The sequence below is a fragment of the Dryobates pubescens genome, chromosome 3 (genome assembly GCF_014839835.1).
Source record: "Dryobates pubescens isolate bDryPub1 chromosome 3, bDryPub1.pri, whole genome shotgun sequence".
NCBI lineage: Eukaryota > Metazoa > Chordata > Aves > Piciformes > Picidae > Dryobates > Dryobates pubescens.
The window spans coordinates 3,311,968-3,453,510 of NC_071614.1; the positions used below are offsets into that span (position 1 = coordinate 3,311,968).

Sequence of the window (141,543 nt, forward strand, 5' to 3'; positions counted from 1 at the left end):
AGTCTCAAGAGGTATTTGGAGTAATCAGACAGGGAGGAAATTTTGTAAAGTGTTTGCAACTTTTCCTCAGTGTAGTTTGTTTTTCACAATCAGAATAAACAGACTCAGGAGACTTGTGACCACACAAATGTGGAGTCTTTTACTGTTGTGTGCTCCTGAAAGTTCTCCTGTTGGTTAGAAACACACTGTCCTGGCTTGAGTGTTCTGGAAGAGCTCATGGTCAAGTCTCAAACAAACTCAGCTATTGCCCCGAGCCTGGGCAGCTAGAATAGAGTAAAAGAAGTCCTAGACCAGTGAGCTGGCAGGGTCTGTCAGGAGATCTTTAGTCTGATGTAATCCTGGTTGAACCTGAAGGCTCAGAGCAGTGAGAGACAAAGCAATGGGCAGGGACTCAATGCAATTAAATGTTCATCTACCACACATGGAAAACAAGGTTTGGGACAGCAAGCAAGCAGCTTTCAGCTTTGAAATAATTTGTGGCTCCCTAGTGTGATGCTCAGTGCTATTAGGGAATCCCTGCTCTCTACTGATCCCCTGCTTTAGCACTGTGGCTCTAGATTTGATCATTCGTTTTCTCCAGCAGAGAGAGGATAGCTTATTATCAGAGATCATTTTGTAGTTTGTCTGAAGGACTGCCAGCTCCAAGAACAGTCACATCGAGATCCAAATTTCAGTCCTGGCAGGCAGGAACAGAGTTCTCTAAAATCACTGTGCATAAAATCCACAAACCTGTGCCTAACTTTGAGGAGGGACTGATAAGAAGTGCTGACCTGGGGAGAAAGTTCTGCCAAGAACTGATCTTCATCAGCTCCTTGGGGAACAGCATGTCCTCTTCCTCTTCCAGCAGTCCTTGCTGCACATGTGCAGCTGCCAGACCAAGAGGGACTGCCAGATGGAGACAGGTGGTCTCCTCTAGGAGTCCCCAAAAGCTACAGAATGTCAGGGGTGGAAGGGACCTCAAGGATCATCTGAGTTCCAAACCCCCTGCCATGGGCAGGGACCCTCACACTACAGCAGGTTGCTCAGAGCCACATCCAGCCTGGCCTTCAAAACCTCCAGGGATGAGGCTTCCACCACCTCCTTGGGCAACCTCTGCCAGTGTCTCACCACCCTCATGGGGAAGAGCTTCTTCCTGACATCCAAAGCAGAAGCAGAAAATGAATGCATGCCACATTTTTTTTAACTTTATTTTTTAATAATAACTCTGTTCAGTCTGCTTTTAGGTGTTTCTTTCCCTTTAGAAAAGAAATGTATGTAGCAAAATGATTGCATAGCCTGCCAAAAATGTTGGTATATCTACTGGTATATTGTGTGCAGTAAACTCAGGGACCTGCTGTATTTGTCCAGATTTCTCCCTTTCTCTTTTATGGTTAAGCTTTGTCTTAGAATGAGGTCAAGAGAGAGAGAAAAAAAAAATCATTAATATCTGTCAACTTCCTTTATAACCTTAAGGAAAAAATCTTTGTATGATATCACACAGACAGATTTTCAATTTCCTTGTGTAATAAACAGATGCTTTAGGATTTGGATGTAATTTAAAGGTTTAAAATATCACATTGAGATTGATGAATAAATCAGTTGTGAAGACAAAAACATTGATGCCTGTTGAAAATACCTCTCCAGACAGGCAGGAAATGAAATTAGTTCCCAGCAAAGTGTGGAGATGAGGATCACTGTTCAGCGCTGCTGCAGGCTTTTTAGGACTTGCTACAGTGGCACAACGAAACTGCTAGGGCTACAGAAATCTAATTAAAGAGCAAATGTCCCTCCTGACATCGAATTAATCTTTATCAAGTTCCCTATTTTTATTTCAATCTGGAACAAGAAAATGAAATTTAAAATTCCAGGCAGGTTGCAAAACAGTTGGTGATTTTTCTCTTGAGCATTACGATGCAAAAACATTCAGCATTGTTTAATTAGACCTCGGAGCACTCATTTTTCGGAGCGCTTTTTATTTCATCATTGTTTGTTAAGGGCTCGCATAAATAATACACAAATATTTGCTGCCAGCCTCCTTCCACTGCCCAGCTCTGTGTTTCCAGAGGTTTTGCTGCTGCTGAAAAAGCTGAGTTATTGTTTACATCTGAAACATCACCGCCAGCCCTTCATGTTGAATGTAGGTTTCCAAATGCGGCCTTAGCAAGCGCGCTCAGGAAAGCGGAGGGAGGTGAGGGTGAACACGAGAGGCACCAGCAGGACAAGAGCCAGAGTACAATGCACCAAGGAGGAGATGTGAAGAAGCAAATGGCATGTTGCATTTGAAGGAAGCTCTGCTGATGGAGGGGGCCATGCAAAACCTCTCTTGATTAATGGTAGCATGGCTGGCTTCTTAAACCTGCAGAGAAAAACAGCTCTCCACAACATCCCTGTCCTGAGGAAGTCTCTGTGTAAAGAAAGTGATCATAAGGCCCTGGAATTTAAAACTAAGAGTGCTGAGCTCTTAATTCTACCTATTCTGTAGGTGGAGTTTGGCCTGTAGGAGTGGGTTTGCAAACTAATCATCTTGGTTCAAGTTCAGTTTCTGACTGAGCAGCTACACAGCCAGTTAATTTGGGAGGGAATTACACACCCTTGCCCCGGCAGGAGTTTGCTCTGGGTTTTACAGCAGCCATCGATTGCTTTCCTACAGCATTCCCATACTTTTCCCCAATGTAGTTCCAGCTTTACAGGAACATATTGTGCATGTGCGCAGGGGGAACCAGGTACACTGGCCCTGACATTTCAATTGTTCTCCTGGTTTTGAAACACAACATTTGAAACATCCTCTTATCTCAAAAGAGCTAACAATTATTGTGACTTTTCAGCCCGCAGATATTTCAGGGAGCAGGTTAGATGGCTTCTTTGTATCTTCCACTTTTTTTTTCCTTCCCCCTCGTCTCCTTGGTTTCAAAAAGCAAGTTATTCTGTGCTACTTTCACTACATTAGTTAAAAAGCTTTGGTTGAATTTCTGTTTAGTTGAGAGAAAAGTACAAATAAAAGAAGCAGCAGATGGTCCCTTTGTGACTGAATGAAGAAAAAGGGGTTTGAGAACAATATGTGAATAGGTGTAGTCTAGTAAAACAGTCAGCCACCTGCTGCCTGCATCCTTCAAAAAGATTCTGTTGCATATTCTGGGAATTAACAACTTGTGTGTGTCCTTCTATTTAACCTAAATGGAAGCCCAAAGGAGCAAACAGACCTTTTTGCCCCAGTGCTGATTGAGTTGTTCTCTTGGTTTTGAATTGTTTCTTCTCTGTCCCTTCCAGTTCCATCCTGTGACTGTGTAACAGCCAGTGAGGATTTGGCACTGTTTCATTTCTCAGAGCAAAGAAAGGCTTTCAAACTTAGAAAGCACTGAAGTAGTTTTTCATATTGCAAGTTTGATAACCCAACATACACCTGGGGGTTAAAAAGAGAGAGAAGTGTTCCACCATTTCCCAGCACACCATTTGTTTGATTTCAATGCACCCAACCTGTTGCTTGCTTTCCATACATTGTAATGCATTTGCTGTCTCCTCTAGGGATTTACTCTTCAGCCTGATTATCAGAATATCATCAATCCAACATCAACAGCTGCACAAGTTGTTACCCAAGCAATGGAGTATGTTCGTTCAGGGTGCAGAAATCCTCCAGCACAGACTGTGGACTGGAATAATGATTACTGCAGTAATGGGTAAGCAGCCAGTGAATGCCACCTTGTGTTGAGCAACATTCATGACACAAGTGTCTGATGGAGAATTTGGGAGCAGTTTGGTTGCCAGTCTCCCTGCAGTATTTCAGAAGTGCATCTGTGGTGGCCCTGTATTTATTCAGCAGAGCAAGTTCTCAATACATGCACTTGCTAGACATTCTTCACCAGGACACAAGGTCTATCATTTAAAACTCAAAAGATTCGTCCTGTTCAGAGCCTTAAATGTTTCCTGTCAGCTCCTGATACAGGAACCTGGCTCCAAAAAAACATGCTGCAGAGGAGTTGAGGGTTTGAAGGGGCTACTAAGCTTGTGGTAGGGGCCTGGTGCTCCCCCAGGTATGGTGTTTTGTTTGTGGTTACAGCTATGTAATATTTGTGCCATTCCCTTCCACATATCTTGTAGCCCATGCCCCACCCCTGCATCTCACTAATGGGAGCTTTTAAGACTCAAAGTAGCTGTTTGCCCTGGCAGCAAACTCTCCTCAGCAACAGAGCATTTGGAGGAAATAGGTCATGCCATTTGCCTCTCGAGTAGGAGCTAGCAGTCTTGAACTTAGTTTCCTACACCTTGTCCCTATGATTTGACTTGTGATTTCCCAAGGAATGGAAGCTCTCTAAGACAAAGTGTATGCGCTGCAGCTTGCTGCACACCACTATGGTCCTGGGAATGTTCTTGTTATTACCATGGTGATGTGGTACCTCCGTGGTAAACTTGGAATTAATCATAGAATCAATAAGGTTGGAAAAGACCTCAGAGATCATCAAGTCCAACCTGTCACCCAACACCTCACGACTACTAAACCATGGCTTCACGTGCCACATCCAATCCCTATTTGAATACCTCCAGGGATGGTGACTCCACCACCTCCCTGGGCAGCACATTGACATGCAGTTGGCTCGTGAGGATTTTGGGGGGGAAGAACAGCACCAAAAAATTAGAGATAACTGTAAAGAAACCTCAACATTTGTTCTTTTTTTTCTTCTTCCTCTTTGAACAGGGGCATGCAGAGGGACAAAGCACTCTACCTTACCTGAAAATCTGAAACACCTCTCCTTTCCACCGAGGAATGCAGGGAAGTCTTTTCATCATGGATTGCTTTATGCAGTCGAGGCAGTTCTGCATTTTACTAGGAAAATACGAGTTGCTAAGCACTTAGGACTATTTGAGCTTGTGGGTCACCCACTCTGGAAAAACAACAAAACAACAACAAAATAGTCTTGCTTCTTTTCTTTCCCTTTCCTCCACCCCAACCCCCATTTTGATTTTTATTATTATTATTATTATTATTATTGGGTTTTATTCTCTTTCTTTCTCCTTCCACCCCCCCTACCCCCTGAGATCCCGTAACGGACATTACTTTTCTTCTGCCCTGAAGGAAACTTGGACCATTCAGATTCTCTCTCTCTCTTTTTTTTTTTATGTTGGGTTCTTATTTTGCTGTGAAGTGCTGCGCTAGTAACTGCCTTAGCAACTGTAGATGTCTCGGAGAAAAAAAGTCCTGGATTTTTTTCCATTGGTTTTTTCATAATGGGTGTTTATATGAAACTACTAAAGACTTTTTAAATGGCTTGATGTAGCAGTCATAGCAAGTTTGTAAATAGCATCTATGTTACACTCTCCTAGAGTATAAAATGTGAATGTTTTTTGGGGTTTGTTTGGTTTTTTTTTTTTCCCCCCTTGGTTGTTTTTTGTTTTGTTTTGGGGTTGGTTGGTCGGTTGGGGTTTTTTTTGTAGCTACTTGTAATTGAAACTGGCTCGTTCCGGTTGATTGATTTCACAGGAAGGGTTAAATTGGCAAACATTCATATTTTTACTTCATTTTTAAGCAACTGACTAATAGTTCTATATTTTCAAAGGTGGGGGGGGAGGGGGAGAGGGAGGGGAAGTGTTGGGAGAAATAAAAAGTCAAGGATTCCCAGATGATATTAATTAAAACTATTTGGCTTCGTCTCCTGAAATGAACACAGAAAAGTAAGGGGAGGGGTGGGAAGGGGGCAATAAATAACCCCAAATGTTGATAAAGAGCAAACACATTAATTTTGTACTGCCTAAAAAAAAAAAAGAAAGAAAAGAAAAAGCTTTGTTTTTTTAAAGAGAAATCACTTTATGTGTACTGGCTAGTAAATTGTCCTTTCAGTCTCTTTATGTACAAAACTGCCAAATGCTTACCTGATATTTTACTAGATGCAGAAACAGATTGGAGACAGCTAAATTATAACCTGGACATACGGCTATGTATTATTGTTTCTTCATACTGTGTCTGTATTTAATCTTCTTAATTTTTTTTTTTGGGGGGGGGGGGAGGAGGGGGTCCTGGTTTTTGGTTTGGTTTGGTTTTCTTTCTCTTGTTTTCTTTCTTTTGATTTTTTTTTTTTTAATGGAACCTGTTGCGCCTATTTATGAAATAATAAATATAGGTGTTTGTAAGTACAATTTGTTAGCATTTTAAAGAGGTTTCTTTTGATGCTTTAACTTTTTGCTGGCACAAATTGTTCACAACTTGATGTGAATACTTTATTTAGTTTTTACAGTGACTTATGTAACACCAAACCTGCTTGACTGGCAGAAAATGAAGGTAACCAATACTTATTTCTGTATTATTATTATTATTTTTTGGTGTGGTTAAATGAGAGGGGAGGGGGGGGAAAGGTATTTTAAGTAATTCCCTTTTTAGAGCATTGTAGCAGGAAGTTGCCTGAAAACTAAGACTTGAACCAGCAAGACCAGCTGGATAAAAGTGCAGAGTGCTGTTTCTTGAAGCTTCAAGGGTTTGGGTTAATTAGGCAAGTGGAATTAAAAGTTTTGCCAGTGGGATCAAAACTATACCAGTGGAATGAAAATTTTTACTAGTGGAATTCACAATTTTACCAGTGGAATTAAAATATTACCAACAGAATTCAAAATTTTACTAGTGGAATTCCAAATTTTACCAGAGGAATTAAAATTTTACCAAGGGAATTAAATGTTTTGCCAGTGGAATTCCAAATTTTGCTAGTGGAATTAAAACTTTATCAACAGAATTCAAAATTTTACTAGTGGAGTTCAAAATTTTTACCAGAGGAATTTAAATTTCACCAAGGGACATAAAAACTTTATCAGTAGAATTACAAATTTTACCAGTAGAATCAAAACTTTACCAGAGGAATTAAAATTTTACCAGTGGAATTACAAATTTTGCTACTGGAAGTAAAACTTTACCAACAGAATTCAAAATATTACCAGTGGAATTAAAGTATTACCAACAGGATTCAAAATTTTACCAGTGGAACTAAAAATTTTACCAGAGGAATTTAAATTTTGCCAGTGAAATAAAACATTTTACCAGAGGAATTAAAATTTTACCTGGGAAATTAAAAGTTTTACCACTGGAATTACAAATTTTACCAGTGGAATTAAAAATTTTACCAGAGGAATTAAAATATAATCAACAGAATTCAACATTTTACCTGTGGAGTTCAATATTTTACCAAAGGAATTTACATTTTGCCAGTGAAATAAAAAGTTTTACCAGAGGAATTAAAATTTGACCAGGGGAGTTAAAAGTTTTACCACTGGAATTGCAAATTTTGACAGTGGAACTAAAAATTTTACCAGAGAAATTTAAATATAATCAACAGAATTCAAAATTTTACCTGTGAAATTCAATCTTTTACCAGAGGAATTTAAATTTTGCCAGTGAAATAAAATGTTTTACCAGAGGAATTAAAATTTTTGCCAGGGGAATTAAAAGTTTCACCACTGGAATTACAAATTTTACCAGTGGAATTAAAAATGTTTCCAGTGGAATTAAAATACAGTCAACAGAGTTCAAAATTTCACCTGTGGAATTCAATATTTTACCAGTGGTGTTTAAATGTTGCCAGTGAAATAAAAGGGTTTACCAGAGGAATTGAAATGTTACCAGGAGAATTAAAAGTTTTATCCATGGAACTAAAATTTTTACCAGAGAAATTCAAATATAATCAACAGAATTCAAAAGTTTATCTGTGGAATTCAATATTTTACCAGAGGAATTTACCTTTTGCCAGTGAAATAAAAAGTTTTACCTACCAGAGGAATTAAAGTTTTACCAAGGGAATTAAAAGTTTTACCACTGGAATTACAAATTTTGCCAGTGGAATTAAAAACTTTTCCAGTGGAATTAAAATAAAACCAGCAGAGATCAAAATTTTGAGTGTGGAATGAAATATTTTACCAGAGGAATTTAAATTTTGCCAGTGAAATAAAAAGGTTTTACCAGAGGAATTAAAATGTTACCAGGGGAATTAAAAGTTTTACCACTGGAGTTACAAATTTTGCTAGTGGCATTAAAAACTTTTCCAGTGGAATTAAAATATAACCAACAGAGTTCAAAATTTTAAGTGTGGAATGAAATATTTTACCAGAGGAATTTACATTTTGCCAGTGAAATAAAAAGGTTTTACCAGAGGAATTAAAATTTGACCAGGGGAATTAAAAGTTTTACCGCTGGAATTACAAATTTTGCCAGTGGAATTAAAGTTTTACCAACAGAACTCAAAATATTATCAGTGGCATTAAAAATTTTACCAGTGGAGTTAAGATCTTATCAGGGGAATTGAAATATTGTCAGTGGAATTGAAATATTACCCACAGACTTTATCACCAAATGTGCTTCAGCCCTTTTATTGCATGTGCACAAGGTCCTAGGATTTCAGGGAGTGTATTCTGAACACACATCCTAAATTGAAAGGTAAGTTCAAGAGCCACAGGGAAAGGGATTAAAAGAGAAAAGAAAAAATCCTCTAAAAAAAACAAAAAGGGCATTTTGTCAATAGCTTGGAACAGGGACAGGGACAGCTCTGAGAAATCTATTTCTGGAGGATTTCACCCCAGCTGCCTGCCCAGTTAATAGAGAGCTGCCACTGATTTGTGTTTTCTGTGTGAAACAAAGCAAGCAACCCAGATAAAAACGCACATTATGCAATGCCATTGATTTTTATTTTATAAACCAGAAGAGAAACAAAGGCATGCTTGCTCTGGAAGGGTTTCAGGCAGTGTACAAGCAGAATCACTTGGCATGTAATAACTAATAAATAATGCAGATCAGATGTGATTACTCAAATGACTGTAGCTGAGAGCTCTAATTTTCCTGTCTTGAAACTGGATGAGAACTCGTGATTAAATTCACAGTTTATTGTTTGTTTAGTACTTTAGAAATGTACCAGCACTACTAATTACCCAATGTCTTCTATTTATTATATTATAGTAAACTACATTTTCCACTCATATTAATTCTAAAGTGAGAAGATAATTACTGGGGATGAGAGAAATCAGCTTTGGTTTTGACAGGCAGTTTTCCTTTCACAGAAAAAGAGCTGTGTTATCTTCATTTCGGTTTTGGGGCAGGTGTGCAGTCACATAAAGTTGTTAATTTCAGTATCCAAGCAGAGTTCAAAATACAAGAAAACTTTAATGTAAATAATAATAATAATAAAAAAAAATACATCATGAATAAAATACTTATTCTGTATGAACCTCTGGTGTCTCTATCAGTCTTTAAGAAGAGGAAACCTGTGGTGTGTTTATCAGGCAGCATCATAAAATCATAGAATCATAGAATTGTCAGGGTTGGAAGGGACCTCAAGGATCCTCCAGTTCCATCTCCCCTGCCCTGGGCAGGGACACCTCACACTAGAGCAGGTTGCTCAGAGCCACATCCAGTGCTTTGAGTGTGGTTCTGTGCCTGGGCTCCATTTGGATGGGACAGCCCTGCTGGAAGAGCAGCAGCCTTAGCCAGGGTTTTGCTGAAGCCACTCCGTTCCAAAGGAAAGATCCAATTTCAGTGCACAAAGGTCAGCTCTTCTTATCTGGCTTTGGGTAAAAGCGATGGTTGCCCTCCAAGGACGATGTGCTATTTGTTTCCATTTATTGACAGGTACAAATTGTCAATAGATGGAGCCTAGAAGGTTTGGAGCCTTTTCTAAGCAGATGAAACTGCACCTGAGTTCATGAAGATGTGCCCCATCCTTAGGAGACTTAGGCACCACAGTACCACATATTGATCTTAGAAAGACGTTCTTCAGAGAAAGAGAGATTGCCCACTGGAATGGGCTGCCCAGGTAGGTGGTGGGGTCAACATCCCTGGAGGAGTTTAAGGCTGGATGAGGCACTTAGTGCCATGGTCTAGTTGATTAGTTAGGGTTGGGTGATCGGTTGGACTTGATGGTCTTGGAGGATTCTGTGATATACCCAAGTCACTGGTGGTAATTCACCATCTGTCATAACGATGCTAATGAGGAAGCACACAGGGACAAAGCAAACCACACGCTGAAGCAGCACAGCAACAGCGAGTGCGAGTGATAAAGACATCTGTCAAAGTGAGAGAAAGCAAAGGAAATGATCTCTTCCATTGATTGAAATTAATAGTTTTTCATTATTATTTTTTTAAGTGGTAGGCAAGATGCAAGAGTAGAAACATCTGTGCCCTGCAAGGTGTAAATCCCTTTTGCTTCCACCACGGTAAGCAGAGGTTTTGAGAGGAAAGGCTCTCCAAATTTCCTGCTGCTCTCAGGGTGCCCTGTTCTGGTGACACAAGTCCCAGTCTCTCCATCACCAAACTCCCAGAAGTTGGAGCAGAAATCCCATCCAGCTGCTGCCTCTGACTCAAGGAAGCTCTTCACAGGGACCTGCAGTAAGACTTCCACTCCCACATTAAGTAATGCATTCCTGCAGGGCCCCAGCCATGAAGGGGCTTTACCTTTACCAAGAAAGGTAAAGTGTTCCTGCCCACTTCTCCCTCTCGCTAAACACCAGTTCCTGATTCCAGTGGTGTCTCTGCCAAATATTCCCTGCGAGGCTCCTCTGGAAATAGGAAACCCAACAATGAAAAGCTCATTACTGGAAGGTGAAACATGTTCTTACCACCTTGCTCAACCCCCTGAGACTTCATCTCAATCTGGAACACTCCCTCCAAGACTCTCTCTGCCTATTTCTTGTGCTTTAAGCATGGCAGATCCACGGAGATCTCCTGCTGTGCTCTGGGGAAATGGAGTAGGTAAAAAATCCTTATTTTACACTCACTGTGAGAAGCAGACAAAGAGCTGTATGTAACCAACAAAGGAGTTACTCCCTAGAACTCACATTGATAGGTAGATAGAAAAATAAGTATAGATGGTATAGAGAGAGATGATAAGAGATTATAGATAAGATATAGGCTCTAGATATAGGTAAAGCTACAGATGAATAGATATAGGATACAGATGCTGCAGGTATAGGATGTCAGGTAGTGATAGGACTGGGGGGAATGCAGCAAAAATATAAATGGGTAGATTCAGACAGGATGTTAGGAACAAATTCTTCCCCACGAGGGTGGTGAGACACTGGAACAGTTTGCTCAGGGAGGTGGTAGAAGCCTCATCACTGGAGGTTTTGAAGGCCAGGCTGGATGTGGCTCTGAGCATCCGGCTCTAGTGTGAGGTGTCCCTGCCCATGGCAACGGGGTTGGAACTGGCTGATCCTTGAGGTCCCTTCCAACCCTGACAGTTCTGTGATTATAGATAGAGATATACAGGTATAGATATAGAAACATGGATAGCGCTAGAGATGAAAGAGACATAGAGATGCAGATCTATGTATAGATACAGAGATAGATCCAAAGATAGATGATCTAAAGATAGGTAGATATACAGCCATTGCCCTGTTAATTATTTATCTGGTGTCTTCAAGCCCATTTGCATTTAAATAAAATATTATTTAGTGGGTAGAGTGCTGCAGGAGGTGCTGAGCACCTCAGAGAACACAAAGTGCTGCGTGTCAGGTCTCAGAGGCAGCGTTTGCTCTCCTTTGCAGAGTCATGTATTTTATTATTACCCAGCAGCACATTAAATCACCACTCAAATGTAGTTCTTATTCCAGCGACAAGAGGACAAGTGAGAACAATGACTTGTAACATTTCAGAGTCTGTCACAGTTACTGCCTAATTAGAGGAACCCACTAGCAAATGTGCATCTGCATGGATCCTGCCACTGTCATCATTTCACATTCTATTAAGGGCTTGCTGCGATAGACACTTTATAAAGAAATTTTGTTCAGGCTAATACCAAGCTGGCACACATCTAATTGGCCAGCAAACAAAACAGAAGAGGGAAAAGGTGGGGAGGGAGGGGGAGAGAATTTTAAAAAAGAAAGGGAAAAAAAGAAAAGAAAACCTTCCTATTTGGCAAACAAGCTGTGTGCAGAACTCCACAGTACGCTGCGGAGAAGCTCCTTACCCGCTGACAATTGTGTGTTTACAACGAGTCGGAGCATAATTGCTCTGATGGGCTGTCAAGGAAAAGATTAATTTGGCAAAGATTAGTATTGACTTGCTGTTTATTAAGGCTTTTAAACAGCTGTATCTGGCAACATTCCTGTAAGTGCCTGTCATGTCTGAAAATCAGGCTCACACCCGGGTGCTTGCCAGCTGTTGCTAAACAATCTTACCACTCTGAGTATCTTTCTCCAGGCCAAACAGCAAGAGCAAAGTGTTGCCAAATGAGTCTCTCTCGTCCTGTCACTTTTCAGGGGATCTGAGAGCTCAAATGTCAGTTGATGGCTCGATGGCTGAGCTGATAACAGCTGGGTGGGTAGAGAGGTGCTACACCAACCTGTCCCCCGTGCCATGCCGAGGGGAGGGTGCTGCTGTGAGTCACCTCCACACAGAAAACCACAGCCTGCGACTGCCCTGATGCGAAGGGGTGTAAACCCTTTAGCTCTTGCCATCAAAGGTTGGCAGGAGGCAGAACTCCAGAGCGAGTGGTTCGTGCCCCCAGGCTCTGATGGATAAAACCAGCAAGCAAGGAGGGGGTGTGAAAGTCCAGCAGACACCATTAATCTCTGTAAAATGAGCCAACAGTTCCCTCTGTGTTTTCACTTTTTTTTTTTCCCCCTGGACCTCTAATAAACAAAAATCATAAAAGCCAGGCAGACAAAATACCTGGGGTCAGGGGAAACCTGCAAAAGGAAAGATGTCAGCTGTTATTTTTGTTACTTTACTTCAACCATTTCAGCTTGAATTGCAGGCTTTAGCAGCGAGCTCAGAAACAAATAATACCACTGGAAAGAAGGATAAACGGCTGCAGCTGAACGCCAATCCAAATAGCTATGTGTTACAATTAAAGTTGATTTGGCCTTTCCAATAGAAGTCTGATTTTCTGGGATTAATCTCGACCTTTTCAAGTTGCATCAGGCTGAAATAAGTTGTCAGAACAGATGTGAATTTTGTTTGCAGAGGACAATTGTAATCCAGCAGCCCTTAGACCGGCAGCCAGCTGAGCAGCCAGGATGCGGGCGGTGGGGACCCACCGCACACTGCAGGCAGGACCAGAGGACCCACAGCCGTGCCCAGAGGCTGGAAGTTTAGGTCAGAAAATTTCAAAATTGGGAAAAAAGGGCTTCTCCTTTTAACTCTGAATTTACCAAGCAATGTGGTGGATGCACAGCCACTTGGGGGGCAAAAAAACCCCAAAAACAAAAACAAGAAGAAAAAGAAAAGATGTGAGATCAAGGATGGATGCAGCATGGATGCCTTTGTGAAACCAAGGTAAGAACATCTGAGAAGGTTATTTCCATGCACCACTGCTTCACAGAAGGTTGGGCACACATTGGGTAATACAGAAGTCTCTGAGGGCTCAAAGAATCACACACTTTCAGATGCTGCTCTAAACTAGCTTTATAAGAAGGTTTGCCTTACAATCTGCATGGCTCCAGTATAGGGGAAGGGAAGTGAAGGGAAGGGAAAGAATGGAAAAAAAAAAAAAAGGGAGGGGGAAAGGAGAGAGAAAAACCTCTAGAGAATATTGAGGCTTCTCATACATAGAGCTAAACACTTCCCAGCTCTATGCACAGCATATCTGCTGTTCTTTGTGAACCCAAAGAGCTAAGTCTCACTGGAAGCAAAACAGTCCAAAGTCTTTCCAGTATGAGCTGGGGCTGGGAGGCTAGGGCAGCATCCGTGACAATCTTCTCAATGCTGATCAATATCTAAAGGATGGGAGTCAAGAGGATAGGGACAGACCCTTTTCAGTGGTGCTCAGTGATAGGATGAAGAACAGTGAGCACAACCTGGAACACAGGAGGTTCCATCTGAACATGAGCAAAAACTTCTTTGAAGGTGCTGGAGCCTGGGAGCAGGCTGCCCAGGGAGGTTCTCTGGAGAGATTCCAAACCCAGCTGAACATTGTGATCCTGGGCAAGCTGCTGTGGGTGCCCTGCCTTATCTGGGGTGTTGGACTGGATGATCTCCAGAGGTGCCTTCCAATCCCCATCACCCTGTGATTCTGTGATGTAAGACTCCTGCAGACACAAAGCCTACAGGTCCCTTTTATAATCCTGGCTTTCTTCACAATGAAACACCTGGATCCGTGTTTATGCTCTCAGCACAGCTGGATTGCTAAACACAGAAGATGCAAGAGGGTTGTTTCCTGCTGTCTGTGTGGCACAGCTTCTATAGCAACATGAAGTTCCAAAGTTCATTCAAAAACATCTCATCAGCTGAATAAAAAAGGCTGTCTGATGCCCTAATTAGTAGAGTAAGCCTTCATGTTTTGATAGCTACTTCTGCTCAGAGTTTGGAAATAATGAGCTGAGCCCCTCCACTCCTCTGGCACAGAAGCAGGTGCTACAGGGTTTTGTTAAGGAGATGAATATGAAAGAGGGTAAGGGATGTGCCCAGAGACACAGAGTAATTTAGAGGAGGAGTAGCTGAGATCTGAGAGTTTTTAACCCCAGTCTCTGCTTTAGTCATAACTGAAGTCCCACAACTGCAAGGCAGAGCTCAGATCCCCGAGGACAGCTTTAACTCAGGTGAGGTTGTACAAACTGTGGATAGCAGGAGGTCTTCAGGTTTTATTTGTCTTTAGGATTGTCTTTTAAGTCATATAGCTGAGTGCTGTTTTCAAACTTAACTGTGAGCTAATGTCACAAAGATAAAAGTAATGAGAGATGCCTGAGTCTCACATTGCTGGCATTTTGGATTAAAATTTCAAAGCTTTTATGAGACTGGAATCTTGACTCTGCTGTTCATACCCCTCAAACATCTTTATTTCTCTTCTCCCTGGAACCCAGCAAAACTCTCTTTACCTATTGGACTTTATCAGCTTTACCCACAGCACCATACACATACATCTCTCTGCGTGGAGGGGAGGCTTGTAGGACCTACGAGGAGAGAATCCTGACAGCTGAATGGGATTGTCCTGCATCTGAGGCCCCAGCAGAAGCTGCCCTCTGCAAAGTGGTTGGAAGCAGTCACACAAGGAGGTCTTGCTTCTGCAGTACATGGGTGGTGGAAGCTGAACCCAGAGGTAGGAGCCTTTGCAAAGGTGCAAAGAAAACACTGATGGACTGGAATGGATCCAGGGGATTCATAAACCCAAACCCACTGATTGCCAAAGTAGGCTCCCAGGAGACCTCAGAGCAGCCTTCTAGTACCTGAAGGGGGCTACATAAAAGTGGTGGAGGGACTTTTTACAAGGGCTTGTATTGATAGGATGAGAGGGAATGGATTGAAACTTGAGGAGGGCAGATTGAGACTGGAGATTAGGAAGATATTCTTTCCAGTGAGGGTGGGGAGACACTGGAGGTTGCCCTAGGAGGTCACGGATGTCCCCTTCTTGGAGGTATACAAGGCCAAGTGGGATGAGGCTTTGAGCAAGCTAGTCTAATGGGAGGTGTCCCTGCCCATGGCAGGGGGTTGGAACTGGATGACCTTTAAGGTCCATTCCAATCTAAAGCATTCTATGAAATGAGTTGAGTTTGCATCATTGGGAGCACAATTTCCATGCAGTGACAAGCAGGAGTGCGTTGGTTACCGAAGTGAAGCCTGCTGGTTCAAGCTTGGACCCTGAGGAGCAAGACCTCAGGTAAATGAAGGAAAAGATAGCGTTTCCCACATTATTCTTTATTATTATTATTATTTTTCAACATATAGCTCTCAAAGGAATTCCCTGGGGGGCTTCAGTACATGACTTTATATTTTAATGCTTTTCCTCCACCAGATGGTTTAGATAAGAACCTAGCAGTTGCATTCATGCAAATGGTTTCATACCAGAAAAGCAACAACAACAACAAGAAGAAACAAAAAAGTCTATTTTTAACATTTTTGCCTCAAGGCTTGGATTTAACAATAATTTTTGCAGAAGTGGAGAAGTTTTCACTCGTGTCTAATACTTTAATCATCATCACTCTTGCTGTCAAATAAGATTCCTACCAGGATGTGGTTGATGACTCCTCTAAAAGGATTTATGTCCCCAAAAAGTGCATTACATTTACTTCATAAATCTGATTTATGCATTCTTTCCATACAGTCTTGATGTGTTTGCACTTTTCCATGATTGTTTCAATCCCTGCATATGTTTGTTCTGCCAACACAATGATGCAGATCCTTGATCTTCCTCTTTCTTTTCTTTTTATTGGTCTTGATGTCATTCCTTTGGAGAATACATTCAGAGTGTGAAAACTGGAGAGGCTTCACTACTGGAAGCCCTAATTGTTAGTACAGGCAAATCCACTCCCATTCTTGGAGGTAGGGAATTCCCCCTAGCAGTGAAATTAAAGTGGCTCTGCTATGCACATGCTGAGGGGATGGAAGGAGGGCATACATGAGTAATTCTAATCCTGTGTGGTCTTTCTTTATCATTCAAAGAGCTTGTTTGTAACCAAGTGGAGCAGGACATGGGAAATGCCAGCATCTCTTCATTAACGTGCTCATCACAGCTGATCCAGAACAGGCATCACCTGCCATTTTCTCTCATTTCAGCAGAGCTCTCCAAGTGCTCAGGAGTGTCCAGCACCCAGACCATTGGTTGTACAGAGATGTAGCTCCTAACTTTGGCACTCAATGGAAGAACATTGTTAGTAACTCCGTTCTCTGTGCAGTCGGAGAAGGATCAGCGCCTCCAAAATCCACATTACATAGGAAAATACTCTCCTCTCCTTTGCCTGCTTCTCCATAGCACTTGAAGAGCCTAAAAACCTGTCTGCAGCACACCAGAGTAATTCTGCCTATCAGGAGTTGATCAGCTGGTTGAAGGAGTGCAGGGAGTTTCACTTAAGACTACATTTACTGTCTCCTCCTGTACTGCACCTCATCACCATTAACTCAGCAATTCACACACAAGAAGTTTGTTGGTTGAACTGACATTTAGACCCTGGCAGGTATTTAGCAAGCTAAATGTATTACCTGTTAGAAGAGAGATTCAAGATAAATAAATCTTACATGTTTTGGGCACTTCAGTTGCTTTGCCAGAAGAAAAGTAATATATATTGGCAAGCATCTCTGGGAAGAAAGAAGGTAAGGGTGTCAAAAGCAAGGAAAGAAAGGGGGAGAGAAAGGAAAATAACATCCCCAAGTGTCTTCAAGATGCAGTTTGTGCAGTATTTCATTCTGCTGGACATTCAGCATATGGAAATAGAAACCACTCCAAAGAACAAAACTCTCCATGCAAGAAGCAGGTTTCCAGTCATGGGTATATTGCTTGCAGGGTCTACACCACAGGGGCAATACATTGACAGACTGTGACTTCATCTATACATCACTGTGTTATTATAGCTGTTAGGATGTTCAGGAGGTTGTAATTAGTGAGCATCAGGGTGTGCAAGCCCCCTGCATGGGGCTGCCAAGGCTAATCCATGTCAGTGTCTGCAGGCAATGGTGGAAAACAGAACATTTCAACAAACAGCACTGGGAAAACCTAAGCCAGGCCAAGGCAGCCACAAGTCCCCCATGCTATGAAACAAAAGCAACCTAATCCATGGGTCACAAGCTGCTGATCCAAGGCTTACTTTTTGTGCTGCACCTCCTGCATCAGGAGAAACAAAATGGGAAAGAAAATGGCAAATGGGAGTGTTGTCATGTTGGGGTTTTTTTGCCTCCCAAAATAATTCAAACAGACATCAGCACATCATTTTACACCTAAAGGTTACAGCCAGGGGCAGAGGGGTTTGCATCTGTGGCCACTGAGGGCTGGATCTCCAATATGAAGTGGGTAACTGTCCTGTTGGATGCTCCTTGCTGGACTGTAAGAAGTAGATCCCTGTGCCCAGGTAAGAAGTTAGTGAACTGTTTTTGGAACTGGTGACACCTTCAGCTTTCTATCTGACAGCAGCTAAAAGTTGCACTTTATTTCCTTTTAGGTCAAGGCTTGTCCCTTCCTCAGTGCATCTGCTCCAGCAAAACACCTTGGAGTTGCTCCCTGCCCTCCTGGAGACCAGCCTCAGGAACACAGGAAGCATCTGTTCTATGGGAGGTACCTCTGGCAGGGTGGTAAGGAACCTAATAATTGCCTTTTGGGGGCATTTCCACACCCAGCAATGCTGCATCCATGTGCCAACACAGCAGCAGGTGGGCAGGCTAAGGTACCAACCTACCTCTTCAGTTATCCATCTCCTCCAGGATTTTTCTGCTCTTATCTCCACTCCCCTCTCTGAAGTTGACTGAAGCTGGGCCGTCACCCATTGCCAACTATTTAAATCACACCTGAAAAGCTGGCCATTTTATGACATGTCTGAGATGGAGTAAGAACCATCTCCACAGCTGGCATTGTATGGAATTGTACTCCAACCACATGGAATTTTTTCAGCACATTGCTTGGGGGGGGGGAGGGGAGGGAGGGAAGCATAACTTCCCCCCAGGCTCTAAGAAAAGGACCTCTCATCACAGCAGCAGATAATCCTGACTGTGAGTTTTGTTGTAATGAATATTTGTTCCAGATTCTAAAAGAATAATGTGCATCCAGACAGGGAAAATGGACCCAAAGCATGACCTGCATGCCCTCAAAAGAGCTATGACTTGAATGACAATGAACCATTCATGAACAAGCTGCATATCAAGAAACAGCCTAATTCATCTCTCTAAACATCAGGCTTGTGGTGCATATTTGCAAACAGGAGGGGAAAAAAATGAATTCATCATATGAATAATTTGTTGTAATTGATTTGCCTGCATTGGTGACTTTCCAAATGGTTCATTAGATCTCATGTGGGAGGAGAAATTTGTCTCAAGATTTTCATGCCTTTCCCAAAATGAATCAGAAGATTTGTTCTGCAGAGACCCAAACAAGTCAAAAAGCCTAAGGAGGTGTTCCTCCAGAAAGACCTGGTTGGGACTGAAAGGACTTTTGACACTGTTTTGAGTACAACTGAAATAAAAAGCAGAAAACCAGTTTTGACTGTAGAAACATCTGAGTGAAGCCAAGCAGAGAATGGTGCTGCAGGAATGCCTTCATTCCATCCTGTGGGCTTTTTATAGAGAAAATAGATCAAATAGGTAGCAGCACAGAAGCAAACACTTTAAATGAACGAAGCTATGTTTCAAGAGAGGGTTGAAATTCCCCTTTGTCCTCAAAACAGGCTCTCCTTCCTTGTCCTCAGACAAGCCAGAGATTGAATTTGCCTCACACAAAGGAAGTGCTCCCCAAAGGCATCAAGCATCCAGTTTGCAATATGGCACGTGGATGCCCCACCTGCTTTGGGCCACGCAGGGAAGCCACCTTTATCCTGAGGATGCTCCTGCAGTAAGGTCTCCTTGAGGATTAAAAAGATTATAGCCTGGGAAGACTTCTGGATATAAGCAAATTTGGCCTGAGCAGTGGCAAAAGCTCCACGGGTAAATAAACTGTGTTCCCCTTCAGCACATCTTTGGGATCTAAAGGCTGTGTCAGCAGTGCCAAATAACTTAGCTCACCAGGTCTCCCCCTGGGCCCTGTGGCTTAAGTGGTAGCTCACTCCTGGGCTCTCTCGTGAAGTTCCTCTTCAGCCCATTTCCTGACAGAAACCCCTTAGCTCTGTCCTTGAGGATGGGCAAGATGGCACCAAGCCTACAGCACCATCCCCACATGACCTTCACCCCTCAGCAGCCTGCTTCCATGCCCACAGCCAGCCTGCTTTTCCTGCCATCAAATCCCAAACCCACACTTCATCTTGGAATATGAAAAAGGGGCCACGTTTGAAACCTCTGACCAACATAAATGATGCAGCTGATGAATCATTTCTAACCTATGCTTCTGGTTCATTTTGTGAGTCACAGCCCCAGTGGCACCTCGATCCCAGAGCTCTGGAGAGCCTGCTGCATGCCAACCAGGAACTCAGCCTCTCTGCAGCCAGCAAACGGAGTGAGGAGGGCAAGATGGACACTCCAGCACCCTGCTGTGCCGGCCCACCTCGCAGGAGCAGGAGCTGAGAAGTTATGTTCACAAGTCATAATCCTGTCATTACCCACAGATGTTTGAATAAAAGCAGGTGAGTTCATGCTTTTGGGGGATGGAGCATCCTATCTGGACAGGCATGGATGGAGGGATCTTGAGATGATTGCCTGGGAGCAGAGATAGTTGCTCACTTTTGGGGCAAAAACAGTGGCTTACTTGTTTTTCACAGCTGAGCATCACAGCACACAACTCTGAGGGATGTTCTCCTGATGCAGGGTTTCTTTTCAAGCCTCAGTACCTAGAGCAGGTGGCACTGCCACAGACCTTTTCTATCTGCCTTCAAGCCACAGAGACTGAAGTAGCCCAAAGCTGAAGAGTAGTCTTTCCAACAGAGAATGAGGCAGAGAAGCAGCTGCACAGAGTGACCTCCTGTCACAGAGCAAGCCATTACCATAATGGCAGCCAGATGGTCAGGCTTTGCCTTTATTATTGGACTTATTATTCATATCACAGGAGTGCTGAGATTCCCCAGCCAAGATTGGCACTCACCAGACACTAAAATGCATCCCTCACCTGGAGAGGTTCCTGCCCAGAACATCAGGACAGGTAACAAGGCAGGAGGAGACAGGTACACAGAGAAGTTAGTGTTTGGCTGATGGCTCTAAAGGAGAGCAATGGCAGAGCTGGAGAGCAGGTAGCTGTAGGCTTCTGCACAGGTCCCAGAGCAGAAGGTCCCCATCTCCGCCCAGGCACTCTTGTGGTGCAATAATAAACACTAGTGTGGTGATACCACGGGGGGGAAATGAAGTTTCAGCATATTCATGATGGATCTTTGCTGGAAACCATCCTACCCTGGCTGTCCCTGAGCCAAACAGGGTGACAAACTCATTTTGCCAGCATCTTCTTGTTGGGTTACTGATACAAACTGCTTGCTTTTATCTTTGCCCACTGCCACGGGAGGAAATCTCTCAGCAGTTAGTAAGAGTGTAGCGAAAGATCCTCCATCAGATAGCCTGTGTGCACTGGCTTTGTTTGTTGCAAAGCCACAAGCAGCCACATGCCTGCTTTGTTTTCAGTTCTGCCCAGATGAGAAAAATCAGTTTAACAGAAACAACAAGAACTTACCCACAAAGGTAGCAGCCCTGGGGCAGGAGATAACCAGATGGGATGTTATCAAGGTAAGTCACTGGTTTTTTTTCTCCAAAGTTGAGTAAACTCCTAGAATCGATAAAATCTTGCAGCCAGACTTCATTTGAGACGAGAAAGCATTTGTGGGAGGGAAGCATCTGTTCATTATCACTCGTGGGCTTAATTGTATGTTTCTTATCACCCAGTGGTGTTTTCATACTTACCACATGCACTGCCGTATGGCCAAGCTGAAAGAGAGGGAAGGATATTGCAGTGCTGAGTGACTTGTTTCAAAAAGGAAGATAGCCTCAAATCACCTGCTTTGCTTCTGAGAAAAGGGAAAGGGGCAAAATCTGGGGGAGAGCTGGCTCCTGGAGCAGTTAAACCAGCGACACCTCGGAGAACAGCAGACTGTTTTGAAAGACCATACGGCTCCCAGGAGTGAGTTAGCACTCTGCCTGGTGCTCACAGGAGCTAGTCTGATTCATTTTTCCCTGGAGAGGAAGACTTACCCTTTTGCCTCGCTTAAAAATAAACTAAATAAGCAAAACAAACCAAAACAATTTGCTGTTTCTCTTGGAAAAGCATATTGCAGATCAGAAACAGAAGTCAATTAAGGGTGAGAGGCAAAAAAAAAAAAAGGCAGTAGGAATGCAGGAAAGAAGTAAAAAAGGAGAACAAATGGGGATGAGAGGTGAGGATATTTGAGAGATTTTGTTCATTTGTCCCCTCCACACGTGTCACCTCTTGCTTCTTGCTCTGCTCCCAGGCTCAGGTCTGTGGTTTGAGCTCACTCAAAACCTTCAACATCAGAAAATGGAGGGGGAAAAAAAACCCAACTCACCAAATTCTTTTCAAATTGCTTTTCCTACTTTCCCATGGAGGGGAAAAAAAAACCCACAGAAATAATCATTGCAGGGCTGAAGTAGTCCTCTCAGTGTGAGTTTAATTAATTGAAGCAAGAGAGTCCCTAGGAACCCTGTCATAATTCCCATCAAAAACACTGTAGTGAGTAACCCCAGAGCTCCAGACCAGGGATTTTTTTTCATTACTGTTTCAATCTCAGCCTTTCAGAAATCCTTTTCTGGTGTTTTTGTATTTCAGCCATGACTCAGCTGATTTAGGTACTTTAATTCCTCCTTTCTTCCTCCCTGCTTTCCATATTGTTCTGTATTTCCTAACAATGCAGACATGAAATTCATGCTGGGAAAGATGAGAGGTAATCTCTGATAGCTACTTGAAAGCTCAAGCTGAAAATAATCTTGTGGCATAAAAGGCCGGTTTGCCTTGCTCTGTCGATTTTTTCACTCACCACTGGTCACATGCCAAGGAGTTCACCAAGCTGTTTCTTCCCCCACATATGGCTGCCTCAGTGTGCTAGTCAGGAGTGGCCATCCCTGCACTTCCATGGCATATTGTCTTCAAGGAATAACACATTACAGTGACATCTGAGGATTTCTTCTCTCTAATACTCTAAGAAGCTTAAGTTGCAAAAACTTTGTTTATCCAAATCCTCATTATCACAGACACTGAGAATGAGGTGGTTCAACCTCTCTCATTTTTTTAGTTTTCCCTTTATTTATGTAATTTTTTTATTGTCACTCCCTGGATGTTACTGGCTGTGGCCAAGGCAGGCAGCAAGCTGGGCAGGGTACACGCAGGTTGGTCTAGGGAACTTCTTTCTCCTCTTTTCCTCCCACCCCGTTCACCTTCTTGACCAACTTCTAAGCTACTTTGACTCAAGCTGCTGTACATCCATTAGATTTTGGACCTGAGGAAGAAATTGCCTAAAATCTGCTGAAGTTTCCACTGTATTCAACAGCTCCTTGTTGAGATATCATACAGTCAAAGAATCATTTTGGTTAGAAGAGAGTTTCAGGATTATCAGGTCCAACCCTGAACCCAGCACTGCCAGGTCACCACTGAACCCTGTCCCTCAGCACCACACCTACAAAACTGCCAAATCCCTCCAGGGATGGGGACTTCACTTCTGGGCATCCTGCTCCAGGCCCTGACAAACCTTGTGGGGACCTTTTTTTCCCTAATATCCACCCTGAACCTCTCTTGCTGCAACTTGAGGCCATTTCCTCTTGTCTCATCACTTGCTACCTGGGAGAAGAGACTGATCCCCACCTGGCTCCAAGCTCCTCTCAGAGAGTTGTAGAGAGTGGTCAGGTCTCTCCTCAGCCTCATTTTATCCAGGCTGAACAACCCCAGTACTCTCAGCTGCTCCTCACAAGACTTGTGCTCTAGACCCCTCATCATTACCTTCATTTTCCTCTCTTCTCTCTTTGAGAACAACAGCACAGTGCCCTGCACACACTGACACTGGCTCTAACATACAGCCCCATGACTCCTCATCTCCCACACCTTGCTCCCACCAACCACAATTTCTCGCTGCTGGAAATATCCCAGATACATAGAATACATAGAATACATACATAGAATAAACCAGGTTGGAAGAGACCTTCAAGATCATCGCATCCAACCCATCAACCAATCCAATGCCACCCAAACAACTAACCCATGGCACCAAGCACCCCATCAAGTCTTCTGAAAACCTCCAGTGATGGCGACTCCACCACCTCCCCAGGCAGCCCATTCCAATGTGCAATCACTCTTTCTGTATAGAACTTTTTCCTAACAGCCAGCCTGAACCTCCCCTGGCGCAGCCTGAGACTGTGATGAGCATCCCTTAGGGTAAACCAAACCCTTCACTCACCTGCTGGCTCTGGCCCCAGTGGTACTTCTAAGCTCACAGTTAAGCTAAGATCCCCAAACTAGGATTGTATGACAGGTTCTTCACATGTCCTTTGTCTTCAAACTAAACCAGCATCCCTCACAGGGCTTTGCCACAACTCATCTGGTTCTGTGGCGTTTCACATCTGTGTCAAACCCAAGCAGCCACAGTAAGATTTTGCTGGGTTTCCACAGTTCCAATGTAAAAATAAAATAAAATAAAATGGTTTAAAATCTCAGGAAATATAAACCTGAAGCTTTCAATGGTAGCTTTTCCTTGGCTGCAGTATAGTTGAGGTATGTTTTCCCAGGGCTGTGGAGCAGGCAAAAAACAACCCAGCATTTATCCATTTAAGCAGCAAAGAGAACACAGCAGAGTTTGTAACTGTCCCCTGCAACCAAGGGGGAAACTGTCCCTGTGTCTGTAGGAAATGTAATTTTAGCTTCCTTTGAATGTATTTATTTATTTTCATATGTAGATTTTGTGGAGTTTCCTTTTTTGGGGTTGGGTTTGGTTTTTATTTGGGGGGGGAGGGGTTTATTTTTGTTTGTTTTTCAAAATTGGAAGGAAAAAAAGAAAATATATATATATATATATATATATAAAGGTGCAGTTATTTGATTTGAGAGTTGTTGACTCTTTGGACATGAACTCCTAAGTTAAGAGGCATTTTTCTGATGCCCATTTTCCACAGCACCCTTTTCTTACCTCATCTAAACACTGCCCTCAGCTATTATCAGCAAAATAAAAAATATTTGCTTTTTTTTTTCATGTGCAGTCTCCCCCTTCCTTTCATAACCTCAGAATTCAAACTTGGAAATCATTTCCCAGTGTGCTTTTTCTGCCTTCTACAATTGCTCACAGAGTGAGCAATTTTTGAGGTCCACGTTTGTGTGGTCCCTTGCTTAGAGTTCTTGGTTCCCAAAGAAAGAGGGGAAAGGCTTTTCATAGAATCATAGAATGGTTTGGTTTGGAAGGGACCTTAGAGACCATCTATTCCTACCCCCTCGACCCCACCTTCCACTCAACCACGTTGCTCAAGGCCCTGTCCAGCCTGCCCTTGAATGCTTCCAGGGAGTGGGCATCCACCTATGGTGGTGGGGTTGGAACTAGATCCTCATTAAGGTCCCTTCCAACCCAACCCATTCTGTGATTCTATGAAAAATGTTCACCCTCTTTCTTTGGGAAAGGCAATTTTTCTTCTGCTTCCTATCAAAGGACAAAATCCAGTGGCCACTAACTGATGGTCATGGCAGTGATGGATCTCAGTGACTTCAGGGGCTGTGCAGTCCAGCGGGCAGCATCTTCACTCCCTCTGAATACCCCTGGCTTTTCAGACCTCCTTGCTTGTGCTTCGGCAGGGGATGAATCCCCACATCTCCCACACATAGTGCTTTACACTATTCCAAACCATAATTGAAGTGAGAAAGCAGGTCTCACTCACAGCTACTCTTCAGCACTAACTGGAAGCAGAGAGAACCAGGTCCACTGACATTTAAAGCCACTTTCAGCACTGGGAAAGCACAGCAGCAGGGTAGCAGCTGACACCATTGTTATACAGTCAAGGCACCAATGCCCCCAGCAAGGGTATTCATAATTGTATTCTGCTGTATTCAAATAATAGCAAAAACTATCAAATCCAATGATGGTGGTAAACATGGAGCTAATCAGGAAGGAGATTTAGGAGTTATGGTATAATTCCCCCAAAGCCCCCAGCCTAATTAGTGAAGAAGATAAACTGGTTGACAGATTGCACAGCTAGAAAAACATAAAGCAAAGAAGGTTGTAATATTTATTATTGCTGTAGAAGACAGTGATTAGACCCCCAACCCATGTACAGATCTAATCACCATCCCCTGCAAAGGGTAACAGCCAGCCCTGTGAGTCTGGTTGGACAACTTAATCCAAGCCTGATCCAAATAAAGAGATTTGCAGTTTTCAATGAATAATTAACTCCTTGGCTGAGGAGTGGGGACATCACTAATGGCATTGCTACCAAGGGACAGTGCTGGCCCCTGCCTGTGCTCAAGGGTCTGTCAAACAGCTTGTGGCTTGGTGCTGCAGCAAGGGCAAAGAATTAATGTAGAAAATGGTGTATTTGTGAAGCGTGAGGCGTCACAGGACTTCAAACCCCATGCCAGGGTGTAGATGGTGGTCTGCAAAGGGTGGGTTGATGAAGGTGGCCATTCTCTAATCCCTGGGCTTCATGAAGGACACCCACGGATCTCAGAAAGGTTAGGGTGAGGAAATGGCTTACAGCGAGGTAATCCCATGGTATCACAGTATCACAGTATCACAGTAACTAAGGTTGGAAGAGACCCCAAGGATCATCAAGTCCAACCTGTTCCAACAGACCTCACAACTAGATCATGGCACCAAGTGCCACGTCCAATCTCCCCTTGAACACCTCCAGGGAGGTGCAGAAGCACTCACACAAACCAGGCTTTGTTACCTATTTGTACTATGTTTGATAGCAACAGGAGAAAGCAACATGATTAGGAGGTGAGACACGGTCTGGGCACCCATGTTTTGCCCATCAAGAGGAGGAGTGCAGGAGCTTAGGGAACTCGGGGAGCTTCAGAAAACCTCTTGAAGTAAAATTTGATCTGCCCAGTGAAGCAGCAGTGGGGAAAGGGCAGGCCTGATTTCTTTTCCATGCAATGATCTAGGTTTGAGATTTCAGTACCTTCTGTATATTTGAGGACATGCCATGGACATTCACTCCAAGGCTGTGGCATCTTCTCATGTGGTATTAACAAATGTTGTCCATATCTTAGGTTTTGCTTTAACCTCCTGAACAGAACAAAACCTACATGTTGATATAGCAAGTGAGCATAATTTCTGCTACAGACTTGATGATCTTAGAGGTCTTTTCTAACCTTGATGATTCTATGATTCTATAAATCAGGTCGTGCACTCCTGTTTAACGAGAATCAAAGGCTGTGTGGAGAGAAGACACCATGGTGATCACTTCACCTGCTTCCCTGCCTCTATGGTACAGTCCTGTCTGATCTACACTCCAGAGCAGGTGCAGGCACAGTCCAAAGTGCTGAGCCATGAGCAGATGGCGTTGGAGAGCTCAGAAGCTACTATAAAATGGTAGGTTTTCATCTCCTGCCAGACAGTGAAGTAAATATGCTGGACTAGAAGGAAGAACATTGTGCTTAGGATTCGACTCAGATCAGCATTCAGATATTGGCCATAGGACTTCACTGTGTTGGTTCCTGCCCATAATGAAAAGCACTTTAAAGAATGTGTGACCTTGGCTGAGCTATTTCCAGATGACTTTACCACAGCTTCTGCTAAACAATTAAAGTGTCTGACTGCCACAGAGTGTACAGGTCCTCGACTTCTTGATGCTGGATCTTTTAATGCATTACATCCAGACCCAAGATCCCTCTCTCCTGACCTATTTTCCCCTCGCAGGATGTGACCAAAGGCATCCTCATCTCTGCTTCTGCTAGAGCTAAAAAGAGCTCTTGCTTTCCCGCTCTCCCACCAAGGTATGTTTACTTGTCCTTTTGTATCTGTCATGACTGTTCCCTGAATCCTCTCCAAATTGTAAACATTTTCCCCAGGCTGTGGAGAAAACAGTACCACAGGATTGCAGTAACAGGCAGATTCCTGCCAAATGAAGAGGGAGTAAAATTTTTCAGCTCTGAAGATCACTCTGTGTACAGTCCAAGGCCCACATCAGCCCCACAGCTCCCTGCCACACAATAAGCACTTGTCCTGAGCTGAGCTGTTTCTCCACAGCTTGGTGATGCCCTTTGAACAAAGAGGGCTAATTTGAGTGGTGTCTGAAACAGAGAACTTGCTTACCAGGAGCAGCTCACCCCTTTCCTCTTCATCATTTGCATGTCCTACAGTCTCTCTGTCACCTGCAAGCCCACTCAGCAATGGCAGAGGTGTGAAAAGGTTTCAGATCTGCTCCCAGGAAGGAGCAGGTCTGCCCAGCATAGAACCATAGAATTGTTTTGGTTGCAAAACACCTCTAAGATCATCAACCTGCAACCACCGTGGCCATTCAACTGTGTCCTAAAATGCCATTCTTGAACACCTTTCTTGAACACCTTTCTTGAACACCTTTCTTGAACACACCTTTCTTGAACACCTCCAGGGATGGGGACTCCATCACCTCCCTGAGCAGCCTGTTCCAATGCCTGACCACTCTTGCAGGAAAAACATTTTCCCTACTATCCAACTGAAACCTTCCCTTGCACAATTTCAGGCCATTTCCTCTCATTCTATAACCTGATACTAGGGAGAAGAGGTCGAACCCTCACCTCATTCCAGTCTCATTTCAGGGAGTTGTAGAGAGCAACAAGGTTTTCCCCTCAGCCTCCCATTCTCCAGGCTTAAACAACCCCAGTTCCCCCAGCCAACAGGTTCTCCACGTGGGCCAGGACTGGTTAGCAAGTTTTCAGTCAGTCAGATGTGCCACTCTACTTTTTCCAGCTTTCACTCTGAGGGTTCTGCTGAATCCTGTCAAAAACTCCTAAAAGCCTCATTATGTTTATCACCCAACATTACTGAAACAAAGCCTATCAGGTTGGTCAGACAGGATCTGCTCTCCATCTGTGCATGTGAATTACCCTTAACTAGATTAGTGCCATATTAGCACTTAAAAGGCACTGCAGCACAGAACGGTATCAGCAGTTAGGTTTGCTCATTCTCTGTCAGCTGTTTATTATTTGAACAGGAAGGGGCTGATAGGTCTGTAATTGCCTAGGCTTTTCCTCTTACCTCTTAAAATACAATGGTAACTTTTCAAGATGTCTAATGGAATTTCTTCAGGGCTCTGAGACTTGACTGAATTTCAGCACTAACGTTCATTGAGTTCCTTTGCCAGCTCTTTCAGACCTCCTGGGTGGGGGCTGACCAGATTGCCGAGTTGAAAGTACCTTGCTCCTTCTGCAGCTGTTCTCTAACATAGTCTCCACTTACAACTGGAGAGTACCTATTTGGCATTGACACAGTCTATGCTCTGTGCTCTGCACACATGCAAATAGAAATGCTTCCCCTCTTTTACAGCACTATTGGACTGACTCAACTCCCCACCTGGAGCACTGCATTCTGTTCTGGTGCCCCCAGTGTAAGAGGGACGTGAAACTGCTGGAGCAGGTCCAGAGGAGGCCACAAAGATGATCAGAGGGCTGGAGAACCTCCCTGTGGGGACAGGCTGAGACAGTTGGGTCTGTTTAGCCAGGAGAAAAGAAGCCTCTGGGAAGACCTTAGAGCAGCCTTCCAGTACCTGCAAGGAGTCAACAAGACAGCTGTTAAGGGATATTTTTCAAGGGCTTGTAGTGATAGGACAAGAGGGAATGGACTGAAGCTTGAGGAGGGCAGATTTAGACTGGAGATTAGGAGGAACCTCTTCACAGTGAGGGTGATGAGACACAGGACCAGTTTGCCCAGGGAGGTTGTGGCTGCCCCCTTCCAGTGGTGTTACAAGGACAGGTTGGATGAGACCTTGAGCAGCCTGGGCTGGTGAGAGGTGTCCCTTGCACATTCCATGAATCTATGAATTTACAATTTTTGCACTGCTAAACTTTAGAAAGAAGCATATTATTCATTAATTTGTGGTTGTTTCAAAGCATCTCAGCTGCAATTAATATTAATTACTAGCAACTCTCCATTCTCCCAATAAACAGAGGGACAATTTTAATCCTTTAAGCTAGCTAGAGTAAGTTAGACTTCTCTTTTTTTCACTTGGGAAATGTGGCTTCTGGGCTCTTTCATACAATGTTCAGGAACATTAGCAATTAATAACTCATATCAATTATTTAGTACACCTTTTTTTTACAGACTCTTGGAAATGACTTAGTTCCCTATTCCTCACTCCCTCAAACTGCACATTCACAGTCGTGCAATGAAGTAACAAATAGGCAACATAATGAGTTATTGGGATTGGGATCAGTTTATTGATGACCTTTCAATGAGGAGAACTTGGAGGGATTCTTGAAGGAGCTTGGCAGTTGGCCAAGCTTTATGAATAACCACATCAAGAAGTGTCAAGGTGGCAGAGGAATGAACAACCAGAAGTTTATATGGAACCAAAGTAGGTTCTGCAATGGTGCAAGAGATCTGTCTGGAGTTGAGACATTACAATGAAGGGGTGAGTGAAAAATTGCTAATTAACCACCTGTGATTATGGAGCTCTGTACCTGATCTGGGTGCTTAGGGTTTGTGAGACCTTTGCCATGGTCTAGTTGATTAGGTAGTGTTGGGTGATCAGTTGGACTTGCTCGAGCACAAGCCCTGTGAGGAGAGGCTGAGGGAGCTGGGGTTGCTTAGCCTGGAGAAGAGGAGGCTCAGGGGAGACCTTCTTGCTGTCCACAACTACCTGAGGGGAGATGGTAGCCAGGGGGGGGTTCATCTCTTCTCCCAGGCAACCAGCACCAGAACAAGAGGACACAGTCTCAAGCTGTGCCAGGGGGAGTTTAGGCTCAAGGTGAGGAGAAAGTTCTTCCCAGAAAGAGAAATTGGCCATTGGGATGTGCTGCCCAGGGAGGTGGTGGAGTCACCATCCCTGGAGGTGTTCAAGAGGGGATTTGATGTGGCACTTGATGCCATGGTTTAGTAGTCGTGAGGTGTTGGGTGGCAGGTTGGACTTGATGATCCCTGGGGTCTTTTCCAACCTTATTGATTCTATGATTCTGTCTTGGAGGTCTCTTCCAACCTGGTTGATTCTGTGAAATTCTGTCTGACAGTTTCAGCCTATGCAGGACTTTGCTGTGGTGCCTTTTGAAGGATGTGATTATCAGGCATTCCTAAGGTCTGGATTCATCTCTTTGGTACTTTGACTTTGGACTTTGATTACAGCCCTGACATATGTTTCTTGATGCATATTTTGCACCACGATTTGAGGTGGTGGCTGAGTACTCACAGTGCTTGTTATTTTCTGTGATCCATTAGGTTGGGTTTTTTTAGGTATTCTTTCATGGTTTTATCTTCTAAAAGGGGCACTGGAATGTAGTGCTATTAATATAAACCCATGACAAGCACCCAATCTGTCTCTGCTCCCAAATCTGGGAAGAGGTTATGGGGTGTAATTAACGGCACTTAAATGAAGAGCAGATTCAAGGAAATATTATTCCATGCAAAATATGGGATTTACAGCCCCAAGAGGCCTTTTGAGGGAAATAGTGAGTTGAGTGATTGGATTTTAAAAAGATCTAGATAATTATGTGACCATTAGCATTTATAATTACGCTAAGATAATTAAGTATAATGAATCCTCCTGCTTCTTGGTATAAACGGATTACTTCCAGAAGTCAGGAAGAAATGTGTTGTAGGAAATCAGCATTTCACGACTGGCCAGGTGTGCTTTGGGTTCCTTGTCTTTTTTTTCCCCTTTATAAGCTTTTCCAATCAGACAAGGAACACCTCTGTAGGCAGAAAGATAGATGGAATGGGGTATGTCACTCTAGCATACCTCCATCTCCTCACCAGCTGAATGTAACTGGCTATTGGAATGTGCTGCCCAGGGAGGTGGTGGAGTCACCAGCACTGGAGGTGTTTAAGAGGAGACTGGATGAGGCACTTGGTGCCATGGTTTAGTTGATTAGATGGTGTTGGGTGATAGATTGGACTCGGTGATCTCAAAGGTCTCTTCCAACCTGGTTAATTCTATTCTATTCTATTCTATTCTATTCTATTCTATTCTATTCCTATCCTATTCTATATTATATTTCTATCCTGTTCTGTTCTATTCTAGCCTAGCCTGTTCTATTTCTATCCTATCCTATCCTATCCTATCCTATCCTATCCTATCCTATCCTATCCTATCCTATCCCATCCCTATCCCATCCCATCCCATCCTATCCTATCCTATCCTATCCTATCCTATCCTATCCTATCCTATCCTATCCTATCCTATCCTATCCCATCCCATCCCTATCCTATCCTATCCCATCCCTATCCCATCCCTATCCCATCCCTATCCCGTCCTATCCTATCCTATCCTATCCTATCCTATCCCTATCCCATCCTATCCTATCCTATCCTATCCCATCCCTATCCTATCCTATCCTATCCTATTCCTATCCTATCCTATCCTATCCTATCCTATAATAAAGTTTCAGTGTCTGGTTGTGAAACTCTTTCTAAGTTCAAAACTGACTGTTCAAAAGTGCCACAGAGGAAATCCTATTTGGAGCTATGTCAGTAACCTTATCAGCTAGATCCCATCCTTGTTGCTCTTTCACAAGCAGGAATTTCATTGATGGACACTGCAGTCTCAGAAACCAGATGCATTTTCCAAAGGAAATGTCATTGATCTAATAGGGGGCAGGCTTCTGGCAGAAGACAAGAAGTTGTTGTCTGAATATTTTTAACCTAAGCAAGGTCTAGAAGGGTTTGGGGTTTCTTTTAAAGTAAGAAATAAGTGTGAATCAGAGCTGGGTCACTCTTGCTTACAAAGTCCAAAATCTGTGCTGATGTCCTGCACAGTCTGGGTCTTATTTGTTCATTCATTTTCATAAGACAGCTCCAACATGTTGCTGGTGGATATCTTTGCTTACAAGTTGCATGCTTGATTTATACAACCCTACATGCTGCACAGATATTCAGAGTACCACTGAGTGAAGCTGGGTTGACTGAAATGCTGTTCTGTTTTGGCAGTTTGGCATTTGCTTTCACATTGGGTGGTTACAAAGAACAAGCCTGAGACAGCTTAGGCATTTCCTGCCCTTTTTGTTCTTTAGGTGATAAGCAAAACTGCTTTGCACAGGTTGAGGTACTGCCCTGGTGTGAGCTCGACCAGATCTAATTCTGCTCAGTGATGTCTTTTCTCAGCTTATTCTCTGCTCAGCAAGGCACTTTCTGAAGTTCAGAGCAGGTTTGCTCAGCCAAGGGCTGCTACTAGCAGGGAGAAGCTCATGGGGAGAGCTGCTGCCAAGGGCTGGGCTGCAGAAAGGCTCTGGATGAGACTTGTTCCTGGGCACACCAAGGGCACTGCCTCACCTTGGGGTACAGTAAGCCAGAGGTGGCACCTGCAGGGAGGAGTAGACAGGACTGGAGCCCTTCAACTGTCCAACAAGTGATTGCAGCCCATGGAGGGCATCTACAGGAGAAAGCTCAGGGATCACTAGTGTCAATCTCTTTCCTTCAGAAGCCAATATCTGAGGAGGACTCTGTCCCTTCTTCCTTTGATCCTGACCCATGCTCTTCTGAATCCAGTTCCAGAATCTAGTTCCCATCTGCTGACAAGTCCAGCCTGGGACTTGCCTAGTGCCTACCCCCAGCATCAGTGGTGCCATCCTTGTCATCAGGGGTTGGCTTCCATATTGGTTTGTGTCTCTTTGTTTAATTTTATTGTTCTTATTTCCACTCCAGCTGGTTTGGTTTCTTTCCCAACCCATCAGTCTCTCTCCCTTCTTCCCTTTCTCTTCCATTTGGGAAGAGAGAAGGTTAACAGAGGGCATCTGTCATTTGTCTAGTTGCTGGCCCAGCCCTAACCCTTGACAGATACAAATCTGCAGCAATCTGTTGTTCTGAAAGAGACTTTCTTTAAACCACTGAAGAGAAGGTTAAAAATTAGCTGGAAGTCAATAGACATGCTGTATATTCCTGGTTCAAACAAAGACTTCCATTGTTGGCAAGTTATGCAATACCTCAGTATGTTGCTTTCCTGAGCAGTGAAACAATGACAGCAGCATTTATTCAACCACCCTGGAACTGCAAAGATTTTATAGAGCTCCTTGAGACCTGTCTGTCAACTGTTTAAAGGATAACACTTAGAATGAACTGTGGATACTTGCAGAAATTATTTGAAAACATCAAACAACTCCAGCAGCACACCTAGTGCACTCCAGTCACTGGCAGGCATTCAGTCCCTACCACCAGAATAGACTTAGCCCAGAGTAACACCTTCTAAAATGCACAGAGTAGGAGTGTCTGCAGATCCACTCCTATCCATCCATACATTTGCTAACATGGGCACAGCCAAAGAGCTTCTCAGGTCAGATGACAATCTGAGTTCCTTCAAAAAAATAAGTAAATGCAGGAACCCTTTTTCCCCCCTTGCACAAACTAGGTACACAAAAGAAACACATCATTGCCAAGGATCACCAGCTGAAGCTTCTGTTTAGATTGGTTTTGTTCCAAGCAGAGGCTGACACAGAACATACTGCTGTATATTACAGGCATGGATATGTATATATAGGTATGGGCACAATGAGCCAAGAGCTGAGGGGAGATACATTCCAGTCATGATGGACCACCATGGGTGATTATTCCTGTCACTAGAGACAAGGATAGGATAGGATAGGATAGGATAGGATAGGATAGGATAGGATAGGATAGGATAGAGTAGAGTAGAGTAGAGTAGAGTAGAGTAGAATAGAATAGAATAGAATAGAATAGACCTGACCAGGTTGGAAGAGACCTTTGAGATCATCGACTCCAACCTATCATCCAACACCATCTAATCAACTAAACCATGGCACCAAGCATCCCATCAAGTCTCTTCCTAAACTCCTCCAGTGATGGTGACTCCACCACCTCCCTGGGCAGCACATTCCAATGGGCAATCACTCTTTCTGTGAAGAATTTCTTCCTAACATCCAGCCTAAACCTCCCCTGGCACAGCTTGAGACTGTGTCCTCTTGTTCTGGTGCTTTTGTTCTGTGTCCTCTGGTTCTGGTACCAGCAACTGGACAGATTTCCCACTTCATTTGCAATGGCTGTAGATAGCCATAGCTCAGATTGAACCTCCCTTGTGCCCTTCAGAAATTGGTCTTACCAAGCAGCTCCGTTAGCCAAGCCCCATCCAATCAGTCCCTTACCCAGCCTGCTGCCTGAGGAGAGATTCACCTACATAGAGTTAGAATCTTGTGATTTTAATGTGTTGATTCTAAACTGTTGAGGTTGGAAGAGACCTTTGAGATGTTCAAGTCCAACCGCTCACCTAGAGCTCACAACCCTGCCACTACTGCTAAGCTGCCACCACTTACCCACATTCACATTTCTTTTAAATGCCTCCAGAGATGATGACTTCACCACCTCCCTGGGTAGCCTGTTCCAATGCTTGATAACCCTTTCTGTAAAGGGATTTTTTTCCCAATACCCCTCCTGCATACTGATGGCATCAACTTTTGAGGCTCTTTAGTTTCTGGGAGCATTTCTGTGTTTATCAGTCTACACAGCCATCTGTCAAACTTACACAAGTCACAGTATCACAGTATAACTAAGGTTGGAAGAGACCCCAAGGATCACCAAGTCCAACCTGTCTCCACAGACCTCATGACTAGACCATGGCACCAAGTGCCACGTCCAATCTCCTCTTGAACACCTCCAGGGACGGTGACTCCACCACCTCCCTGGGCAGCACATCCCAATGACGAATGACTCACTCAGTGAAGAACTTTCTCCTCACTTCGAGTCTAAACCTCCCCTGGCAGAGCTTGAGACTGTGTCCTCTTGTTCTGGTGCTGGTTGCCTGGGAGAAGAGACCAACCCCTTCCTGACTACAACCACCTTTCAGGTAGTTGTAGAGGGCAATGAGGTCACCCCTGATCCTTCTCTTCTCCAGGCTAAACAACCCCAGCTCCCTCAGCCTCTCCTCAGAGGGCTGTGCTCAAGGCCTCTCCCCAGCCTTGTTGCCCTTCTCTGGACACATTCAAGTGTCTCGATGTCCTTCTTAAACTGAGGGGCCCAGAACTGGACACAGTACTCAAGGTGTGTCCTAACCAATACAGAGTACAGTCATATCACTGTAGCACCTGTAGCTCTGGAATCCATGACCAAACATCCAACCTTAACTTCTAGGTGCTCTTGAAGAAAAGGGAATCTGCAGCCATTTCCATAAGGTCAATGATCAGCAGTGTCAGAGCAGCTGATAGGCCAGAATATATTTAGATGGAGTTCTTTTGCTCCTAAGGAAAATCTCTGTTGTCCTGCAGCCACAAAACAGTGCTTTCTAAAGGCCCTTGGAAATGTCAGAAAAGTAACACACAACTGAGGTATCAACCCACAGCATCTTTAAAGGCTCATTTCTTGTTAAGCTGCCTCAGCTTCAGCCTGCCAACCGAGGCAGCCCAGCTTGGCTTCTATTTCACTCGCTTCTCCAAAATCCACTGCTGCTGAGTCCTGGATTATCCCTGTCTAAAAATGCAGTCCCCCTGTGTCTGAAGGTGAAATTTGGTTTAGCTGCAGGAAGGTGTTAACACAACCACATTGTGGAGATTAACACAACCACATTGTGGGATTGTTGCAGCGAATCATCAAAAGCAGCAGCAATATCCAACACACTCAAGATATCTATTTTTGATGAAAGCCTCGAGAAAGTAATAAGAAAACAGAGTTTTATCACAGGTCAGTTATTAATTTTCCTTGGAACACCAGCAAGAGCTTGGCAAGAAGCAGCATGTCTGCAGTAGAGTGTTTTACTTTTTATTTAGCAAGAGGTTCCATACACCATTTAACTTTCTGTGCTCACATGAAGTATTTATTGTTTTGCCTGCTCTGCACTAGGAATTGTGACCTCATTGCTAAAAGATTAGACCCAGTGCCTTGTTTCCTTCTAGTTCCCGTAAGCATCCTGGAGTCAGTGCTGGTAGCTAGCAGCAGCATTCCAGAGGATTCACAGCTCATGCCCCTCCCAGGTCAAGAGCTTTCTCATTACCCAGACATGCAAACAGTGAGGAAGAGTGGAGGGACTCTTCTGTGCTCAGGTCCTAACAGGAGATGTTGTTAACAACGGTTAAACCAGAATAAAATGTTGGTCTCTGTCACCTACAGACTGTTTGGCCACACTTAGATTCATAGAATGGTTTGGGTTGGAAGAGACCTTAAAGATCATCTAGTTCCAACCCCTCTGCCATGGGCCCGGACACCTCCCACCAGCACAGGTTGCTCAAAGCCTCATCCAACCTGACCCTGAACACCTCCAGGGAGGGGGCATCCATGACCTCTCTGGGCAGCCTGTTCCAGTGTCTCACCACCCTCAATGTAAGGAATTTCTTCCTAATCTCCAGTCTAAACCTGCCCTCCTCAAGCTTCAATCCATTCCTTCTCCTCCTATCACTACAAGTCCTTGTAGAAAGTCCCTTTCCTGCTTTCCTGCAAGCCTCCTTCTGTTCCTAGAACACTGTGAAGTCTCCCTAGAGCCTTGTTTTCTCCAGGCTGAACAGCCCCAACTCTGTCCCCATAGGGGAGATCCTCCAGCCCTCTGGTCATCTTCATGGCCCTCCTCTGGACCCACTCCAGCAGTTTGATGCCCTTCTTGTGCTGGGGGCACCAGAAGTAGATGCAGAAATGCACTTAGAACTAAGCCCATGCTGTAGAATTAGCACCTCCCTGTTTAATTTGTCAGACCTACATGAGGTAGATAGGAGGGGAAAAGATCATGCTTCAACTGCTGGGCAGCAGCCCAAACAAATGGCTGTGCAAAGTGAAGTGAGGCTGCTCATCTAAGGTTTCAGACACATATTTTGTTGGTATCTAAACTTCATAAGCCCACGAATGCCTAGTCATTTGGTTTGGAAAGTTTCCCCATCTGAGCTCAAAGGTTTCACACTAATATTTCTGTTATTACAAGAAATCAAAGCAGCAAAGGGGGGAAAAATAAAAAGAAACCCAACAACAAACCCCTTCTCCCTAAAGCCTCTTGCAGAGCTATCACTGCTGCTTCAGACACAGCCACAAAACAAACTGAGATGTGTTTGGAACCACTGACTTCAAATCTGCAGCATGTGCAGTGGAGTATGGGTGCTAGTCATGCATGTGCATAATCATGTTAAAACCGCAACCCCATGAGCCTAAGCTCAGAATCAAATCACACTTCTCTGAAATGACTCAGACAACACAGGGAAGAGCTTTTTCCTGAGTAGCTTCTAGCTCTTCTACATCATATCCTCCTATACTGTATTGGGGGATGAAGTAGAGAAATATGATTAAGGTCTTTCAAGCCTGACATGAATATTTTTCCAGTGGAGAGGGTTTTGATAATGTAGGCTTGAGGACTGAATTTGGAATTTGCTTTGCTCCTGTAATTGGGCTTCTAATGCCAGCAGAAAATTCAAGGCTTGAGAAGCAAACTAAAAATATATTTCAAGGGAATGCACACATCTGTGGTATGGTAAAACTATTAGGCTGCTGAATGCCTGCTTTGAATTACATCAAATCACCTGAAGACCATACAGCAAATGGAAATTCAAGTTAACATTTATTGCCTTGTACAATATCAAGAAAGATATTTTTTGGGGGGTTGTTATTTTAGCTAAACCTCTATATGTAAACTCCTGTGCTTGCAGCTTTTTGTAGTCAATAAATGAAGGCCAAATGCCCCAGGACAAAATCATGCCAGCAGGCTACTGAGTAATCAAGCAGTAAGTATGGGTTTCCTCCATGACTTTTGTGATGTAACTGGATAGGTGTGTGGCAAACACCTCCACCACCTCTTCCAGTGGTGGAAGAGTGCAGGATTTGGGGGTTCAGTTTTCCACCTGAGAGCACTAACTTTGGTTTAACTATTCCTGATTTTCACTCCTGGCTGTAAAGTCAGAACTCTCATTTTGTCATGCTTAGCCCATGATAATAGGAAATCTCCTCCTTTGGTCAGCTCTGGGTTATGAGGCTGTTTGTAGCCTCACATACTCTGGCCTGGCAGAGGAATAAATCAAAAATAGAAGTGGGTAGATTCAGATTGGATGTTAGGAACAAATTCTTCCCCATGCGGGTGGTGAGATACTGGAACAGGTTGCCCAGAGATGTGGTAGAAGCCTCGTCCCTGGAGGTCTTGAAGGCCAGGCTGGATGTGGCTCTGAGAATCCTGATCTAGTGTGAGGTGTCCCTGCCCATGGCAGGAGGTTAGAACTGGATGATCCTTGAGGTCCCTTCCAAGCCCAGCAATTCTGAGATTCTATGATTTCTAGGGATACATTCTTTAGAGAGCCTTTGTGCCTGTCTGCCCTCTGCTATGGTCTCTGCTGGGACCCCACAGCCTCTCAAGAGTTCGAAAGGTCCCTCAGTAGGCAGAGAGGATGGTTGTCAGTGAGGTCCTGCACCATGAACACACCCCGCTGTAATTGTGCTCCTTTGTTAAAGACTAAGTCTTTCCAAAACCTCCCACGTTATTCAGGACCGGAATGAAGAGATTAAAAGGAAAATGAACAGCTAGCAAAAGGGAGAAAGAAAGTCTTTGCTACTGTTACCATAATTAATTGCTGAGGGAAGACAGCTAAATTAAGTTGACTTCTTGAGCAGATCTTCATGCACACAGCTGTTAATCTGGGATGAAAGAATGCACTTTGTGTGAACTCCAGAGCCTTCTTTAAATCATTTTTTTTTTTTGGTTATTATTTTTTTCCCTATTAATTTTTCTTTTGGATTCAAATGTTTCTATTTCTTTCAGGGAACAACATGAGCATTTTCCAGTGGCCAAAAGTAATATGTCTAAATTCCAGTGGCTTGTAAGCAAAGACTGCACAGACTCAAGGGTAAAGTGCCTGGTTTATACTTCAAAGTAGAAATCTAGTAGGGAGTTGTAGTTTTATTTTCACCTTTTAACAGGCCAGATCCTCTGGTTGGGTAAATCAGCAGAGCCCCACTGATGCCAAGCAGCATTAGCTTAGCTTTCTGGCTTCACAACTTTTTTTTCCTCTTTGTATTGAATTCAGCCTTCGGTACTGATAATTTGTTTGAAGTCTGTAACTCAATGGTTTTTCTTTTATTATGAGTACAAATGTAGTCTGTGGATGTGTGAAAATGAGTAGGCTCTGTGAAGGGAAGGTTGCAGGCATAAAAAGATATTAAAGGCTGGACTTCCCCAATTTACACCTCTGCTGAAGCTGGTGGAAATGTTGAGAGTAGAGAATAAGCAAAATCATATGGACAGAGTCTCTTCAGTCTCTGCAAGGCAGAAGAGGATGAAACTATTTCCTTCCCTCTTTTACACTCAGGCACAGGGCTGTTTAGAAGGTGGCAGCAACATGATTTTTTTCCCCATCAATTTCAATGTCTACATCTCTCAAGAGCAGCCTGAGGCCACACAAAACTCCCATATCTGCCCATTCCCTAACGGCTGACACCCATGGGTTGCTTTCCCTGCTGATCCCTTAGCCACCCTTGAATTTAATGATTAATTAAATCCTTGTATTCAATTGTATTTAATGTTTGCAACTAACAGGCAACCAAGTATTATGCAAGGTCCCTTTTTTTCCTGCTGGAGCCACTGTTGGGGCCAGTTCTGCTTTACGGATTCGCTGCAAATGTGAGCCTTGCTAATGCTGTCCCTCGGGAATCAGTATGAAGATATCCACTGAGACCAAGAGTTTTTTCCTTTTAGTTGTCTTATCAAACTCTCATGAGCACATTTTCCAACTAGAAAGACCTATAACTAAAACTGTTTGCAGTGAAGGCTTAGTTAAGCTAAACATATGAGCTGAATAAATCCGAGTACATAATTAGAATGAGGATATGAGAAAGCAAAGTCCATTACGACCTGCTCTCTGCAGCAGTTAGGCAATGACAACATCAAAACCCCTGCAGATGGAAGCTCCTGTGCTCCAGAAGTGCTAAAGTCATGAAGTTCTTTTTTTCCCCTCAAGATGAGTTCCATCCAAGTCTGTTATACTACAAGTAGATGGAAATGCAATAGGTTATAAAAGAGAAATTCAAACACATTGAAAAGGGCTCCAAATGTAAAAACCAACAAAAGAAAAGCCTTTGCTTTGGGACTCTGAGGTCCTAGAGCAGGTCCAGAGAAGGGCAATGAACCTGGTGATGGGTTTGATGATTAAGAGTGGCTGAGGGAAGTGGGGTTGTTTAGCCTGAAGAAAAGGAGGCCTCTACAACTCCCTGAAAGGAGGTTGTAGCAAGGTTGCATTTGGTCTCTTCTCCCTAGTAACAAGTGATAGGACAGGAGGAAACAGCCTCAGGTTGCACCAGGGTAGGTTTTGGTTGGGTATTTGAAGAAATTCCTTCCCTGAATATGTTCTCAAAGATTGGAAGAGGATGCCCAGGATGGTGGTTGAATCCCCATCCCTGGCAGTTCTTAAAAGATGCAGAGACGGACAGAGTTTAGCACCAGGCTTGGTAGAGAATGGTTGGACTCAAGGATCTTTAAGGTCTTTTCCAACAGAAACAGTTCTCTGAATTTACGATACAGTGACCACATTTCCTTCCCCTGAAGCTAGGACAGGCACATGTGATGTCATGGGATTTCCCACTCTCACCCCTATGAAAGCCCCTGGGTGTGAGCACATCTCCATCAGTCACTACAGCTCTCTCAGGAGAGAGACAGGGGGAGAGCAGCTGCAGTCTGCACCATCATTTCTAGAACTGCCTGGGAATTTTGACTTGTGGTTATTGATTCATTAAAACCTATTCATGGGAAAGGCTTGAATGTAGACCCTGTTTGAAAAAGAAAATCCCCTCCCTGCCTTTTCCACTTGCTGGAATACCTTGCTTTAGGTTTCCAAAATACAAGGTTGCCTTTGGAGGCTGTAAGAAACAAATCTTTCACAACTTTTGGAGGTTTTGAAATCTAAGCAACTTTGTGCTGAAAAAGAAGTTAGAGACATCCAGAGAAAAGGCATTATCACAATACAATACATTCTTTGATCCAACACAAGCATTTTCAATTGCTGATCTATGAAAATTAGCAAAGGTTTTGCTCTTCCTCCCTTTGTAGGAGGGGGAAATATTTTGAAAGCTCAAACCTGGCAATCAAATAGAAATGCTCCCTTACTACTCTAAACACATCCTGAAAAGTCCCCCCACAGTCCCCATTTAACCTAGGATTTCTCAATTCCCAGATTTCTAAGTATAAAGAAAGGGAAGACAGACATTTGGCTGGACAGTCCATGAGGAGGTGTCTTTACTGGGAGACACAGCAGGCTGCCATCCTTTCTTCAGCCATCCATCACACCAAGAGCTTCCTATTACATGGCTGAGACCATGCATTCTCTCCCTGCATTCACACAATGAACCCAATATTTAGTCTTGGAGTATCGGGAAATTTCCTTGTGGATACTGAGACATGAGAAGGGGCAGGGTGTCCACGGTCTCTGCCACATGCAGGTGGCCACCTCATGGCCAGACATTTTGGTGGCAATGTCTCAAACTTTGCAGGTATTTTTTTACTCTGCTTTAACACTGGGAGGTTTGGTTTGGCCTTTGGCATGCTGTGTTGGAAAGCTGACTTTTGTACTGCTCAGAAATGCTATGGAAGCCATCACCTCATGGTATTTGTAGTATATCATGAACTTTAACAACAGAGAGAACACAGCCAGCCAGAATTTCACAACTGTTTCTTGGTCTTATGTTTGTTTTTTTTTAATCTCTTTCATGTCTGAAATCTGCCCTCAACAAAACAAAACATTTTCATCAGGCCAAGCCTTATAAAGGAAAAATAACAACCCTGGCACAGAGATGTTGTTATGCCAGGGAATTACAGGCCTGTCAGCCTGACCTCAGTACCAGGAAAGATTATGGAGCAGGTCATCCTGAGTGCAATCACACAACACTTAGAGGATGGCCAAGGGATCAGGCCCAGCCAGCATGGGTTTAGGAAGGGCAGGTCCTGCCTGACCAACCTGATCTCCTTCTATGATCAGGTGACCCGCCTGGTGGATGTGGGGAGGCCTGTGGATGTAGTCTACCTGGACCTCAGCAAGGCCTTTGACACCGTTCCCCATAGCAAGCTCCTGGCCAAGCTGTCAGCCCATGGCTTGGATGGGACCACACTGCGATGGGTTAGGAACTGGCTGGAGGGCCGAGCCCAGAGAGTGGTAGTGAATGGTGCCACATCCAGCTGGCAGCCAGTCACCAGTGGTGTGCCCCAGGGATCAGTGCTGGGCCCCATGCTCTTTAACATCTTTATTGATGATCTGGACGAGGGCATCGAGTCCATCATCAGTAAATTTGCTGACGACACCAAGCTGGGCGCAGGAGTTGATCTGCTGGAGGGTAGAGAGGCTCTGCAGAGGGACCTCGACAGGCTGGGCAGTTGGGCAGAGTCCAACGGCATGAGATTTAACACATCCAAGTGCCGGGTTCTGCACATTGGCCACAGCAACCCCATGCAGAGCTACAGGCTGGGGTCAGAGTGGCTGGAGAGCAGTCAGGCTGAGAGGGACCTGGGGGTGCTGGTCGACGGTAGACTGAACATGAGCCTGCAGTGTGCCCAGGCAGCTAAGAGGGCCAATGGCATCCTGGCCTGCATCAGGAACAGTGTGGCCAGCAGGAGCAGGGAGGTCATTCTGCCCCTGTACACTGCACTGGTTAGGCCGCACCTCGAGTACTGTGTCCAGTTCTGGGCCCCTCAGTTTAGGAAGGATGTTGACTTGCTGGAACGAGTCCAGAGAAGAGCAACAAAGTTGGTGAGGGGTTTGGAACATAAGCCCTACGAGGAGAGGCTGAGGGAGCTGGGGTTGCTTAGCCTGGAGAAGAGGAGACTCAGGGGTGACCTTATTACTCTCTACAACTACCTGAAGGGAGGTTGTAGACAGACAGATGTTGGTCTCTTCTCCCAGGCAAGCAGTACCAGAACAAGAGGACACAGTCTCAGGCTGCGCCAGGGGAGGTTCAGGCTGGATGTTAGAAAAAAGTTCTATACAGAAAGAGTGATTGCACATTGGAATGGGCTGCCTGGGGAGGTGGTGGAGTCGCCATCACTGGAGGTTTTTAGGAGAAGACTTGACAGGGTGCTTGGTGCTGTGGGTTAGTTGCTTGGGCGGTGTTGGATTGGTGATGGGTTGGACGCGATGATCTTGAAGGTCTCTTCCAACCTGGTTTATTCTATTCTATGTATTCTATGAATATGTATCCAGTGTTAGTTTAGTGCCATCAAGTGACCAAAAATGTGAAACAGCATTTCTCTTTTGGGTGGTTTTTCCAGACTTTTTTGGTTTGTTCATCTAAGGAAAACTGATCTCTTATCATAACTACAGGGAAAGAGCTTCACAGGCTTTTGATGGTTTCCTTCTAGGGCATTTCTAATAAGAATCCCAAAGTTAGCTTCAACATTTTTTTGGCATACTTTGATAAATCAAGGCTGCTTCTGACTTCTCAGGGTCCAAGGTTTGAAAAACTTCACTCCCCCCTCTGGCTGAAACCTGAAGAATTCAGTAAGAGGTCTCACCTAGGTGAAAACTCGGAACAACTTTTGTCTTGTGGTCGTATCTTAAGGCTTTGATGGAGGCTTTTGGGTTTTTTTAGTGAAGGATATCATAGCCTGGGGTTATCAGTGCATAAGTCCTTATTTTCTTTTCTGAAATGCAGATGATAACTCTGTCAGAAACAAGCATCCTAAGTGGATTGAAATCCTAAGTGGATTCTGTGACATCCCCTGAATTTCTCTTTGGCTTTTGAGGGTGTCAGGGAGTGATAGGACTAGGGGGAATGGAACAAAACTAGAAATGGGTAGATTCAGATTGGATGTTAGGAAGAAGTCCTTCCCCATGACACTGGCCCAGGTTGCCCAGGGAGATGGTGGAAGCCTCATCCCTGGAGGTTTTTGCAGCCAGACTGGATGTGGCTCTGAGCAACCTGCTATAGTGTGAGGTGTCCCTGCCCATGGCAGGGGAGCTGGAACTAGATGATCCTTGAGGTCCCTTCCAACCCTAACAATTCTATGATTCCATGAAATGGATAGATGAGGGGAAACATTTAGGATTTAGTATATCCATTTATGATCTGATCAAACACTGCATAAACAAGCGTAGGTAATGTAAACTTCTCATTTCTACCAACTGTTTTTCCAGATCTTATCTAAAATACATGAAAATTGATTTCAGGCACTCATTGATGTAGTAGATAAATTTATTTTCTGGTTTCATAGGGTGGAAGCAAACTCAGGAGCATCATTCCTGGAGGTGCATTGAGAGTGTTTTCTCCCAGGTCTGTTGTCCTGATTTCCCACCAGCAAACAGAGATGTGGATCAGCCATCAGGTAATTGTAAGCCCTCCAGCTGGCAGAAAAGCAATGCACACACTTCACAAAACACACCTGAGAGCAAAGGGAGAGGTTGGCAGAGCTGAGCATCCATGGACAGGATGCTAAAAACATTTTGAAAATCCTATGTCATGTCTTGGTGAGTGAGAAGCAAGCTTCAAGAACACTGCCAGGGCTGGCTGTGGTGGCGAGCAGAGTGGAGTATCACTACAAACCATGCTAGTTGTCCCCAAAGCAGAAATAACATCATTGGTCATTTTGTAAAAGCCAAAGTCTTGATGGGTTCACCACACCTCTGCCTCAACAGACAAATTCCTGCGTGGTGTGTAAGCAGCACTTGTGGTTACAGCTTCTGATGAAACACATAGAAGAACAAACCCTTGTGGTGCTGCTGTTTCACTAGAGCCTGTGGTTTGCAGTTGGATCTATCCTGTGAGAAATGAAAGCTCAGTACATAGCCTCTAGCTTTTAAAGTGGTTTCATGTCTTCACTGGGAGCTGTGCATTCAGTATTTAGACATTTAGATGTTTTAAATGTGTGGCAGTTTCCTGTCTTTTCATTATACTCCCTCCTGCTTTGCTTTTCACTTTCTTACCAAGTAATAACAGGTCATAATTTAAAAACTATTTGCTTCTGTCCAGAAGAAAGTTGTGGAGAAAAGAGGTGTCAGTAATTTACAGGCAGAATTTTACCTCGCTCATCATAACATTTCTGTATGCTAATGGCATCTGCTTGTGGTCTCCTCATTTAATTCAGACTTTTGGGAGTTTTCTGGTTTCATTGACTTTCTCATGGTCCAGTTGTCATTGTCAGCAACAACTAATGCATTTCTATTCTCAGAACTAATCCAGTGCCACAGAACACAATACCCTGCCAGATATTATACATATACAACCAAAAGATGCTCCTTTCCCACATGAATTTACTGTTTTCTTACAAAAAAGAGGCAACAAGTCCTTACAGGAAAACAACCAGAGACAAAACCAACCAGCTCACAGGTACAGCTGGCTAGAAGAATGCATCCCACTTGTGGACACAGATGTGGTGATCCATGTAGTGATGACAGACCATGTCCTTTGGTTTGGTTTTGTTTTGGTTTTTAATCTTCTGTTTCCTTCTTTTCAAACCTCTACAGCTTCTTGCTCAAGTTGTCACCTAGAATTTCACCTCTGCTCCTGAATTAAGAGCAGCCTTCTTAAAATGCAAAAGACTGCTTTCCCCCTCTCCTTCTAACCAGTCAGCCAATAGTGGCTGTGTTTTCACCACAATTAAAGGCACAGCTTACAAAGCAGCTATAAGAGCAACATGCTTTATGTCCAGGGAACCTTCCCTCCACAGTTGCCTGGTGGACAGTCTGTCCAGGCATGTCTCATCATAGATTCATAGAATGGTTTGGGGTGAAAGGGACCTTAAAGATCATCTAGTCCAACCCCCCACAAAGAGCAGGGATATCTTCAGCTAGAACAGGTTGCTCAATAGGAAGCAATTCCTTCTCCTTTGGTATGAGGTCTGAGATAAAAATGGTGAATAACAGGCCTCTCTCCAGTAGAATCATGGAAAACTGTCTCAGACTAGATCTTTAACTTGCATATTTGGCTAAATTTAAGTGAGGAGGATGACTATCTCATACTAGAGGCTTGACTTACATATTTGGCTAAATTTAAGTGAGAAGAACCACAGGGCCTCAAGTACAATTATTTCCTGAAGAAATACTGTAGTAAACAATGGCTGTGAACAAAAGAGTTGTTTGTATTCATTTGTCACTTCTCCAGCTGCTCTGAAATGAAATTGGCTCTATTGACTGGTGACAGAGGATACAGCATTTTCTAGGTAAGAGAAAAATCTGGTCTTGCACTCAGAAATATCTCCATAGGATGATGTGTGTATTGCACATCACACAAAATGTGTCAGGTTTTCTAGATGGGCATGAAGAAGGAAGGGCCTTTATACATTTCTTGTGTGTTTTTCAACATCAGGAAAACAGCTGAATTGGTTGAGGAAAGAGTAAAAGATGCTGTTCTTGATGAAAATAAAAAGGAGGAAGTGAAAATACGTCATGATTTGGGTCTATTTTCCATAATTCAGTGTAGCTGTATGCAAAGGGAGGAAGTTGATGTGTCTGGGTTTTTTTTCTGAGCAGCTAATAAGGTATTAAAAAGAAAACTTGCCCATGAGACAAGAGTGGATTTTGCTTACTTGAATGTAGAATTACAGAATGCTCCTGCATGGCAGGACATAAAAGGTCCATCATGTTCTTGTAATATTCTGGCAGTAGTCTGCTTCACAGGACAGAAACATTACCAGCCTGACTTCCATGATGAATAAGGAGGAGCTACTAAGTTTGATTTTAAAGGCAGAAGGTAAACTGGGTAAAAGTGATTATGCTTCCCTACTTCATGAAAATGAGGAAGGAAAAGCACATCCACATTGCCAACTACAGATTGCATGGTTGGGTAGAATTAGTTAAGCTAGCTTTAATCAAGCTAGTCTAGGGACTAAAAGAAGGCTCATCATAATAGCATGCCATTCTATATGAGTTAATTAACCTCCCTTTGGTATGGCCTAGGCCTGAGCTTAGTCATTTAAAGCTAACCTATATTTTCTACAGAGAACAACAGACTCATTTTTAATTAAACATACAATAGCAAGCTATCTTGATGTGAACAAAAGGAAGCAGGGGAAGCTTAAGTAGACTGTGTTAACATCATACTAAGAGCTCTTCAAGGATTTGAAAAATGAAAGTCATAATAAGGGGACATAACTGCAGAGTAACATAAAAGAATATGAATAAAGGAATAAAATCACAAAGCTTACAGTACAAAATGAGTGACAGGGAAAAATGAGTATAAAGGGCAAGAAGAAAAGGTTCTGGAAATGCATTAGAAATGCCCAGATACTTCAATTTATTTTACCACAGAATTTAGAGAAGGGATGAGTTTAAAAACTATTTGAATTGCACATATTCAAAGTTAACAGGGCCCTAAAGAATTTTACTTCATAATACACGAACAAAATAATCTCTTGAGTTGCTAAAAGATTACATAGGTTCGAGGAGACTAGCAGAGGATAAAGCATGTCTATCTGAGGGGAGCAGGTCCAAAACTACCCAGATTAATTTTGATCCCAAGGGATAGTCTAGGAGAAATTCCATGATGAAGAGGTTAGCATCAGAAATGTCAGGAACAAAGGCTCACATCCGAGACTAATGCCCTTTTTTTCTGTTTACAGGTGATTTCACTGATTCAGTAGAGAAAGAGTAAGTATCACAGATGTTTAGTAGAACTTAGACACTGGACAGTTTCATTGAAACAAAAAGCAAAGGAAATAGAGCTTTCATGAAACCACCAGCCAGTTAGCATTCTGGAAAGCGTGTGCAGCAGGAACCCATAAGGATCCGTTTAGTTTCAGTTCTTCTCAGTATTTCCAGTGGTGATCTGTAACAGGATGTATTAAAAAACTACTCCCCAAAAGACAATTAGCAAAGCAAACTTTTTAGCAGTGTATTAAATACTTCTCATACCCATGTTTGTGGGTCCATACATGCAAAATGAGTAACAGTAACCAATGTACACCTGATTCAACCTCACTGCAGAGATGTGAGGATTTCTTCAGGTCTACGTGCCTGCAATTCTTTTTATTACTGTGTGGAAAATTACATCCCTCTGTGAATCAGGGTTTTATTTGACTTATAAGCATGTAAATAGCATTCTTTCTTTTTTTCTCCTGAGATGGTGTCAGTAAATACCTTATAAACTGCTCAGATACAAAGCAGACACATAACCTAAGGTAGGTAGGTTTGTTTGCTTTTTAATGCAAATTAAGGGATTTCGATTTGCCTCTTCTTTCCACAGGAGTTTTACTAGGTTTTGAACACCTGTTAGAGCTTCACCTCCTGCGTGGTCAGCATCTGTCGCACGCGTTGTGGGCAGAAGGGATCCACTGCAATGGCATCAGACAGACAACTTGTATTTAAACGCAAGTAAATAGAGGCGCTATGTAACAAAGCGTGCACAGGAAGATGATTTGCAGCCCAGGCATGAGGCTCCGGGGACACCTTGAGGCAGAGCTGCAGCTGCGGGCCAGGTTCCCTCGCCCCGGGGCCCCTGAAGGGCCGCAGAGCCGCAGCAGCCCAGGCGAGGGCGCAGAGCCCTGGCTGCCGGCAGGCCGCTTCCCTCGAGCTGCTCGAGTCTCCTTCCTCCGCCTCTCCGGCCGCATAAACGGGGCGGGCACGGCGGCCAGGCCCGCCAGACCGGCTGAGTGCCTGCGGCCCCGGGCCAGCGCGCTCTCCCCGCCTCCCTGCGGCGCGGCCTGCCCCGGCCCGGCCTGCTGTGGCGGCGGCAGCGGCAGCAGCAGCACCTAGGCCGGGCGGCTCCATGGCTTTCATCCGCAAGCGGCGGCTGGAGCGGGAGCTGTACTCCAAGGAGAGGTGAGCAGCTCTGCCCCGCCGGCCCCGCTCGGCCTCCCCGGCTGGGGCGGGGAATGCTCTGCTGGGCAGCACCGGCTGGCGCCGTACCGCGGTGCCTCGGCCCGATCCCCCTTCTTCCCGGTCTGTGCCCTCTGCCGGTGCTGAGGGACCGGCGTGGGACTGCGGGGCGGGCAGGCGGAGGGCCCGGGGGAGCTGGGGGGCAATAGCGCAGAGCCCCGGGCAGGCCGGGAGCGCCGGGCAAGGGAGGGCTGCAGCGCTGGGCTTCGGCCTCCTCCTTCCTATTTTAATCGGGTGGCTACCGGTTCCCGAGAGTTGTGACTGAAAGGGCTGTGGAGCAAACCCGGAGAGCTGTAGATACCGCTGGTCTTGTGTAAGCTGCGTGAAAATAGTGTCTGCAGATGTGGGTTCGTTTGTTGATTCTCGGCTGTGTCAGTGGCGTGGAGTTGCAGCTCTGCTGCGCTCTAGGTGGAGTTTATTCGTTTTTTTTTCTTCCCGAGCATTGTAATCGGCGTGTTGTCAGCCCTTAAATTACAGACTCTCTGCTGCCTCTTTAAAGTGTTAAAACTCAATTAAGCCAGTTCCTGCTCTCTGACTGCAAGTCCCTGTTTTGTGTTCCTGTGGCTAGCTGAACATACGAGACGGGCTTCTCACATCTGCCTGAGTGTATCTTGTATTTACTTCCTTAGCTAGGTCCCGCTGTCTTGTGTGCGGTTTGTTTGCCTCTGTCTTATCACAACGTTTCAGAAGCCTTTGCAATCTTAATACTGTCCTGCGGGAAGTCTCTATATAGTAAGAGAATAGCACAGCAAGGGTGATGCCATGGAAGGACACGAGTGTTTGGGAGGAGCAGAGCTGCCCAGTTTCCTTCCACTGTGGAAGCGTGGAGCCATCAGACACAGGGGGGGCTGGACAGCAAACTGGTCCAGTGCGAGTCCTGCGCAAATTCCTGCTGCTGCTGTTTACGCAGAGCTGTTTATTGTTGGTCAGAAAGCCACATGACGAGCGCTTGGCTCGCTTTATATACATTCTGATTCATAGCCCTTCAGCCCGTCAAGCTGCTGCAGTTTTTGAAGTGCTTTGTCATCGTTTATACCTTCTACTTGTTGCTTTCGGGGGCTGCTTGTGGTTTCAGTTGTGCGTGAGTGGCTGCAGGGAGAACGGACAAACTTCCTGTGCAGAGAGGAGAAGGATTTTTACTTTTGAAGTAAAATATCTGTAGTGTAGGCAAAGCTAGAATGACTGCATTAGCTCTGTTAAGGATTTAGTGCAAAGAATCTCTTCTTGAGAGGCTGAGAAAAAGGCCAAAACTCTCCACACTTGTCCCAAAGAACCCAAGTGGCATCTAATTCTCTTCTTAAAAGCCCAGCATTATCTGTCAGCATTACTGATCTGCAGCTGTTGAAAGTCTCTAATGAGAAATGCCTTTCTTTGCTCATATTGGGAAGCATTTCGAGGTCTTATTATTTGAGCTTGCAATTTGAGCAGTTGATGACACCTGATCTTACTCCCATTTCCACTGGCAGCTTTTCTGTCTAAATGTCTGCAGACTCATTTCTCTGTTTCTTCCTCTTGCCTAACAATTTGTGTAAAATAAACTTGTAGCTTGTGTCTCTCCTCCTCTCTCTTCCTCTGCTTTTCTGAATTAGGGAATCTTAAAATCATTTAAGTGATTAAAAAGATTTTGGGCTCTGAAATAGCAAATGAGAGGTATCAAATTTTGCCTCTTCTTTTCCATATAGCCCTGCCCTAAAATAGCAGCCAGACCCAAGCTCTTTATGACTTCATTAAAGGAACAGCCCCTGAGAGCTTTTCTTTTCTCCTGCCTGGGTCATTCTTAGAGACACCAACTCCTGCTTCAGTTTCTCTTGATTTAAATAGTCTTGGTGTAGCTATTTCCTACTGAGATGACCAGAACTTGAAACTTAGTGGCAGCTGCCTTTCATCTGTGGTTTGTTTCTTTTTTTGTTTGTTGTTGCTGTTATTTGTAAGTTGCTACAAAAATGGAAGCTGTAAAAGTTCTGGTTCAAAGTACTGTGAAACTCAGTAGGGAAACAGTTAATCTTCTTCTGCAGTTGCTTTGAGGGGAAGGAAGATTTGGTGCAGGTGATCTGAAAAACGTGTTTCCTCTGAACTAATTAGTTGGACTGCTTTAATATCTGGTTACATAAGCTGCTTTAATGACTGTATGCAGTTTTCTAGAAGAAAACAGCAATATACTGAAGTGTCCTGTGGGCACACATTGAAAGCAAGGAACAGGCTCTACTTTACATTTGATTACACAAATCCACATCCTTACAGAGCAGGGTTCACTCTGGCAGGAACTTCCTCTTCAAATTCATCTGTATTTTATCTCTATTTCATCAGTGTTCATCCCCACGTGCTTGAAGTAAAGAAAGCTAAGAAATTGTGTCCCTCTTTAAGTAGTGTTGGGTGCATCCTTACCTAATGTATTTAATCCCTAAAATGTTCAGCATTCAGGAATGGTTTTGTAGCTGTGTTCTTGGTTCTGTTGGTGGTGAGCCCAAACACAGGCAAGTCTTAGTGGAAGGGCTCTTTATAAAATAGTTCTGCTGCTTTGTCTTGCATGCCACTCACCTTCCTGTTTGAGGGGTTCATCTCTTCTGCTAGGAACCTCACCCATGTGAAGTGGCCTACAGGCAGCACACAGATCTTGTCTGTGGTGGTGGCTTTGTCATTTGGGTGTTTTCTCTTGAAAGCTGTAGCCTTACCGTGCTCTATTGGGCCAAACTGTACCTAATAAAGGCTTTTACTCAAAACATCAGCAATGAGTCTCACAGTTGGCCTGCAGACACTTTGCTCTTGTTAGGAGGAGGTTTAATTTTAGAATGGGTTTTACATTGCTGGCTGCTGCTGTTTCGGCCTGGCCTGGGTTTTCATCCCTGGCAACGTCCTTCTGCTGTCAGGGTTGTGCTTCCGGTGTCCTGTCAAGTGGTTGTGCAAGGTGGTGCCAGATCAGCCACTTGAAGCCTTCACATCCCAGTAGATTTTGTCTGTGTATTTTTTCTGATTAAGTGATAGAAATAATAAAAATTCAATCACAGATTAACAATTTAAAGCAAAATCAGGGGGACATCTTCTGCTTTGGGTGGCATAAATGGGATTTTGTCTGGACACTGATCCCTGCACATTCGTTCATGTGTCTGAAATGAACAAGTCCTGTGCTTGAGTTATAAGGTGGCATTGGTATATAAGTTATGGATTGGTTGGGAGTTGGGTTTCCCCCCCTGCATTGTTTGGTCCCATCTGAAATCTTTTCTGAGTGTAGTACAGAAGAACATGTCAAGTAAAGTCAAGGTAAAATTCTCCAGCAGACTGAGCCTGGTACAACATAATCTGTTTTGTTTTGAGGATCTTTTACAGCATCTCTGGCAGGACTTGTAAACCCTAGGCTGTAATTTGTCAAGCGTGGTTTGCTACTTTGGTGCACCCTCTGAACCGTGCCAGGAATGTCTGGGTGCCAATTGGGTTCCCAAATCCTGTGTCTGGGGAGTGACATCATCCATGGTGAAGCTTTGCAAGTGTTTTCCTGCTGCTTAGCCTTCCCTGTGCACCTGGGGTGCGTCCTTGACTCATACACCTCAGGTCATTCCTGAGTGGCAATTAAATGGCAGCTTTTTGAGAAAGGCAAAAAAGAAACAGAGACATTTTCAGCTTTCTCTTTAGAAAAGATCAGCCAGAGTTCCTCAGTGCTTTGTTCTCTTCCAGCCCTACCTGTTGTTACCACATCTTTTCACTCCTGTACATTAAGTTCTGTTTTTCTTGGCAAGATTCCTGCACTAAATCTGATCTGTAACAGTTTGTGTCCTTCCACCCACCCTAAAGCTCAAAGCTTTGCCCTGGTGGCAGTGGTGCTACCGTTTCCCTTCACCCTGCAAAGTGAAACTGCCTCTTTCTCAGCATCTCCTGTCTGTTTCCCTGCTGGCTGTAAATACTTGTTAAACCTCTTGGCAAGCCTGAAGTGTCATCCTGAGCAGCAATGGTTCTCAAGAAGGACCCTGTTGGTACAGTAACTATCAGTGGCTCTTCTTATTTCTGTGGCAGAAGCCTGTTCTGTGAAGATAAAAGCTCTAACTCAGCTCTAGTAACATCTGATGAAACTCAGCTTTTCTTTTAATGATCCACAGGGTTGTAATAAAACACAGACAAATTTAAATACTGAAGCTGTAAGGACTGAGATAGAATAGAAGAGAATAAACCAGGTTGGGAGAGACCTTCAAGATCATCATGTCCAAGTTGAGGAAGTCCAGAGATGATGCCTCATAATCTCCAAAGTTTGTAATTAACTGTAACTTGAACTGGTCTAGATTTGTTTGCCAGGAGTGGAGATGCAAGTCTGAAATGTTTTGTTCCACTCATGAGCTTTTTTAAGTGGCAGGCAGCTTGAAGAGTATTCTGTGAGAAACAGATGACAGCTGAAGTTGTGTCTTCTGGAAAGGATATGTGAAGGCAAAGCCCTTAAAACTCCACTGGAAACTGGAGGTGTTCAAGAATCAAACAGTAACAGCAACTGGGGTGGAGGCTGAAGGGACTTGTTGAGATTTGTGTTGGATTTTCTTAAGGAGCTTGATAAGCATCTACTGTTCAAACTTGCATGTTTCCTAACGTTTTAACATCAGCTGTTTCTTAATAGCATCATAAAATACCTGTGCTCAGGAGAGGAGAGGTCAAGCTAATGCCATTTTGAAACAGCAGCAGAGACTTACAGCAAAATGTCCTGGACACACAGTTTTGAGTGTATGGATTTGAGTATATAACTCTATAGTTATATAGTAAACCTTTATTGTTATCTTCTGGTTAATGCAGCAGACACAACACAGATCTTACCTGAACAAGATGGATTTTCCAATAACAGGTTTTCTTTCTGCTCTGAAATGTGCTTCTTTAATGAGCAGTTACTCGGTGTGTTCAGTTCATTTTATGAACTCTCAGCAGATTTATGGCTATTTGAATACTGCCCTGGGGACACTTTTTGTTTGGTATCATTGTCAGGGGCATTTCTCTAAAAGCAGATCACAAACAGTCCAAAGGAAAAAAAAATAAAGTTCAAAGCTGTGAGTAAATACCAAGTGCTTCTGTGGATCAGCACAGCAGCTTCTTTGGGAGCACTACTACTGGGAAGTGATAGAAGATGTTTCTGCTCCCCCTGCTGTGCCAGTGTCCACTGGCACTCTCCACAGCTGAAGTGTGTGCACCATGTTAGGAAGGTTGGTGAGTTTTAGTGACTTGCAGGAGGGTTTAAGTTAAGTTGTTAGGTATGACATAAAACTGCTCTCTAATCTGGCCTATTTGTTTTTACCTCATACCAGCACTGGCATTACTATGATCCTGCAATTAAGTACTTCAGAAGGCTTCAGGGTTTTTAATTATTATTTATTTTTGTGCTCTTGAGGTTTGCTGTCCGTTGAATCAGTCCATAAACAGGCTTCCTGTGGGTTGAACATGCACTGGTACAGAGGAAGTGCCTGGTTGGGGAAGGTGGTGATGCTTCCTCAGGGGCTGTCTGTCCTGAGCCTCAGCCCTCATGAAAACCCTGTCTGTGCTCTCAATTAACACTTCAGACCAATGTAATCTGGCTTTGCTTTAGAAAGATCTAATCTCCTCCATCCCACATTTTTGGTTCCTTGGGTTCCAATTGTGTCACTGGGTGTTTTGACTGGCACAGAGTCACAGAATATCTCAAGTTGGAAGGGACTCACAATGGTCATCAAGTCTTTCAGAAATACCTGAAACTGAGAGCGTTGTCCAGATGCTCTTTGAACTGTGCAGTCACTGATGAGGGCTAAGCTAATGTTTGCTGGGGAAAAGCCTGGCTGTGTCAGGATAATTCCACCTGAGATTGGAGCAGAATCAAGTGTCTCACCTTAGGTGTGTTGGGGAGTATCAATCAGTCTTCATGTATGCACAGATTCTCCAAATCACTTTTCATAGATTCATAGACTGGTTTAGCTTGAAAGGGACCTTAAAGATCTTCTAATTCCAACTCCCCTGCCATGGGCAGGGACACCTTTCATTAGTCCAGGTTGCTCAAGGCCTCATCCAACCTGGCCTTGAATACTTCCAGGGAGGGGACATTCACAACCTCCCTGGGCAGCCTGTTCCAGTGTTTTACCACCCTCACTGTAAAGAACATCTTCCTAATCTGTCTAAATCTACCCTCCTCAATTTGTTCTGTTAAAAAGTTCTTTGTAGATGAATTCATTCTTGGGCTGTGGGGCTTGGCCCAGAATTCAGTGAAGATTTCCTAGCCATTTGATGTGTTTTATTAAGAATACTGTTAGAGTGTCTCCTTTCTTGACTGAATTATTGTTCTTTATTTGTAGGTTTTCACTGCTGCTTCTTAACCTGGAAGAGTATTACTTTGAACAGCACACAGCTAATCATATTATAAATAAAGGTTGCAGAGATGAAAGGTACAAACCCCTTGCATACATTCATTTAGTGGAGTTGTTCCAGTCTCTGACACATCCACAATTCTTTGCTTTTCTACTGTTCCTTCTAGAAAATTCAGAGGCTCCCTAAAAATCTGTTCCAAGTCAATCATTTTTGAACCTGATGACAACAACCAACCCATTATCAAGGTAAGCAGTGCAAACTTAACAATTTCTTGGTAACTTGAGGTGATCTTTCAGAAGCTGTTAAGGAGTTTTTATTTCTCTTAACTTGCTGCAGATACCACTGAGAGACTGCATTAGTATTAAGGCCCCAGAAGATCATGAAGCAAACAACCCTTTCACACGGTATGAGAGTCTGAGTTACTCTGTGCATGCCTTACGGTCCTTTTAAAGCTGAAACACCTTCCAACTGCCTTATTTACCTTGTTTTAGGGATACATCTGGAGGGATTTCTGTTGTCTGTAACCAGGTAAGACCTGTCTGGAACAGATGTATAAAAGAGCAAGATTACATTAATGGTGTCTCTGTCAAAGCTGGGGTTTGAGGGTGGGAGGTTAACTAGAAGCAAAACTAATTAGTGTCAAAAATTGAGCATTAATGTGAAACTGATGCTGGAATTTTCAAGCTGTTAATGACTTCATTAAGTCATTAATTTGATAAAGTGAACTTTCTGCACTGTGCATTTTATAATGGAGCTTGGGGCAATTTTAGAATTGAATGAAAAAGGAGAATAGACTGAAGTGACACTGATTATCAGTCATCTTTGTTTTGATCTTGCTGGATTGTGTGCTACATTCTGCAGCTTCTAGTGGTAATGACAAAGCCATCTTGATCCTTGCAGTTCAGCTTTGAGGAAACATTGCATTGTGCTCTATGTCCACCAACTAATTTTCAGTGTCCTGAAATACAGGGTTCAAGTTTCAGGTGAAAGCCATCCCTGCCCATGGCAGGGGAGTTGCATCTAGATGATCTTTAAGGTCCTTTCCAAGCCAAACCGTTCTATAATCCTAACATTCTGAAGAAGGAAAGTAATTTTATGTGGGTTTTAGGTAGGGAAGATCCTCTTAGATGCAAGAGTAGCAACAGAGAAACAGAACTGTTCAAAAACATGCTGTTGGATGCAAGAGGAACTCCGGTGTTCATGGCAGTTGAAACTGGGAACACAATATTTGGCAGTGGAAGAGGAGTTCATGTGAAGGTTTACACAGTAGTTTATGTTACGAGTTGCCCCTGTGGGGTAATTCCTGTCAGAACAGATCCCTGAGGGTATGAAGAAAAGAGAGGGAGGATCCTTCCACCAGATGGAGTAGACCAATGGCTGTGTATCTTGGCTTTAATGTTGGAACTCATATGATTAGAGTAAAACCCCACTAATAAGAACATAAACAAGTAAACCTCTGAACTCAGTTGGACACTTGGCCCTTTTGCAGTCAGCTGCAATAAAGGGTCATTGTTTCCCTGCAGTTTATCTGGGGTAGCTAGAGCAGGTTATTGCAACCCAGAGTTGTGCTTGCTTAAAGAGTGTTCTTGGCTTTGTCTTTATCACTCCTTCTGATTTATTATGACTTAAGGACTGAAACTGTAACCTCTCTTACTCTTTCAGGTTTTTCTCATTAAAGAAAGAAACATCATTGCACCCTATAAAACAGTAAGAGTAAGTAGATGTTTTGTCACTGTTCTTAGCACACTGGTGGTTTGCAAGGATTGATGCTCTCATTTCTGGGAGAGTGAGGCAATTACAATTTGAGAAACAGGACATTACACTAAAAAAAAAGTTAATTGTGCATATTGTGTCTGAGCTCTTTAGGCATGGGTTTGTGATATTTCTTGGACACACTGCAGACCTGGCACTTGCTATTTACCTTGATGTGCAGCTCTGGGCACAGCAGTCAGAGCTGTCAGCTGGCTGCTTGTGTTCAATGGACACTGCAGCCTGGCTAAATGGCTTCTGCTCACTTCTGCTCACACTTGAGATGAGCGATTGCTAATTGATATTTCCCAGCTGAGTGCTTCACAGCTCAAAGAAGTGACAGACAAGGCTGCTCACAGCAGAAATCAGAGCTTACTTTGGATTGCTTTCTGCTATAATTCTGAGCCTGGAGGGTAAGGGTTTTTCATCTGGAATGTGGGATGAGCTAAGGCACACACCCCAAATTAAAACACAGAGTCATTAAGCCCCATATTTGCCCAATAATTGAAGCAGAATTGTATTTATCAACATATTTTTTTTCAGCTAAAACTCCCAAGAATTTGTGTTCAATGTGTGAAGTCTATAAACTTGTGGTACTGGAATGAACAGCAAAGAGTCAAGTGATGGTCTCTGCTCTCTCAATGACTGCTTTGGGTTGGTTTTGTGGTTAGATCTGTCTGCAAACTAGGATCTTGGTTTTCTTTGCTTATTTTCTTTATGCCATTCATTCTTCATGTGTTAAATGTGCTTTCTGGTCTTTCTGTTCTGCCTCCATCTGCAAGATTTATGAACTATCACACAAATATCTTCTCACACTGCCAACAGAGTGAAAAAGAAAAGCACCAAAAGGGTTGTTTAGGTTTTTCACTTTATTTTCTTCCTGAGTCAAGACTCATTCATACCTCAAACATTTCTGTCAGTTAGCCATTGCAGTTTACCTCACAAAAGTACAGCTGTGTTTCTGCATATTAGAACAGGAAATGTAGTTGGCCTTCAGATTTGTCTGTTCCTGCTAAATGTCTTCTGCTTGAATCATTTCCAGTTCCAGGTGAGTGCTGGAATTTGGTAGTGCTGGAATTTGGTAGTACATTTTAGCTTCCATGTCTTGCATTGATTGGTTCAGATCAATTACAAAATGCTGAGGTATTGTCTTTGCATATGGCTGGAGAGCTACAGAGACAAAAGCTTTTATGTTGCTGGCTGGAAGCAATCCTTGCAGACCATCCACTAGGACTTCTAAAAGCTGTGCTATCCCTGTTGAGGGGAAAATGGTGCTCTGGGTGAAACATTACAAGGCTTTTAGCTAGATTGCCACTGAATCTCTTGTCTCTCTTTAGCTCCATTTGCTTCCTGAAGCATGCTCTCCTCTTGGATTGCTGTTATGTCAGCTCAAATCACATACAATGCAATGGAGGTCATCTGGATTTCCATCAAGAGAAGGCTCTGGGGAGACCTTACTGTGGCCTTTCAGCACGTAAAGGGGGTGATTAGGAAGCTGGGGCCAGACTTCTTAGGAAGGGCCTCTTGTGACAGGACAAGGGGTGATGGTTTGAAACTGAAGAGGGGAAATTTAGACAAGAGGATACAGTCTCAAGCTGTGCCAGGGAAAGTTTAGGCTGAAGGTGAGGAGAAAGTTCTTCCCAGAGAGAGTTGTTAGCCATTGGAATGTGCTGCCCAGGGAGGTGGTGGAGTCACTGTCCCTGGAGGTGTTCAAGAGGGGATTGGACGTGGCTCTTGGTGTCATGGTTTAGTAGTCACGAGGTGTTGGGTGACAGGTTGAACTTGATGATCTTTGAGGTCTTTTCCAACCTTATTGATTCTATGATTCTATGACTCTATGAAATTTCTTACAGTGAGGGTGGTGAGAGTCTGGCCCAGAGAGGTGGTAGATGCCCCATCCCTGGAAGTACTCCAGGTCAGGTTTTGAGCTACCTGCTTTAGTTGAAGATGTCCCTGTTTGCTTCAGGGAAGTTGGACAGCATGATCTTTAAAGGTCCCTTCCAACTCAATCTGGTTTATGATTCTGTGATCTCTTCTTTCCTTTGGCTTTAGACTAGTCAACTGTAGCCACTGATCAGGGTCTTGACATAGTCTTACTGATCACTTGTCTTGTCAAAGAAAATCACAAAACCCTGCAGAAAATGTGTTGGCACCACAGGCAGGAGTCATCAAAGGATCCCACCACCTTTGCTAAGTATGAGTAAGAGTTAACATCAGTTGATCCCTGCACATCCTTTTAATGTACTAAAGTCAAACCCAGCGCAGAGACTGTGAAATGACTCTTCAGAAAGCTGGGAAAACTTTGTAGGGGGAAATTAGGGCACATAGATGGTGGGGTGGGATGTGTTAATGAAGTGTTTCTTGATGAGTAGTCAAAACAGGTTGTGATTGGATTTGGGATTGGGAGCATGTTTGTAAATAAAAGCAAAATCAAGTTCACCATTTCCCTTTGGAATGTTTCAAGCTTTGACCAGCTTTTAGAGCATTTTAATTGGGGTTTATTTTTCACTGAGCTTCATTTAAAATTCATTTTGCAGTAAATGTTATTTTGGTTTTAGGGCAAATCAGAACACTTATTCCATCTGGATGTTGCTGGGAAACTAGGAGATGTGGTGCAAACTCTGCATCAGGTATGTGGTTATTTGCTACCACTACACACTTCTTCACAGCATCTTTTTGGTGAGCTCTCTCACCAAAATTCTTGGTAAAATTCTTGGAGTAATTCTTGGAGGTAAATTCTGGAGTAATTCTTGAGGTAAAATTCTTGGAGTATGTCTTTTTAACCTGCAGTAGTTGCCCACAGCATGTAGCTTAGAGCACAGTTCTGACAGGTTGTGTAAGCTACCCACAGGAGCTTTTACTATGCAGGGTGGTAGTATGCCAAGTACTAACATGACAGAGGCAATGAACAAACTTCCCATAGAAATAATAATGGCTCTTTTAGTGCTTCTTCACCAAGAATGCCTAAAGGTTTCTCCCTTCTGAGCTCTGTGGGAGACCTCTGTGCTGTTTCACTTAAAGCTCATTGTTCTCTAGCTCTACAGGGCTTCTTGTCTGGATAAGATGGGAGATCAAGCTGCCATGGTAAGTCTCTGATTATTTCTGGTATGACTGTTTCACAATAAACACTTAAATGCATTTGGCTCCTAGACTGTGTTAACTTTTTGTTTTCCTTCCACATTAGATAACTGCCATATTGCAGTCACGCTTGGCTAGAACTTCATTTGATAAAAACAGGTAACTTCTACTCATTTGCTGCTGGAAATGGTCTTCAGCTGGTTGCTTTAGTCCACTGCATCAGTACTTACAGGTTCTCATTTGGGGCAGCATAAGTTCTGTAATTCAGAGTTACCTTTGTATTCTGAGCCCTCTGAAGAGTGGAGAATGGGCAGGTGAATGTGTTACTTTGATTTCATCTCCAAGCTGGTCAGCTTATCTGAATTTGTTGCCAACTGGGCATCAGTATATGCCAAATAAAGCCCTGTAGAGAAAAGTCCTCTGGCTTACTGCTCTGAGACTGGTGCAGAAAGTAGCAGCTTCCTTTTCTGGAGTGCCTGTTCAAGTGGTGGACTCAACAAAGAGCTTGCTTCATGTCTAAAATAGGCTTAACAAGTCCCCATTCTAATGTCCCAAGGTTGTAAGATAACCTAAAACCTTTCTAAAGAGTTTAAGAGTAGCTTTACCAAAGCGAGTACTGGAGGTAAACTTACTCCCTTTCTTCACTTGTAGATTTCAAAGCATATCTGAAACGCTGCATATGGAATGTAAAGCAGAAATGGTGACACCACTGGTGACTAATCCAGGGCATGTGTGTGTTACTGATGCTAACTTGTACTTCCAGCCTCTTAATGGATATCCTGTAAGTGCCTCCTAGATGGTCTTGCATACGGTGTGAGCACGCTGCCCCTCTGATGGACAGTTCTCATTTTCTGTATTACTCCTCTTCAATGCACTTGGAGCACATCTCCAAGGAGATTCTCTTTCCAGTTATAACCAGAAGCTCCTTAGTTTTCCTTTGGTCTGTGCTGCTCTGCTGCATTCAGTGTATCTCTACTTCTGAGGTTTTACTCTGTCCTAACTTGCTTAAAGTTGACCTCCTACTGACAAAGCCCAGAATGTCCTTTGCTCATTTTCTGTTCATATTTGAAGATGGCTTTTTGCAACCTTTAAGGTGAATGCCTTAACCTTGCTCTCTGATGTGGGAACTTTATAGACAGTTAGTTTATATCAGAAGATCTTGGCTAAGTTTTGAACTGATCATCTCTTTGTCTAGGGGAAACTGAGTGCATGTCACAGACAGAATACTGCTTTGGAGTTCTGTCACAGACACGGCAGTGATAACCTTAGCAGGCCACTAACTATGCTCAAATATGCCCAGGCAAGGCCATTGTGCTTCACAGCTGAGGATGACAAAGTGCCATTCAGTGTCCCTTCACCAGGTGGCACCATTGGCAAACAGTTTGCCCAGCAGCCCACTGGGCTTATTTTCTGTCGCGTTTCTTGTGTTCTGCTCCTCTCTTGCATGACTGTTAGAACTGGCAACAGGCTGGGGTGACAAGACTCTAGTCCTTATTTATTCTTCAACTTGTTTGCTACTCAGGCAAGACCCAACAGCAAAGACAAGCTTCCTCCTAACGGCTTAGCTCAAATGATGTGGTTGGATATTCTCATATTGCTAGTACCTCTAGTCAAGAGAAACTTGAGACTGACTGAAGAGGTTTAAGTAGAAGATGTGGCTTCTAAAAGACCTCCATCTTTTCTTTCTCCTCCCCCCTCCCAGAAGCCAGTTGTACAAATAACACTGCAAAACGTGCGGCGCATCTACAAAAGACGACACGGGCTCATGCCGCTGGTAAGCTCCAATGGGGATTTGTTCAATGTCCTAACACCTCCAGCTGTGTGGGCACTGTTAGGTAAAAGCTATGGGTGTGGATTGTGTAGTCAACAGCACTCAAAAGTCCTGTCTGTTATTTAAATGGTTTGTCAAAAAGGATGAAAACAGGAAGAGCGATTTCTGCCACGGATGAAAAACTTCTTTCATAAGCAGTTGGTGTAGGGGAAGGGAGGAAGGGAGCACCTCCAGGGAGCAATTCTTTCTGTTTGTCTCAAACACCTATCTTGGGATAGGATGAATTGCTCTCTCATGGTGGATTTGCTCTCTGGATTGATTCATGGAGGGAGCTGGATCGCTGGTTCAGCCTGAGACTGAGGTGGAGTGATGAGTCCTGCGGTTTGTGGCCGAGGGATGGTGAGGGTGCCGCAGTGGAGCCTCAGCTGCAGGCTTTCAGTGTCTGCACTGAAGTGTCAGTCTTTGACAAAATCTGTGTCTCAAAACACATTTAAACTGAATAGACATTTAACTCTGCCTCACTCCATTCACTTGGGACAAAGCAGTGTATTACCTGCGCTTAATCAATCCAGACAGAGCCAATCTATGGACAGCTATAAACCGTAGAGCTATTTGCTCAGCTGGGTGTGAACTGAATGCTTTCATGATTGGAAATGGGAACGATGAAGGTGTTAGACACTGTGAGCAGAACTGCTGCCTAGTTTGGAGTCTGAGGTTTTAGGTGTTAGTAACTGGAATATTGTGTTAAAACCCCTGAATATTACAGCTTGTGACTAATTGCTCTCATTTCCTCCCCCTCTTTCCCCCCCCCCTTTAACTTCTAAGGGACTTGAAGTATTTTGCACAGAAAATGATCTGTGTTCTGACATCTACTTGAAGTTCTACAACTACCAAGATCGAGATGAGCTCTATTACCTTATTGCAACATACATAGGTTTGCAGCATTTATTTCTTCATGTACCCTGTACTGCCTTGGACGGGGGGAACTTTGTCTGGATTTTGCTGATTTGTGGGAAGAATGAGAAGAGCAAACAGATGTAATAATAATAATAAACAATTGCCAGAAATAAGCACAAAGTTCAGAATGAGTGTTGCAAAGCTGCATGGATTCTGTTTGTGTTTGGAGAGCTGGATGTGAAAGCTGAGATAACATTACTAAGGTGAAACTAATTCTTTTGATTTGCACTGTCATTTAACACTGCCCCCCAAACCAGCCAACCAAATCACAAACCAAACCAAGCCCATAAAACCTTTTCTCTTCAAAGCAAGGGGTAAATACACTCCACTCAGCTGAACTGTGTTTTGATGGAAGAATATAAACTGACTCAGCATGGTTTGGGTTGGAAGGGACCTCCAAAGATCATCTAGGACAGACTTAAGATAGCAAAGTAACCTCTCTGATTTCATATTAAGGTGGAGGGGCAGAACAAACTCAATATTCCCAGGTCATTTTGTTGTACCTTATAGCTATTGAATTGAGAGTAGTGCAGTGCTGAATTTCTTGAGCCCCTGCCTTGTGCTTCAAACAGAAGCTCCAGGTTCAGAATTCCTTCTTTTCTGAGTGCTGGTCAATTTTTATTTTCCTCTAGCCTCTCAGCCAGTGGTTCTGAAACTGAATCCTCTTTACATAGACTTCTTTCTGCCAGTCATTGCTAGTGGGCATTTTCAGTTGTCCAGTAGGAAAATGGTCTTAATTTCTCCCCTGACTCTAGCAGAACTACTTCTGGACATTTGAAATCTTAAAAGACTGCCTGACTGCCAGGAGAACTCTTCATGGTCTGCATATATTTTTCTGTAGCTCCATAAATGCTCAGGTTCTTTCCCATCCATTGAAACCAAAGAAAGCAAGAGTGCTCCTGCATGATTTGTGGTGGTGTTGCTGCTAAACGGAATTAGGCTTGTTTAAAACAAAATGTATAAACTATGGTAGCTACTGAAACATGAACTTACCACTTAATTGTTTAAAAGAACAAGAAGGATTATGCCCCTAATTATGTTGTAGTAACTTGCATGATGTTAGTCCCAGTACAGTTTGGGGGTGGAACTCCAAGCCTCAGCGCTCTGAATGTTTTCTTTCTGCTTTAGAAAACCACATTACAGAGCACACAGCTGAAAGTTACATGCTGCAGTGGCAACGAGGACACATATCCAACTACCAGTACCTCCTCCATCTCAACAATCTGGCTGACAGAAGCTGCAATGACCTCTCCCAGTATCCTGTATTCCCCTGGATCATAGCAGACTACTCCAGTGCAGTGCTAGGTGCGTGTGTACAGAAAGCCATCTCGGTGCGTCGTGTCCAACCTGAAATGTTTTGGACAGGGGGACAAGGTTTGCACTGCATAAAGTTGATGTGCCATCAAAGTGCACTTGGCAGGAGTGATCCTGGCTGTTTTCTCATGCATTTAACCCCTTCTCTGGAGTTTAGTGGACAAAATACCTTCTTTCTGTTCAGTATTTCACTCCACATGCAGAGTGTGTCCCAAGTGCTTGCCAGTCAGCAGGGCTGAGCATTCAGAGACTTTCTGTGATTGTAAGAAATGGCAAAAGTACCAGTCAAATGGCTTGGGTGCCCTGGAATGTCTGCAGTCCAGGAGTTCTTTTACAATGGTTAGCATTGCAAGCTGAAAGAAGCAGCTAGCAAGACTTGTGCCTAAGTAAGCTCCTTCATTAAGGGCCTTAGTGCAGTTCGTGCTGGAGCTTTGCCCTTTGGATGGGGAGCAGACTGGGGCAACCTCCTGGTATTCATCAGCACCCACTCAAACATTTACTTCTGTTTGGTGGGATTTACCTCTAGCCTGAGAGAATAGGTAATGAGAGGAAGGACAGCAGCTGGTTTTGTGTCTCAGGTAGCAAGAGCTGTATTGACAGGGTGGTATTAGTCCTGTCCTGTCCATGTAACTACCAGCTCTTAAATAAGAGGTATGAGAGGTCTGCTTGGAGGGAAGAAGTTGAGTAGCCATTTGCAGTCAGACACTATTCTGTTGCAGTTAGGGAGCAAAGAAAGTTACTGGATGGATTCTGTATTGTTTGGGGACTTTTGCTGCCTTTTTGCTTTATGCTTTTTGTGATGCCTTTTTTTCTTTGGTTTTAAATACCTACTAGAGTACATTCCTGTATCAGGGATAGTGTGGCCAGCAGCAGCAGGGAAGTCATTGTGCCCCTGGACTCAGCACTGGTTAGGCCACACCTTGAGTCCTGTGTCCAGTTCTGGGCCCCTCAGTTTAGGAAAGATGTTGAGATGCTGGAAGGTGTCCAGAGAAGGGCAACAAAGCTGGGGAGGGGTTTGGAGCACAGCCCTGTGAGGAGAGGCTGAGGGAGCTGGAGTTGCTTAGCCTGGAGAGAAGGAGGCTCAGAGGAGACCTTACTGCTCTTTACAACTACCTGAAGGGAGGTTGTAGCCAGATGGGGGTTGGTTGCCTTCTCCCAGGCAGGCAGCACCAGAACAAGAGGACACAGTCTCAAGCTGCACCAGGGGAGGTTTAGGCTGGATGTTAGGAAGAAGTTCTTCACAAAAAGAGGGATTGGCCATTGGAGTGTGCTGCCCAGGGAGGTGGTGGAGTCCCCATCCCTGGAGGTGTTCACAAAGGGATTGGATGTGGCACTGGAAGCCATGGTTTACTTGATTAGCTGGTGCTGGGTGATAGGTTGGATTCAATGATCTCAAAGGTTCTTTTCCAACCAGGTTTACTCTATTACTGTGTAGTTTATAGAATCATAGGCTGGTTTGGGTTGGAAGGGACCTTTAAAGATCATCTAGTCCCAGCCCCCTGTTGCAAGCATAGAGTCTGACTCTGTTTTGTTTTATTTTAGACCTGACAAAGCCTGAGACATTCCGGGACCTCAGTAAACCGATTGGTGCCCTGAATAAGGAAAGGCTGGATAGGCTCTTGGTATGTACAGCTTGGGGTTTGTGTGCTCCACCTTTTGGGCCTTGGACATACTGGTAATCAAAGCAGGTCTGCCAAGGAAAGCTTTGGGAATTGTGTGGATATTGAAAGTAACTGTAGGCTGTGAGAAGCATATTTCCCTGTAAGCAAACCACAGCAGCGTGATCTCATCAGTACTGATCTCTGTCAGTGCTAATTCAAAGTGATTGGAGTCTGCTTCCTCTCATCTGTATGTGCTTTTCAGTGTTCCACCTCCCTTTTAAACTGAAATCCCCAAATCCATTGGACCATTGTAACTGCATCTGCTTGGCAGTCATTGAGATGCAATGAAGAGAAATACAACACTTGAAAGAGCCATGCACTTAAATGTGGGAAGGAAAAGGAATGAAATCCAAATCTTCAGTACTTCCATGGAAGAAAAAGGCTGAAGTTGGGGGGGGAGTCCTTCAAAGAGGGGAAATCTGTAGCTAAATTTTAAAGGCATAGCCTACACCCACCACATCTGCATACAGATCTAGGGCACAAACTTCTTCCATGCCTCAAAGTGGGCAGGCTTCACTTTCATGACCACTCAAACACATAGGTGCAGGCTTAGGAGGTGCTCAGTTTCTTGGCTTTTCATCCTTTGCATGCAATCATTGTCTCCTGTGGCAAGTTAATGATTCCAAAATCACTTGCAGAACATAACTGTACTTAGAACCTTTGTTAATTCTTAATGAAACCCTGGGGGGGGGGGGAGGGATAATGTAAAAATCCAGATTTGGCTGCATTTTATTGACCAAAAAGATTTAACTGTTTCAAAATCATCTGGCTCAAGTTAATGCTGGGGGGAAACTTCAACCCACCACACCCCCTGAGGTTGTGGAAGGTAAGAACATGATTGATGTTATGTTCTGTTCTTAAATGGAGCACAGCCCTGTGAGGAGAGGCTGAGGGAGCTGGGATTGCTTAGCCTGGAGAAGAGGAGGCTCAGGGGAGACCTTCTTGCTCTCTACAATTACCTGAAGGGAGGTTGTAGCCAGGTGAGGGTTGATCTCTTCTCCCAGGCAACCAGCACCAGAACAAGAGGACACAGTCTCAAGCTGCACCAGGGGAAGTTTAGGCTGGAGGTGAGGAGAAAGTTCTTCCCAGAAAGAGTAATTGGCTACTGGAATGTGCTGCCCAGGGAGGTGGTGGAGTCACCATCCCTGGAGGTGTTTAAGAGGGGACTGGATGTGGCACTTGAAGCCATGGTTTAGTTAGTCATGAGTGTTGGGTGACAGGTTGGACTTGATGATCTTTGAGGTCTTTTCCAACCTTATCAGTTCTATGATTCTAAATCATTTCAATAGCAGTCTGGGGTTTTTTCCTTCTGTTTCCTCAAACCATGAGCTGCTTCATGCTTGCTGCAGTAAAAAGTCATCGTATTAAGAGTAGGTTTGGGGGGTTACACATAGGAGCTTCCAGCTTGAATGAAGCCAGTGTGTTCTTGCCTGCTCTCATCAAACTTCATGTCAGAGGCAAAAAAGGAAGTAATTGTTTGCTCTCCTTTGAAGCTATGTCACTGCAGTTACATCTCAAAGTGTGTGTGGGGGGGGGGGGCGGAAAGCTAAGAACTTGATAGTCCAAGATGCTCCAAACAACTTTTTCTCCTTGCTGATGTACTGATCGGATTAAAGCTGGATCACTGTTGGAACCCAGAGTTTGGTTTATGGTTAGGGAAAAATCTGAGGGTGCTTCTGTGCCTTAAAAAAAAAGGGGGGGGTGGAGGGGGAGGGGGTATGTGCTCAGTATTGAGGGCAGGCAGGAGTGGAGAATTGAAACAGAGCTCTCTTTCTTCTTCATGTGTCGCAGAAGCGGTATCAGGAGATGCCAGAGCCCAAGTTCATGTACGGGAGCCATTATTCGTCGCCGGGTTACGTCTTGTTTTATCTCGTCAGAGTTGGTAAGACAGCTTTGAGCTGCCCTCTCTGCAGCCAGCTACCTCCAGAGGTTTGGAGCGAGCTGCTGATTGCTTCTCTTGCCTCTCCTCAGCTCCAGAATACATGCTCTGTCTGCAGAACGGAAAGTTTGACCACGCTGACAGAATGTTCAACAGGTTTGTTGGCATTGTGTGTATGACTGGGTTGGTTCTTCTCAAATGTCTTCAAGGGAGGGCAAAGCCTTAAAACAGCATTGATTTTGGCCAAGGTGTGATTGACATGTGTTATCTAGCCTTGCAGAAACCTGGAAAAACTGCTTGGATGGGGCAACAGATTTCAAAGAGGTAAATGAGTGGAACATGATTGCAGTGCATCTTGGTTGCTGTGCTAAGCTTTCTGTTCTGAGCTGTCTCCTGCTGCTTTCAGGTGTTTGGGGCGGGAGTGGGCTGTGCTTGGTTGGTTTCTTGTTTTGCTGTTTGTAGTTTTGAGTTGTGTGGGGGTTTTTAAGGCTGTTAAATTCACTTTGTGAATCCTTTAACATTTTGAAATCCTTCCTTCCTTCTCTGTAATTCCATGGCTGCTTGTCTGTGTCTGCTTGCTGGCTTTTAGTTGAACAGGAGTGTCATTGTGAATGTAATTGGACTAAGTGGGAATGACCAGAGTGGATTTAGCCTGACAAGGTGAAATTTTATGTTATCTGCTGGAATCTTGTAAGGATCTGAAGAGGTTCAACTGTGGAAGTCTCTTCTTATTTTATTGAGCCTTATCAGAACCATAACTTGTAGAACAATATCAGATAGTGAGTGCTGTTAAATGATATTTCTTTGATAAAAGGAAGAGAAGAGAAGGCTCTGAGGTGACCTAATTGTGGCCTTCCAGTATCTGAAGGGGGCCTCCAAGAAGGCTGGGGAGGGACTTCTCAGGATCTCAGGTAGTGATAGGACTAGGGGGAATGGAATGAAGCTGGAGGTGGGGAGATTCAGGCTGGAGGTGAGGAGGAAGTTCTTCCCCAGGAGAGTGGTGAAGCCCTGGAATGGGTTGTCCAGGGAGGTGGTTGAGGCCCCATCCCTGGAGGTGTGTAAGACCAGGCTGGATGAGGCTCTGGCCAGGCTGATCTAGTGTGGGGTGTCCCTGCCCATGGCAGGGGGGTTGGAACTAGGTGATCCTTGTGGTCCCTTCCAACCCTGACTGACACTATGATACTATGAAAAGAGTTCAGTATAGGGATACTTCTATAAAACAAGCAGTCTATAGTTCATGGTTATCTGTGTTGCTCTTTAATTGACCCAACCTCTGACACCTTTGTCATCACTCTAGTTTTATTCTACATTTTGGTCTCAACTCTTACCTGATGTCTTAAAAATGAGAAGGTAGCAATGCAGTGAGAGTTCTGAAGCTCCTCTTGGGTGTTATATGGGTTCATGGGTCACACATTACATGTTGTAAACATTTATGCCAGTCTGAATTTAGCCCAAGGGGAATTGCTTTGTATGTAGTCAAGAAACCTAAAATTAGGTGGAGAGATAATGGAAGGAATCTTCCAGTGCTGCTTTGCTGACAGAGGAGGAAGCCTGGAGAAATTGCTACCCAATTTTAGGCCCCAGCATAAGAACTTTAATGTTCCATTTTTATTGTATTCTACCTAAGTGATCAAAGCTAAGCTAGCCTCAAACCTTCCTTTTCTCTTTTCTTCTAGCTGATTCCAGAATTTTATGAAAATGACTCTAGTTTTCTAGTGAACAGTTTGAAGCTGGACTTGGGCAAAAGGCAGGGTGGAAAGATGGTTGAAGATGTGGAGCTGCCCCCTTGGGCATCAGGTAATTCTACTCAAACTTCTTGTATTATGCATTAATTTCTGGGCTGGTGGTTCTTCTCTCAAAGAAATTCCCATTCTGCCCTCTGAACTTTTGCTTTAGAACTTTGACATAATTAAGAGTTATGTTTAATACTTACAGTAAACTTGACCTTGCTTTGGGGGGGTTTGTTTGGCTGCTTTTTCAAGAAGGAAGAGGAAGAGATGGGGACCACTACTGAATGGGATGTCTCCTTTCATTAACCTTTCTCATGCCAGGTCCTGATGACTTTCTTCAGAAGAGCCAAGAGGCTTTAGAAAGTCAGTATGTATCAGAGCATCTTCATGAGTGGATTGACATCATCTTTGGCTACAAGCAGAAAGGAGGTGAAGCAGTTGCAGCTCACAATGGTAAGTGTGCTCTTTGTAGAGATAGTTAAAAGAAAAGAGCTGCTTTTAGTGAGGCAGGATTGGTAAACAGCAGCATGTCTGTAATGCTTGAGCACTCTCACCTGCAGTGCTGTGTCCAGCTCTGGGGCTCCCGGTGCAAGGGAGACATAGACCTGCTGGAGGGGCTCCAGAGGAGGCTACAACCATGACTGGGGGGCTGGAGCACCTCTGCTGTGAGGACAGGCTGGGAGAGTGGGAGCTGTTCAGCCTGGAGAAGAGAAGGCTCTGGGGACGCTTCTCAATATCTGAAGGGGTCTTACAGGAAGGCTGGGGAGGGACTATTTAGAAGGGCCTGCTGTGATAGGACCAGGACCAGGTTTGCACCAGGTTTGAAAGTGGTACAAGGTAGATTTAGATTGGACATTAGGAGGAAGCTCTTTGCAGTGAGACTGGTGAAGTACTGCAACAAGTTGCCCAGGGATGTGGTTGGGATCCTGTTGCTGGAGACACTGAAGGTCAGACTTGATGTGTTCCTGGGCAGCCTGATCTAGTTGGAAGTGTCCCTGCTGACTGCAGGGGTTTGGACAAGATGACCTTTGAGGGTCTTTTGACCCCATGCAATCTGAATAAGAGAGACAGAAGAGACCTGTGTATGGATGAGTTTATGTCAAAACATACACTGCTTTTTCCTTTCCTTTATTGGGTGTGTGTATGGGGAGCTAAAGTGAAGCTAGAAGAAGTCATCCTTCCTTTATGAAAGGTCTGGTTTCTTCTAGAGCTTCCTCTGAGTCACTTAGATATCCTACATTGGTTTTTTTCCAAGTAAGAAATTCAGGATTTGAACACAGGATCTCAAGCTCTGTAACCTGCTGAAATGGCTTAACTACTTCAATAAACTCAAGCTGAGTGAAAAAGGCAACTTTTTTATAGCAGCTCTTGCAGACAAAATGAGCCTTGCGTTGTGCAAATCATGTTGTGGTTTTTTTCCAGTGTTTCACCCATTAACCTATGAAGGAGGAGTGGATTTAAACAGGTAATTGACAAGAATGAGAATGGGTTTGTAACAGCAGTTAGCTGAATTTCTCAGTGTCCCTCCCAAGTTCTTTGCTGGCTGCAAAAGTGCTCTCTAGAGGAATGGTGGAGCTCTTCCCTTTTCTACCCCAGAATGTGCAGAGAGCCAGCATCAGGTTCTCAGTTCCAGCATTGAAAGATTCTTACTTAAACATTTCTTCAGTCTGGCTTCCATGAACTGGCTTTTGCTTTTCTCCTTTGCATTCCTCTTGCTTTTCTCCCTTTTTGGCCCCCTTTGTTTTAACTGATGGCCATAATGTCATCATACATGAAATGCTGAAGCTATGATCTGACTGTTCATCACCTCTGTGGTAAATCAGTTCTGTAAGTGATGGCCTCTGGTGCTGTAGTAGCTGCATGTGCAGCCTTTCAGGGGAGGGGAGGAAATACACAGTACTTTTCTGCTTGGCTTAATGAAATATCCTTTTGTGTGTGTATGAAGTATTCTGGACCCCAATGAAAAAGTGGCTCTGCTGACACAAATCTTGGAGTTTGGACAGACACCAAAGCAGCTGTTTACAACTCCTCACCCTCGAAGGATAATCCCAAAGCTCAAAAGCTTGTCTCGAGCATCTAGTCACAGTGTTTCCATAGCTGAGTCTCCAGGTAAATGGCTAGCAGGTAAACTGAGGGTGGAGTGGATTTGTGCTGCTGAGGACCTCTCCATCTTTCTCCCACAGGATCTCATTATACAGAGATTATCTTGGCCACTTTCCCTATAAGCCAACTGCAGACCAATACATGAGCTAATGTTGAAGAAGAACTGACAGGGCCAGGTTCAAATGGGATAACACAGGTGGTGCCCTGGCATTTTTGCCTTCTGTGTCAGTGGTCTCCTCTGGGACTGCTCAGCCTCTGCTTTGGAAGCTGTGGCTTTGAAAGTTGTGTACAGTGATGCTAGCACTCATCTGTGCTCAACAGATCTGGTGGTGTGCTGCCCAAGTCATTCATTCACAGATAACAATTCCTGGGGGGTTTAGCCCTTTAAATAGCAATTGACCTCTCAGTGTCTCAGGTTTGATGCATTTGGGGGTTCCATTTATTTGATTGATTTTTTTTTTAGCCCTGATTTTTTGCACCAGCACAGCGAAATGAAGTTGTGACTTGCCAAACAGAGTGCAAGAGAGTAGTAAAAGCACTTGGTGCATTGTAGCAGTGGATGGCTTTCCTGCTACTTCTCCAGTTGGAAAGCTTTTGACATCTCAATAGAAAGCCAAAACCTCTGCAGGGAAGCTTTGGGGGTTTTGTTCTTTTGGGCTTTTCTTTTCATTTTGGAAACTTCCTCTGTGAAGTCTGCAGCTGGGCTGTGTGGCAGCCCTGGCTTGGGCACTGCAGCTGGGCTGTGTGGCAGCCCTGGCTTGGGCACTGCAGCTGGGCTGTGTGGCAGCCCTGGCTTGGGCACTGCAGCTGGGCTGTGTGGCAGCCCTGGCTTGGGCACTGCAGCTGGGCTGTGTGGTAGCCCTGGCTTGGGCACTGCAGCTGGGCTGTGTGGTAGCCCTGGCTTGGGCACTGCAGCTGGGCTGTGTGGTAGCCCTGGCTTGGGCACTGCAGCTGGGCTGTGTGGCAGCCCTGGCTTGGGCACTGCAGCTGGGCTGTGTGGCAGCCAGGGCACTGCAGTTGTATTTTTGCCTGGGGAAGTCTATTTATTCAGGAAGAGAGGTGGGGAAAAAGTGATCTTGGCACTCTGTTAGCTACAGATTCTTACTCCTGGAGCTTTGTATGGTTTCTCTACTCTATAATCTGTTTATAACTTCAGCTGCTGAGCTATTTGAAATGTGTCTTCCTATTCTGTGTTTGTGTTGAAACTTTATTGTGGCATTTTATTGCAGTTTCTCCAAATGAAGAATCATTTGAAGACTTGACAGAAGAAAGTATCACACTTGCTTGGAACAACATTGCCAAACTGAAATTAGATGAGCAGTATAAAATTCACAAAGAGTAGGTACTACTCTCTTTCTTCTCACAGTCAAAATTGTTGCCTGGAATTGAGGGGTGTGGGGGTGTCTGTGTGTCAGTCTCAATGATGGGTTAGGCTTTAAGGTAAACTCTCTTGGGGAGACAGCTCCTTGATTTGATTGCACAAGATAAGTTGAGTTTGTGATGGTTTAGCAATCCAGAGAAGGCATTTGTCAGCTGCTTGCTTGCTTTTTTTCTGTTCCTTGTGCAGGTCTAGAGATACCATTTTAGTACCTGAAGCAGATATTGATTAGTCTCCTCTAAAACTCTGATAGCAGCAGCCAGATAAAAACTTTCAATTACTTACCTGTTTCTAACTCCAAGAGGACCTAACTTCCCTTTCATCCCATTGGATTTGAAATGTGAAAGCACTTAAGTTCAACCACTGCATGCTTGAAGCTGCTGCTGTATGAGCAGTTTCCCAGGTCTCCAGCTGCAGATTTCAGTGAATCCAGGTACCACACTGCCGTTCTGATGGGTTCCTAGGGAGCCATGAGTCAGCTGGGGCATTTCAGGTGAACTGAACAGCAGCAGCTCTATTTTGAAGTGCAGATTTTTGTTGTCCTGATGGCTGGACTATTAGGAGGACTTCTTACTACCTTGAGGGCAACTGCTTTTGTGGTGACTAAGCCAACCTGGAAAAGAAAAGTCCCTTGCCCAGAAAACAAGGTAACATTTGGAGTGAGAAAGGACCTGTGTTAGCAGTTTGTCAGGGAGATCCTGACACCACACTTGAATTTCAGCTTCTGAGTATATTTTTATCTTCTTTTTTTTTTGACTGGAGTAGGAAACAGAAGCAGAAGGGAGGTCTGCATACAGAATTGTAGCTGTGCAGAACGCTTAGTGCTTCCTAACAACTAACTCCCTGAGATAAGCTCTGTGTCGGAATTTCTAGACTATAATGACTTTGCCAGTGCCAAATTTGAGGAGCAAAGACTTGCAGGTTCTCATTCCTGGCACTTGGGTTCAGTAGCTGCTTCTAATCACACACCAGGAAGAGTGAATGTGAAACTGTTCATCCTCTCACGTGGGCTTGTCCTTTGTGATGAGGATGGTATTCTTGCAGAGCAGCTTGGGGAGCCTGCACTGGTATTCCACATCTTACATCGAGGAGAATTTTTGCCTGTAGGCATGCAACACACCACTGGAGTGCTTTTAATCTCCTTGGATGTCTTAGCTTTTACAGAGAACAAATAGGTCTCAACTGTAGTCAGTTTGCAGAGTGGTGGTGAAGTTGCAAAGCCTTTGAAATCATCTCTAAGCTTGCTTGTGTCTCACAGGGCAGTTACTGGGATAGCAGTCACATCCAATGGCTCTTCTGTTTTCACTACATCCCAGGGTAAGTATTGCAGAGCCATTTCCTACAACCTGCAGTGCAAATGCATGGCTTAAGACTAAAGAATGTTTGGTGAGCAAAACAGCATGAAGCTCTCAAGTGCAGTTAAGATTGAATCCCATTAATACCTTCTGGGAGCAAAAGGAGATCAGCATTCAGTGATTCCAGAGATACCCCATTGAGTCCTGTTTGTTTGCAGTCATGAGAGGAGTGGCCCTAAGCTTCTGCCAAGTGCAAGATTCTTGTTTTCATTTCACAATCAATTCCTTTGTACTGTTGGAGAGAGTTTCAGTGTTCACATCTGAAGGCTGCTTCTGTTTGGCTTGTGGATTGTCACCTTTGCAAGTTGCCTGTTGCAGAGATTCAGGTCAATATTTATTTCATGCAATTAGATAGCTGAAGTACATGAATTTGTGAGGGCTTAGATCTTGGACTCAAGGATGTCGATATTATCTCTAGGCTTGGGAAGGTGGTAATTTCTCCCTTTAGATACCAGAGTTCTCCTAGAGTTGGGTGGGCATGGGGGAATCCTGCAGCTAGTGCAGAAAAGGCTGGTTCCAGGCTCCAGTCACAAGCAAGAGTTTCTCAACGACTGTGATAAACTTCTGCCTGCTTTTGGTAGTGAGATATTTGAATATTCAAACAGGAGCACAATTCCTAGCTTCTGTAATCAAGCCAGCCCTTTTACCTTCCATCCCTTTTGTCCTTCACCCCCAGATTCCACTCTGAAGATGTTTTCCAAAGAGTCAAAAACCATCCAAAGAAGTGTGTCCTTTTCCAGCATGGTGAGTTGCTGTCAAAATGAAAACAAGATCACTGGGTCTCTCCTGAAAGCTGCTCAGAGACATGGCTCTTAACACGCATCAGTGCCTCTTTTCTTCCCCTGCCTCCTCAATTGCCTTGTGTGTGAATAATTTAGTGAAGAGAACTGAGACCCTCTTAGGCTTCCATGCAGATGGAGCCACAGGAAGGTAGCATTAAAGGGTTGCACTTCAGCTTGTTCTGAATTGCTCTGCTACCCAGGGAAGGGCTTGTGGCAGACAAAAATAGATAGTTCAGGGATAGAATAGAATAAACCAGGTTGGAAGAGACCTTCAAGATGATAGAGTCCAACCTATCATCCAACACCACCTAATCAACCAAACCATGCAACCAAGCACCGTCCAGGAAGACTCCTCTGTTCATACCAGACTAAGAATCACAAAGCTTAAGCTGCACCCCTTGCTCACATCCATATTGCCTTACTGCTGCCAAGAGTCTGTGAGTCATCCAGCAGAGGACAATCAAGCACAGGGAGTGGAATCTGTGCAGAGTGAACTGGAGCCATCCTTCCTTAATGAGCAGTGATCTCAGCAACCTCTGAACAAAGTTTTTCCCCTGCTTCTGAAACAGGACCTGAAGTGAGATTTGGTATTTGCTTTTCTGTGCTTGACCACTGTGGTCATAGAGATTCTTTCCTAGTTGCCATGTTTGGAGCTCTTTGAGGCAAGGATAGATCAGCCTCTCTGTACTCTTACCTCAGAGGGACAAAACAAGGCAATTGGGTTGCCCAGACAGAAGCCATGGCAAGCTCTAACAGGTCCCCAAGGGACCCGATTGAGGCACTGGAACATCTCTCCTGTGAAGAAAGACTTAGAGAACCGGGGCTGTAGTCTGGAGCAGAGAAGGCTGAGAGGGGATCTAATCCATGTCTACAAATACCTGAGGGCTGGGGGTCAAGAGGAGGGGGCCAGTCTCCTGGTAACAGGACAAGGGATAATGGGTGTAAGCTAGAACACAGGAAGTTCCACCTCAACATGAGGAGAAACTTCTTCACTGTGAGGGTGACAGAGAGGTTGTGGAGTCTCCTTCTGTGGAGCCTTTCAAAGCCAAGCTGGCCGTGCTCCTGTGTGGCCTGCCTTAGGTGATCCTGCTCTGGCAGGGGGCTTGGACCCGATGGTCCCTTCCAACCCCTGACATTGTGTGATAGATGTAATATACAGTGTTTGTATTTGCTGTTCAGTGTCTGACCTGTCAGCTTTTTCTTGAGTAGTGTCCATAATCACCTCTGTGTTGTGCATGGGGATGAATGAAGCGCTGCTTGTTCTCCGAGCCCGTGCCGACGTGCTGCTGTTGCCTTTGGGGTTAAGAAATGGAGCACTAGTTGGGTTTCTTCTTTCTCTTACAGGCTTTGTCATCTTGTCTAATCTTACCTGGAGATACCACTGTCATCAGTTCTTCATGGGACAATCATATGTGTGTATTTACTGCCTGGTGACTTAACTGAGTGGCATGGATTGCCTTGCTTGCTGACACAGCAATTGGCTGTTGAAGCGCTGTCTGCATTTCTCCTCTTTTATTCAGCAGCTTTCTGTTAGAAACTGTAGGAGCAAAGCTTCCTCATCTGTGTAGCAAACCCCCTTTCAAGTTCTCTGCAGGCATAATGCTTTTATAACCTTTCCCTGACAGATATTTTTACTCAGTTGCATTTGGAAGACAGCAGGACACCTTGATGGGGCACGACGATGCAGTCAGCAAGATCTGCTGGCGGGACGGCCGCCTCTATTCTGCGTCCTGGGACTCCACTGTGAAGGTTGGTGTGTGGCTTTGTTACACCTCAGCAACTCTTCATAGCTGGCACTTGGTAATACTCAGCCAGTCAAAAGCTTTGGAGTGGATCATGGAATGGTTTGGGTTGGAAAGACCTTAAAGGTCGTCTAGTCCCACCCCTCCCTGCCATGGGCAGGGACACCTCCTACCAGACTAGGCTGCTCAAGGCCTCATCCAACCTGGCTGACTGCACCTCTTGTGCTAGAGTAAGAACTTGGCTTGGCTGACAGTGTGCTTGGTTCTAGAATATCTTAGCTACATGAGAATTAGCTAAAGCTGAGAGGGAATGGCTTGAAGCTGGGGGAGTGTAGGCTTAGACTGGATCTTAGGAAGATGTTCTGCAGTATGAGGGAAGTATGGAATAGGCTGCCCAAGGAGGCTGTGGATGCCTCCTCCCTGGGGGTTTGCAAGGCCAGGTTGGATGAGGCCTTGAGCAACCCTGGGCTAGTCCCTGCCCATGGTGGGGAGGTTGGAGTAGATCACCTCTGAGGTCCCTTCCAACCTAAGCCATTCTGGGATTTTCTGAAAGCTGAGGTCCTGCTTTAGAGTGTTTGGCTTACTGAAATGTCTGTAAATGTGGGGGTTTGGAGGCAAACTGTTTGTTGGAGGAGCTGGGATGTTTTGTGACCTTGACTGGTGGTTCTGTTTGCAGAGTGGAAATAGGCTTCTAAAATGTTTCAGTGTAATGGTTTTGTAGCTTATGTCTTCTAAGTAGATCAGGAACTTCATCATGTGAAGAGCATGCCTCCTGCTGTTGCATGTCTGCTGCTGTGAAGTGGAAAGATAGTTTGGAAGTTAGAGACAGGAAAGAATCCCCCAAAGCTGCCTGTGCATGGATTTGTGGTGAGCATCCATCCAGGGCAGTCATACAGCCAGAGCTAGGGAGGCTTCAGCGAGCTGGCAGGAGCCAGCAGAGTCATGCTCAATGTGTGGCTCTGCTGAGGGTGAAGGAGTTCAGGTGCCAGCTGTGGTTGCTGTGTTCTGCCACGTAGACAAGGCCCACAGTTTACACAAGCAGCCTTCCCTGTAATGTGAGAATTCAGTGCAGAAGGAACTCATCCCAGGCTGCACCAACCCTTCCTTGAGCTAACTGAAGTGTCTGTGTTGTAGGTGTGGCACTGTGCCCCTGGGGAGACCTTGAGCAATAAGAAACACCAGTTTGAGCTGCTGGCAGAGCTGGAGCACGATGTCAGTGTGAGTATGTGGACAGAGCAGCTCCAAATGGGAAGATCAGCTGCTTGGGAAGGTGCAGTGGTGAAGCACAAGGGTTGGGTTGAAGGGGAAAGTGTGCTGGGAATGGGAAGTGTTTCATTTTGGGGGCAGTTTTTGTGAGGTTTGTCCCCTGCATCCCTGGGTGAAAGGCCCCCTCCTGGGACTGGGGCACCAGCAGAAACAGAGGTTCCTTCATTTAGCTTGCTCAGCTTGTGTGCTTAAAGTTGGAGGGGGCTGTGGGGGTGTTCTGTGAGCTGCTTTGTCTTGGAAAGCAGAGTAATGTTGCTGAGGTATTTTCATTGTTACAGCTGCCCAATACTGGCATCTTGGCCAAAGGCAAGCAACTACAACACAATGTAAGCTGCTTACCATACTGGAAACCAGCTGAATGAATTTCACTGTAAATACATAACCAGAGTGTGTGCTCTGAGCCAGAAAAGTGGAGCTGCACACCTTTGGCCATAGCCTTTAATGTCTCTCTAGTTAGAATTGGTGTTGTAAACCTTCTTACCAGTTAGGCTTTGAACAGGTTGCTTACTGCAAAAGTTCTGCTACCATTGAAGAACTGTACCCAGGAGGACTGGCACGAGCTGATGACTAAGCTCTTTAAAGAAGAGCCCTACCCTTAAGGGATAAAGTCTTACATTGAGGTGGTAGTAAAAGTAGTGTGAGATGATGGTCATTTCTGCAAAGCACAAGCAGGCTGAATTACCAAAGGGACCTTTTCTTTTCCAGAGGCAGGGTTTGTGATGATTAGACTTGATCAAGGGTGTTGCAGAGCTAGATGTGATATGAAATGTCACCTGGGAGCTAATGGCCTTGCTCTGTGTGTGTTTAAAGCCTGTGTCAAGATGTCTCACAAGGGGCTGTTGAACTTCCTAGGTGAACACAATGGACTTGAATGCTGCAAATACTTTGCTGGCTTCTGGAACCAAAGAGGGCACCATGGGTGTGTGGGATGTAGCTACAGCAACACTGCTGCACCAGGTGCCCTGCCATTCTGGGACTGTGTTTGATGCTGCTTTTAGCCCTGGTAGGTTGAAAGTCAGTTATTAATCTGGGGCTCACTCCAGCTCTGATGGCATACAGCCTTGTTCTTGGAGTTACTGCTTCAAGGGGATCATTTGCATTGGCTTGGCTCTCTGTTACAAGGAAGTGTACCCAAGGCCACGGCAGGCTGTAGGCCAGTGAGCTGGACGTGACGTGTGCATAGGTTGTTTAGAGTTAATGTACAGTAAAGTAGCTTGAAGTGGGTCATGCTATGCGACAGCCAACATGCTGATAGCACAGAGAGCTTTGGGAAGTAGAACTGGAGCTATGTCTGTGCCTTTGTCTCATTTCTTTTGCCTTACATTTTGCTTGTGGACAGACAGCAGACATCTCCTCAGCACAGGAGAAGACTGCTGCTTTAAAGTGATCGATGTGCAGACGGGGATGCTCATATCTTCTGTAAGCACTGATGAGCCACAGAGGTAATTGTGAGATCTTGCTGCAAGAAGGAGAGTGAAGTGCTGTAGAAGGGCAGTAAAGGTATTGAAGGGAATGGAGAACAAGGCTCGTGAGGAACAGCTCAGGCAATTAGGAGTGTTTAGTGTGGAGGGCAGTGAGAGGAGACCACATTGCTCTGTGAAAGTGACTAAAATGAGGTTGGAGGAAGGTATGGGTTAGTGGGTTCTCCCCAGTAGCAAGGCAGAGGAGAAGAGGAAATGGCTTGAAGTTTCAAGAGGGGAGATGTGAGGTTGGGCTTAGGAAGAATTTATGTAGGTAAAGGGTTACACAGGTGTGGGCCAGGCTCCCCAGGCAGTGCTGGAGTCCCCATCCCTGCAGGGGTTGTGAGCGCTGTAGGTGTGAGGGTGAGGGCCATGTTTTAGGGGGGACCTGGCAGTGGTGGGGTGATGGTTGGGCTTGATGTGATTGTAGCAGGGAGAGTGTGAAGGTGTGTTGCAAAGGAAGGTGAGGGTGGAGAAGTGTGATGTTGGGATAGGAAAGGCAGTGATGGTGGCTGGGGGTGCAAGTGGCTTATTGTCAGCGATGTGAGGCTGTTGGGAAAGGCAGAGGTGTGAGGACAGAAACAGAGGATGTGAAGTGACTGTGAGTGTCCTGCAGGTGCTTGAAGTGGGATGGCAACATCATCCTCTCAGGAAGCCAGTCAGGAGACTTGCTGGTGTGGGACCTTGTGCTAGGCAAAGTGACTGAAAGGATCAAGGCCCATACAGGTATGTGCTGCCCAGGTCCCTTCCCTTCCCTGGCTGGCTCTGTCAGTTCCCTTCCAGCTTTGCCTTCTGGGACTCTGGGGTCCCTCTGCCTTGGCACTGACTGCTTGGCTTTGTCTTGCCCAGGAGCAGTGGTGTCCATGTGGATGAGTGAGCAGTGCAGCAGTGTTATCACAGGAGGGGAAGACAGACAACTCATCTTCTGGAAGCTGCAGTACTGAAGTGCCTTTGCCTCCAGCCCTTTACTTGAACTCCTTCTTTTAAACCAAACCTTTTAAAGGAACTGAACTCTGTGCAATGCTGGCTGCTGAAGTTCACCCAGGCCAGGAAGCTCAAGTGCAGCTTTCTCTGGTATGGTAACTGCAGTGAGGGCTCTTTACTGCCAGGGTGTATGCATTGGTTTTTCATGGACTGTCCTACTGAGAATGCTTCTCTACAAGGAGATCTGAAATGAAATTAAAGACCTATTTTTCTCTAATTAAAGAGCTTGCAGTCATTATTTGATTTGCATAGAATGCATCACAGCTTGCTGCTTGCACTGCTGCCACAGAAGCAGCATTTGCATTCTCCAGCCCTGCAGGCTGTCTCAGGACAGTGTGTTTGTGGCTCCTGGGGGCTCAAGCCTTCTTCCTAGTGAAGACAAACACAAAGCTAAAGACTCCTTTGAGCACCAAGGCAGCAGCTGTGGGCACTCTGTGCCATCTCTGCTCCCAGGGTGGCTGATGAAAAGGCACAGAGAAGAGGAAGAACATTCTGGATTGGTTTTTTTTCCAGGCTTGTACTTAGCAGGGCAGCAGAAGGTTCAGGTGGTCAAGCAGTACTTGGGTAAGCAGTTTGCATAACCAAGGACTTCTCATTCTTGAGCAGGTGCAGAACTGGCTCCTGCTGAATCTGGTTGGCTGCAGAGCTCAGCACTTCACTGCCATCTTGTTTGGGGCTCCAAGGATTTCCTAGCTGAGCAAACCAGCTTGCCAAGGAACTTGAGAGGACTGCTACAGGCCACAGCTCCTGTGCCCACAGGGCTGAATCCTAAACCACTCCAGTCACCACTTACTGCTTGCCACAACAACCACAGACTCCAATTAGAATGGCTCCCAGGATGAATTTGATCAGCCTGAGGTGGTGCAGTGCATTTCTCACCTCTGTGAGCAGAAGATCTTGCTGAGCAGCTAGGCTGAAAGTATGAAGAGTTAATCAGATCTTGTCTGCAGTGTCCTGGCTCTCCCCTTTAGACCTCTTCAGCACTGCAGGCAGCAGGCTGATGGAGAAAGCCGTTTGAAACCGTTCCCGAGCTGGGTTCACGCCGAGCTGAGCAACCCAGGCCTGCCTTAGCTCATCTCTGCAGCCTACACAGGAGCTAAAGTGTCAGTCCTTTATTTGGTTAGTTCTGACTCCTTAAGAACATGATTAAGGCAAGAGAGAAGCATTAGGTACAGTTTGTATAACAAGTAATAAAAAGATTTGAGTATCTGTACACTACTTGTCTGTCCTACTCGCTGAACAAGGCCTCAGCTCTGTGCAGCTCAGCTGGCACAGCTCTGTGCAGCTCAGCTGGCACTCTGCTGTAAACAGTAGTAACTAGAACAAAAACCCCACTAACTAACTAGTACTGGTCATACTCCTAAGGGGATTTCTAATCTACTCTTGCAAACAGAAAGCAGTAAAAAGACTCATCTGTCTTAAACAGAAAGCACAGCATTGTCCTAGGCAACAGCAGGGAACTCTGCAAGTGATACCTGGTTCCTTCAGCTGCAATGGCTTAGAGGAGGAGTGACTTAAACAGAAGCCTAGGGAAAGCAGTTGTAACACAACTGGAATTTCACATTTCTCAAGCATAGAAGGCTACAAGTTTTACAGTTTGTGGATCAAGGAGATATGTTGAACATTCCCAGCCATTAGAGATGCAAGTGCTTGATGCAGCATAATCTTCTCCCAGCCTCCAGCGAGGCTCAGGTGCAGAAGAAAGAAATCACCGAGTAGAGCAGCCCGAGTTGAGTGGAATCATCGTTGTTATGTACAGGTACACAGAGGCAGGAGGCAAGCTTAGACTTCAGGAACAGAGTGATCCATCAGGCTTTTCATGATGCTGGTTGCCATCCTAAGGGAAAGGAAAAAGCATTCAGCTGGGGGAGACAGCTCCAGGAGACCACTGCAGCACCTGAGCCTTGCATCACTCCTTTGATAATAGGCACTCACCCTGGGGGCCAACAGCAAACGTGCTTGCTGCAGCCAACTGCACACAGAGGGAAGCCCAGGATCCTCCATGTGCTTATCCATTAGTCACTGAGCTGTGCTACCAGCATCTCAGGACACAAGCAGCTGGGAGGGCTAAGTGCTGTCAGACTCAGAAGTGGTTTGTGACTGAGCACATGGAGGACAGGCTCAGGGCTACCTGAGGCATTACTAATTTCTAGCAACCCCAAAACCATCTTGAACAGGAGAGAGTGAGCTGCAGAAAGCCACTGCTGCCAAAGGCTCAGCAAACAGCTCCACCCTGCCAAGAACCATGTTTGTGTCTCCAGGCTTAGCTGTAACCAAAATGCTGTTTGCAGTGCAAGGTGACCCAGTGCTGGTGGTTATCCATGCAGAAACTCAACTCTCTTAAAGTCTGGTTAGAAAAAGCTTTTTCAGGACAAGAGGAGAGCAGGGAGCACCACTAGCATAGGAACAGCTTACAGGCACACCCTTCAAACCACACTGGTTTGACTAAAATACCAGATGAAGCAAATTTCAGACCCCACCACGCCCCCTGGCCTGTCTTCATGTTGAGTTTGTGATGGGGTCTGCCCATCAGGACATCATGTCACCTACAGAAGAGAGTCACTGTCAGCTTGGTGCCAAAAGCCAAGCTGCTTTGTTCAGTACCCACCTCTTGATTATGTACTCATAGATGCTGGAAGGCATGATGGTAATGGTCACCACACTGCCAGCTGTTGCCAAGATGTCTGCAATCTGGGGGTCCTGTAAGTAAAGCAGAAGCAATGTGAGCAGCAGGCCTCCAGCTGACCATGAAACAGCAGCTCAACAGCTTTTCCAGCCCCTTGACCAAACTGGAACCCAGGAGGTTCCATCACAAGGTGTGAGGGTGCTGGAGGCCTGGAGCAGGCTGCCCAGAGAGGTTGTGGAGTCTCTTTCTCTGGAGAGATTCCAAACCCACCTGGCCATTGTTCCTGGGCAAGCTGCTGTGGGTGCCCTGCTTTAGAAGGGGGGTTGGACTGGATGATCTCCAATCTCCACCATGCTGGGATTCTACACAGATGCAGCATCTTGCACAAACTGACTAGAGAAGGGATGTTCTACACTGAATTCCTCCTGGAATTTGGCACAGGCTGGCAGGAGGAACCTTTCTCTTTTTGTTTTGCCAGCCAAGTCAGACTAAAGATAAACACTGATGGTCAGCCCAGGCAGGTAGAGGCAGAGGAGGACAATCAGCTGCCCTGTCTGCAGGTGGAGAACTGCAAGGAAGCCTCAAAGCAGCCGTGTCTCTCCAGTCAAGAAAGTAAACCATGGGAGGAAACTTTCTGATCATTACACACACACCACAACCCTTGCTCCTGTCTGCACAGAAAGCTCACAGCTACCCACACCCACCCCAGAACACGTCTTTTACCTTCAATCCAATGACATTCTGCCCATTGATTTCACAGATGTTGTGCTCTGTCAGAAGGCCATTCCTGGCAGCTGAGCTGTCCTTCACTATGGAGGTGATCTTCCCGTTCTTGAATATGAAACCCACGTGCCCTGTGCTGTCCTTGTGCATGGTGATGATCCGCTCAAAGGGCCTGCAAGACATTTCAAATGCACCCTCCCAGCCTGCTGAGCCCCAGGAAGAACCACTCAGCAGCTTGGACTGCCAACAGGTTGTGTTGTGCCCGCAGCCCTGCTCAAGCAGGGGTGAGCCAACCCCCCCCGAACCGCTCCCGAGACGGCAGTGACAATCCCCATCTGCGGTGGCTTTACCTGTCCCGGATGATCATGGAAATCCTCTCTCCAGAAGCCTGCTTCAGAACTTTATGTGCTTTGTCAGAGCTCCAGCCTGCACAGTTGTCACCATTGATCTGCAGAACCTGGTCCCCAAACCTCAGGCCAGCGAGGGATGCTGGGGAGTTAGCCTGGACTAACTGGACAAAGATACCCTGCAAGGAAGAGAAAAGGCAAAAGAGTGAAGAGAGGAAGTTCTACCTTAAAGCTGAAGAGCAGAGTCCTTTAAAGACTCCCACTCTCCATGAAGCACCAACCAAATGGACATTATCTCCCCCCAAGAGGCACTTCTGGAAACAGACTGAAGTGTCAGCAGTCTTCAAGAGACTGACAGGTGCTGGATGCTGGCATACATTGGCAATGTACTGTCTACATCTCTAGACCACAAAAAAGGAGACAGAAGCAGAACATTAAAGCCTAACTCCTGCTTCAACAAGAGATCTGAGCAACTGGCTCAAGACAGCCAGTGGTGACTTGTGTGCCTCCTTGTGCATGGAACCAGTCCCTCCTCTGCCAGACACCAGCCTGTCTGCAGCTGGAGAAAGCAGCAGCCCTGGGACCTCTGTGGCAGATTGCTCCTTTGACAGCCCCAGGAGCTTTCAACTTTTTAATCAATTACAAATACCATTTTCATCAATTACAGTGTTAATCAATTACAAATAATTACAAACCTCAGCTTCAAAACAAAGCAAAACAAACCAAGGTGGAATCCCCTCCCCCCCCCCCCCTTCCCTATTTCTAGCACTCAAAAAGCTTAAAGCAAAGCATATCAAGATAATACTTTGCACAGATTATAGTTCTGGGCCCCTCAGCTTAGGAAAGCTGTTGAGTTGCTGGAAGGTGTCCAGAGAAGGGCAACAAAGCTGGGGAGGGGTCTGGAGCACAGCCCTGTGAGGAGAGGCTGAGGGAGCTGGGGTTGCTTAGCCTGGTGAAGAGGGCGCTCAAGGGAGACCTTATTGCTGTCTACAACTATCTGAAGGGAGGCTGTAGCCAGGAGGGGGTTGGTCTCTTTTCCCAAGCAACCAGCACCAGAACAAGAGGACACAGTCTCAAGCTGTGCCAGGGGAAGTTTAGGCTGGAGGTGAGGAGAAAGTTCTTCCCAGCAAGACCGTCGGAACGGTCTGCCCAGGGCGGTGGTGGAGTCACCAGCCCTGGGGGTGTGCGAGCAGTGTGTGGACCTGGCTCTTGGGGACACGGTTTAGTGTTGACCCTTGAGTGCTGGATGGAGGGCTGGACTGGGTGCTCTTTGAGGTGTGCTGTGCCTCTGCAGGCCAAAGCAGGCTTTGGTACTCACGTTGTCCACAGCCTTGAGGCGCAGGCCGATTTTGCCGTCCTGGTCCTTGCAGAGGATGGTCTCGCGCAGGCCCTGCTTGATCTCTGCTCTGCGCAGCCCGGCGTCGTTCCCGGTCACTGGAGCTACCATGTAATTAGTAGAAGGTCGTGTTACCAGTTGCTGATTAAAACAAAACAACCAGACAACTTAGTTTCAGCTTTTTCAAATGGCTAGAGGTCAGTTCATATGACATGTCACTCAAGCACAAGCCAAGCCACCCCACCACCGACCGCCCCAGCCCCTCCACTGGGAACCGGTCATGGAACGGTTTGGGTTGGAAGGGACCTTAAAGATCATCTAGTTCCAACCCCCTGCCACAGGCAAGGACACTTCCTACTAAACCAGGCTGCTCAGGGCCCCATCCAACCTGGCTGTGAACACATCCAAGGTTGGAGCCTTCATATCATCTCTGGACAACGTGTTGCAGCACCTCACCACCCTCACGTGCAATCTACACTCGGCTTCTTCCACACTGAAGCCATTGCTCTTTGTGCTGTTACTGCATGCCTTTGAAAAGTCCCTTTCCAGCTCTCCTGTAGGCCCCTTCAAACACTGGATGGCTGCTCTAAGGTCTCCCCAGAGCCTTCTCTTCTCCAGGCTGCACAATCCCAACTCTCTCACAGAGAGGTGCTCCAGCCCTCTGATCACCTTCATGGCCTCCTCATTGCTCAGTTTAAGACCAGATTAAAACAGGCACTGCCACTGTAAACAATTAATTAGCCAAGTATGGTACTGGAGGCAAACAGCCTACTCTCTAGAATGCCAGCCACATTTAGGCTTTGTATCTTTGCTTCCCAAAACATTTGACTGGTACCTACACCCTGTGGCTGAGCAGCTGCTGCCACTGGCATGTTTCTCTGCACCTCCTCCTCGCTGAGGCTCAGGCCCATGTACTGAGTAAGTTCTGGATACAATCTGGGGTACAAGCCTGTGGGAGAAAAACAGAACAACAGAAAGCCTTCCATCAATACAATGGCTGGGTTCACAGAAGGAGCAATCACTGACAGGTACACTTACTGCCACAACCCTTCTGCTACTGCAGTGCGTTTCATGTGGAAGTTACCCCAGAGCAGCCCCTGGCATCAGCACTGTGACTCTAGCTCAGCCCAGAGAAGCAACCAAACCAGCAGCATTCCTGCTCTGCACAGCTTAGAGAGAACTTTCACTTCCACTTACCCCAGCCATCCTTTTCAGCACAAACACCAGACCCAGGGTGATGATCCCAAACGAACACTGTGCTGCAGTCCATGAAGACCTGCTCGTGCTCCAAAGCTTTTGGGCACTTCCTGGGGAACTACTCTGCCTCCCCCCTCCAAGCCAGGTATGCTGGGGAACACACACAGTGCCCTTCCACTAGTGCAAGGCAGCACCTGCAGGAGGCATCCATGCCAAGGACTTTGCAGATCCCAGGCATGGCAGAGTTTCTGCAGAAGGCAGAACTCCTGGCTATGAGGCCCACAGTGCAGTCTGCTGAAGAAAGGAGCTGTCACTTCCCCACAGCTGCACAATGAAGTGGCTTTAGAAGTGCTCAGCAAGACACAGCACACAGAGCCTTTAAATAGCCAGTAGAGGATTCCTCCACTGCAGAGGAGCAGGGTGCAGGGAGTGGGAGGAAAGGAATTATGACACTTGTCAGACCTGGAGTTGAATCGCTCTGGAAACAGGCTTGATACTGCTCTTGACATTCCACAGATAGTTAACTGGAGCCATTTAACAAGTGGCAGTTGTGAAGGTATGAGAACTCTTCAGAGTCCCTCCACTGTTCCCACCAAGGCAGGGGGGACAGAAAAGGCTGCTCAGAGAGCGAGGTGCTGCAGGGCACAGCTTTGGAAGCCAGCAGGCTCCCCGGTTCACAGAGCCAGCTGTGGGTGCAAGGTGTCACACCAGCTGCTGCAGGAGTCCACAGATCACCACAGATGGAAAGGAACTTTTCTGGGAAGGACCAAAGGCCACTGAGAGATGAATTCCAGTATCAGTGAGAGACTTTTTGCCCCTGGTGCTTTTGGTGGCCATGGTTGCTAGCTGCTTCACATGGCAGCTGGCTGCTCTTATTTCCACACTGATCTATCAGCTTGTAGCTTCACCACCACTATCAGGAAGCTTTTCATGAACAGCTCTTCTATCTTTGCTTGCATTTTCAAGCCCCCTAGGATTATGCACAAATAATACTGCACAAGACTTCTGCTGCTAGTCCATGTTCCCCTTTTGTTTTCCACTGAAGACCACACCACAGGATGCATCTTTGCTGGCTGCATTACATTCTCATTCAAAACAGAGCTCTCCAAACAGCAGACCACATCTGAAAGCCCCTGGTGGTGTATGTTCTGCTGCCTCTGCCAGGGAGTTTGGCACACCCTATAGATGGTGGAGGCCTGCCTTGGTCTGTGATCTATTTAGTGATCAATCCCTCTTCAGCCACACACAGCTCTTGAGCAATTCACACACAAGCTGACGTAAGAGTTCTGACATATGGCCAGCAGGCACAAAAACTGCAGGAACTCAAGCTCTGGACAGCAGCAAGAACACTGCCAAGAAGGGACTGCTGAAACAAACTCTTATCTGGCCTGGTGAAGTTAGGCCAGTTAAGTGCTCCAGAAAGGGTCTCTTGCTTAGAGGCTTTGGGCCTTTCAGGCCAAGCAGAACTTGCAAACCCAGAGTTCTGCCCTCAAACGTGCCTGTGCACCTTCATGGAGGGCCATGTGCATGGGAGAAGAGGAGAAGAAACGGGTACAAGCCATTGAGGCTTGTGTCTGATTCCCCACCAGACTTCTGGTCTCAAAACCTGCTGGAAGCTTTATGTTGACAGCAAGACAAGATTAAGTTTCACCTTTCTGGGCACTTCTCTGTAGACAGATTTGTGTCTGTCTGTTCCTAAGCAAGCTCATATGGCAAGGCACTCAGAGGCATGCTGCCCTCTAAGGCTGACAAACACACAGGTGATAAATAAGGACACTCAAGAGTTGGAGGTAAGAGAGTTCAAGTGGTCAGCAAGCCTTGGTATTTTAGGCTGACTTGGAAAGGGCTTCAAAAAGCCAAGGGACAGTGTTTGCCACAACTTCCTTTTCTGAGCAAACACTGGGTTTTGACTCCCCAAGCACCTTCCCAAGGTGGGTGTTGGCATTTCCAAGAAGGCATGGGCTCACCCTTCATAAACAGGGTTACATACTGCTGTGTTGTTGACTGCTCTGCTGTTAGCTTTAGGATTTCACAACTCTGCAGCACGTGAGCTTACCTCCATCATGAGGAACAGGAGCAGAAGCCTCAGACAGGATTGCTGGATTAGCTGGATTTGAAGAAAAGGCAGTCTGAGCCTGAAAGCAAAGACACTCACACAGGTCATCTTGTACAAGAAAATAATCTCTGGAATCTTTATTATGCAGGCAGGAGGCTAAACATTTTCTTTTTCCTCATGCATGCAAGTTCTGAAGTCAGCCTGTCTTCTCTGACATCAATTACCTCAACACAACATGCTGCAGTAGCACCAAACTACTTTGGCAGAACAACCTGTACCTTCCCCAGAGCCACAGCCCCAGCCAGGATGCAGAAAGGCTTTACTGTTAACCTGCTCTGCTTTGGTCATCAAGTTAAAGACACATGCAGCCTGGCTGACAAAGCTTTGTACCTAGGTTTTAAAGGTATGACCTTTGGCAGAGTGTTTGACCATTCCTGTTTTCAGCTAGCTAGCAGCAGTTTAATATCTTCACCATTCACAGATGTTGTTTATGAGTCCTACCACAGCCCCTCACAGGCTGCAAGCTCCACACAATCCAGTGCCACTGGCTTGATGCCTTCTGAAAGCAAAGGACCTTCAAAGATGATTTTTCTACACAAGCTGCCACTACAGCTTCATTTCCACAATGCTTGTTGCTTCACAGTATAGAATCACTGTGGTTAGAAAAGGCCTTTGAGAGCAAATCTAACCATTAGCTAACCAAGTCTGGTGCTAAACCACGTCCCTCAGCACCACATCTTTTAAACACCTCCAGGGCTGGTGACTCAATCTCCTCCTGAGCAACCTATTCCAGCCTTTGAAAACCCTTTCAAGTGAAGCAGCCTTTTTCTAATATCCAATCTAACCCTCTCCTGGTGTAACTTGAGGCCATTTCCTCTCCTATCCCTTGTTACTCGGCAGAAGAGACTGACCGACACCTCGCTCCAACCTCCTCTCCCCAGACTGAACAGCCCCATTTCCCTCAGCTGCTCCTCATGAGACTTGTGCTCTACACCCTTCACCAGCTTAGTTGCCCTTCTCCAGACACACTCCAGCACCTCAATCTCCTCCTTGAGGGGCCCAAAACTGCACCAGCACTCAAGGTGTGGCCTCACCACTGCTGAGTACAGGAGGAAATACGTAAGAGCATATTAAAATAAGCCACTTCCCTTCCTTCTCATTACCTCAGCTACTACTTTTTTGGCCTTGTGTAATCCTGAGCAGTGAAAAATGCTGCCTGTTGTGATGGAAATAACCATCCCTGAGACTGAGTGTCAAAGGTAGGGAGGAAATCAGAGGAAATTCCTAAATGCACAGGGAAACAGTGTGCTGAACAGGACGCAAACCATCCACGGCGCCACGACACAACAGTCAAATTCCTTCATGTGTTGTAAGGAAACCATGCTTAAAAATAGAGGGTTTCAGAGTCCTCTACTCTCCAGGAAGCTGGTCTCAGAAAAAACAGAGTAAGAATGACTCATTATTTTTCAGTGTCAGAGGTATTTAAAGAACAGCCTCCAACTCCCACGCTGGGCAAAAAGAGCAGGTTAGAGTATTCTGCGTACCGAGCCGCAGTCGCTGTGGTCTCCCTGGCTTGCTGAGGACACAGATTTGTCTTTCAGCACTCTGCCCCTTTCCAAGGGTGCTCTCAGAGGTGGTGAAGAAGGCAGCATTTCTAGAATGCACTTTTGGGGAGGGGCAAGCAGCAATTTAGCCTCTGCTGCCAAAAGGATCAGTGAAAAATGGAACGGCCTGCTCTTGAAATCTTGCTGCTTTAGCAACAACAGGGTTTGCTTCCCCTCTCACAACTGCACTCAGGCCTAGCTCCTAGTGCCTCCTGCAGCTGGGAGGAGCAAGAGGCTGGCATGAAACTGCTGAAGGATGATCTTCCCCTCTAGTGATGGCAACAAGAACACCTAAGCATCTCCACCAGGGATCTGTAACCAAAGGCACTTGGATCTCCCTCCCTTCTCTCTCAGCCCCACATGGCTGTCACAGGCTGTCTTGCTTGACATCCCAACTCATCAAGCAGGAGAACTATGTGAAGTCCCAATTTAAACTCTGAATGGACAGCCATCTGCAGGTATGGCACTGCACAGGTATCTTTCAGGCACAGGCTGCCCTGGGAAGTTGTGGAGGCTCCAAGCCTGCAAGTGTTCAAAGCCAGGCTGGACAGGGCCTTTATCAGTCTGGGCTAGTAGGAGGTGCTCCTGCCTATGGCAGCGGGGTTGGAACTAGCTGATCATTAAGGTCCCTTCCAACCCAAACCATTCTATGACTCTATGAGAGCAGGCACCTGTCCTGCATGAACCAACTGCAGGAAACCTGACCTTTGGGAATTAAACCAGCCTAACACAACAGAGCTCACCCTTATCTGGAACACCACAACTCACTGCATGGACAAGGCACTTCTGCCCAGGTTCATGAAGCCTCCTGAACGTGTGGGCAACACAGTGCACAAGAACAGTCTGTGCTCCAAAATGACACAACATGTATCTGTGGTTCAGGATCTACAGGATTCAGCACAGAGAGACTCTGCTTCCCTCTCCTCACTGCTTCACTCATTAATATTTTTACTTGCAGTACATGAACCCCAGCAGCTGGTTGTTCAAAGGCTGAAGTAGAAGCACAATCTTGACTTCAGGCTAGGGATTTTTTTCCCCCATTTCAGCATTACCTAACTGTAGATAAAAGACTTTGGTAAGATAAGGAGAATGGGGTGGGGAGGGGACAAGGAGCAACCCCAACACAGCCTCCACAACTTCCAAGAGCCTCACCCTGCAAATGCAAACACAGCTGAGACTGAGGTACTGCACTCTGGGACTGCACAGGAGAGTTAATAATCAAGCAAACCACACTGATTAGGCTGATCCCCAGGGAGAAGGATAAGGACAGAAGCTGCAGCCACCTTAACAGTCCAGTACAGCTCCCTGCTGTTGTTTGACCTGGAGGGGAATCCACTCATTTCAGGAAGAAAAAATGCAAGGTAAAATGCAGAGGGCTGGAAGGGAATTCCTCACAGTGCATTCATGTCAGTACATTCATCTCAGACTTCATGCAGGTTCATTGTTTTGTCTCACAGATTCCTTCATCCTGACTACCAAAGATAGGACTTCTTACAGAGAGGGGTTTACACAAAGATGGTCATCTTGGAAGTACTGGGAGAACTGGTCACTACCATGAATTAGCCAGAAGACAAGCCTGTGACTCCAGATGACATTAATGGAGTCAGTGCTCTTTTTTTCCAGTGCCCAGCTGATCCATGAGAGCTTTCTGTCACAGGTTTGGACAGCAGGCATGAGGCACAGCAGGCTTATCAGTTCAGTCAATCCCCATTCATCACATCAGATTGAAGTATGACCAGAGACAGGCTACATTTGCCTACTTAAGGCCAAGTATCCATACCTCAAAACCCCAGACATACCAACACATTAAAGACAAATTACTATACATGAATACAGAATGTAAATATACCCCAAAGGGGTAAAACAAGCATTAAACATAGCAAGCTACAAAGATTGTCTTTCCTCTTTTAGAGTATGATGGCATAACAACAACTCACACCTGCAACAGAAGTTTCCCCTCCCCTAGATTAAAACTCACCACCCCCACTACCCTCAAAACTCATCTTATTGAAGCCCAGCATACCTGAATCACTTTGTCCACCTTCAGATCTTCCAGGGAAGGATAGAGAGACATTTTGATGCAGTTTCACTGGCTAGAGGGAAGACAGAAAATTGTTACTGGAGAAAGCAAACCAATTCATAAGTAAACTGAGAGATACTTACTTAGCATTACAACTTAAAATCAGAAGAAAGCAGACCAAGTGTTCAATAAGTGGCCCATGGCCTGCAAGCCTGTGCTCTGCAAAGTCTTAGCACCACAGACACCTGGCACTGCAGATAAATTCCATTAAGACCATCCACTTAATCCATTATCAGTAATAGCCTTTGTGTAATAGGCTTGGGTTAATACACTCAGTGTTGTCAAAGTTTAGGCCTCAGTGATGAGAAGGCCTGCCCAGAGGAAAACATTTAGAATAGAATAGAGTTAACCAGGTAGGAAGAGACCTTTGAGATCATTGAGTCCAACCTATCATCCAACACCACCTAATCAACTAAACCATGGCACCAACCACCCCATCCAGTCTCTTCCTAAACACCTCCAGTGATGGTGACTCCACCACCTCCCTGGGCAGCACATTCCAATGGCCAATCTCTCTTGCTGGGAAGAACTTCTTCCTAACATCCAGCCTAAACCTCCCCTGGCACACCTTGAGACTGTGTCCTCTTGTTCTGGTGCTGGTTGCTTGGGAGAAGAGACCAACCCCCTTCTGGCTACAACCTCCCTTCAGGTAGTTTTAGACAGCAAGGTGGTCTCCCCTGAGCTTCCTCTTCTCCAGGCTAAACACCCCTAGCTCTCTCAGCCTCTCCTCACAGGGCTGTGCTCCAGACCACTCCCCAGCTTTGTTGCCCTTCTCTGGACACCTTCCAGCATCTCAACATCTCTCCTAAATGGAGGAGCCCAGAACTGGACACAGGACACAAGGTGTGTCCTAACCAGTGCTGAGTGCAGGGCAGAATGACCTCCCTGCTCCTGCTGGCCACACTGCTCCTGCTGGAGGCCAGGATGCCATTTCATATGAAGCACTGCAAAGACAGCCTTCAGGAGGCCGGGATGCAATCATGAGGAGGATTAGGAGGGAAAAATCTAATCGCTTCCCTCCTATTCCTGCTCCCTACTGGGCCAGTGTCTCATATACAACTGTGGAGGCTTTTACTCTGCCATTCAAAGACTCTAAACACTTGCAGCAGGTCTGATGTTCCAGTAAGAAGCCCCTCAAGAGGCTGGCAAGAGATGTGGCTTCCAGTGTCCATTCCCAACACAGTGATTGCAGTGAGCAACGGCGAGCAAGCTTCGGTCGGTGGTCAGTGTCAAAACACACAGAAGCCTCACACTGGCACTCATGTGATGCTGGGAGAGCCCTGTGACAACTCAGCAGGAAGTAATGCAACAAAGGAAAACCAAAGGGGGGAAACAAAAAAAATCAAGCCAAACCAAAGGAAAAAAAAGAATGTACTTCATGTGACTCCTTGGGCACCGTGCTGCCAGCCAGCTCTGCTCACAGCCAGGCACCTGAGCCTTGGGGGAATCTCATTAGCCAGAGCTCCTTCACTCACCTTCTCACTGGGGTCAGCTGAGCTTTCCAAAACCACCATAAAACATTGCACACCAACATCTGGGAATGTTTAATTCAGGGGGGGAAGTGGGACAGAAACAGGCCACAAAACGTGCTATGCTTTCCCAAGCTCTAGAGGGCCCTGAGAGCAGTTAATGAGGCAGCTCTATTAAAAGGTTCTGGTTTGGGCACTCATTTTTTTTCCCTCCAAAGAACAAGAGGCCCTTATTTATGTAGCAATTTAGCAAGAATTCCAGACTAAAAGAGAGCCCTGCAGAAATCCTTGAGCTGTGGCTCCTCTAAGTGCACATATTAGGTTGATTTTTTTATACAGCCCCCACACAGATGCCTAATGTGATACTGCAGTGGCACAATAGATGTCTCTTCATATTACCCCAAGCTCATCCACAGCCTTTCTACTTGCTCAGCAGAGTACCCAACAGCTCCAGTATCATGTCAGGCTACAAGGAGAACTTCAGAAGAGCGTGCCCTCAGTGTCACAGAGCTCCACACCGTGAATGCACGGCCACTTCAGTTGCAGTAATTAATTGCCACTGGCATTTGGGGACTAATTGTTTCATCTAAACCAAACACAGCTGAAGCCTGGAAGCTTTCTAAATTCACAGAATCAGAGAATGGCCTAGGTTGGAAGAGACCTCAGAGATCATCTGCTCCAACCACCCTCTCAGCTAGACTTGGTTGCTCGGTATCTCGTGAAGGTTGGCCTTGACCGCCTCCAGGGCAGGAGGCAGCCGCAGCCTCCCTGGGCAGCCTATTCCAGAGTCTCACCAACCTCACGCTGAAGAACTTCTTCCCAAGATGCAGTCTAAATCGACTCTCCCTCAGCTTCAACCCATTCCCTCTTCTCCTATTGCTAGACACCCTGATGAAAAGTCCCTCTCCAACCTTCCTGTAGGATCCCTTCAGTTACTGGAAGGCAGCTCTAAGGTCCCCCCTGGAGTCTTCTCTTCTCCCAGCTGAACATCCCCAGCTCCCTCAGCCTGTCCTCATAGCAGAGGTGCTGCAGCCCTTGGATCATCTTCGTGGCCTCCTCTGAACTTGCTCCATCAGTCAAATTCAACACAGACAATTAAAACCAACTTAAAAATCCACACTGACCTGAAACAGTCAAGTGCTTTTGCTCATCCAAAATGGGTAATCAGATGCAAACCCCTCGCTCAGGTAAGCTGCCTCTGCTCCTGACACCAGACAAGTCACAGCATCAGACTCACTGCCTGCTTCTAGGTTACAGCTGCCCTAGCACATCCAGGTGCCGGTCCCAGCACTGGCACAGCTTCAAAGCCAGCACACCCACAGCAGAGCACAGGCAGGAAAAGAGGGCAGGCCAAGGATGGTGTGTTCCCAAAGGAGTCACCTTGTTTCATAGGATCACAGAATCACTTTAGCTGAAAGAGAGCTTTTAGACCGTCGAGTCCAACCATTAACTCAGCACTGTCAGTTCACTGCTAAACCATGTCCCTGAGCACCAAACCTACATGGCTTTAAAACCCTTCTGGAGATGGTGACCACTGCTGCCCTGGGCAGCCTGTTCCAGGCCTTGACAACCTTTTGGGGGGAAGAAATTTTTCCTAGTACCCAACCTAAACCTCCCCTGGTGCAAATTAAAGCTACTTCTTTTTGTGCTATTTCTTGTTTCTTGGGAGAATAAACCAATTCTCACCTGGGCTCCAGCCACCTTTCAGAGCCAGAAGGTCTTCCCTTAGCCTCCTTTTCTCCAGACTAAACAACCAGGGTTTCTTAAGCTGCTCCTCACCAGACCTGTTCTCCAGACCCTTCACCAGCTTCACTACTCTCTGCTGGACACAGACCAGGACCTCAATGTTCTTCTTGGAGTGAGTAGCCCAAAACCAAACCCCATATTCAAGGTGCAGCCTCACCAGTGTCAAGTACAGGGGCATGCTGTCCTAGTCCTGCTGGCCACACTATTTATTAACCAGGCCAGAATGCTCTTGGGCAACTTTTCTGTTTCAGGGCAATGAGAGGCACGGGAGCAGCACTTTGCAGAGAGTCATCTCTGACACTTGCTCAGCAGAGGGGCTGCTGGATCCCATGTCCAAGTGACCAACTTCCACACCACAAACTCCAGCCTGTTGACACCTTGTCCAGCTTCAGTTGACCGCCACAAACCAGTCCCCCTCTGCACATGATTACTGGTGAGGTTTCTCAGAGGCAGGCAACCTCAGCCTTTCTCCAGTTCATAGAGAGGAGCGTGATGCTTTCCTCAGAAAAGCATGAGCAAAGCTAAACAGACATTAGCTCTCAGATCACACAAGATGCCACTCCAGCAGCCTATCCTGCCACTTCACAAACTCCCACCCCATTGGCTCATAAGCCAATGACCCAAGTATTTGTCACCACTACCAAGGAGCTGCTTGGTTAGCTCCTTTGTCATCACCTCACCAGTTACTATTTTAGGTTTTCCAGTTAAACAGCCAGAATAACTGTCACCACTCTAACAGGCACTGAGCCCCTAACTTTGCATACACTATCTTCAGTTTATGCCCAGGCAGCTGCAGCAAGTAATCCTCACTGGATAGAGCAAGATCTGCAAAATATATTGCCATTTAGTTCAAAACATGACCTTTTAATAACAACTGCCACGGTCAGGGACCACCAGTAACTGCAGGAAGAACCTGTCCACAATGCATCTTCTGTGCAATGCTGCTTCTAAGAGAAACAAGAGTCTCAGCAGGAGCTGCAGCAGCTTTACACACTGAAAAGTGGCTACCAAAAACTGTGAGCCACTATAAGCCTCTTTTCTCTCTTAACCCATTGACACTAGAATCGCTTTCCTAGATCATCAGGTGACCCTGCTCTAGCAGGAGGATTAGACTAGATTCAGACTGGATGTTAGGAAGAAATTCTTCACCATGAGGGTAGTGAGACACTGGCACAGGTTTCCCAGGCAGGTTGTGGAAGCCTCATCCCTGGAGGTTTTTAAGGCCAGGCTGGATGTGGCTCTGGGCAACCTGATCTCATGTGACGTGTCCCTGCCCCTGGCAGGGGGGTTGGAACTGGGTGATCCTTGAGGTCCCTTCCAACCCTGACAATTCTATGATTCTAGATGATCTTCAGAAGCCCCTTCCAACCCTCACCACGCTATGATTCTGCAGTTTCCACATTCCCACACCTTGTGGGGAACACAAGCGCTCATGAAAGCAAAAGAGAAAACCAAATACAGAGCGTGGGGCAGAAGGGAGAGCCAGAAGCTCAGGCAGCAACCCACAAAAGCTGGCAGCACAGACCTCTCCCCATTTCTCAGCACCCTTGGCTGAGCCCAGCCCGTCAGCAGATCCTGTTTGCCAAGGGGAAGTGCCGGTGACCCGTGGAAAGTCAGCACTCGTGACAGCCTGGGACTGCCAGCAGGAAGTCCTGCGGGTGGCAGGGATGCCCAAGTGCTCTTGCTGGTGTGGCTGGGAGGAGATGGACAACCCCATACACTCTCCAGGTTGGAAAACGTGGAGCTGAAGGTAGCACAGGAGCCAGCTGAGCCCCAGCTCCAGCCTTCCTGTGGTGAAAGCACCCACGGCCAGCACTGAGCGAGAGGGGGGAAAAACCAAACCACACCAAACGACGCCACCAACAAGCGGCTCCTGCCTGTGACCCGAGAAGAGATGAGGGCAGGACACAAAGCCAGCCCCTAGACCAAAACACTGCCTTCCACTTGCAGCTGTTAGAAGCTTACGAACTTTAAAAAACAACCCTGATAGCAGATGCAGGACAAACCCTCCTTGAGCTCAGGCCGACACATCAGGTACTGAGCAAGTGTTTTGCAAGACATAAGTCGGCATTTCCCTTCCGATACCGATCTCATTAGCCTCTGAGCAATTGCTCCCATTATGCAGTTAGCTCCGAGATCTGCTGCCTCCATTTCAGACCCCAAGCAGGACTTCCTTAACCCAAACGGCAGGTCGCACCCATCGCATCCCTGCTGCAATGTCCTGCTCGCCCCGAAGGGAGACAAGGTCCGAGCCGCCCGGGGAGACAATGCCCGAGCCCAGAAGTTCCTTACGCAACGACCCCGGGGCCTGAACCAGAGGGCAGAAGCAGCCCCGCACACACCCACGGCCGTGGGAAGATGTGGAAACAGAAACAGGCGTGTATCTGCTCCCTGTTTTCTCTGGCGGCGGACAGAGAAGCCCCTCGGCAAGGCCGAGAGCCCGGTCCCGTCGGTCGCCAGCCACCGCGGCCCCGGGAAGCGCCGTCCCGCCGGAACACGACACCGCCCTCGGCCAACCGGCACCGGCCCCCCTCGCCGAGCCCCCTCCCCGCTGCGCTCCGCCGTGCCCGGCCGCCGCCGCGCTCCCAGTCCCCCAACCCTTCCCTCCGGCCGCCGGCGGCCCAGACACACACAAAGGGCCGCGGGGGAAGACGCCCCTCCAGCCAGGCCCGGCCGCTCCTTTACCTCTCTGTGCCGTTGGTCGGGGCCCTCAGCACGGACAGTCGGCAACGGCAGCCCCGAAGTCCCGGCAGCGCCGCTATGAGGGGAGCGGGCGCGGCGCTGGCGCTGGCCCGGCCCTGCGCATGCGCCGGCGGCGCCGACGGTGGGACGGGCCCGGGTCCGGGCCCGGCGGGCGGGAGGGGGAGGCCGCCGCCGGACCCAGGGGGCAGGAAAGCGAATGGTGGCGGCGGCGCTTTCCTCTGCGGTCCGTGACGCTCCTCTCTAGCCCTTTGCTTTCCTTAACCGAGGGCTCTGCGCCCCTGTACCTCCTCGGCGCCGCCCGTTTCGTGCAGGACGGAGCACAGGTTTCTGTTCATTTTCCAACATTTAAAACGTTTTCCCCTGTAATAAAGCGTGTTTTGCTAACTGCCTCGTCTGAGCCTTGTTCCTTGCGTTTCCAAGCAGGCACTGGTGAGCCATAACATGCCCGTGGGCCCTGGCAGCAGAAGGTCACCTGTTGTGTGGACCAGCTCCCACTAAATGCATCTAAAGCTTCTCCTGGAGAATCACAGAATCACCAAGGTTGGAAGAGACCTCAAAGGTCATCAAGTCCAACCTGTCACCACAGACCTCATGGCTAGACCATGGCACCAAGTGCCATGTCCAGTCCCCTCTTGAACACCTCCAGGGATGGGGACTCCACCACCTCCCTGGGCAGCACATTCCAATGGCTAACAACTCTCTCTGGGAAGAACTTTCTCCTCACCTCCAGCTAAACTTCCCCTGGCACAGCTTGAGACTGTGTCCTCTTGTTCTGGTGCTGGTTGCTTGAAAGAAGAGACCTCTCCTGGCTCCAACCTCCCTTCAGGTAGTTGTAGACAAGCAATAAGGTCTCCGCTGAGCCTCCTCCAGGCTAAGCAACCCCAGCTCCCTCAGCCTCTCCTCCTAGGGCTTGTGCTCGAGGCCTCTCCCCAGCCTCACTGCCCTTCTCTGGACATGTTCAAGTGTCTCAATGTCCTTCTTAAACTGAGGGGCCCAGAACTGGACACAGTAGAAACCACAATATAAAGCATACCAGGGACAGGGAGATCCCAGAACAAGCTAAGAAAGAGGCTTTCATACTCAATTACCATAATTATTCCCCATTTGCCATGTTTATATAACATGAGCTTTGCTAGCATCAATTTTCAGTCTTTCAAGTCTTCCTTCACCCAGATTCTTTGCTGCCTTTTTGCTGGTTGTCAAATCTTCATCACATTGGACAACCAAGTCTAGTTGAGAGGTGTTCCTGCCCATGGCAGGGGGGTTGGAGTAGGTGATCTCTTAAGGACACTTCCAACCTAAGCCATGCTGTGATTAAATGTGCTGAGTGCCCTGAAGCTTCTCTTCAGCTAAGAAACCAGAGCACTCAGTAAAGGACTTGATCAGTTTACCAGCAATGAGGAAAGAGACCTGCTTCCATCTCCAGTCTCCTTGTCCTCAGCCAGTCCCAGGAATTGTCAGGCTCCTCTGCAAACTGCTCCAGCAGAAATCACATTCACCAACAGCCATGAATGTTTTTCTGCTGGGTTAGTGAGCCAAACCAGCAAGGAAAGGATCTCACCAGCCCAGAGGAAGGGAAGGGAGAGTGTAGCTGGAAACTGGGGAAAGGAGGAGGAGGAAGAAATGGGAATGAGAGGGAAGGGTGATTGCCTTCCTCCTGGCATTTACAGGCTGTTGCATCATTTGAGCTGCCTGTGCAATTATAACCTCAGTTAAGCTAAACAGAGATTGTGTTGCAGTGCTTCTTTTCCAGACCCTGTAAGTTTCTTCATCCTCCCCAGTCCCAGCATCACTGGTGAGCAGCACAGGAGTATGCAGGACTGGGGAAGCAGCCACAGCAGTGCTGAGCACAGGAACAGCTTCTCTCTGGTTGCTCACAAGGCTCCTGTTTCTGTATCCATAATCAGTCACACATTCCTGCGTGCCAGCGCCTGAACCATCAGCTGAACCATCTGAGTCACACTACACATCATTAAATCTGTGGGATGTGCAAATTTGGACTTAAGGTATGAGTTCACAAAATTCCTGGGTTAGGTGCCTTCTGGGCCAGGAGGGATGGAGGGAACCTAGCTCTGGTTTAACAACAACAGCTGATTGCAGCTTCTGGAATGCTAAACTTTCTGTGTAGCCAAAAGTGATTTTTAATGTAAGTGCAAATGAAATGTTTAGAACTTAGTATGTTCACTTCCTTTATGATAATGGCCTAGCCCAAACACTTGGCTCCATATAGTCTGTTCCTTGTTGGGCACACCAGTAAGTAATCTAAGAACAACAAAGTCCAGCTTACAGGCAGTAGCTCTGGCCCCATGTCCTTCTGGAGGACAGACTGAGGCAGGCAGATTTAGACCAGATATTAGAAAGAATTCTTTACAGCGAGGGTGGTGAGACACTAGAACAGGTTGCCCAGAGAGGTCATGGATGCCTCCTCCCTGGAGGTGTTCAAGACCAGGTCAGAAGAGGCCTTGAGCAATCTGGGCTAGTGAAAGGTGTCCCTGCCCATGGCAGGGGAGTTGGAACTAGATGATCTCTAAGGTTCCTTCCAACATAAACCATTCTATGAATCTATGATCTACCTTGGTAACAAAAATGAATCTTAGCATCCTCCTCTCTAAACATATCAGGAAACACAATTTCAATAAAGATTTCAAAGAACAATCTGAGGCTTTTTCTTCTTGCTTAAGAACAGCTTTTGGACAAGGAAAGATTAACCTTGTTGTAATGGAAAGCCTTCTAAAAATTATCATTCATTTAAATATAGGAATAAAACATGGAAAATGGTCATGTCTCACCTGTGCAACCAGTGCAGGGTGGCATGTCTCAGGCTCCTTCTATCACACAGACCAAAGGCAATTCCAGCTCCCATTCTAGTCTTGTTTCCTTCCCTGGGAAACCAAAGCTCGGAAGAGCTCACACCTCACACACCTCAGCCACTCTGTGACATGATCTGAGCACCTGGGACAAGGGAGGTACCTCTGTGCTGCAGAGTTTGGAGGCAGCCAGCAGAAAGGCCTGGCTGTATCTTTCTAGGAACTCCACCTAGACTGGAGAGCAAAAAAACCAAAGGAGTCAGAGGTGCATCACCCAGACAGACAAACGGCTCTTGATTAGTTCCTGAGGTCTTAGCAAAAAGAGCATCTCTTGTTTGAGAGAGGTGGAACAAATGGCCAAGTTATCAGCTGTGGCCTGTTGGAATTAGAACACCTATGGGCAACAGTGTGGTAATTTTCCATTGTTCTGTTAGTGGGATTTTTTTTTTCCCACTGGTCCTTTGCCAACTTTCAGAGCATAACAGAAACCATCTACTGATCAGTATCAGTCTCAGCTGCTGCAGAAATCTTAACAACATCATACTTGGTTGTTTCCCAGAAAAGCACATTTCTCCTTTGAAGCTGGAAAGAGGTGGTGCTCTTGGTCTTTAGGAAACTCTCCACCCACTCAACAATGAGACATTACTGATGGTCACTCAAAACATGCAAACACTCTTCAGGAGGGCACCCTGCCAGTGCTGGACGGGGAATAATTGTACTGAAGTGCCGCTGTACCTGAGGTGTTTGTGGGGGCGTGAACGGGTCCTGCCCTGAGCCAGGTGCCATGAGTGTCCTGACGTAGTGTTTCTAGGCCAAACCCACGCCAAACCAGCTTAAGTACCTGAGCTGCACTGCTCAGACCCAATTAGACTTGGTAAACAAGGATTTGGGGAGTTTTTTTACAGAAAGAAGGATTTGGGGAGTTTGTTTATGGAAACAAGGATTTCAGCCTCAACCCCTGGGACTCAGAAGGAATCACATCACAGGAGCCTCGCTGCACTCAGGTATTTAATATTGGAAACTGCTGGAATGAAAGCTACCTGGGTCACTGTGTTGCTGATTCCCTGTTTGTATAGGTTTGATCCTGACTTTTAAGGGCACCCTAATTTATTACTTCCACTGTCCCCTCCTCAGCCCACAGGGTGGCTGGGGCTCAGTGACTGCACAATTTTCCACTGTTCACTTGGCAGTTTCATGCCTGATTTCCTGTCCTGCTATTCAAACTCTGCTCTAAAGATGGAAATACTGATGTTGTCACCATCTTTTCTAAGTAACACTCTAGTGTCCCAGTGCTGTGCAAACAATTGCTGGTTTATTTTCTACCCTAATTCCCAGGATGAAGAACAGGGAACTGGGGCACTCAAATGGAATATGCTCATAATGTGTTATTCTGAGCTCTCAGTTCTACAAGCTTGTGTCTCCTGTTTGTGAGACTACAGAAGACACTTTGTTAAGCCACCACCTACCTGACTTCACTGATGGTTGTGGATGACCAACACTTCTGAAAGAGAGATTCTAGGTCCTCTGTGGGGCAACTGGAAAATGAGGGAAAATACAGGAACTGTGTGTGTGGAGAGCCTGGCAAGAGGGCTTGTTTGTCATCCCAGGAGAGCTCTGAGGCAGAGGGGGGAACAGCAACAAACTCTGCCAGCCGAGGGAATGAGCAGTAAGATGTTCCTCTCTCCCCCTCATTCATTTAGACACCTTCCAACCTTTACTACAGATGAAGCAGAGGCAACAACATCCTCCATGCACCACCCTGAGTCAGTCCTAGGTGAGAGGAGGCAGGAAAGTGAGCTGGGGAAGGGGAGGATTTGAGCTCTACACAGGCAGGCAGGGGGGTGACTGTTCTCTTCCTGCGCCTGATCCACAAGTGAGACTTCACTGGAAAGGACTTAAATAGCCTACACAGCTCTGTCCTGGCTCTGACGTACTTGTTTCTGTGTTTAAAAAGCTGTACTCTTTGTAAAGACTATGTAGGCATAGTGGGAATAAGATGTAAATTTCCCATCACCAGTTATTTTTGCTGTTCAACTGCATCCCCAGGGACTCAGGGTTATTGCCTTTCTCCCAGTGTCTCTAAGTCAACCTTTTGTACACTCACATCAGAAGTGCTCTGGTTCAGGCTGAGGTTACAGTCTCTGATTTAGGTGATATTTTGTGGTCCAGACAAAGCATGAAGCCAGACTTGAGGACTACAGGCAGATCCCTGCCCTCAAAATATGTAGCTGAAGTAACCTGGTGGAGCATAGCTCTGTGTTCTGCCTTTACTGCAGTCAGCTGAACGTGAAAATGCAGCAGGAATCTTCTCTATGCTGGTCAGTATCTAAAGGGTGGGGGTCAAGAGGATGGAGCCATTTTTTGAATGGTGCCGAGTGATAAGCCAATGGGCACATGTTGTCCTACAGGCACAAACTGGAACACAGAAGGTTCCATCTTGAACAGGAGGAGAAACTTCTTTGCTGTGAGGAAGACAGAGCACTGGATGAGGTTACCCACAGAAGTTGTGGAGTCCTTCCCTGGAGAGATTCCAAACCCACCTGGATGTTGTGATCCTGGGCAACCTGCTGTGTGTGACCCTGTTTTAGCAGAGGGGTTTGTAATAGATGATCTCCAGAGGTGCCTTCCACCCCTACCATGCTGGGGTTCTGTGCAGTTAAGCCTCCTTGCCCGACAGTTCCTCGATCACAAAACACCACAGCTGAAGTTATAATTTCCCTTTCACATCTGTCACCACTGGAAGTCTTTAGACCAAGCTGAAAATTCTGGGGGAGTCTGCTGTGGGAACATGAATTGCCATGAGCAATCACATGCTCATCCCATCCCAAGGCATGTGTTGGTGTTGGCCCAACGCCCTCCCTCTTCTGGAGAGCTGTCTCTGCACTGACTCAGCAAGTCAAGTGCTTTCTGTAGCTCAGGAGTGGCTTTATTTGGAAGTCTGCCACTGACTTCTGACCACACCAAAACTGTTTAAGTTATGAGATCAGTCTTGAGCCATATGGCTACTGAAGCACTGATGTTCATCCATTTGTTAAGAACAGCAGTAATTTGCTCCCATTTGTAAACCTTCCAGCTCTTTCAGTGCTTCTGGCTGTTACCTGATGCTTTGGCTTCATCTTCCTCAGCTCCTGTTCTCTGCAACATCTACCTGTCATCTTTCATCCATCACTTTCTTCTTCCTGAGTTACCATCTTCCTTCTGTGGATATATTTCTTCTTTTTCTTCTTTTCTTTCTTTCTTTCTGCTTTTGGCTTTTCTGACTTCCACTTGTGGTTGAAGTCCTTCCATCTACAAATCTGTAAGAGGAGAATCTCTGGGGTTTGCCTGTTTAAACTAAAAAAAAACCCCAACACCCAAATAATCACAGAATCAAAAAATGTTAGGGGTTGAAAGGGACTTCCAAAAGCTCATCTAGTCCAACCCACCTGCCAGAGCAGGAAGGGATTTCTATTCTAAACCCATATAGAAATCAATGGATGAAATGACAATAATTTTGCAAATTACAATAAAATTGCAATATTACAGCAATTCTGGTAGTGGAAAAACCAGAATCGTTTGTTAACATCAGCACACAGAGAGAGTTCTTTTCAGATTAGCCATCTGCATTCAGCTGCAATTCAATTTCCTCTGGCCAGAAGGCTGATTCAGGTGTAAATCTAAGGGCTCTGCTTTGGACAGCTCATTTGTGCAGCTCCCAGACTCATCTCTTTTTAACCTCATATGGACAGTGGGGCAGCTTCACACTTTGAATTTGCTTTCATCCGATGGTCATGACAACACCATGCTTTATTTTGCTTTTCTTCTGCACAATGCAGACACTGTTCACTGCCACAGCCCCTTTTAGCCACAACAGTAACAAGCTTTGGCTGCATGAAATTACCATCATGAGAGGGAATATGACCCAGAAAAGGATTGAAGCCATGACTGGCAGATTTCTGCTGCAATACAGAAGAACTATTCAGTTCTTCACTTGCACCCCCCAATAAATACTGTGGCACAAAAAGATGGGGAAGATGGAGCACTGAAGTCATTCCAGCAGGATAGGTGTATTTTCCTTTAGAAGAGTGAAGTGTGGCTCAGTCACAGAGCTGTGTGCCTCACACTTGGTTTAGTTCTTTGCATTTTGCACAGCCCAGTGAAGCTCAGAGCTACAGTAAAAGACACATTGATGTACAACTGTTCTAGGCAAAATTTCCCATCCCTAGACAACAATCTAGCAAGGATCTCCCACAGAATGATCCTCGTGTTCATCTACAGATCCAAGGGAAAAATGATAGAGCATCCTGAACCGCTAGAGAAACTGTCCAAGGACAGCTGTGAAGATGCCTTCTCCCTGACCACCAGGCAGATCCCAGTATTCCCAGGCTGTGAATCCTTTCCAGCTAACATTGTTCATCCAGATTCATCATTTTCCACAAACTTCTGGAGACTTCAACCCAAAGTGGCCACAACAGCCACTGCAATCATGATTGAGGGGAACTTACAGACTGTTTCCAACTAGTGGGTCCCTGTTGGCCTTTATTTCTTCTTAGATCTAGGGTGCCCATAGCATGACTGAAAGTCCATGTATATATGAGACAGCTTTCATAACAGCTATATTTATATGCAAATCCAAAGAAAAATACATAGGCATGTAGAATAAAGACCAATTTTGTTGTCTAGAAACAGGGAACCAACACTGACCAGCACAGTTCAACGACTGCTGGAGAACAGAAGTGTCATTCAAAGAGGTTTGCCAGTAGGTGGGGACACACAATTACTTGTTAACAGTTTTCTGGCTGCAAAAGATTCATAGCTTAGTTTGGGTTGGAAAGGATCACTCAAGGTCATTTAGTCCAACCCCCCTGGCTGGATTCTGTGATCACAAAGAGAAAGACGTTGGGCAGCTCTACAGATGGGGAGGGACTTTTTACAACAGCTTGTAGTGGTAGGATATGGGGGGGATGGATTGAAGCTGGAAGAGGGCAGATTTAGACTGGAGATTAGGAAGAAATTCTTTACAGTGAGGGTGGTGAGACACTGGAGCAGGTTGCCCAGATAGGTTGTGGATGCCTCCTCTCTGAAGGTGTTCAAGGCCAGGTTGGATAAGGCCTTGAGCAACCTGGGCTGGTGGGAGGTATCCCTGCCTGTGGCACTAGATGATCTCGGAGACCCCTTCCAACCCAAACCACTCTAAGATTCTATGAGATGTCACTCCTGTTGTGGCAGTGAGAGGCTGTCTATTATCATCACACTGCAGTACAAATACTTCAAAGCATGTAAAAAGAAATTCAAGTGGGACTGGGAGCTCTACCTGTTGCCAAATACGGTAGTGTGAGGAGCCACGGGTCCCTGTTGCTGGTTAATTATTCCTGTGTGTTAGACACTAAACTGACAGAAGCTTCCAGCTTTCTTCTCCAGTGTTGTTTGGACATAAAATGGCTGAGACCTGCAGAGGCAATAAGGATTAGACACAAACAGAATAAAATGGTTGTACTTGTTTAGGATGAGGAAGTGGTGATGGGATGTAGTCAAAGATGACACCCAGAACTGAAATTTCCCCTAGTGGTAACAAATAGGAAATGGGAAAGCATGGCTCTTGTAAAGCAATTCTGTTACAACAGGGTAGATTCAGCTGGGGATAAAAGTAGTTTTTCTAGAACCATCAAAGAAACAGCTGTGCTTAAATGGAAGGTGGGGGGGGGCTGGATTTTGAGCTGACATGCAAAAGAACTTGGCTTTTAGCTTAACTGAGGGCAATCTCAATGCTGTGAGAAGAGTTGGTTTCTTTATTTGATCAGCTTTAAAACTGCCTCAAATGTAGTGGCATGTGCACAGAGTTTACTCTGTGCCTCGCTGCTGGCCTTGCTTTGAAGCCAGGGCAAAGTTGGAACAGGTTGCCCAGGGAGGTCATGGAGGTCTCCTTCCCTGGAGATTTTCAAGGACAGGCTGGAGGAGGCCTTGAGCAATCTGGTCTAGTGGAGGCTGTCCCTGCCAATTCCAGGGGACTTGAAACTAGGTGATCTTCAAGGTTTCTGTCAACCCAAACCATTCTATGATTATCATCTGCCAGGTTTGCAGCTCAGTGCCTTCAGTGCTCTGTGCAATTGGAACAGCAAAAGGTCCAACTCTTTACTGTTTCACCACAAAGCTGTAAGGTACACAACTGAGCTTGAAAAAGTGACTGAAACCCATCAGTGCCTCTTTTAGAAACATATGAGGTCCTCAATGACTAATGAGATGCTGCACTAAGCTACTTGAGCTGCTCCCCCGATGGCTCAATGCTAGCTGCTGGGAGCAAGCCAAAGTCTGAACTCTCACTAGTCACCAACATAAAGGGAAACAGGTTTAATGGGAAAATGAAAGGTGATCAAGGACAATGAAAAAAACCATATTAAACCAGTATGGTTGTCTAGTTCTGCTTTCTTCTCTCTCACTCTGCAATATAGAGACCCCAAAGCATTGCTAGAGGGAGTGACTCCATCTGTGCAGCCATCCCTTCACCCAGACATTTGCTCTTGCACACCACAGCCAAGGCACTCCATGAGAATGAGGAGGGAGGAGATGAGCAGGCTGGCAGCTGAAGGACAGCAGCTCAAACTGCAGCCACCAGTCTGAAACCTCTGGGCACTTCTCAGTACCCATTTCATTTATTGCTAAACTTGAACTATAAACTGCAATTGGTAAATTTGGAGGATAGATTGAAACACACCTGACAGACCTTCAAATTATCAACTATTACAGCTCTTTGATTACTTTGGCACCACTACTGATGTGTGACATGAGCTCAAGGCCATGCCTGCAACTGGCTACATCAATCCAGTGGAGCTCCCTGCAGAAAGATGTCAGAACAGAGACACCAGAGGCTGTCTCCAGAAGTGGTTAATCAATAGCTTGCTAGACTGACTGAATGCAATTAGATACAGGGGTGCACCTACAGTATATAAATCCTCACCTGTCTTCTGTATCATTCTCAGTCCCCTCTGCTGCCATACTGGTAGTTACCAGCTCTCCACTTGGAAGTTTTGAGACACCACCAGAAATGATCATAACATCCTGGATCTGGGGAGCAGTTGCCATACTCTGTTGTGCATTTTGGCTTTTTCGAGGGAGGAGGAGAAGGTAAGGAATCTATTTTAAAATGCATCTCCATGTACCTAGCCTTTATGTCAAATATCCTGTCTACATAAGTAAAAGAAGTGCAAACTGAAGAGTGTCTGATGGGCAGATGCATGGCAGCATGGGCGAGGCTCTGAGAGTGATGTTAGAGCAGAATTTTTGTCTCTGGGCTCTTTAATAACAGTGAGGTAATGCCTAGACACAGCTGCAGTTACAAATCTATGTGCAAATGAGGGAATTAAACTCTGAATATGCATGTTCTGATTTCCTAAAGTGCTGGGCTGTAGGTTTACCTGCATTGTAATCTCAGCTAATACCTACTTGTATCTAATTATAGTTCCATACCTACTTACAAACATTTCCATATTATCAGTCTAGCATCTCTAGCAACACAGTTTAACACAGTATTTATGTCCCTTGCTATGTCAAATGCATATAGCTTAGAAAGCATCTATCCTACTGGCACATTTACAGCAGGAGCAAGATATTTACTGACCTCCTGTAATTCTGCGGTTTTCAGCTGTTGTTTTCTTGGTTTACCTTAAAAGGGTTATTAAAATCCCCTTGGGATTCAAACTGAATTGTGGATCCCATTGGCCAAAAATTCATAGATTGATAGATTCATGGAATGATTTAGGTTGGAAGGGACCTTAAAGACCATCTAGTTCCAAATCCTGTGCTATGGGCAGGGACATCTCCCTCTAGGCCAGGTTGCTCAAGGCCCCATCCAACCTGGATTTGAATACTACCAGGCTTCGAGTCTCCACAACATCTCTGGGCAAGGGGCAGAATATCTTCCTTATATCTAATCTAAATTCATCTTCTTCCAGTCTGAAGCCATTACCCCTTGTTCTGTCACTCCATGCCTTTGCAGGAAGTGCCTCCCCAGCTCTCCTGTAACCCCCTTCAAATACTGGGGTTGTTCTTACATACCAGACCTCACAGTAGGCTTAGTGCTTAAGGAGTAGAAAACCTTTTATCATTCTATTTGTTTGGGTTTGGGGTTTTTTTTGCATTTGTTCACATTACAACAGCATCAGTATCTTTCTTACCTGGCATCCTGCAGAAGAGAGCTTTATACACATTCACACTTCCAGCATCTGTTTGTGTTTCATAGGCGACAAGGTGAGCCACCACTTGAAAATGGATTCCTTCCATACCTGGGCTGTGCCTTGCAGTTTGGTGCCAACCCCCTGGAGTTCCTCAGAGAAAAGCAGAAGAAGCATGGGCACATTTTCACCTGCAGAGTAGCAGGGAAATACATTCACTTCCTGACCGACCCTTTTTCATACAACGCTCTGACACGCCAGGGCAAACACCTGGACTGGAAGAAGTTCCATTTTGCTACTTCTGCCAAGGTACCACTTTTAAAATGCTTTTAATGTCTAACATGCAAAGTGTCTGCTGGCAGGAAAGATGTTAGTCCCTATAGCATAACTGTGCCTTTGAAACAGAAATGGTTTCCTGTTCCTTCACTTTTACTGGGTCTTGTCTTTTCCTTAATGGAAAGGAAGTCTGCACTGATTAGGACTGTCCAAGAACGACATTATTTAGCCATGTAGTAGATTGCTGAAGCAGAACTACAATTAACACCATCTGCAAAATGATACTACAGCTTGCTGAAGCTGAACCCTTTTTCAGGAGGTTCTCACTACTATGGATGATTTCCTCCTAATGCCTTTTAAAATGGTGCAGCACAGTAGGAGCTCAAACTCCTCCAGAAGTTAACAAAAAAAGCTCTTGTTGATGGGAGCTGGATGAATGTCTAGGTGACCGTGCCCATTGATTTGTAAGCATCTGTTTGACTCTATTTCCATTTGCCTACCTACCTGTTCCCTGGGAAAGTATCACTTTTACTGTTAATAGCCCTTAATCTGCTTCCAGCTCCAACAAGCTATGAAGTTAGTCCTTGGCTCTACCTTCTGTTAGACTTCACCAAAATTATGACAGCTGTTTATCATGTGTGTAATCAACTTTTGACAGGCTTTTGGGCATGGCAGCATTGACCCAGCAGAGGGAAACACCACTGAAAATTTCCATCAGACTTTCATTCGGACCCTGCAAGGTAACGCCCTAGATGCCCTCATCGATGCAATGATGGAGAACCTACAGTACGTCATGCTGCAGTCAAGAACCTCTAAACCTCAGCCCAAGGCCTGGGTGACAGAAGGACTTTACACATTCTGCTGCCAAGTGATGTTTGAGTCTGGCTTTTTAACACTTTTTGGTAAAGAGTTAAATACAAATAATGACGCAACTCTATCGCCAAAGCAGGACGCTGAGAGAGCTCACATCCTAAACGCCATGGAGAACTTCAAGGAATTCGATAGGATCTTCCCAGCCCTCGTGGCAGGGCTGCCTATCCACCTCTTCAAGAGTGCCCACAGCGCACGGGAGAAGCTGGGAGAAGCTCTCCTCCACAAGAACCTGCAGAAGAGGGACAACCTCTCTGAGCTTGTCACCCTCCGCATGTTCCTCAACGACACTCTGTCGACCTTCGACGACATGGAGAAAGCAAAGACCCACGTGGCGGTGCTCTGGGCCTCGCAAGCCAACACCATTCCTGCCACCTTTTGGAGCTTGTTCTATCTTCTTAAGTAAGTCCCTATGCTTCTTGTTTCCTGGTAAGAAAAGTGTTTGCTGTCTTCCAGAAACCAGCTCAACAACACAGGCAAATTCCCCTGCCTGGCACCTCCAAAAGCTTACCGATTGCAACCGAAGTGCCACGTTGCTGTGGACTCCCACAGAACCCCACTTTGCTTGTCTGAGACCAAGTAGTGGTGCCACAGAGCAATCCTCTAGAGGTTTTAAGGAAAAACAAAACACTTTGTCAAGAAGGCTTTGGAGTAAATCTGTATGATATGGCATTAGAAGTGCTGGTTGCAGTCAGAACAGGAATTGTGTAGCAGGCTCCCAATATCATCAGACATTTTTAGACCACCTCACTAGAGCAGGCAAAATGAGCTTTAATTTCATTGTGGGCTTCATAGATATTCAATAGGAAATAGTTTACACATCAATAGATTCTGCTGAGGGTGCAGAGTAGACTGCAGCTGCTGAGCTTGTTACTCATGAGAGGAGTGCACAGCTCAGATAATATTTAATGCCCATTTTAGAGTGGGCCTCTGTGGCGTATAATCTACCTTAGCTTGACTAACTCTTCAGTATGCATCCAAATTGCTGATGGTTTTACTTAGCCAGTGGCTTGCATCCTCATTTCTACCTGCCAGTGCTAGTATCTGAGGTTCTTGACTACTTTTCACTCCAAGAATGCTTTGGATTTAGGTCTTCTGGCCTTGGAGTCTTTTAGCACCCTGACTAATTGTGCCTTCATCAAGACACTATTGCATCCTGTATTTTAATCTAGAAGCATTTCACCACAGCTCATGTATTCCACAGCTGTTAGAAAGTCTGGACAGTGAAGGATACTGTGTGGACTCAGAATGTTGCCACACAATAGGACATCATCCAAAATAAGTGACATTATAAAACTGATCTATAATCCTGTCCATCAGATTCCTTCTAGGGGCTACTGCCTAACCTACAATCGATTGGTTTGTTTCTTGTTCTTGCCATTGCTTGGTAGTGACAGTACTTCTTCTTACCTGAGTTATGCACATCAGTTCTGTCCCAAGAAGCAACTCCTTGAGGTTCTTTTCATTCTTTTTGAAGCTCTCATACCTGTGCCAAGACATGACAAAGTGTAACTGCACCATTTTGCTGCAACATTTTCATTTTAGGAGGTTGCATTTGTCAGCCAACAAACTAAATCTTACTCAGGAAGCAAGCTGATGGTGAAGTGCCTTTTTAAAGCATTCTGAAGTGTAAAATGCTGTTCTGCTTCTGCTCTTTTGGTCTTAGGAACCCAGAAGCAATGAGAGCTGCTACCAAAGAAGTACAAACTGTTTTGGAAAGCACTGGAGAGAAGATCAGCCCAGAGGGCAGACACATTTCCTTGACCCGAAAGCAGCTGGATAACATGCCAGTACTAGGTATGATTATTCCACACAGAAGCACCAGAAGTCACCCCACAATTTTCACAGCTTTCCATTTGTTACTATATTAATGCTTGCTATGGAATCACTATGGAATGAGGCAGAGCTCTGAGCAACCTGCTCTATTTGCAGATGTCCCTGCTGACTGCAATGGGGGTGTTGGACTGGCTGAGTTTGAAAGGTCCCTTCCAACCCAAACCATTCTATGATTCAACTGACAAAGACTAGGATAAAATCCTGTCTGTTTCTTAGCAGTAACCAACACAATCATCCTCCCAATGGCCCAGGTGGTGCTGAGTACCAAAACTGATGCAAATAGCATTATCTCATGGGTAATCATCTCAATGCAGCTACACAACACAGATTGGAGACCCATGGCTAATTCAGAGCAATACTTTGTTTAGCAGTGACTTCAGATCAAATGTCCAAGACACAGAGAGGTTTGAAAATGTCACCCTTTAGCTACTGTTGATTTAAAAACAAAAAAGCAGCTTATACTGAAACAAAACAAGTAAAAGTTTTCTGAGAACCAGTTTTTATGCACCACCTCCTAAAGTGTCAGAAAATCCTGATCACTGCACGGTTTCTTGTTACATTTCCAGTTTTGGCTGGTTTGCTCTTTATCTCTGAGTGAAAATGTGTCTCAGATATTCTGTTGCCTCTAGTCTAAGTATTTTTTTGCTAGGGGAAAGCAGATTATGCTCTGGGTGTTATCTGCAGAAGGGATAACAATGCTAAAAGGAAATGAGAGAGATACTTTGGTAGGCATTTAGAAAGATATTTTTAAATGCTTCTTCCAGTAAATGCAGGGCCTGAAATAGTTCAAAAGGCATGGCCTCCCCCAAGGACATACATACCATTTCCATGGTAATCATTGCCTCTCCTCTCCCTACAGACAGCATCATCAAGGAGGCAATGAGGCTGTCGAGTGCATCCATGACTTTCCGAGTTGCCAAGGAGGATTTCACGTTGCACTTAGAAAATGAGTTTTACAACATTCGCAGGGATGATCTTGTAGCTCTTTATCCTCAGCTCCTGCATTTTGATCCAGAAATCTATGCTGATCCCTTGGTAAGTGTTTATCAAAGGGCATTAAACTCTTGAGCTCTAGCAGAAGCTAACATGCCTTGAAACAGAGCATTGATCAGGGTGCCCCCCACGGCTGGTTTTCTGTTGTACTCCAGACAATCTGTTCCTACACCTAGAAATACAACAATAGGCAAGGAAAATAACAAAGTCAGGGCAAGCATTACCTGCTGAACATGTTTTAGTGTAACTAAAACGTGTGCTGCCAGCCCACGGCAGCCTCCTACTTACTGCCTTCCTCAGCGAGGAACAATCACCACTATGGAGGGGCTGAGGGAGGGCGAGGATAATGTTTTCCCAAAAGCACAGAATAAGAAATCTTCCTGCTCTGCTGTATGAGCAAGGATGCAGGTCACAAGCCTTCCTTTAAGAGGTCAGAAAACTATCACAACGACCTGGTGATCATGTCCCACATAGCAGAGCTTCCCTGGGCTTACCATCTCCAAAACAGCACTACGGGGGCTGGCGCTACAGTACAGCACTTAGGGCTAGAGGCTCTTCTTCCCCAGCCTGCACTTGGTGTCCTAATGGCATCCATGCCTCCAAAACCTCGAGAAAACCATGACAACATGAAGTAACTCTTGGTTTTGCTTGCAGACATTCAAATACGATCGCTTTCTCAACGAGAAGGGGGAAGAGAAGACCGACTTCTACCGTGGCGGCCGCAAGCTCAAGTACTACTACATGCCCTTTGGGACGGGCATAGCCAAGTGCCCTGGCAGGTTATTTGCTGTCCATGAAATCAAACAGTTTCTGACTGTGATTTTTTCATATTTTGAGCTAGAGCTGGTGGACACCAATGTGCAGTGTCCTTCTTTAGATCAATCCCGTGCAGGACTGGGCATTTTGCAACCAGCCAACGACATCGATTTCAGGTACAGACTGAGATGCCTGTGAACAGCTGGTTTATATTACACACTTCAAACTATGGACTATATAAAGACACTTATCTAACATATCCTTTCTATATATATATTTTTTATGTATATATGCAAGTGAAATGTTGCAAGTCTCAGGGGAAGATGCAGGTGAAGATGTCAGATCATCAGTCTAATGGGAAAATGCATCAGGCATACCTTTATGGGACCAGTATGCAGGGGGTTTAATGCACTGTGGTTGATGCAAAATATCTCCCCTTTTACCACCCATTCCAGTTCAGTTTCTGAACTGTATGTGTAGAGCAGCTCTTCTTGGTTCTTTTTTTTCCCCCCTTACCTGTCAGCAGATATTTCCCCAGGGCTAATTCTAAGTCATTGTTACAACTCAGCTCCAGTGAAACTGCATTGGTAATTTTGTTTATGGTGGAAGTGTTGGGGGGGGTTTGGTTCTCTCCTCAGGTGGAACAAAATGATTGCTGTGTAAAGGGCAGCTTGGGCAGTGGGGAGGAGAGAGTTTTCTGGGGAAATACCTTTATGGTTTTATGAAAAACTGGACAAAGAGCTCGAAGGAAACCTCCACAACTGTTCACGTTCTAGTGAAGCTGCAGCACCTGTATTAGGTTGGCTGTAATATGGCTGTTCAGAAAGTTCGAGCTGTATCATTTGAAATAAATGATACTGCCTGAAAGAAATGTCTCTCCAGACTCCTTGCTGCTTTAATGCCCTCACAGTATCACAGATTTGATCACCCAAGGTCCACGTCTTGACTGCAGACATAAGTGGACAGAGCTGCAGAATCCCAGCCCGGTGAGGGTTGGAAAGGACCTCTGGAGGTCATCCAGTACAACCCTTCTGCTAAAGTAGAATAGAAACCAGGTTAGAAGAGACCTTCAAGATCGAGTCCAACCTATCCTCCAACACCACCTAATCAACTAAACCATGCAACCAAGCACCCTATCAAGTCTCCTTCTAAACACCTCCAATGACGGCGACTCCACCACCTCTTCAGGCAGCCCATTCCAATGGACAGTCACTCTATGAAGAATTCCTAACATCCAGCCTAAACCTCCCCTGGCACAGCTTGAGACTGTGTCCTCTCATTCTGGTGCTGGTTGCCTGGGAGAAGAGACCAACCCCACAGGTCTACAACCTCCTTTCAGGAAGTTGTAGAGAGCAAGAAGGTCTCCCCTGAGCCTCCTCTTCTCCAGGCTAAGCAACCCCAAAAGTAGGGTCACCACAGCAGCTTACCCAGGATCACAATGCTCAGTGAACTGCTACCCCTTGTCCTATCACTGGACATGACTGAAAAGAGTCTGATCCCATCTTCTTGACACCCACCTTTTAGCTCTTGCTGAGCATTGATCAGATCCCCTCTCAGGCTGCTCTTCTCTGGGCTAAACAACCCCAGGGCTCTCAGCCTTTCACAGAATCACCAAGGTTGGAAGAGACCTCAAAGATCATCAAGTCCAACCTGTCACCACAGACCTCATGACTAAACCATGGCACCAGGTGCCACATCCAATCCCCTCTTGAACACCTCCTCCTCACAGAGATGCTCCAGGCCCCTCAGGATCTTTGTAGCCTCTTGCTGGACTCTCTGCAGCATTTTCCTGTCTCTCTTGAAATAGGGAGCCCAGAACCAGGCACAATATTCCAGATGGGGCCTCTCTAGGGCACAGTAGAGGCAGAGTGCTAGCAGAAGACAGCACTGTGGTCAAACCATTCACAGGGTCCTGCTCAGGTGCTCCTGCAAAAAATCCTGTGGGAGTGTGGTCCTCACCACTCAGCCTCCTCTGTAGCTGGGGTAGCAATTCTGCATGGATGGCCAGCCCCATGAGCTATGGACTCACACTGAGGGTCTGAAACCACAGAGGTGATCAGCTCTTTCTGCCCAGTTCCGAGTCCTTGTAAGACAAGGAGTACATCAGCACATCTTCAGGGCACTCTGCAGAGCAAAGCCAATTTTTAATGCTGACCTAGTGTTATGCAGGTGAAAAGATGCAGTTTAACCCCCTGAGCACACTTCCACTTGGTGACAGAAGACACTCAGATGAAGAGTTTGGAACAGGGAGCTCCTTTTTTTTTATAGTAGGCTATATACAGAAGTTTTGGCCTGCTGCTGTGGCTGCTACTCTTCTATCCTCAGTTAAACCTCAGTTACTGGGATCACATGGCTGCAAGTGAGGGCACAAAAAGAGTACAAAGTCTGTGGCTGCCACCATCAGCTAATGTCATCAAATACTTCAGCAATCAATAGCCATCAGCCTTGCCAGGGTCACGGACACAGCCAGGTTACAACAGGACAATCCTCTTTGCTGCCTCTCCCAGCAGCAGCACTTTCTTAAGGCAGGAGCCCCCCAAAATAGTAAAGATGAAAAGACCTTCAGAGCAATTAGGGAAATATTGGGTAGATCCAGGCTGCTGGGAAGGAGGCAGCCTCTGACATGGGTGGTATTTCACAGTACATATTTACTAGATATTGGCAAAAAGGGGCTTAGACCTCACCCACAGGTGAAAGCCCTAACCATGAGGTTTACTCAGACATTCACTCCTTCCCTCAGGGAATCTGTAGCCTGTTTTCTCTGAAAAATAGAATAGAATAGACCAGGCCAGACCAGGTTGGAAAAGAACTTTGAGATCATCAAGTCCAAGCTATCACCCAACACCATCTAATCAACTAAACCATGGCACCAAGCACCCCATCCAGTCTCTTCCTAAACACCTCCAGTGATGGTGACTCCACCACCTCCCAGGTCAGCACATTCCAATGGCCAATCACTCTTTCTATGAAGAACTTCTTCCAGCCTAAATGGAACAGATCCACCAGGATGATTTGCATGGCTGCCTGACCATGCCCTCACAGCTACAGTGCTCTCCTAGCTGAGAAAAGATTCATTGTCAGCATGGGATTGAAGTCCCTGAGGTAGAGGAGGGTACTGAGTCCATTCTCTGCCACACCTCAGGGGATGACACTAACCTTGTGGTTGTCCTGTAAAGGGTGAGTAAGAGCAAGGGGTACCTCCTGAGGGACACACAAGCACCTTATGGATTAGGCACACCAAGTGCTCAAGCCTTTTTGGATCTAGATGAGCTCTGGGTTGGATTAGCTGCGCAGCAATCTTGAGATTAGCAGCAAGACATAGGCAGGTGAGTGAGAGCAGGTGACTCAGAACCCAGCAGAAGGAGGCATTTTAGCTGTGAAAAATGCTTTAAAGTTTTCAGGCTATAAGAAATCTCTACCACATCATGGAGTTCTTGGAGGTGACATGATGACCTTACCAAAAAAACAAGACACCTTATCCAAAATCAAGGAGTTTTACATTCTGAAACCATGCTGGCCATGGCTGCTGTTCACCAGCTGAGATTCATCCACAGAGAAGCTACCCCAGATAAACTCTTTTTGGAAGTTAAGGGTCAGGTAGAACTATCCAGGGCAGAGTCATCTGTCTCCAGGAGGCTGAACCAACTCCTCTGGTAGGAGCATGAAGCAGCAGCAGGCTGCTCAAGGCCTCATCCAACCTGGCCTTGAACACCTCCAGGGAGGAAGCATCCACAACCTCCATGGGCAACCTGTTCCAGTGTCTCCCCTCCCTCACTGTAATTTCTTCCTAATCTCCAGTCTAAATCTACCCTTCTCAAGCTCCAATCCATTTCTTGACAGCATGGAACAAATGTTAGTGATAACTAGAGTTTAGTTGTCAATAGGGTGCTTCAAAAACTACTGTTCATGGTCTTGGTGTAAATGGAAAGCTGCAGCAGTGTAAATAAGTACCTACCACTTAGGAACTGCCCAGAGTGCTCCAGTCACATAGCAGCAGCCTGAAGATAAGGCCAAGATCTGCTCAGATTTATATCTCAGTAAGGTCAACACTGCTAAACATCACAGAGGGGGCTTGCTCATAATTACACCTGCAGTCTGTCCTCCTATGGCTGCCTGCATACAGGAGGTTTGGTGGTGAAAGCAGTTATTGCCTCGTAATAACCTTAGAGTTCAACAATAAAAAGGTTACATACTATTAAATGGACTGCTCCCAGAGTAAATACCAAGCTTGCTAACTGGTGTTGACTTTAATTTGCTTTCTGCCAAGACAGACAACTCTTTGGGACACACTTCAAATCAAATAGTCTTGTGGCACTGAGGGACATGGTTTAGTGGGGGACTTGGCAGTGCTGCATTAAGAGCTGGACTCAAGGATCTTAAAGGTCTTTCCCAACCTAAATGGTTCTGTGATTTTATGACTCATGTCCACGTGCCATGAAAGGAGAGAAAGGTTACATCAGAGCACTTTGCTGAAGAGCCACAGACTTTTCAAATGCAAAATGCTCTGAGAGCTCCTCAGTGTGAAGAGACCTGGAATTATTTCTCAGTAACATTTGTACAGTGGTTGACTGGAAAGGGATTAGATGTCTCTCAGTATCCACTGACTGCAACCGAAGAACATCACAGAATCATTTTGGTTGGAAAAGACATTTAAGATCATCAAGTCCAACCAGTATCTAACTCTGCCAAGTCTGGTGCTAAACCATGTCTCATCACCACTTCTGTGTCTTTGAAACACCTCCAGGGATGGGGATTCAACCACCTCCCTGGGGAGCCTGTGCCAGTCTTTGAGAATCCTTTCAGTGAAGTTTCTAATACCCAACCTAGACATCCCCTGATACACCTTGAGGCTATTTCTTCTTGTCCTATCACTTCTTTCTAGGAAGAAGAGACCAACCTCCACCTTGCCTACAACCATAGAGACCACAGACTAGAAAAGATCAGGTTAGAAGTATGGTTTCTGGACCATTAGGTATGGTCCAGAAGTATGGCAAGCACAAACAGAGCTTCCTTGGGACCTGTAAAATGCTCCTGACTGATGAACTTGCTCTCAGAAGTGCTCAGCACTTCTCAAGGAAACAACTGGTCTTCTGCCAGGTTCTGGAGCACTATGTGAGGCCTCCATCCCCGTGTCAGCTGCTGGTGGATGCCTCATGGAACGTGCTTGCTGGTGGGAGCACAGGGCCCAGTCCTTGCCAGCCCTGTGATGTACCTGTGCCAGCTGTGCCGTGACCAGTTTCACCTTTCACTTGGTTGACACGGGGATCAGTGCCAGCTCTCCTGTCCCTCCTCAGCCCATGCCCCCCGTGGATGCCTGGCCTGTGTGGCACAGTGTCTCAAAGGCAAAGCAGGGCCTGCAAGAGGCATGTGGACACCTGGTGCTTGCGAAAGCTTTATCGCTCACCAGCACCAGCATGGCTGGTTTGAAGCACAGGGCGAGGAATGTTGCCCAGAGTTGCATCAGTGGGCAAGAGGAGATCTGGGCTTTGTTGACCTACAGTAACCTCAGCTCCGCTCCCTCCTTTAATGGTAACTGCTCCTTATGCTGAGGGAAAGACTTCTTCTCTGCTTTATGTGACACTTGAGCTCAATTGCTGTCTGGGGAAGCCTCAGGAAAGGCAAACAGTCAAGGAAGGGCTTTCTGAAAACCCAAACCCCCCCAGATATTCTCCAGACTGAACTGACTCACTTCATGGCTCTTTTATTTCCTAGATGCAAGAGCTTGGAACAAGGAATAACCTTATTAGTAGCAAGGTAAACATCTGGTTGCAATTCAGCAGACCCAAGCTAACTGCTGAAGCTCCTGGCGCAGGCAAGGGCTGAGGACCAGCTCTGTCTCACCCCATGTGTGGGTTCTGAAGCTAAATGATGGCAAACCTAGTAGTAAACCAGAAACCAACAAATACTAGTAAAAACTGTTTCCACACAGATCAGGACTTTGCTATAAGAGTAAGACAAGCACAGAACAAAGCCACCATGCTTCTCCCAGTGGTGTCACCACCTGAGGAAAAGACAAGGTGAAACCCATCCATCTAAAGGAGGGCAAGAAAAGAATGAAGCACTAATGCCTGGTAGTGGTCTGAAGAGATCAACAGCTTGGTTAATGTCAACTTTATCACTGACACCAAAGTATCTTGGTCTGCTCAGATCTAAAAGATGAGAACTGGATGGCTAATAGCTGGTGACAGGTTGGTGAGGATTATGTGACGAAGCTCCTCGAAAGTGAAAAACAAGCAGTTTATCTTTGGTGCTCTAAAGGAGGCAGGAAAAGGTGGCAAGGTAGAAGGGATCACAGCATGGATACAAATGGGGTGCAGCAGGACAGGAGAGCACTGGAGCACCTGGCTGGATGTGTTGTTAGGAGAATGGCTAGGACAGGCTACACCTTAACACCTTGTCATGCAGAAGCCAACACCGGGCTGTGACGGAGATTGCTGATGGGTGAACAAGGATGAGGAACTGCTTTGGAGACTTGACCTGTCTAGAGACATCAGGAAGCAGTGTCACTTGAGTGAAGCAGGTATAAATTCAACTGTTGGGAAGCCAGAACAGCACTTGAAAGCAGTACTGCAGAAGGGGATTTTAAATGGTGTTCAGCAAGCTATGAAGCAAGAAGGGAACCCTAATGGCACCATCACCACTGAAGTAAGCTTGCATTAGGTGACAAAAACCAAGAGAGCAAAAGGTTAAGGGAGGGAGTGACAGACAGGGCCACACTGAGGGAGTATGGCAGGATGGAGTCAGAACAAGAGGAGAAGAGCCCAGTAAGAACACAGATTTAGTGGAAACCATGAACCTCAAATTTCCAGAGCAGACTGCAGACAGAGCCCATTTCAACCAGTCACTGCTGTAAATGAAATACAGCAGATCTGAATCCACCTGCAGCTACTTATGCAAATATTTGCTGCCACTCTGATCAAAGTTATTAGGTGATAATGTTCAGCCTTGGAAACTGGCCTTGAACAGCATTTAAGGTGTTCTACCACTGCAGATATCACTAAAGATCAGTACATCAATCTGCACCACCAGCTGGCCTTGAACCTTAGTGCAGAGGACTACCAAAAAAACCCAAATAAATACAGAAAATGGTATAACTGGAGCCTGCCAAATACACCACACACACACACAGAGCTATCCCCAGCACCACAGAGCCGTTCTTAGAATCGATGCATTGTCAAAACCATGCTGGGCACCGAGAAGTGACTAAGGGAATGCAACATTTTCACAGCCTGTTATGCTTATCTGGGGGATAGAGATGGTATTTTGGAAGCAGGTGGTTTTTGTAAGCTAGCAGCCTTTACTTCAGGTTCCCAGCTCCAGTGTAATACAGATTTTCTGTTATGAATGTAGAATCAGAGAATGGTTTGGGTTGGAAGGGACCTTATAGACTATCCAGTTTCAAACCCCCCTGCCATGGGCTGGGACATCTCCTACTAGGCTGAAGGCTCTGGTAAACCTGTTCTGGTCTCACCACCCTTGCACTGAAGAACTTCTTCCTATGATCCAGTCTAAACCTGCTCTCCCTCAGCTTCAAACCATTCCCCTTTGTCCCATTACTAGACACCCTTATGAAAAATCCCTCTCCAGCCTTCCTCTAGGTTCCCTTCAGATATTGGAAGGCAGCTCTAAGGTCCCCCTGGAGTCTTCTCTCCAGGCTAAACAACCCCAGTTTCCCCTCCCCCCCCCCAATCCTATCCTCATAGCAGAGATGCTCCGGCCCTTGGATCATCTTTGTGGCCTCCTCTGCACTCACTCCAGCAGCTCTGTGTCCCTCTTCTGATGGGGATACCAGAACGGGACACAGTATTTGAGGTGGGTTCTCACAAGAGCCAAGAGGAAGAATCACCACATTCTGCTGGTCACACTCTCTCATTCCTGAAGATCAGGTTGGACATGATGAGCTCAAAGGTCTCTTCCAACCTGGTTTATTCTATTCTATTCTATCATCATATTGTTACTGTAAGGACACCAGACTGATTTGTTCATCTAAGAGCAGAACTGGCAAACCGATTTTCTCCACAATGAAGCCACCTCACTACTGTAACAACCACTTAATTACTAGCAGTGCTTGTGCAGAGGCTGCAGCAAACCTGACCTTGCACATACCATTATTCTAAGAAAATTGTTGGTGGCCTTGGCCATGATTAAAGGCTGTTTGGAAATCACTAACTCCAGGTCACCTCTACCTTGTCTGCTTGCGCAGTCGGTTGGGTAATAAAGCCTCTACAGACAGCTAAGGCAAACAGACCTTGCCAGGTTGACATGTTCTCAATTTTTATGGGTTCAGCTAATCTGCCACTTCAAAAGAGAAAGAGGGAAAAAAGAATATTCTTCTCTTTTACACCAAATCTAGGGATGACATCCATCAATGCATCAGCTGGGAGGTCCGTGGGGCTGACGACTGACACTGCAGTATCACTCAAGGCTCTAGGAGCTAGAACTTGTGCAAGAGTTACAACCTGTTCAGGAACTAGACCTGGAAAAGCCAGACAGTCATTAAACTGACTTTTAAACTGTTTCCAGGTTTTACTGCAGCAGGGCCTGGAGATGGCAACTAGAACTAGGCAGCCACACTGAGAAACATGGCTCTAAATTCTTGCCATAATGAAGTGTGGATCCAAGGATGGAGAGATGTTCTCAGGAGAGCTTCACAGGGCTGGAGTCCTTGGGCAGATCTAACTTACCAGAAGCAGTGAAGTTATCAGAATTTTGATTGAGTCATTTGTTTTAGTTTAGTGCAAGCTACTAAGCAGGGAGCTAGTAATAGCACCTGTGAGTGCCTCCCTGCATGCATGCCTTGGCCCATTTAATATTGGACAGATTTTCACTGAAGAGCAAGAACAGCATGAGACAGCTGCTAATACATGCTAATTGCACAAGTGTGTCCAGTGGTCTGATGAAAGGAGAATCTTTACAAACATCTCAATATGCTGCTGAAAAAAAAAAAAAGAACCACCTCCCCTGATTGTGTTTATCCAGAATAAATAACTGCAAAGATGGGAACAGTGTGGGAAAAAACCCAACCCCACAACCCACAGTTATTCAGGTCCAGAGAGACTGTCTTAAAACATTGAGGTTTGGATTATTTAGCTCTAGTGTGGTAAAGGGAAAGACAAGCAAAGGCAAAGTCTAAGCCTTTCTTAAGGGGCCCACAAGAGCAAGTGACAGGATTATTACCTGTAATTCATGGAAGCTAAGAGAAATTCCTAAGGAGGTCAGCAGCTGTGATGTGAGGGAAAGATCATCACTCTACACCAAATTCCTCCTCCCTTTCAATTACATAGAATACATAGAATAAACCAAGTTGGAAGAGACCTTCAAGATCACCGCGTCCAACCCAGCAACCAATCCAACACCACCCAAGCAACTAACCCACAGCACCAAGCACCCCATCAAGTCTCCTCCTGAAAACCTCCAGTGATGGCGACTCCACCACCTCCCCAGGCAGCCCATTCCAATGTGCAATCACTCTTTCTGTATAGAACTTTTTTCTAACATCCAGCCTGAACCTCCCCTGGTGCAGCCTGAGACTGTGTCCTCTTGTTCTGGTACTGCTTGCCTGGGAGAAGAGACCAACATCCGTCTGTCTACAACCTCCCTTCAGGTAGTTGTAGAGAGTAATAAGGTCACCCCTGAGTCTCCTCTTCTCCAGGCTAAGCAACCCCAGCTCCCTCAGCCTCTCCTCGTAGGGCTTATGTTCCAAACCCCTCACCAACTTTGTTGCTCTTCTCTGGACTCGTTCCAGCAAGTCAACATCCTTCCTAAACTGAGGGGCCCAGAACTGGACACAGTACTCGAGGTGCGGCCTAACCAGTGCAGTGTACAGGGGCAGAATGACCTCCCTGCTCCTGCTGGCCACACTGTTCCTGATGCAAGTAGCCAGTCTTAACTGCATAGCCACACAGGTCTGTGCTGCTCAGTGAACTGTTTTGTACCAAAACAGCAAGATGTTATTAGGTACATAAGTGAGAATTTAATGCTAATAAAAGGCAGGACATTAGAGCTGTGAGAGGGGAGAGTCAAAAGGGTTTAAAGTACTGAGCAGTAGTGAAATATTTAAGCACAAGCACTGGTATATTTCCTTAGTGCTTGGAAAAATGAAGTCAACTGCTAGGATCCCCTGTAACTCTCAGCTGCTACTGAACACTATTTTTTCCAGCTACTTGAAACAAAGATTGGGATAACATGCAGCTGTGGGGGTTTTGGCATCATATGATTGAAAACAGCCCAGTTTAGTTAGCCACTGTCCTTCATACAATATTGGTCTCCAGAAGCCATAAGCTATGTAACTTTACCCATGTTCTGAACCAAGCCCAAACCACAGCTTGCCCAAGACTGATACCACAATACTGACTTTAGCTTTGCACTTACCTAGAGAGCTGTTAGCACAGAAATAAATGCATAGTAATTGTCCCTTCCTTTCCTTCCATTTAGGCTTAAATATTTGGCACACAACACAATCACCACTTCATCACAACAGAAACTGGGAAGAAAACAAGAAGTGATGGCTATGGTCCTTTTATCTTAAAACTTTAATTTACTTTGCACATGAAATGAGTTAGGATTCCTATCATGCAGATACTCAGATTACCAAACAAAATACTTCAAACACAATGGCATGTTTCAAATTTACTCAAAGATCCACTTTGAGGCAAAAATGTAAGGTTAAATCAAATATACTGAGCAATTATAAGCTTAGCATAAATAAATAGTAATACTTTCTGAATAAAATAATCAGTGAAACCAGCATTTCTACACACATCTACAGCCTATTTCCCCTCCTCCAGAGTGTGATCCCCTCACCTGATACAGAGCCACAACTACTACAAAACTGCACACTCTCACAGCACAGCAGCCAGTCTGCCCACAATGTAAGATTCCTGCCTGCATACTGCAGCGTGGGGGCAAGTTACCTGTAAAAATATATCATTTCAAAGATTAAGGGCTCTGACTGTACAGCTTCCAAACAGGTGTAGTGAAAGCTGCACAACCAAACCCCCCACTGAATTATTACAAAATGCCTTTGGGCAAAATTCCAAATATAAAGACCTGAAACCCAGGTCAAAAATACAAGACCAGTTAACATCTCTGCTCTTCACAGAATCACAGAATGTTAAGGGCTGGAAGGGGCCTTGGAAGAACATCTAGTCCAGCCCCGCCCTGCCAGAGCAGGATCACTTAGAGTAGGTCTCACAGGAACACATTCAGGTGGGTTTTGAACCTCTCCAGAGTAAACTCCTCAACCTCTCTAGGCAGCCTGTTCCAGTGCTCTGCCACCCTCACAGTGAAAACATTCTTCATTCTATTCACATGGAACCTCCTCTTCTCCAGCTTGCACCCATTGCACCTTCTCCTATCACCGGACATCACTGAGCAGAGCCTGGCTCTGTCCTCACAACACTCACCCTTCACACCTTCATAAACCTCAATGAGGTCACCCCTCAGTCTCCTCTCCTCCAAGCTAAAGAGACCCAGCTTCTCAGCCTTACCTCAGCAGGGAGACGTTCCACTGCCTTCAGCATCTTTGTGGCTCTGTGCCAGACTCTTTCAGACAGTTCCCTGAGGTACTTCTTGAACGGAGGGGCCAGAAGTGAATTCTTGTGCAAGCAAGCTCCAGCATGAACAAGTTCTTGGTGCACCTCAACGTTGTGTTGGTTGGTGTTAACTAACTGTTGATGTGAAAAATCATGTAGCTGCCTAGGGTTCAACTGCATATTCATGTTCAAAGTGACCACAGGCCTTACCCTCATGAAATCTCAGTCACATATTTCTCCAGTTGACAGTGGTCTCTCCCATTTCCCTAACTTCCAGAAGAAAAGAAATATTTATATTTATTTTCACCACAGGTAGAACAACTAGAATACAAATGAGAACAATCTATTAATAGCTGAGGTTTGCCTCTCCTGAACTGATTCGTTCGGATGAGCAACGACACAAGGAGAACGGCGTGAAAACAAGGGTATAAATATTCTACTGCACCATGAAACACCACCAACAGAACGTACCAAAATTATACCAGGGCATTAATTATCTCTCAACCTATTAAGCAGAACACCTTTAATATTAATACAGCTTGAAAGGTAAACATAACCTACAGGCTAAGTTTTCAAATGGCTGTTTGTCAAATGCAGCATAAAACATTTCCGTAGTGCAAATCTTACCGACCGTACGAAAGATGCTGTTCCCTTCAGAACCACCCTGCTCCCCCCCACCCCAACCCCCCCTCACAACCTCATTTCACATTTAATACAAAATGGGGGTTGCAAAATACTAAACAGAGGGAAGCTTAATTTTAACACTGAAAAAAAACCCCAACCCAAACCAACAAATGATGTTGAGAAATTAAAACAGGAAAGATATGCTAGAGCTGGAAGACATGGAGCCCAAGATTCTGATCTGGGGAAGTGGGGAATAATAGTTCCTTCTTTTTTTTGTTGTTGTTGTTGTTCTGCTGGAAACATATTGTATGGCAGTACACCAAGTTCCCCAGGGTGTACAAAGAGCTGTAAGGTTACTTTAATTGCTGGAGAATCACAGTGTTCAGTATGTCTGCTTCTCGTAGCGTCAGGCTCTCGTCTGTGAGCTCTCTGTTTGGAAACGTGGTCACAAGAACAAAATCGCTTGCTGCAAAGGCTGGGCGGGACTGGATGATGAAATCCCGAATATCCTTGATCCTGTGGGAAGGAGATGGACATGAGAACTGTGTGATTCCATTGGGACATCAATATCTCAGCATCACTGGGAAGTTTGACACTCCCAGTACTTCATGCAGGCAAAAGAATACACATCATGGCTAGAGAAGCTCCTGATGAGCCCTGCATCTAAGCCACCTCTCCAGCAGGTGCTGTGAGGGAAGGATCTGGGTCTGCACTATCAGCTCTGCTAAAATATCAACATTTTTGCATCTTAGCCACCACAGTCTCACTGTGGTCTCTGTATGTTGGCAGGTGAAGCAAAGCTGCACATTGGCAGCATTAAATAGAAGTGGGTGCATGCTAAGACCAGCTTCAAGCAGGATTCCAGCTCAGTTTCAGCTGTGCTCTAAAACCAGGGTGCAGATTTCAGACCTGGGCTGGTTTCTCTGAAGAGTGGGTGGAAGGGCTGCCCAAATCTCTGCCCTCTGCCCAAAGTTCTTTCAGCCACGTAACGCAAAGCCGAGCTTTGCAGAACCTTGCTCTAACACAACCTCTTAGGCAAATAAATGGGGTTGGCTAACACCACTTATGGCAGTGCCCCAACAATGTCAATAAATCTGATGGCAAGCTTTAATCAGCAAACTACTAACAGATCTAAAACCCCATCAAGTCCGCACGCTGCCAAATCCTAGGAGTTGCCAATCCAGGACAAAAAAGGCTGCTGCTCAGTCTATGATTCCAGGATCATGGGCACAGTATTTCTGTGTCTGTAGCATGGCCTACATCCCAGCTCAGACTATATTCCCAAAGTGCCACGAAGTGCCTTCACAGGATCATCTGAGTTAGCCACATGCTCCCCCCAAGAAGAGCTCAGAGTTGGGATTACTACAAAGCAAGGTTGTCCTGATTTCAGTCACCCTGAGAACAGCTGTGGTTGGTACCATGACCTGACAAATCACAAGACACATCTGGTCATGAGTTATCAAGATATCTTGTGTTTCCAGTTTTTTGGCTTTGACAGACAGTCACGAGCACATCTCTGTTAGGAAAATGACACAGAGCTGTAACATTCCAGTGGAGCTCCATTCTTCCCCTCGTGCTGACACTCACAAACACAAAGCTGCCACATTACCTGCATTGGTGCAGAATCAATTTACCTGTGTGTCTGATTGAACCTTTGTATTAATCGGCTTCCATCAGCTAATCTAATCTGAATTTTAGTTGCTGGCATGGAATCATCGATCAGAACAGGTGCATTCAGGATGGATTTCTCCTCCTCCTCTGGGGAAGATGGTGTGCTGACTATTTCAGGTGTAAGGCTGGAGGGTTGAAAAAAATAAACCAAGATGCTATTAGTGGAATCAAACCAGTAATCTGTGTCTTTTGTCACTGCCTGGTACAAATAAGCAACAAAAACCCCTCTCCAAGTTCTCAGAACCAGATCTAAACACAGCTCTTCTAACAGGGACACGAATGAAGCTTTTGCAGTTTGGCAGTGATTGCAATATTTCACATTTATGTGCCTTAGAACTGTGCAGATCATTACATTTGCATGACTGCAAACAGGTAATTGAGCACAAACAAAACTATCTCTCATTATGCTTTACAGAGCAGGAAGTGACAGTTCTTGATACTAAGATTTACATACTCTACCTCCTAAAATATAATCATGCACCATTACACTGCACTAAACTGACCCAAAGTGCTTTAGTAGTTACCTTCAGGAGCACTACTGTGTGATTCTTCCAGAGGAGATTGGACATGGCACATGGCATAGTAGCCATGAGGTGTTGGGTGACAGGTTGGACTTGATGATCTTTGAGGTCTTTTCCAACCTTATTGATTCTATGATTCCATGATTCTGGGCATCCCCCAGCCTTGCAGAGCACAAATGATATTAACAGGTGACTGGTATCACCACATAAATCATCTGGCTACTCTTTTCATTGCTCACACATCTGACACTTCATAAGCTACGAAAATAGCACACATTTTTAGATACAGAACCTCCTCTCTTCACCACCTATTTCCTTTAGCAATCTCAGCACGTACTCAGGTAAAGTTATTTCCACTTCCCCCATGTCACCCCTACTAGATCTTATCACTGTCTCAATTTTACTTAGCACACTTCCTCATTTTTAAAGAGATTAAATATAGATTAGGAACAGTTAAGAATAATTTATTGCATTAAATGGCTAGCAGAAACACAGCAGCAATACCTTTATTCAGCAACCAAGCATATGACATGAATAAATGCAATCATGAAGAGAGACCCAGAATTATTTACAATTTAACAGTTAATATCAAGTCAGCTGGAAAAGATGCTATAAAGCCTAAAATTTTTATGTGGAAAAGCTGATGACTGGCAGAGTTGAGGTCACATTACTGTTGACTCTTACAGACCCAACTTAAATTCAACAGAGATGTATTTTTGGATAAAGAAATCTGAAATGTTCGGTCAGAGGGATAAATTTTGGCACATTAAGTATCAGCTCAATTGAATTATGCATGTTAAAAGTTTTAACAGCACCAGCTTACCCTTTTAAACACAGCTGAATTGGCAAAATTATGTGTGAGAAGAGATAGAGCAGTCTCAGAGCAATAAATCAAATAGCACTGAGCACATCTACGAGCAGCTCCAACAGAGGACCAAGACTGGTGACTCTGAAATCAGGGCTGGCACAGAATTTTGCAGTGCTTTTGTCACTTGATTAGCTTCTCCAACAGTGGCCTAATTGATTAAATCCAGCTTTTGAGGTAGCATATAAACCAGAAGTCCTAGCAGTTTTTACCTCCCAAGTTTTTGTCCCTCACCACTGAACGCTTTGAATCGCAGTCTGGGCTTCACATACTCTTGTTCTTGGTGGTCTTCCATGTCCAGATTTACCTGGCCACCATGAACAAGTCGCTGCAGTTCCACAGGAATTTCCCTTGATTACAAAAATAAAGTTTTCCAATTATGTTCTGGACTGCAACACAAAATTACACACAAACCCTACACAGTACAACAAGAATTGATACTACTCAGCTCTGGTGAGACCCCACCTGGAGTACTGCGACCAGTTCTGGAGCCCCTATTACAAGGGGGATATGGACATGCTGGAAGGTGTCCAGAGAAGGGCCACAAGGATGAGCAGAGGGCACCTATCCTGTGAGGACAGACTGAAAGAGTTGGGGCTGTTCAGTCTGGAGAAAAGGGAGCTCCAAGGTGACCTTACTGTGGCCTTCCAGTATCTGAAGTGGGATAAAAGAAGGCTGGGGAGGGACTTCTCAGGATCTCAGGTAGTGATAGGACTAGGGGGAATGGAATGAAGCTGGAGGTGGGGAGATTCAGGCTGGAGGTGAGGAGGAAGTTCTTCACCATGAGAGTGGTGAAGCCCTGGAATGGGTTGTCCAGGGAGGTGGTTGAAGCCCTGTCCCTGGAGGTGTTTAGGACCAGGCTGGATGAGGCTCTGGCCAGCCTGATCGAGTGTGAGGTGTCCCTGCCCATGGCAGGGGGGTTGGAACTAAATGATCCTTGTGGTCCCTTCCAACCCTGACTGATTCTATGATTAGCATGTTTACTTTAGAAGTCATAGACTTCAATTGTTTTATGAACTGATTTCATCCCAGAGCAAGGGGAAAAAAAAAAAAAAAATCACAAAATCAGTCAGTGAACAGGCAGTCAAAACCTACAGCCTATTGGAAGTGCAAACCTAGGTACCAAAACAGGTGGAACTAAAAGCTGTCTGTAGCAAGTTGCATTCAGAGTTGAACCACCCAAAGGAACCTGAGTGTTCCAAATTTTAAATGTCCCATGCACCTGATGGCAAATGCAGGACAAATCTTATGGGTGAAGGTACAGAAGCCTGGAGCCTGGAGTTGTTAATAAGCATGAGGAGAAAGCCTTTTTCTTGAAAGAAATACCTCCAAGAGGATGCCATTTTAACTTACCCTCTTTTAACAGACTCCAGAAATTGAGCATTTATTGGGTCTGAATAGGATCTCAGCTCGCCATCATCTAAACTGAAGCCATTCCTCCATAGTTTCAGCAAAATTTGAACCTATGAAGCAAAAATGGTGAAATGAAAGAGAAATGAAGCTAAGCAAGTAAGATATGTCTGTTTCATACAGATTACTCATCATATGGTTTTGAATTCATACTAACAGATCTTGGCCTTACTCTCTTCTTGGTTTGATTTTGTTTGTTGGAATGTGTGCTCTACTCAGTCACATAAATGGGAAAGCACAGAAAACTTTGCTTTTCCCCACCCTCTTCCTTACTTCCTGCTTTTTAAGCAAGAAGAAAGGCCAGAAGATTTTCATAAGGCCCCTAACTTGCTGCTTGACCATGCCTAGAACAAATCCACACCCTCCAGCTTAAGATTGGCTACTTTGCAAGCCACAAGAAACAATTCCTAACCTAAGAGGATTAAAATGCTAGCAGAGCTAAGAGAATGCAGAACAACAGCTGGAGGAAAGCAACTAAAGGAATGTCTGCTATGAATTTCAAAGAGATCTATGTCAGAAAGTTCCATAATGGAAGCCTTAGGGGTACCCAATGAGCATCTGTCCTCTGTGGACATTTGCACTTTGGTAATTTCTTTCTTAAAACATATTTAGATAGCCATTTTTCCTCAGACAGTTACAGTAATACTGGCATTTCAAGCTGTAAATAGGATTAAGCAGACATCTGTTAGAGATTCTGCATCCTCCTGTTCAGGATTTTACTTACATCTTGATTTTCTCCATAAATATATTCAGAGTGCTTCTGTGATGAGTCACCCAATCTATATCCACCACCAGAAAATGACTGCAAAAAACACACAGAAAAGCTTATTGAAATAAACATCTGAAACAGTTGAAATTTTACCTAGTTGCAAATAAAAGCATCAGCTAGCTGGTTTCTGTGATAAACACCAAATGCACTGTTCTAACCTGTGTAATTTCTAGAGTGGAAAATTATATACAGTACCCACAATCAGGCCAAGCAGTGTTTATGTGATGTATTTCAGTTTCTAATCTGAACCCTTCTTCAGACATTAGAATCACAGAATGCTTTTGGTTGGAAGGGACCTTTAAAGGTCATCTAGTCCCATTTCAGGCAGCCAGCAGGGATATCTTCAACCAGAGCAGGTTAGTCAGAGCCCCAAACAACCTGACCTGGAATGGTTCCAGGGATGGAGCATCCACCACCTACATGCTTACCCACACTGCTGGGGATGCAGCCCAAGACATGGTTGGCTTCTGCCCAGCTTTTCACCCACCAGTACCCCCATCTCCCTCTCTGCAGGGCTGCTGTCAATCCCTTCATCCCTCAGCCTGCATTGATCCTGGGGCTTGCCCCAGCTCAGGTGCAGGACCTTGCACTTGGCCTTGTTGAACCTCTTGGGCAACGCGTGAGGGACACCACTTGTTACCCATCTCCATCTGAACACCCAGCCACTGACTGCTATCCTCCAAAATCTCTTACCTGCTGAATTGCTGCTGATCTGGGATGCAACTGCAGTTTATTCTTCTAAAACTCTATTTTAACTATGACTAAAGCAAGTAATTCCAGTGATTTCCCCTGAATTTGTGTGGTTCCTCCTCACTTTATTTTCTAGAGCAAGCTAGTTAAGCACAGTTAACACACAACTGTTTAATTCCTCTGTTATTTGCAAGCCACAACAAGGCATATTTGCTTGGATGAGTTTCAGAGAGACTAATGTAAACAGAGATAAAAATATCCTTTAAGTTTTACCTTAGCTTTGCTGAAGTCAGCAGATGCTCTTGAGGCTTCATCCAACGGGACAGCCCCATGCTCTCTTGCTTCCTTGAAGAGCTCAGCAACAATTTTACTTGGATTATTAGAAGCCCCAGACAGCTGCAGTCCTCCATATTCTGAGTCACCTGCATAAAATCTTTAGAACAGTAATGTTCATAAGCACCAATGTTTTAAATGACAACCAGAATCTTCCTGTTCCCACCAATGAAAAAGAATGTCACAAAGAAAGGGTGAAATTTGCCACAAAACCTTTTCATTCTGATCACAGAAACATTCCAGTTCGTCCTGGACATTCCCAGCAATCCAGGCAGCACTGTTCCAAAGATATTACACTAATCAAACTAGCAAGGTACCTTCTGGGGCAGAGCTCTGAGGCTGGTGGCCAAGAGCATATGTTTAAATGAAAGTAGTACTGTGCAGCCATGGCTTTGTACACCTCATCTTATCAGGATGCTGCCTGCTCCCAGAGGATTAATTTCCTCAGGGGTGTCCTGTACACAGACAGTTCCTGGGATGGCTAGAACAAAGATTCACACCTAGCGCTGCCTTGGTGGAACAAGCTCAGACTGTTGTTGGAAAACCTAAACAGTGACACATTTGGATCATTAAATTTTAAGCTCCAGTGTACTTCCATTCCTGCCAGTATGGAAAGTATTCAGTACATTTAATTAACCTTTCAAGGCATTTCAAAATCTGCAGAAACTGCTGAGAAAGTTAATCCGTGTTCCTTTTCCTCAACACAGCTTCATTTAGAGCTCTTGAAGATGAAAGGTTGAACTACAAATAATCCTGTTCAAAATTGTGTCTGTTTATGAAGGTCAAGACAGTCCTGGAGGATTATCTTGAAGGAGCTACATATCTCTAAATACCAATGGAATAGGGGCTGTAAAAAAAAATATCTTTATCTCCATTCAAAACCTGGCAAACCAAACCCAAGTGTTAACTATCTGAAGGGAGGTTGTAGACAGACAGATGTTGGTCTCTTCTCCCAGGCAAGCAGTACCAGAACAAGAGGACACAGTCTCAGGCTGCACCAGGGGAGGTTCAGGCTGGATGTTAGAAAAAAGTTCTATACAGAAAGAGTGATTGCACATTGGAATGGGCTGCCTGGGGAGGTGGTGGAGTCGCCATCACTGGAGGTTTTTAGGAGAAGACTTGACAGGGTGCTTGGTGCTGTGGGTTAGTTGCTTGGGCGGAGTTGGATTGGTGATGGGTTGGACGCGATGATCTTGAAGGTCTCTTCCAACCTGGTTTATTCTATGTATTCTATGTATTCTATGTATTCTATTCTATCTTTGATTACAAGAAGCGTTAATAACTCATATTAATGACCAATAAAATAAGTGCTTTCTGCTTTCCATTAGCAGGTGTGAAGGTGCTGTACAATCATAGTGCTTTGTGTGCTGTAGGTACTGGAAGGCTGCTATTAGGTCTCTCTGAAGCCTTCTCTTCTCCAGGCTGAACAAGCCCAGCTCCCTCAGCCTGCCCTCATAGCAGAGGTATTCCAGCCCCTGATCATTTTTGTGGGCCTCCTCTGGACCTGCTCCCTCAGGTCCATGTCCTTCCTCTGTTGAAGACTCCAGAGATGAATGCAGTACTCAAGTAAAGGATAAAGTCAAGTCCTCTGATCTTAAATCTCCATTTTATCTCAGTTACCATTTATATGGAAAAAAAATCTTTAATTGTTAGATTTACAGGTGTTGGGGATTGGTTTGAGCAAGAGGGGACATGGGTCCCAGGAACATCTGTGCAAATTAGGCCTTGAAGGATTTTCTGTTATTAATATAGCAATGGAGTAGGAGTTGTGGAAAAGTTCTGATTACCTGGTATGCTGAAGTCAAGCTGCCCCTGAGAAGGGAGGCAAACAAGATAAGGAGTAGGCAAAGAGCTGGGAAAAAGAGCAATTAGACTGAGTAGAGAAATTCCACAGAGTAGTGAAACAATGATGTAACCTTTTTAGAGAGAAACCAATAGTGTGTGTTAAATTAGAATAGAACTAACTATGTATAAGATAAGGCTATAAATAATGAAGTGTGGAACAATAAAGTTGGATTTCGTTGATCATATTGATCTGTGTCGACCCCTTCTTGCGGCATACAGGTACACTACTGATAAGGAGATAAAACAACAATTCCCTTCAGAATTGGTTTTCCAGGAAGAATGTTAAGTATTCAGATGTTTGAGTACTGGATACACAGCACAATTCAGGATATTTGAGAACAGGCAAAAAAACCTTTTTGAGCCCAAGTGTGAGTTACAACCTTTACATCCAGTCCCGTGTTAAGGCCCATACAGGTCCTAGATCACTACAGCCAGATTCTGCTAACCACAGTTTTACTGCAGCAGTGTAGAGCTAACACTTTAACAAGTGTCTCTGTAGTTACTGCTCCTTGCAGGATAAGCTCAGCTCACACATGTGATGTCCACAACACCCCAGTTACTTTCACAAGCATTACATCTTCTTTCCTTCAAAAATACCTTTGGTTTTCTTTGTCATCACTCATGCTTCTCTCTGGCTTTCTCAACCTTCTCAGAGGATCAATTTTAAGACTGTCAAAAGAACAAAAGAAAAACCTTTGAAGATGATTGATACATACACTAAGTGCTTCATCTCTAGTTTTGGAAACTACTTCTTTCTTCCAAAACTAAGGATGTCAAGTTGTTGTGTGGGCTTTTTATTCTCACCACATGTATTTTTCAGCCATGAACACTTCTCAGTGAATATGATGCATGCCTGGCAGGGTCCTTTTTCAGTAACACTTGGACTAGATGATCATCATAGGCCCTTTCCAACTGACCTGGCCTATTCTAGCCTAGGCTGTGCAGAACTCTGCTTTACAACTCTGGCAAGATTTATTTCTAATCAAATTTAAACTGCATTGACTCTTCAAATGCTGTGTGGACTGCAGACACTGCAGGCCAGCAGGGGATGGGTTCATACGTGGTAGATGTCTTTCCTTCCACCTGCCAAAACCAGACTGATTCAGTCTGAGACTCTTCTCATTTCTCTTACCCCATAGGAACCTACTAATAATTCTTCAAATAATTCTTCTTCTTGCCTCATCAGGTACTGACCAAAGTACAACACTCAAAGCAGCTCACTTGGCAAGACTCACACCAGCTGCTGAATTCTGAAGAACTGCAGCATTTTTGTGACACAGCAAGTTTCCAAATTCTGTGTGAAAAAGAGCAGCTCTGCATTTCACTTACAGCATCTTAGTCCTGTCTTCTCTGAAGTGGGTTTAAAGTGTTTTGAAACACCACATAGCACAAAGACTCCTAAAGAAATACAGTTTTTAAAGCATTGTAAGACATAGACCATGCATTAGGAGATTCACAACTCTGAACTGCTGAGTTATGAGCTACTGTAGATCCCAAGAAGGAGATCAAGTAAGTATGACAAAATGTTGTGAGCTAATACAGCACCTATTCAACACACTTCTGAAGGACAAAGCACATCTTACCACTGTGATACTTTTGTGTTACTGAGCTTTGTGGTTGTTGGCTTCTCAGGACCCAGTGCCTGCCTTTTAGCTTCATCTTCATATAGCTCTGCCAAGGCCAGCTGCAGGAAACAGAACTCTCTTGAGAAGTCTGTAACTTTAGAATTACATGTAGAACACAAATAAGACAAACACTAATGCAAAATAGAATGATAGAATCATTTAGGCTGGAAAAGACCTTTAAGATCAAGCCCATCCCAACGCATCCAAGCCTGCTGCTAAACCATGTCCCCTGGCACCACAGCTATACATCCTCCAGGGATGGGAACTCCACCACCTCTCTGGACAGCCTGTTCCAGGGCTTGACAAGCCTTTCAGTGAAGAATTTTCTTCTAATACCCAATCTAAACCTTCGCTAGTGTAATTTAAGTCCATTTACTCTCATCCTGTGACTTGGTACTTGGGAGAAGAGACCAACCTCCACTTTACTCCAACCTCCTTTCAGGAAGATGTGGAGAGCGAGATCTCCCCTCAGTCTCCTTTTCTCCAGGCTAAACAACCCCAGTTCCCTCAGATGCTCCTCACAAGACTTGTTTACTAGACCTTTCACCACCTTCTCTGCCCTCCTCTGGACACAGTCCAGCACCTCAATTCAAGACATCACTCCAAATACTTTTAAAACCAAAAGCTTTTTCCCCCACAAAGGTTCTCAAAATGCTGCCATATCAACAGCAAGTCCATTTTTAGGAAGTTCTGAGACACATCTAACATGCCATTTTTAGCTATCTTATTTTTGTCCTGAGTAATATCCCACTTTGTCAAATCATGCCTAATTTTGTCCCCAAACCATTTTGTTTACATTATGCAACTGATATTAACATTTTATCATCCACACTAGAACAGGTACTAGGCTGTAATTTCATTACAGTTTTATGTTGAAGGAATAGACATTACAATAAAATGAGACATCAAACATTATTCATCCTTCACAACAGAGTGCTCTGAACACTGGAGATTTTAATCCCCTCTTATTGTGAAGCATTTCCACAGAGACAAAAATATGAGCTGAGGAATTATACTCATTAAGAAAATTAAACTAAGCAACAAGCCAGGAAAAAAATTATATATCCAAAACCCTACTGAAGGTCTCCATTCTATCTGCAAGCAACTATCTTTTTATAAAGCTAATGGGTAAGTCCATAAGCAGACACTAAAAGCAGGCAAAGATCTGCCCTGTACTGTCCCAAATCCAAAGACTGAGAGGTGCTGAAGGAGCTTAAAGGACATGGTCAAGCTTCTGTGATTTCCTCATGCTGCTGTTCTTATGGTGCCACAACAAATCAAGTACTGAGATGGATGGACAGAGAGATACGCTGACCCAGGAGGGTACTTCTTCAGTTTTTAACATTTAATCAATAATCACCTACCAAAAATGCCTACCTGCTTCAGCTGACTACCTACAGACCTTATGAACCAAAAGTATTAACACAGACTTTATTATCATTACTTACTATTGATCTAGTTGAAGATGTCCTTGCTTACTGTGGAGGGGGCTGGACTAGATGACCTTTAAAGGTCCCTTCCAAGCCGAACTAACTTTGCTGTAATCATAGAACAATCTCAACCTGGACTTACAGGAATTCCAAATAGCAACTAAGAGGGGAAAAAAACCACCACAGCTATATCCCTCTTTCTAATGATGTACAATTCAATAAAATAAGGGCAGCTTCAGCTGCTGTTTCACCTGTTTTCCAACCAATTTGCTGCTAAAATGTTTTTTTGAACTCTCATACAAAGTCACACACACAAAGGAATACTGCTAAAAGTATTTGTAGTTAAGCATTTAAGTCCCCAAAATAAAGGGGGGGCTACAAGAAAGCTGGAGAGGTACTTTTTACAAGGGCTTGTAGTGATAGGTCAAGGGGTAACAGCTTTAAACTGGAAGAGGGTAGATGAGTTAAGAGGAGAAGTTCATTGTGAGGCACTGCAACGGATTGCCAGGGAAGCTCTGGATGCTTCATCCTTGGGAACGTTCCAGATGAGGTCGGATGCAGCTCTGAGCAAACTGATGTAGTCGAAGACATCCCTGCTCACTGCATGGGGCTGGATTAGTTAACCTTTAAAGGGTCCTTCCAACCCAATCCATCTTATGGTTTGTGATCGCACTCTCTAGAAACTTTGTTTTGTGTATGCTGGGGGGAAAAAAACACCACAACAAAACGTGACCACAGTCCTACCCCACATTTGTGGCGGCTGGCATTTTCATGCAAGAAAAGCGACTCCTATGAATAATCAGGAAAAGCAATAGCGCCAAAACAACTTCGGAGCAGTTAAACCACGGCTCCTGAAGCGTGGGGAGAGCGCGGCCAGCTCCCCGAGCAGCACACACGCTGACCACTCAGCGGCTCCTAAGGCGCCCAGAGCCCTGCCCGAGCCGCCCTGCCCGAGCCGCCCTGCCCTTCCCGCTACCGAAAGAGGAGAGAAGAGGAGCAGCCCCGGCCGGCAGCGAGAGGGGCGGGGATGCCGCGCACCGCCCGCTCGCCTCGGGGGCGGCCTGGGGGAAGGGCAGAGGCACCCCGCCCCGTCCCCGCCCCGCGGCGGCAGCGGGACGGCCCTCGCCGGCCGCTCACCTGCAAATCCCGGGCGCTGGGGGGGCGGCCGCCGCTCCGGGGCTGTCGATCCCTCCGGGCGCCCGCGGCCGCCGCAGACGTTTCCCCTTCCCGCTGCGCGGGAGCAGCTCCGCCGTCCGCCATCTTCCGCGGGCGGTGGCGGCGGAGGCCGGGCGCGGGCGGGGCCGGCACCGCGAGGCACTTCCGCCGCCTGCCCCGGTAACGGGAGGGGCCGGGCCGCGTGGCCCCGCCCGCCGCGCGGTGTGCGCGGCGGATCTGCTGCCGGGGGAGCGGGCCCCGGGGCGCGCTGCTGTCTGTCCGCGTGCCCCCGGGGTGCCCGTCCCTGGAGGCCAGCGGCCCGTGCCCAGCCAAGTCCCACCCAAAGCGCACCAAGGGCAGGGGGCTTCGCCCGCAGCACCTGGCGCTGATGGAAGGCTTGGGTCCGCTGGCAGGTCTGGGTCATCTGGGCCGTGGCGGAAACCGACAGACCTCGCTCGGTGCTGTCAGCCCAGTGGCCGGCGTGGGGGTTTCTCAGTCTATGCCGAGATGCAAGGGTCTCTGCAGAATGATCAAGTCCCACTGATGATGATTAAAACCAAACCAAGTTGTTCACTTCAAATCGTAGAAGCGTTTTGGTTGGAAGAGGCCTTTAAGGTCATCAAGTCCAACTGTTAGCACGGTCCTGCCAGGTCACCATGAGACCATGTCCTTCAGCACCGCATCTACACAGCTTTCCAGTCCCTCCAGGCACAGGGACTCAACAATTGCCCTGGAACAGGCTGCCCACTGCAGTTGGTGCTGTCCAGAACTAAATAACTAAACTGCAAGCAAAACAAAACCCATAAAATACAATTATTAAGTTTGCACATTCATATATTGGTTTAGGATCTTGAAGATCATCTAGTTCCAACCCATCTGCCATGATCAGTATCACCTCCCATCAGCCCAGATTGCTCAAGGCCTTATCCAACCTGTCCTTGAACACCTCCAGGGAGGAGGACATCCATGACCTCCCTGGACAACCTGTGTCAGTGTCTTACCACCCTCACTCTAAAGAAATTCTTCTTAATATCCAGGCTAAATCTCCCCTCCTCAAGCTTCAATCCAATCATTCTTGTCCTGTCACTACAAGCCCACGTAAAAAGTCCATCCCCATGTAAAAAGCTCTCCTGTAGATGCCTTCTGGCAAGTTCGCCTCTCCATCTCCACCCCAGGAAAAAGATCGAGGCACTGCCCATAGCTCAAGGTCTGCACAGGTGTTTCTATTCTCCATACGACAAAACATCAGCACAGGTTGCTGTGTATGATCTCAGAAGAGCGTAGGGAACAAACTTGCTTTCTAATGTCCCCCCAGGTATTTTTAGAGATCAAATCAAACGTGGAGCGCTTCCTGACAGCATTACGAAGACAAAGTGGGTGAGGTACCAGAAGGTGGTGCTGGTACAACAGTGAGCAGGATCTGCAAGCTCGACTTTAAAGCCAGCGCTTCAAAAAATGCTTTTCCTGCCAGTTGATAGCATTGCTACATCACTGTAATCTTGAATGCCATCGTCTTGCTGCTGGGGGGGCTAAGAGCTGTAGCTGTGCACCAAGCCCTAGGAGGTCATGGATGCCCCCACCCTGGAGGTGTTCAAGGCCAGGTTAGATGGGGTCTTGAGCAACCTGCCCTTGTGGAAGATGTCCCTGCCAATGCCAGGGGGGTTGAAAGAGGATGATCTTTAACGTCCCTTCTGATCCAAACCATTCTGTGAATCTACTGAGCTCTATGTACACAGAGAACAAAAAGACAATTTAGTTCCTCCGCTGGTTCGTGCAAGCAGGCTAACAACATGTTACAGAGCAGTCAAGGGGATTCTCAGGAGTTCTGACAAAATGCTGCTCACGAGCAAAAGGCCAAGTTGAGGTGGTTCCTTTACCTTCAGTGTAGTTCACACCTCTGGGGATACTTCTGTGTTGCTGCAAAGAGAAAGAGATACGCTCCAAGCTCGCTGTTGCGCTGCATAGCAAGCACTTGAAAAAAGGAATTTCTAGAGAAATGGTCTCTGCAAAGAATAACAACCTCACCACTTTGAATTGTTGTCTGAATTTGAATCATTTACCCTGTAAACTACTCAAGGGGAAAATGTATTTCTCAAAAAGTGCTTTTAAAACGAGAGTCTCGTGGTTATTCGCTGGAGGAAAGCGTCAGCCGCCCTTGAGTCTTTTTTCCAACCTGCCAGTGCACAGTTCTGCCTGAAGTTCAAGTGAAATGTTTGTTCGGGTACAGCAGCTGAAGCATAGGCAGCACTTCATAAGGAATTTAACCCCAGGAAGCACCCATTTGTTCTTTAGTTTGTGGTGAATGCAATGAATGGATGTGTTGGACTTCGGTCCTATGAGTAGAATTATACCCGCTCCTCGTGCTTGCTTCTGCATTCTTTGCATTGAATTTTATGAAATCTTTTGGTTCTTTTGGAGACAACTAGAAATTGGCTTTTTAAGCTTAAAGATCCTAGTTGTGGGGTAGTGCTCAGAAAGACACATCTAGATAAAAAAAACTAACTAACACATTTCAGCTGTAGACCCCAAAGGATGCTTATTCCTCTTGCTCTTTGTTTATCATTTTCTTTCTCCTTCCTTCTTGGAACACAGTTTGACCCGATTTGTTTTTCTTTTGGAGAGTGAAATTAAAGTGCACCAGGGAACACAGGCAATACTTCATCCCCCTCCACTTAAGCTTCTGACCTTTAACTCAACACAAGCTCAGGGAAGTCATCTATAGGCATCCTGTCCATGCAGCCTTTCCTTTTATTTCTGTATTTTGCATTTCTCATCTTTGGCAGTTCTTTAATCTACCCTCATTACTGAATCAGTACACATAAGAAATGGGGAGGGAAAGAAGACTTAAAGGAGGTGAATAACAAGAGGCAGCTGTTGGCTGCTACTCAGCAGCCACAACAGTATCTTCTAGGCACTTACAGACAAATGA

General features: G+C 45.5%; 5 protein-coding genes across 6 annotated transcripts in view; 3 read left to right on the forward strand and 2 right to left on the reverse strand.

Moving 5' to 3' along the window:
• Window positions 1-5,070, forward strand: part of TOX (thymocyte selection associated high mobility group box) — a 208,434-nt gene extending 203,364 nt beyond the window's left edge. For both annotated transcript variants that reach the window (XM_009904102.2, XM_054179297.1), the window contains 2 exons: window positions 3,502-3,653; window positions 4,670-5,070. In XM_009904102.2, the coding sequence (XP_009902404.1) occupies window positions 3,502-3,653; window positions 4,670-4,706 (189 nt within the window). In that variant the 3' untranslated portion in view covers window positions 4,707-5,070. The remainder of the gene's footprint in view (window positions 1-3,501; window positions 3,654-4,669) is intronic.
• A 43,853-nt stretch (window positions 5,071-48,923) lies between these two features.
• NSMAF (neutral sphingomyelinase activation associated factor) lies at window positions 48,924-80,898 on the forward strand. The gene is made up of 31 exons (XM_054179309.1): window positions 48,924-49,007; window positions 55,349-55,438; window positions 55,528-55,606; window positions 55,698-55,765; window positions 55,853-55,889; window positions 57,024-57,074; window positions 59,669-59,740; window positions 60,147-60,194; window positions 60,295-60,347; window positions 60,840-60,969; window positions 61,891-61,962; window positions 62,785-62,893; window positions 64,045-64,221; window positions 65,773-65,852; window positions 67,683-67,773; window positions 67,863-67,926; window positions 68,043-68,094; window positions 69,447-69,567; window positions 69,822-69,953; window positions 70,923-70,965; window positions 71,446-71,609; window positions 72,833-72,941; window positions 74,240-74,298; window positions 75,013-75,080; window positions 76,463-76,530; window positions 76,744-76,867; window positions 77,995-78,078; window positions 78,979-79,129; window positions 79,466-79,568; window positions 80,203-80,312; window positions 80,436-80,898. The coding sequence occupies exons 1-31, from the start codon at window positions 48,955-48,957 to the stop codon at window positions 80,528-80,530; spliced, it is 2,757 nt and encodes a 918-aa protein (XP_054035284.1). The 5' UTR covers window positions 48,924-48,954; the 3' UTR covers window positions 80,531-80,898.
• Window positions 80,899-81,667: 769 nt separating this feature from the next.
• Window positions 81,668-98,565, reverse strand: SDCBP (syndecan binding protein). The gene is made up of 9 exons (XM_054179320.1): window positions 98,440-98,565; window positions 92,483-92,552; window positions 88,856-88,934; window positions 86,442-86,551; window positions 85,585-85,743; window positions 84,270-84,445; window positions 83,920-84,091; window positions 83,179-83,270; window positions 81,668-82,407 (listed from the first exon to the last, which is right to left on the reverse strand). The coding sequence occupies exons 2-9, from the start codon at window positions 92,531-92,533 to the stop codon at window positions 82,353-82,355; spliced, it is 894 nt and encodes a 297-aa protein (XP_054035295.1). The 5' UTR covers window positions 92,534-92,552; window positions 98,440-98,565; the 3' UTR covers window positions 81,668-82,352.
• Window positions 98,566-108,231: 9,666 nt separating this feature from the next.
• LOC104303479 (cytochrome P450 7A1) lies at window positions 108,232-114,399 on the forward strand. The gene is made up of 6 exons (XM_009904105.2): window positions 108,232-108,365; window positions 109,480-109,720; window positions 110,346-110,959; window positions 112,224-112,354; window positions 113,253-113,428; window positions 114,041-114,399. The coding sequence occupies exons 1-6, from the start codon at window positions 108,286-108,288 to the stop codon at window positions 114,338-114,340; spliced, it is 1,542 nt and encodes a 513-aa protein (XP_009902407.2). The 5' UTR covers window positions 108,232-108,285; the 3' UTR covers window positions 114,341-114,399.
• An 11,968-nt stretch (window positions 114,400-126,367) lies between these two features.
• Window positions 126,368-138,772, reverse strand: UBXN2B (UBX domain protein 2B). Its single transcript, XM_054180193.1, has 9 exons — window positions 138,597-138,772; window positions 135,988-136,088; window positions 135,002-135,073; window positions 132,500-132,659; window positions 131,492-131,569; window positions 130,711-130,820; window positions 129,570-129,707; window positions 127,935-128,096; window positions 126,368-126,816 (listed from the first exon to the last, which is right to left on the reverse strand). The coding sequence occupies exons 1-9, from the start codon at window positions 138,717-138,719 to the stop codon at window positions 126,654-126,656; spliced, it is 1,107 nt and encodes a 368-aa protein (XP_054036168.1). The 5' UTR covers window positions 138,720-138,772; the 3' UTR covers window positions 126,368-126,653.
• Between the last annotated feature and the right edge of the window lie 2,771 nt (window positions 138,773-141,543).

What these genes read in the sequence shown, in the direction of transcription:
- UBXN2B (XM_054180193.1), bottom strand. Translation starts at nt 138,719, where the DNA reads ATGGCGGACGGCGGAGCTGCTCCCGCGCAGCGGGAAGGGGAAACGTCT. An exon ending in TTTATGGAGAAAATCAAGAT is followed by an intron (nt 130,821 to 131,491) that starts GTAAGTAAAATC and finishes TTTGCTTCATAG; the next exon opens with GTTCAAATTTTGCTGAAACT. An exon ending in CTGGAGTCTGTTAAAAGAGG is followed by an intron (nt 129,708 to 130,710) that starts GTAAGTTAAAAT and finishes TTTGTAATCAAG; the next exon opens with GGAAATTCCTGTGGAACTGC.
- SDCBP (XM_054179320.1), bottom strand. Translation starts at nt 92,533, where the DNA reads ATGTCTCTCTATCCTTCCCTGGAAGATCTGAAGGTGGACAAAGTGATT. An exon ending in AGAATGTCATTGGATTGAAG is followed by an intron (nt 83,271 to 83,919) that starts GTAAAAGACGTG and finishes CTTTACTTACAG; the next exon opens with GACCCCCAGATTGCAGACAT. An exon ending in TATGAGTACATAATCAAGAG is followed by an intron (nt 82,408 to 83,178) that starts GTGGGTACTGAA and finishes CCTTTCCCTTAG; the next exon opens with GATGGCAACCAGCATCATGA.
- NSMAF (XM_054179309.1), top strand. Translation starts at nt 48,955, where the DNA reads ATGGCTTTCATCCGCAAGCGGCGGCTGGAGCGGGAGCTGTACTCCAAG. An exon ending in ACAACCAACCCATTATCAAG is followed by an intron (nt 55,607 to 55,697) that starts GTAAGCAGTGCA and finishes AACTTGCTGCAG; the next exon opens with ATACCACTGAGAGACTGCAT. An exon ending in CAGTATAAAATTCACAAAGA is followed by an intron (nt 72,942 to 74,239) that starts GTAGGTACTACT and finishes TGTGTCTCACAG; the next exon opens with GGCAGTTACTGGGATAGCAG.
- LOC104303479 (XM_009904105.2), top strand. Translation starts at nt 108,286, where the DNA reads ATGATCATAACATCCTGGATCTGGGGAGCAGTTGCCATACTCTGTTGT. An exon ending in GGATAACATGCCAGTACTAG is followed by an intron (nt 112,355 to 113,252) that starts GTATGATTATTC and finishes CTCTCCCTACAG; the next exon opens with ACAGCATCATCAAGGAGGCA. An exon ending in AAATCTATGCTGATCCCTTG is followed by an intron (nt 113,429 to 114,040) that starts GTAAGTGTTTAT and finishes TTTTGCTTGCAG; the next exon opens with ACATTCAAATACGATCGCTT.